This window comes from Pogona vitticeps, chromosome 1 (genome assembly GCF_051106095.1).
Source record: "Pogona vitticeps strain Pit_001003342236 chromosome 1, PviZW2.1, whole genome shotgun sequence".
Classification (NCBI taxonomy): domain Eukaryota; kingdom Metazoa; phylum Chordata; class Lepidosauria; order Squamata; family Agamidae; genus Pogona; species Pogona vitticeps.
In genome coordinates this window covers 88,519,559-88,655,255 of record NC_135783.1, presented here as the reverse complement: position 1 = coordinate 88,655,255, position 135,697 = coordinate 88,519,559, and the positions used below count along the sequence as shown (strand labels likewise).

The 135,697-nt window shown below is 41.1% G+C and overlaps 2 protein-coding genes across 2 annotated transcripts; one reads left to right on the top strand and one right to left on the bottom strand.

Moving 5' to 3' along the window:
• Positions 1–7,136: 7,136 nt before the first annotated feature.
• Positions 7,137–10,632, bottom strand: CCDC185 (coiled-coil domain containing 185). The gene has a single exon (XM_020794079.3). The coding sequence runs from the start codon at positions 10,300–10,302 to the stop codon at positions 8,245–8,247; it is 2,058 nt and encodes a 685-aa protein (XP_020649738.3). The 5' UTR covers positions 10,303–10,632; the 3' UTR covers positions 7,137–8,244.
• Positions 10,633–53,327: 42,695 nt separating this feature from the next.
• CLVS2 (clavesin 2) lies at positions 53,328–119,714 on the top strand. Its single transcript, XM_020794105.3, has 5 exons — positions 53,328–55,420; positions 61,101–61,275; positions 100,921–101,031; positions 103,949–104,169; positions 107,674–119,714. Exons 1-5 carry the CDS (start codon positions 55,032–55,034, stop codon positions 107,759–107,761), a joined length of 984 nt encoding a protein of 327 aa, XP_020649764.2. The 5' UTR covers positions 53,328–55,031; the 3' UTR covers positions 107,762–119,714.
• Positions 119,715–135,697: the final 15,983 nt, after the last annotated feature.

Sequence of the window (135,697 nt, the reverse complement as noted above, 5' to 3'; positions counted from 1 at the left end):
CAGACAGAATGGAGAAAGACATTCCCATGGGTGCTGCAGGATCTGAGCTCTCTTGGACTTTAAAGATCAGGCCCAGCAAGCAAACGGAAGACCTACTGCATACAATGCTAAACATTTAATGTGCTGCTCAGGAGTGTAGGGTCCAAACGAATGTCCTCAAATTACAAGAAAAGAGATTCCGAGTAAAACATTATGACAATGAACTCATAATGACAGGAAGAGCTCTTCAACAGTGGAACAGACTATCTTAGAAAGTGGCAGACTCTCCCTCATTGGAGGTTAGTATCGTACACAAGTTGCATGATAATCTCCTAGTTATGTTGTAACAGTAGATTGCCTGCATCACTAGCAGGTTGAACTAAATGCCTCTGCCATTCAGTGATTTTAGAATTATTTCCAAGACTCTTTACATAAAATTTGAATTTGTTCCACTTTAGCCCCTACACCACAAGCCTCATGACCCACCCACTCCCATCAATGGTCCAGAAAGCTCCACTGGAATAAATTCCAGGCCAAACAGCAGTTGAGGGAGGATTTTTATTGAGACTGATCACAACGGTCACCCCACCTCCGAGCTGAAGCTGCTATTTTAATAACAATAATGAGAACATATTACACATATTTAACACTGCACCATGTTTGGAACTGAGTGAATACTGGTGCGTCACGCTCCCTAATGCCATAGTCTACTAGAAGGCTAGCAAACTAATGGTGAGCAAACTGCAGCTACCCAAGGGTAACCTCAGAGTACAGTGGGGTCTTGACTTGAGAACTTAATCCGTATTGGAAGGCGGTTCTCAAGTCAAAAATCTGTAGGTCAAGTCTCCATTGACCTACAGTGCATTGAAAACCGATTAATCCCGTAACAGGCCGTTTTTGTTCCATTTTGGTTTTTTTCTGGTCTGTAAGTCAATTCTCAGGCTGCAAGTCAAACCTAAATTTTGCGGCCATAGAAGTAACTCAAAAAGTCTGTAAGTCAAGCCGTCTGTAAGTCAAGGGTCCACTGTACCGAATAGGAGCCAACATAGGTCAATGTGGCAAGAGAGAATGGGACAGTTTCTCCTCATCTATGTCCAGAACCAGCCATCCCAACAGTATTTACATACTAGTGCCCTGGCAGGACCTTTGCTCCTACAGCAAATTATACAAAAAATAAAACTGCCAGAAAACTCAGAAGGTTTATATAGAAGAAGCCATTTCAAGTATCATAACAAAAGGAAACGTTAAAAATATATATGAACTAATGACTTCTAAAACTATTCTGTGACAATAATGAAATGTTATACTGTATATTTTTTTTCTTTGTTGGCATAAACATCCTAGAAGCCAAGTAGCATCTGACTTGCTTTAAATGATAAGTGCTGCCCCCCCCCTGCACTCACTTCCTGTCCTGGCTTCTACATATTTAGTGTGAACCTGCAGCTGCTAGCAAACATACACAATGCATCTAACATTTAAACTATGGTGTGATCCAGCTACAATTAAATGAGCACAGTCTACTTGAGTAAACATGCATAGAATACTGAGTGCTGCATGCTGACATTTATGGCCAAAATAATTTTCCAATTTTTCCCCACAAGCTTTTCTGAAATTGGAAATTATTGTGTAACTCTTTAGTGCCCTCCTCTGGTCCATTTCAAGCAACGAATCTAAATTTCACTGGAAACAAATACTAATCCACTTCTCTCAAATAAATATTGTGAGCTGTTAGGTATAAAAAATAGTAGCTTTCTTCACATCCAAACCTGAGTGTATCAGTTCTTGAAAATGAGACATAATGGAGTTTCCAACATTGCTGTAATAATTTTCTCCAAAGGTATTTAATTAAACCTTTAATTAAAGTTTAATTAAACCTTCCGAGGTCGGTAAAATGAGTACCCAGCTTGCTGGGGGGGCAATGTGTAGCCTGTATAATTTTAAAAAATTGTAAACCGCCCGGAGAGTGCTTGTAGCGCTATGGGGCGGTATATAAGTCCAATAAATAATAAGTAACTGAATAAACAAACAGTAACTGAAAGTCAGTATCTTCATTAATTGGTCCTATTTAGTAATTTTTATAGCATCAAATTTGCAGTGTTTTGCAAACACATAAAAAGGTATGCCTTTTTATGTGTTTGCATAAGGTACAATGGTTTGGGATGCTACATGTGAATTTCGTTGTATGGTATACTGTGTATATACTTACAATGACAATAAATTATATTATTATTATCATGAGAACCATTTCAAGGAAGCAAATTTCCTTCACATGAATGGATTTCAGAGAAAAACAATTAAGAGTATGTCAGTCAAAGATTTTTCTAATATTCATCTAAGGCTTGGGAAGTGAAACTGAGAGACTGAACTGTGTGGGCCAATGCCAGGAGCTTTAGCAGGACTGGGCAGAAGGGAGCAGTACTCATCTGGTGGTGGGCAAGACTCATCCCAATTCTACAAGCAGGCAAGTTGGTTGAAACTAGCCTGCCTGGTGGTTTGTTAATTGACTTATGAGGCATTAATATAAAGGAAAAGGAAAAAGGACCAGAAAAACCTCCAGCCAAGTCTTGCGCAAGGTGTTACTGCTTGACCACAGAGGGCAGGGTAGGTGACACACACACAGAGACACACACAGACACACACTGGCTTTGGAGGTAACTCGCATCTGAAGACAAAGTAGTCCTCATTTTAAAATAAAAAAGAGTGGGGGACCACCATGTCAGGTGATAGGAACATTTCCTTTAATTTTCAGCCCCGTTAAGCAGGGCTCCACCCCTCATGCATGTGACTCTGTTCCCCTGTGCGGGGTTCTGTCATGAGTCATGACCAAAGGAGCTAGAAATGATCCATGTGGGTGCATGGAGGAGATGGAGCTGTGCATGCTCGCAGAGCCTTGCACCATAGAGGGAACCTTAGACAGGAGGCATCCCAAGCCATGCAAAAGTTCTCACATGGATTCCACACAAACTTATTACAGTCAACCCTCGACTTACGAATGGCCCCACATACGAACTTTTCGATTTACGAATGGCTCCGTTTGTAAAAATTGGTATCGGCTTGCGAATGGAGCCTCGACCTACTTACGAGGTTGAGGCTCCGTTTGCAAGTCAATGCCATTTTTTTGTGAATGGAGCCGTTCATCGCTTTCGAAGCTCTCAAAGGGCTTTCCCCCTGGCATCGGAGGAAGCCCTTTGAAAGTTCCGAAGGCAAAAAGGCAGAGGGAACGGGCGGGAAATTTGAATTGCTCATTATCAACTCCTAGAGGCTGATTACAAAGTGCAGGTTGTTCTGATCCCCAGTGCTATGCTTCCCAAGCACAACATGTGAACACAAGAGTATGAGTTTATTGTTGTAGTCAAGAAGCCATCATTTCCTCAAGGACCTGATTCTCTTTCATTCCAACAGGTGGTCAGTACCAAACATCTGTTCAGGGAAGAATCAGAAGGATGGTGAGCATTAATAGTAGCTGGTTGATCTCATTCTTATCTGATTATATGGAGGTTATGCTTATAAATGGACCTCCTTATGTGCAGAAATGTTTATTCCTTGTAACATCTTGTAACATACTTCATCCCAGAACTTAACCAGGATCTAAAGTATAGTTTTCTATTTTGTATAAAAGTGGCAAGGAGTGCATTTGCACAATTAAAACTAGTACAGCAACTGTGCTCACTCCTTGATAGGTCTGATCTGGCCACAGTGACACATGCCCTAGCTTCATCTCAGCTGGAGTACTGTAATACATCCTATGTGGGAAGGCCTATGGAAAATATCAGGAAATTTCAGTGGGTCCAAAACGCAACAGCCAGATTGCTTATTTTGACATAAATATATTGGGAGACTGATACGCTTTGCATTCAGACTAGGAATTATGATACACAAAATTCAGTCATTGGGACATGTTATTGATCTAGGAACTAGCATTGACCCAGCCTCAAGTGCTTATGGATTGAGGAAATATATTCAGACCCAAGTATTTCATCTACAGTGGTACCTCGACTTGAGAATGTCCCTACATAAGAACGGTTCGAGTTAAGAACGGCTCCGTTCACAAAAAGTTGCTTCGACTTGAGAACGGAACCTTGACTTAAGAACCAAAAGAAAAAAGAAAAGAAAGAAACCTTTCCTTCCCCCCACCTTTTTTTTACCTAAATTCACCTTAGGTCAAAAGAAGAAGGAAAATCACCCCCTAGTGGTAGATACGGATTAACCAGCTTTGCATTAGTTCCTATGGTAACTAATGCTTCAACTTAAGAACAGCGCCTCAATTTAAGAACAAAAACAGCAGATGCGGATTAAACGGGTTTCAATGCATTCCCATGGGAAATGGTGCTTCGACTTAAGAACATTTCGACTTAAGAACGCAGTCCCAATATGGATTAAGTTCTTAAATCGAGGTACCACTGTACTAAGCATTTTCTTTCATCCCTTAGATCAGTGGTCCCCAACCTTGGGCCTCCAGATGTTCTTGGACTACAACTCCCAGAAACCTTCACTACGCCTCTGCTAGCCAGGATTTCTGGGAATTGAACTCCAAGAACATATGGAGGCCCAAGGTTGGAGACCACTGCCTTAGATCACATGGAGTTAACCTCTGGACTGGGTGAACACTTGGAGACCTTCACTGTTATTTCCCCCAGGGGAAAATGTTGCTGTTGTCATTTTCAGAGGGCAGCAAATGGTAAGAATCACCCTGCATGCTACTTTCCCTGTTCAAATTTATTCTCACAACCTAACAAAACATTTGGTAGGTACAGTATATGGTTTACATAGGGCAGGTGATACGCAGAGATCACTATATTTGGCACACTCCTCCTCCAGAGAACACCCAGCTGCTCCACTAGCTCACCAATTTGGTGAGCTAGTGGAGACATGCCTTACATTACAGTGATGTACAGGGGAAAAAATCAACACCCGAATACCTTCCTCACTTAAAACTGCACATTTTCACCCAACCGGCTGGCATTGGAGGCAGCATAGCATGGCTTCAGCATACCAGGGAGGCTAATCACATTCATAAACACAGTACACATCCAGACACACACACTGGAGGAACACATTTGTGTGTCCTTGGGTATATATGTCTGGGTTTGTGTTGGGAAAGGTTTCAGTGCATGCATAGAAAAGTACTGGAGGGGAGGCCATGGATGTGTGTGTGTACAAGGTGGAATGCTAGCCTTGGCCACACCCACTACCTTCACCACTACCCACTGCTACCATGTGATACCTGATCCAGTACCAATCACTACAAGTCAGCCCTTGGAGTAAAGATGATGACCACCCTGCCCTAAAGCTAAGATCCAGAAATAGGTACTTTTAAAAAACCCACTCTGATATTGACCAAGATACATATGGCTTATTTTCTTCGTCATACTTGACCGCAGGAAAATGATATAACCAATTTTACAAAGGATGTAGATCTCAACCTTGATACTTTAGTAACCAATCGTGATATGGTGTAATTCCCTTTTCTTCTTTATCTGGATCTTCCTGGATGGACGACTCAGGGACGTGAGCAGTATCTAACAAAAATCCTTTATTCTTTGACAACTTGCTCAATTCAACATTAACAACAGACTCCATCTCTCGCTTCAGGGACGTTATGCTTTTTCTCTTTTCATTGAACCATAATACCCCCCCCCAATTGCATAGGGGTAGAACTTGAGGAGGAATTAAAGAACCTCTTAATGAGGGTGAAAGAGAGCACAAAAAATGGTCTGAAGCTCAACATAAAAAAACAACAACAAAAAACAAAACTAAGATCATGGCCACTGATCCCGTCACCTCTTGGCAAACAGAGGGGGAAGATATGGAGGCAGTAACAGATTCTACTTTCCTAGGCTCCATGATCACTGCAGATGGTGACAGCAGCCACAAAATTAAAAGACACTTGCTTCTTGGGAGGAAAGTGATGACAAACTTAAGACAGCATTTTAAAATGCAGAGACATCACCTTGCCGACAAAGGTCCGCATAGTCAAAGCTATGGTTTTTCCAGTAGCGATGTATGGAAGTGAGAGTTGGACCATAAAGAAGGCTTGACGGCCAAAGAATTGATGCTTTTGAATTGTGGTGCTGGAAGAGACTCTTGAGAGTCCCCTGGACTGCAAGGAGAACAAACCTATCCATTCTGAAGGAAATCAACCCTGAGTGCTCACTGGAAAGACAGATCCTAAAGTTGAGGTTCCAATACTTTGGCCATCTCATGAGAAGAGAAGACTCCTTGGAAAAGACCCTGATGTTGGAAAAGTGTGAAGGCAAGAGGAGAAGTCATTGAAGGTATCAACATGAATTTGACCAAATTCCAGGAGGCAGTAGAAGACAGGAGGGCCTGGCGTGCTCTGGTCCATGGGATCACGAAGAGTCAGACATGACTTAAAAACTGAACAACAAAGAACACGAGTCTCTATAACATCACCTCTGTGGAACACCCAATCTATGAGGTACATCTGCAGCTGACCTTATTGGGGAGGGTGGAAAACCCAGCCTACCTGTGGTTCCCATACTTTTTTTGCCTGGGTTTTGTCTCATCCTCGGTTGAGACAAAACCGAGGTTTCCCAGGATGATCTGGACACAGCTTGCTTCCCCTTCTTTGTGCCTCCTGCTGTTACCACTCCCTGAACTTTCTCCTCTCTTTTCTCTCTTCCTTCTCATCCCAGTAAGGTGGCTTTCTATAAGTCTTCCTCCTCCATTCTTTCTCTGCATACTCCCTTGGGACTTTAAACCCCACCCACTCCACTGTCCAGGGTTCCTCCTGAACTATCTCCACCCACTCCTTTTTTCTCTTATCCTCCTCTTCCTCCATCCAACATGCTTCTCCCACTTCAGTTTCTAACTGCCCCCTTTCCCTTTTCTGCAAAATGACACCCTCTGGCAGTTCCTTCTTCTCTTGTTCTTTCTGCCCATGCTCTTCCAAACACAGTCCCTTTAGGTTCTCCTCCAGGGTGGGCATCTGTCCCTCAGGGTCTTCAGCCAAGGAGGCAGATGATACACTCTGAGGAGTGCCCCTTGGGGTACTGCCAGCCTCACACATACTGTATATGTTTTTTATTACTCAGCTGAACAATCACTTAACTTGGAAGCTCTCTGAAACCATTTGAATTACATTACATATATGGGAATAGTTTGACAGCTGATGCCAAAGAAACAAAGCAACAGAGTTCTGCAATGTCTTTTTTTAAATTCTCTTGATCAATATACCAAATATTACAGAACCTTATCTGTGAATCCTAGTGGTGTTTGCACAATTTTTTTAAAAAATGTTGCAGCTAACAGATGAGGTATCCAGAGCATGTCTCAGCTGCAGAATCAGGTGTACACTTCACCAGTTAGCGGCAATTAGATGCAGCAAGTAATGCAAAACATATTCAAACATTTATAGGTTTCTGACCAGTAATCATTAAGACATTCTGGTTACAGGATGTCAAGAAGAAACATATTAATTCAACATGTGCATAAACCAAGTATTAGACAAGAAGTTACATCACAAGGAAATAACAATAAATAAACATCAAGTAACATAATTTCTACTTTTCACAATATGAAAATATATTGATTTGCCTTTATTTTAAAATACAGTAAAACTGGATTTCTTTTTATGCAGCGTCCTTCACAAACTTTCTGATTTCAGTCCACTATAAATGTAACATTGGCAACATAGCTATATGCTAAAACAATATTCATAATATTTAACCAAATTATAATTGCCCTATTGTCCTGCACACAATAAGCTCATAAGGCACAATTAAATACGGTAAGTCTAGTGATTGTCTTTGTGGACTACAGACTATAATTCCCTCAGCTCTCTCTCCTTCTCTATACATATATTCTTTGAATATAAAAATGTTGGAATAACTTTCACTTAGATTTTGTTTTCAATATATAACTGATGCATATTTTAATACGTAAAGTTTATAGCATTATAGCCATATGTAAAATACAAAATTTGTCAACAACTCCAGATATTAATAATAAAATATAGTTTTAAAAAACTATTATAACAATCTTAAATTAAAAATAACTAGGATTAAGGAAGGATGACACTTGATTTCACAGTGAAGTAATACCTGCAAGTGACAGGTTTTTTAAAAAACTATGTGTTGTAAACACCTTTAAACCACAATCCTCCCAAACATTTATGAGTCAAACAGTATTTAAGGCTAAAACCACTTTAGTGTACAGTACATGAATGCAGAGTTTTACAAAACAAACACATTACAACCATCTTTTTCTGGCACAAGACGGTCTGGAAGGTATTCCTACATATCATTAAAGGCCTCTCAGGAGACTTGCATTACGATGGGCATCTAATGCCATTTGATCAAAGGAATTATGGTTTATCAGATCTCTCACTCTGTCTCTAAGGTCATAAGATGCTTTGGCTATTCTCCTGGATTCTTTAATAGCTGCATCCTTGTGCCTTAGAATCTGATTGCTTTTCTGATCTTTCCTTCGTAAAGCTTCTTGCATTTCTCTTAAGTGGCATTTTTCATCATAATCAAGCCTCTGTTTGCGGCAATGGTGGTTTCTTTCTCTCATGCAATTAATTTCTCTCATACACTGTGCTCTATCTTGGACATTTTTGGACATAATTTCTCTGGCCTGCTGGATCTTCATCTCAGCTATCTGCAGCAGCATCTCCTTACGCCGCCTCCTTTCTTCCTCTGTCTCTTTTGCCCTGACCTTGGCTAACATGCCTTGTTCTTCCTCTTTGAAAGCCTTTTCTTTTAATTCTCTATTCCTTTCTTCAAGCAGCTGCTCAAGGATTTCTTGTGACCTCTGAAGCTTTTGTTCAATACAGAGTCTCTTATACAGCTCATCAGCTTTGAGTTGGTCATCCATCTGGTCTTTCAACTGCATGTACCTGTCTCTCTTGCATTCGTTCATTTCTATTTTCCTCCTCTTCCTTTCCATTTCCTTCATCAGCCTCTTCTCCAAGGCCTGTAGCATCCTTTCTTTGTACAAGTGAGAGTCCTGATCCCGGGTATTCCTTTCATTTAACCTCTTGTCCCAGAGCTGTTTTTCCTGGCAATGCTTCCTATACTCAGCTTGAAGTCTGGAATTTTCACATTTCTCCCTGCGCCTACATTCCTGTTCTTTGGCTAGCTTTTTCCACTTCTTGTCACGCAGCATCATCTCTCTCTCCCTAGCTGCCAACAGCTGTTGTTCCTCTAACCTGAGCTTGTCTTTCCTTTGATCCTGATCCCTTTGCCACTGTTCCATACTTTCAGCCAGCTGATACCGCCTGTCCTTCTCTAACCTTGCTCTGTGTTTCTTTTCCTTCCGCCTCATCTTCTCCCAAGCCTCAGAGACTTGCAGTTGCCTGTCCTTCATCTCTTCTTCTTCCTGATGCCTGGCCAGCATCAGTGCTGCAATCTTTTTGTCCCTTTCAGGAATCAAATCCTCATACTTCTTATCAGTTAGATCCTGGATACTGATCTGGGTGTCACCTTTCCTAGACTTGTAGGGACGCCCGTGATGGTGGTGATGGAGATTCTGCTGGGCAGGGAGGTAATCTTCCTCATACTGTTTCAGAGAGTGCATGAGGTCAGCCAAGCTGGGGCTGCTGTCACAGGGTTCCTGCCACTCCTTCGCCTTGACCTCCTTCTTGGGATAGGCTTTGGGGTCTATCTGGGAGAAGGAGAAGGAAGAGGGGCAGACAGAGGGCGGCTTGCTGGCGTCGGTGGGGAAATCGGTGCCATACTCCAGCGGCCGCGGCACGGGGCTGGCCCAATGGTCTTCACGGAGGAGCTCCTCCACTCGGGCGCACCTGCTCGCTGGGGAGCGGCTGGGGAGCTCCGGCGGCCCTTGGAGGTCCCCGCCGTAGAGGGTGGTACACGAGGTGGTGCAAGGGGTGGCGCCGCCTTCGCCGGCCGGGGCCAGGTGTTGCCAGGCGGGGAGGCGGCGCGGGTGAGCGGAAGCGGCCACAATGGCGGCGGAAGGGGGCTTGCTGTAGCACTGCGCGGAAGCGCCCCTGGCCTTGCCCTTGCGGGGCAGCAGCGTCCCCGCTTCGTCGCGGTATGTCTGGGGCAGGTTGAGACGGCCCAGGCCGCCCTCCCCTCCCGCCGCCTCGGGCTCCGAGCTGTAAGTGTCCGGGAGGCAACGCGGCGGGGAGAGGCGGCTGGGGCTCCTTCGCCGCGCCATTTCCTGCCGAATCTCGGGGGCAGACAAGCTGCAGCAGGAGGCGGCGGCGGCGGCCGGTTTTCTCCTGCCCTTGTTGGTACCGGCCGCGCCGCGGTCGCTCGGGGAGACGCGCCGCCCGCCCTCCGCCTCCAAACACTGGCCCGACCCGCGCCGCGGCCGACGCCGCTGCTGGTGCCGCCTCATGGCCGAAGTGGCCCGGCGGGGGCCACGCACGCGTCCCCTTGCGCAGCACAGTGAGGGCCCCGCGGGCGTCACAATGGGCGCCCCGGCCTGGCCCTCTGGGCGAGCGCGCGCGCCTCGGCCCGCGCCCGCCTTCTGTCCTCTCGCGCTTCGCCCGCGGCAGGTCTCCACCTGGTCCCTTGCCTGCTTTCTTTCGCCCCTAGACGAGCATTCGACTCTCTAACCCTCTGCTTCAAGCCCAACATGGAGCATGGAACGGACGTGGCTTACTATGGAACGTTGGCGTCCCTTCTTGTGCATCCTCGGAGGCGACTTGAGGCACGCGGCAGCAGCAGCACGTGCCCCGTCACCCTCATCCTCCTCCCTTTAGAACAGATGAGCAAGTGTTTTTGGAACAGTGATTTAGAAGCGATAAGAGGTTTTGAACCGGTATTATTATTTTTTTATTTTTTTTTTTATTTATTTTATTTATATCCCGCCTATCTGGTCGTGTGAGGACCACTCTAGGCGGCTAACAACATAAGAATAAACAATAAAAATACATATAACCATATTACTTAACAAAAAAGGTTACCCTTTCCGATCTGTTGAACTCAATGAGACTTAATTGCAATGGACTCAATCCAGCCAGATACAACTCCCCCGATCCCCCCCCCCCCGTCATCCGATACCCATCGCGGGGAGGTTCGCAAGAATGTATTGGCTGACTTAGTCCGCCAGACAGAAAGCTGTTGATCTGTATCAGCTGGTGACTTTTATTCTACCAATCTATTCGGATTTTCCTTTGGGTTTTTATTCTACTTTTTGGCTGTAATGGGCAGCTGTTGGACTGCAGCTCTCATCAGCATAACCAGTGGTGAGCAATGATGTGAACTAAACTCCAGTTCCATGACATCTGGAGGGCTAACAAGATTCTTATCATTGCTTTGTTGAACATCTGAGCAAAGAAAATGATGGTACAACTGGTGTGCCCACCCACCTTGGTCAGGGACAAGAACGGCATGTAGGTTGAAGATTAATGTTCTAGAAAAATGGCATATAGTCCAGGGCCTGCCCTGCTATAAGAAAGGGTAAGGGAAACATGAAAGGCTGCATGAGAAGGAATAAATTTGTTTTCTCTTTAATTTATTATTACTATATTTTTACTGGTAGTTTTAGAAGAGGTAGCAGTGTTAGCCTGTGCTAGCATATAGGCAAAAACAAAACAAAAAGACAAAAAAGTTGTGGCAGCTTAAAGACTAACTGCTATATTTTAATGTGAGCTTTCGTGGAAAAGTCCACATCCTCAGGTCTGTCTTGCCAGCTTGGGTCTGCTCTCTAGTACACACTAGTTCAATTCATTTGGTGGGCTAAATACATGAGGAACAAGAGTGAGCTAGCCTCTCCTCTGTTGTCATTGCCCCCCCTTCACAATGTTGACAAGTCAGAAGAGAGATTTGTTAATCCCTGAAAGCTTTCCACCTAAACCAGACCCTTGATTTTCCTGTGTTCTGGCTTGCTTTGAAAGCTTCCTCTCTTCTAACCTCACTTCTTGTGATCAAAACAATGATAGAGGGGGTTGAGCTACTTTGCTTTCCTTCTTTATGCTTTTAGGGCTAAAGTCTTCTGAACAACACCCAGCACTCCTTGCCTGAGGTTGACCCTGTTTTTAGATCGGTGTCAGTTCTCAGCTATTCCATGCTATATTGTCTTTGATTTTTAAGATACATGTCAACAGGCCTACTCTAGTTGCAACGTCTTGTTGAGCAACAGGATTTCATTTCTGTACCTGCATAAGTGGATTGTAATCCATGAAAGTTCACAATGAAGTACAGTTGTTAATCTTAAATGGACCATAACACTTTTTGTTTTTGTTGCTGAGTCAAACATCTCAGTTGTTTGACCTATCTTCTAAACTAATTTTTTTTTTCATGCTAGCTCTTTTCCATGCAACTTCCTTCATTCCAGAGATGCTAGCAAGGCTCTGGGCATCTGTCCGAGCCTTTGGTACCAAGTACCAAGTCTGAGTCTTTGTTGCTAAGTCACGAGTCCCAAGCCCCAAGTCTTGAGAACCTATTAAAAACAAGCTTTTTCCTCCAGGAAAAAAAGGGAGATGTGGGTGTGTTCGGAGTCAAGTCTGTCATTAAAAAGCAAAATAAAAACAAGTCTTGACAGCGAGTCTTGTGACTTAAGTCCCTGTCCCTGCTGCATTCCATTCTGCAGGTCCATTGCTGATTTAAGTTCATTTTCCCTTGTCTCTATTTTTATTATTATTATTCAACAGCTTTGCCATATCTGCTCATTTTATTCCTGGTTTAGTTTTTGTATACCAACATCTCTGTTCATTCTCTCTCTCATATTTCACTTGCTAATTTTTTTGTGCTGAAAATATTAAATAAAAAATTGCATAAAGTCTACTCCATGTGTTTAAGAAATATTCCTTTGTGAGTCCATAAGAAATAATCTTTAGAGTCCAGCAGAGAGCACTAGGGGGCCATCAGAAGAAGACTAATGTGAGAAGTACCCTGAGATCAAACAGAAGAGGAAATGCAATCCCTTTCTTTCCCATTCTTTTAACATGGAAAACTAAATTAAAATGATCAGTGTTTTTAGTAACATGTTGCAATAAGTTTTAGTAAGTCTTTTGTGGAACCTGTGCCAATTTATTTCCTGCTTGTGAAGAACTGCATTCTGAGATGAATTTTTAAGAAAAATAGTACTGTACTGTATAGGCACTATTTAGGGAAAAGGTGCCTGTTTTGAGTCACTCCAGTTAGTAAAACAAAAGAAACTAACCATACAAGCTCCACAGCATGTGCTAGCTCTATACCATTTCTTATCAGCCATCTGGAAGGTGGAAGACCATTCTTAATTCACACTTGTACAAATCTATGAAGATTTTATATGATACACATAGTTCACATGTTCTTCCTATATCTCATCAAGCTTCTTGTCCTTTTTGGTGATCATATGAATAAATAACCTCCAAAATGTCCAGTCTTGCAAATGAGAAGTTGTGGCTTCATTTACAGATACAATCCATCTCATGTTAGGTCTTACTTCAACTTATCTTAATTTCACATGCAGTTCTCACAATTAAGAATAGCCAAATTTCTTCATAGAAACAAATAAAAAGTAGAACAAAGATAACCTGCATATAAAGGATCTCTGGCAGATAATTGTGAGGGATAATGGTGTTTTGGCTAGGTCTGAGTTAAATTGTAGATTGTAATATTTATAAAATACTCCCCAATATTTGTGTATGGTAGGATCTTACCATATTTGCGAGAGGCAATCTGAAGCAGTGTGAGACGAGTGCAACATATTCCTTCATATGAAGAACTTGCGTGCTTGAGGCACCCTGTCCATTTGGAAGCAAAATTGATGTTTTGGACCACTCAAGAGAAGGTAATTGGGTTTTAGATGTTAGGAGACTCCCTATGTATGCAGGCTTTTAATTTAAAGAAAAAAATACATTTTTAATTCCTAAAGTATTCTGACAAGGACCTACAAGCTTCCAAAATGGGCAGCAGAACGAGAATTAGTTCCCTGCTAACTTCCATGCTGGACTCTACCATAGCCAGTGCCAGCGCTTCTGGCCAGATTTCTGGTGCCAGTGCTGTTGCAGAGCTGATGCATGTTTTCTCTTCTTCATCAGAAATAAATGAAATAAAATAATGTACAATCAAATGTATTCTGTTGAAAGCACTGCATCTTAAGAACATCTTAAGCATTGCTCTAGTTTAGCACTTGGCCCATGGGTAAAGTCAGAAATAGATCTAATTGAATTATGGCAATAAAGATGATTGGACAGTACTCACACACTCATGCAAGCCACTCCCTTCAGTTCAGTTCAGCAGTTATTTTCCTAAATCTGGCTTGGCAGCTAGTACATTGAATGATTACTGCATGTTTGACAAGGCACATGTTAACATGAGCTAGGGACTAATTCTTTGGTCTGACGCCTCCTTCCCCTCCTCTGAATGTTAATGATGTCTGTCCCAGAAGAATGAATGAAAAGTACATCCATCCCCTGTGGCTTTGTGCAGATGCTCAGAAGTGAAAGCTGAATTTGCCCAAGAGAAATCTCACAGCTATAGGGCCATCTGGTTATACTGTATAGCATAAACTTTAATCTGTCCAGCCAAATGCTTGGCAGATCTGCTACTGATAGGGAGAGATTTCTTGTTCCTAATGTTAGATATGGCCAACACCTCTCACTAAGAAGAAACAGCTGCAAATGCAGAGTAGGCCAAGCATTTTATTGGAATTTAAGAGCGTTTCTTGATTTCGTGAAATCAAATTGCCATAATTCAATTGAGCATAACAAGCAAAACTGACTAGTTGCTACATAATGAGAATGTAAAATAGCTGTGTTTATGTGATAAGAAGTGTCTCACTGTACCAGACAAAGAAAAGTTTGCAGACCCTTCTATCATTGTATTGCATCCAATTATTACAGATAGAGCCTGAAATCCCCCAAATTATATAAATATTGTATAAAAATTTCAGGTAGGATTCCCAAAGAATATTGATTCAGAGAAGCACATATATCTGAGCACAGATTTTTAATAAGTATGATGGGATAGAAGCTCTTGGGTTCCTTTGAAATACAGCTGCATCTCTGCAGTGAGGGAGAAATTGCACTTTACAAAGAATTCTAAACATTTGGAAAGGGCTGGGATGTTGTTGCATATTGCTGTGATGATCAGCAGTGTTGCTCTTTTGGCAGTAGCTGTCTAGAACAAGACAGACAAGGCTGCAATTCTACCTCAACTATAGGAATGACACTGTTCTAATTAGTTTTTGTTTTTTGGCTTGGTTTCTTGCCAGGAATACGATACCCGGACATCAAGTACAGGAAGTGGCATTTATGGGACCTGCCAAACATACACAAGAGGAGGCAGACTTTAGGTTGCAAATCTGTCGGCAGAGTTATGTTAGAATAGGCACAGAACTTTCCCTAGAAAGATGAAATTTGTTTATCTGAATGTGACCTTACATTATCAACTATTTCATTTTTACAATGTTTTGCTTATTGCAAGAATAATATACAAGGTCAAAATGTGTGTGTGTGTGTGTGTTAATCACAAAAAAATACAAAATTTTAGCTGTATTGTGCTGCTCAGTGTCAGGTTTTCTTATCCTGTCATGTCTACATTTTACTTTTTTGTTTGATAAATATAGGCACTGTTTTATTGATCTTTTATCATTCACACTTTATAGTTGTAGAACTATAACCACTTCTAAATCAGTTTGATATTGCAACTGTCACCAAAGATGTAATGATTTCCCCAACCTTCTTGTCTTGACGTAATATAATGGCAAAATGTATACGTCAATCAATGCAATATTGGCAAAGGCAAATTTTATATAACTGAGAATGCGGGGGGTGGGAGGTGAAAACAACCACAGGATTTGGAAGCTACATGTGATGAATCGTAAGGCCATTTAATTTTTATAAGGTCCTATTTATTATTATGATTATTCCTTTCCTTGTTGGGTTATGACAGTCATTTTTATTTCACTTTACAGATTTCTTTCTAATTTTGTGTCCAACCAATGTAGATGAATAAAGTTTCATTTTTATTGGTCAGCATGGAAGTATATTATTATATTTTTCCAATGCTCACTAATATTTTCCTAACTATTCCAATTACAAAACAAGCATATGCTCTTACTGTTTTTTAACTGTGTACTTTGCCAATTTTTTTAAAATAATCTTGCTTTTTTCTTCTTCATTTTCATGGTTAAATTTAGTTTTACTTGCTTTTATTCTTTTTATGAAGATTTTAAGCTGCGTCCAGCAGTGCTTTGTAGTAGAAAGATGGTGTATAAATGTAATAAAAATATACTATAAGATGCACTATTGCCATGATTCAAAGATCCCTTACTGGTGTGTATTCTGAGAATACGTGTCTTCTCCCAGCATATCCGGACCGAGTTCCCATCACTGATGGCACATCTACTCTTTTTACCTCCTTTTAACTCTGATGGCTATACCCAGTATACTTCAGAAAAGCAAAACAAAATGACAGCCTTGGAATATGATTTTTTATTCCACCTTTCTCTTTTAAAAGGACCCAAGCCGGTTTGCATCATTAAAAGACAGTACAGTGGTGCCCCTTATAGCTATACGAAAACATCGCTGTGCGGGCAAGGAAAGCCTATTGGAACGCATTAAACTTAGTTTAATGCGTTCCAATAAGCGTCCAAACTTACCCCTCCAGCGATGTTTTCGCGTCCGGCAGCCATTTTGGAGCCGCCGATCAGCTGATGGCCGCCGGATGACCCAAAATGCCCCCCTATCAGTGTTTTCGCGCCCTCCCCTTGCTTACGGAGGTCGCAAAAACGCTGCGGGGGGGCATTTTGGGCCATCCGTGGCCATTTTGGAGCCGCCGATCAGCTGTTCGGCGGCTCCAAAATGGCCGCTGGACGCCCCAATCGTCGCAAAGCGAGTGCGGCGATTGGGGCAGATCCGTATAGCGATCCCCAAAAAGGGATCGCTATACGGATTCTTCGTTAAACTGTGCTCTCGTTAAGCGAGGCACCACTGTATTTAAAGTTAGCAATGGTGAGTATACAAATACAAAAAGCATCAAACAATCCATTTAAAACCCCTCTCAGGCAGCCGGTCACTCAGGGAAAGCTTGCCTTGTTTTGGTATTATCAGTAGTTATGTTTTATTAGATAATGGCTTTAATACTATAATGAATCATTTGTGAGAAGCTTTCCTGAACTTGTTTACAAGTAAGGTAGATTATAAATTAGCTTGCTGTATAGCTCGTATATATGGAGTTTAGTTCCCTACTGCATGCCCTAGGAGACAACCAATCTGTGTAGCCGTGAACAAGCTGCATGGTCTCAGGGTGACCCCAGAAAAAGGGAATGGTAAACCACTTCTGAAAGAGTTGCCATGATTCAGCATTGAATTGACAACACATAATTATCATTGTTATGCCATGTGCTCTCAAGTTGGAACCAACTTATAATGTCCCTAGTGGAGCTTTCAAGATAAGTGAGATATTTGAGTGTTTTTACCAATTACTCACCCCCAGAGTACAGTATTTCCATGCCCAAGCAGGGATTCGAACCCAGGCCTCCCAAGTCCCAGACTGTCACTGTCCACTATACTACACTGGCTATCCCAATTGTTATTAGATCATAAATATTTTGAATGGATGAATGAATGAATGAACCTATAGTTGTCATTCAAATAGCTAGCTTGTGCAAACGTGCACAGTTTATGTTTGGAAACAACTAGCAACCCTTTATGCTAGTAGCATGAATAACAGTATACATGGAAAGCTGCTGTGTTTACCTGGTACAACAAGCTATTGTAGCTGTGTCAGCACAAACGTCCTTGTCTATTCCCATGCTTCAACAGAACCTAGGCAGTCAGTCATTTTAGCTGGAATACCTGACTTCTGATGGATTAAACACACTGAGTGATGTCTTCATATTCTGTAATGTAGAGCTTATCTCTGGTGCCACCTTGCAGCACACATTAATTTTCTTTTTATGTGGTTTTAATGTGTGTCTCACTTGTAAGATCTGTATAGGAAATAGCTAGGGAGAGATGCAGTGCATGAGTAACTTTACTCAGTCCTGACCTGAGCTGAGTGTGATAAAAATGTTGACAAACTTAAAGTGGTGGAGAGGAGGAGAAAAGAAAAAAGACAGTAAGGAAAAACAGGCACATAATATTGTGGCACCCTAAGGACTGACAGATTTGTTTCAGTGTGAGCTTTTATGGATCAAAAGCCACTTCCTCAGATGCAACAATCCACAAAAGCTCACATTAAAACGAAATCCAGAAAAGCTCACACTGAGACAAATCTGTTAATCTTTGAAGTACCACAATGATTTCTCCGTGGCTTTTCCCCCACTCTTCCCCACCCCCCCCCTTTAATTTTGTCAACATACTAAGACAGACTAACATGGCTACCTCTTTGGAAACTGATAAGCAATGTCGTTTTATTAATATTTTCCCTACTTCAAGGAAACCCTTTTAAGCAGAGCAATGAAAAACAGTATCTACACACAGCCACACCTGCTTAGCTCGTTACCCACCAGGCCAGGCACAATTTACCAGTCATGGGATGGGGCGATGGCTTTGTGATGGTAATGTAGGTGCTTTCCATGCAGAAGGCCTCCAAGGCTCAACCTCTGTTGTCAACAACTGAAAGGACCAGGTGCCATATGGTGGGAACAGCAGGTCTCTGCCTAGAATGCCATCATGAGTCAAAGTGAACAGTTGTAGGATTAACTAGAGGAATAGTCTGAAGCAGCCCCCTTCCATGTCAGCTTCATATGCTAGCCCTCCAGGGACCGAGTAAGTCTGCTTGGGACTTGCATAAATCAAGATTACCAGAACAGTGAGATAGAGTGGGAGCCACTGTGGTACAATGGTTAATGTAGTGTTGCCCTGTTACTTGGCTGGCTGCATTTCAGTTTTAGACATGCCGCCCAGTGCCCTTTTAGCCCATCAGCTGGCTTGGATTCTAAAACTTCTTTCTTTTCATGCAGTCATAGTTTTGGACAATTGTTTGGTGAGTAACAAGCCTTTCCATATGATTAACTAATGAGTGAACCCATCCACACTTTGGCAGGATTTCACAGAAACTGTATAAAGACTTTATGTAAACATTGCAGTCGTGGGAACACTTGATGCCCCATTGTTCCTTAGCTGCTTTGCAACGGAGCTGAAACCTATTTGCAGAGCTGCCTCCAAACATTGCCTAGAAACCAATTAAGCCACAGCAATGAGTGTTGGTCAGGGGTTTATGGGAGGTGTAGTTTTAAAAAAATGAGGACGCTCTGAAGCTCTGATAAGATGCACTTTACTGCATTTCCTGTTATGGTGGGGTGGATGGGGTTAATGGCCTTTGGGGTCCCTTCCTGTTCTACACTTCTATGAGCCTATGGCAAAATCCCGTTGAATATTTATATGGTAGCAACACAGCTAGCGTACTTGGTTGGTGAATTGCTGCATGTTAAGAAATTGGTGCAGGCCTTTTCTGGTGCACACTGAGACATGCAATTCTGTGTGCTACAGCAAATGTTTACACTGAGGATCCAATCTCTCTAGCCCAGCTCCAAAAAGGGGTAGCCTTCCTGTTGGACCAAAAAAGGTTAAGGTTGGGCATGGAGCAAGGTGAGGCTGGTTTGTGCTCTCCTGTCTGTAATCTAATCATCAGATGTGCTGAATAGGATGGCCAGGTTTCAAGCCCACTAGCAAAAGTCTCGGAGAACTGCACAGCTTCTTCAGGTGTCCAGACAGAGAGACAAAAATCTCAGAAGGAGTGGGGCAGGGAATGAGAACGTTTGTTCCAAATCTTGCCTATCCTTTTAACACTTGGACCTATATCTCTACCCATTCCCACTCATCTCCTATCTTCTTATTTATGCGAGTTGATAAGACAATAGCTGGACAATGTACAGTTTCTAAGGACATTATAAATTTAACTATATGGTGCAAGGGATTTATTACCTAGCTAAAAATAGTATTTTCTTTGCTGCTTGAGGGTAAAAGTGTCTGTCTCTCTGTCTCTCCCTCGCTCTCTCTCTTCAAGGAAATAAATACATGACTTGGGGGACGGAGACAACCAATCGTTTCGCTTTGTTCTGATCAATAGCACATTTATCTGTTTACTAGTATACTCTTTGGGACAGCCGGAAAGCCAGGTATTCTACTATCTTACTTCCAGCAGTGTTCACTAAAATGGCTGCTTAAACCATTCAAAAGAACGGGATTGTGCAAACAATCATTTAAGAAACAGTTGCTTATTTTAGTCTTATGTGAAATAATTTCATTTTATACTGAGCCTACAAGTATGATGATGACGTTCCTTCTCCCTTTTCTGTACTCCTCTTCCCCAAAGAGGAACATGTGATAATGGCAGTATTTTAACTGCTTAATTTAAAAACACTGAGATAACAAATGCCCTCTACTTGTGTGACACTTTGCAACTTTGCAACAATATGTAGATCTTAACTAATTAAACTCAAAATATCAGTGCAGAGAAGTTAATTAAATAATTCTGTGTGATTTTTAGAGATATGGAAATAGATTCTAAGTGCCTCCAGCAAGGTCATGCAAGGATATACTGTAATTTCTAAAGACTACAGTTCTTCCCTTTAAGCTTTTGGACAACCAAACCAAACAACGCTCTTAGCAACAAATAAGGAATATATTCATGTATATATGTACTTAGGTATTTAAGCTGGAAAAGCTTTCAAAGTCAATCAATAAAACGTGATTGTTCTGCAAAATTAATCATTTAAATACATGACACAACAGGAGAATGTTGTTCATTTGTCTGTCTGTCTGTTTGTTTATGAAAACTATCCCACCTATATTCTTAAAAAGACCCAAGGCAGCTTACATAATTAAAAAGACAATATTTAAAAGCTATAAACAGTATACAAATATTTTAAAAGAATCAAATAAGTATTACATCAAAAATACTAATCAAAATCAATGCTAAAAACACTTTTAAAAGTAAGAGAGCACAATAACGTGATGCCTCAATTTACGAAATTAATCTGAATTGGAACGGTGGCCATAACTCGAAAATTTTGTTAAGTTGAAGCACCGTTTCCCATAGGAATACATTGAAAACCAATTAATCCGTTCTGGCCAAAGGAAAAAAATCACCCCCCCCAAAAAAAGAGAGAGAGAGAGCTGTCCCTGCTGCCCTCTGCCTTGCAAAGCCGCTCCTGCTGCCCTCTGCCTCCTGCCCCCACTGCCTCCTGCAGTGGCGGAGGCAGCGCGGAGAGGAGGCAGAGGGCAGTGGGGGCGACTTTGGAAGCCTGGGAAGCTGAAAGCCTCCTGACCTCCGCACCAGGTGCCAGCTTCCCGGACTTCCAAAGCACTGGCACCCGGCGTGGCGGTCGGGGTGGTGTTGGAAGCCCGGGAGGCTGAGCCTCCCTTTTCCTAACCATTGGGGTGAAGAAGCAGCCTCTTTGCCACCAACAATGAGTAAATTTAAATTTCCCACCCTTTTCCCCTGCCTTTTTTCTTTCGTAAGTGGAAGCTCCGGCCACAAGTCGAAGCAAAATTGTGTGGCTGGAGCTTTTCGTAACTAGAAATTTTCATAAGTAGATATGTTCGTATGTTGAGGCCCCACTGTAATCCATTCAAACCCTCTCAGACAGCCAGTCACTGAGAGAAAGCTTGTCTGAAGAGAAAGATCATTGGCTGCTTGTGGAAGGCTAGTAAAGATGGTGCCAACCCGGCTTCCTGTAGGAACGGGTGAGTTTGAGACTCTGGGAGCAGCGACAAAGAAGGCCCTCTCTGATGTCCCCAAAAAGCATGCCAGAGCGGGAGGTGGGATCGAGATAAAGGCCTCCTCTGATGATCTTAATACCTGGGCAGGTATACATTTTATTTAGTAATTAGGTAACATTTACATACCAGTACTGTCCCTGTTGCATCTGAGTACTGCCTACATGCTCCACCTCCAAGGAGATGTGCTTCAGCTGTCTTGTTCAGCATCAGCTGACGTCAGTTACATGTAGGAAGCTAAGGCTCAGTGATTGGAGGCAGTTGAGCCTCGTGACTGAAGGAAGCCTGGTTGCAGAGGCAAAGTATGGGCCGTTTTATTCTCTCCTCAGCTTACTTCCATGTATAAGACAACTCTCAAATTTTAGTTTAAAAAATTTAGAGAAAAGTATCATACACAGAAAAATACGGTACATTTTTATTGCTTAGTAGACCCATAGCTGGCCCAGATGCTGATCCACAGAGCTCTTTTTGAGCTTGATTTGAAACCCAATAACTGCTCGCAAATCAAGGCAACTGCTCTCGCCTCATTCTTTCTTGGCCAGATCTCATGCTGGTATGTCTCAACTCTGAAAATAAAACACCTAAAAAACCAAGGATCAATAGTGGCTCAAAAAATATGGTTATGTTATGGGGTCCCAACACCAAAAAGAGACTGTGACTGACATGTCATCTGCACTCATGTCTCCAGGCATTTAAGTATGCATGCATGCATGCCTAACTCTTCCAAAAAGAATGCAAAGCAACTTACAGTATTAAAAATAAACAGCATCAATTATTATAATACTGTATTTGAAACAGAATTAAACAAATATATTAAAAACTAGTAGGTAAAACAGTATTCAAAGTACGTTAAGAGCAACACAAACACGATAGTTCCGTTTTAAGAACTGCTTTATAGGCTGCCAGTCACTAACAGAAAGCCCGGTTTCGTGTCTTCTCCTTCCGGGCCTCTCTCAGCATCAGGCTCCTCAGCCTCACCTCCTGACTCGCGCAGGTGATCCGGGTAGACCTAGGTGGGAGCAGGTGTTCCGCCAAGTATTGAGGTCCTAAACCATTTAGGGCCTTATAAGTAAGCATTAGAACTTTGAAGTCGACACGGAAACGAATGGGCAGCCAATGCAATGTGGCCAGATCTGGCTGATGCAGTTTCTGAACACTTTCCAAAGGCTGCCCCACAAAGAGTATGTTGCATTAATCCAACCAGGATGTAACTAAGGTAGGTTTTACCTCGGTTAATCAGATCTCTCCAGGAACAGGCACATCTGGCACATTAGTTTTATGTGTGCAAAGGCTCTCCTGGCCACTGCTGAAACCTTGGCATCCAGGTTCAGGAATAAATTGAGGAGCACATCCAAGCTGTGTACCTATCTTTTCAGGAGGCATGTACCCCTCAGCACAGCCTGGATCCCTATTTCATAATCTCGCTTTTGACTGAGTGGGGCATCTTTGTCTTGTCTGGATTAAGATTCGGATAATCACCTTCATGCAGTCCATTATTAACACCAGCACTGATCTAGAACTAAAACAGTTTTTTTTAACAAAAAATTAGATTGAAAGAAGAGACAAGAGTTGGATGTCATCCACTGGTGATATCAAATCCCAGACTCTGGACAATATCTCCTACAAGTTTTATGTAGATTTGAAAAAACATGAGGGAATAAAACAACCCTGAGCGATGCCACAGACCAAAAGCCAAGGCATCAAACAAGGGGTCCCCAGCACCATTTTCTGATTTCTTCCCTCTAAGAAGAACCAGAGCCACTATAAAATACTGCCTCCAGGTCTTACCCCAGAGAGATGGCCCAGAAAGATACCATGTTCAATGGTATTAAAAGCCACCGAAAGGTCCAGCAGAACCAACAGGGACACACTTCCCCTGTCCAGTTCCCAGCATAGGTCATCCACTAAAGCAACCAAACAGTCGCTATCCCATAACCAGGCCTGAAGCCAGACTGAAATAGATCTAGAATAATGTCTCATTCAGGAATCCCTGGAATGGTATTCATACCATTTGCCTCTCTGTCAGGCAATGTTAGTTATTGTTCCGGGATTTCAAATCCAAATCCTCGACCACTAAATATGCCTGCTTGCTAAATCTGAAATAATATGGCATGTGAAATGTCAACATGACCTAGTCTGAGAGGACAGCACTGCTAAACATGTTTGTGAAGATTCATTACATGTACCTTGGCGCCAGACTCATCCTTCAGTTTTTCTTCAACTGCCACATTGAAGAGCCTCAATCGTGCTTCTTGTGAAACCTCAAAGTGAAAGAAAGCAAAGTTATTGAACTTTTATTTAAAATCTTTCTTTACCAATTATAAACCTATTATTGAAAAAAAGACCAGTATGCTCCGGCCTTAGGGCCAAAGCGCCCCTGTCCTGGTTTCTTCTTTTCAAACTGTTCTTTGGTTCATGGCCTCTTCAGGCCCGTTTAAATGCTGTGTGGCCTCCAATAACAAAATCCCACTCTCCGACACTCACGCTAAATGTCTTTTTTGCCTCGGTGAGGCTCATCAAACTTCCATGTGTCCTCACTGCAAAAACTTTAAGCACAGAGTTCTATGCAGCCACTTTTCCAGGCTCAAGTTTCAGCTTTGGCAGCAATCTCTACAGCCTGCTAAGCCTATGGTCCACTTTATTTTATTTATTTATTTAATTTATATGCCGACCACTCTACCCAGAGGTCTCTGGGCGGCTTACAACAATTAAAATTCAATTAAGATACAATAAAAGATAAAATGATTAAAATACAATTAAAATTGCCATCAGGACCCACAGTTGATGTTATTTCAGTTAAAAGCCTTCTGGAACAGGAAGGTTTTGACCTGGTGCTGAAATGTCATCAACGTTGGCGCCAGATGAATTTCAGTCAGGAGGGAATTCCATAGTCTGGGGGCAGCTGCCGAAAAGGCCCTTTGTCTACAAGCCATCCCTCTTACCTCCTTGAGGGATGGCTCTTTCAAAAGGGCCCCCTGCCTAGATCTTAACTGCCGGGTAGGCTCATATGGAAGGAGGCGGTCCTTCAAGTATCCAGGGCCCAAGCCGTTTAGGGCTTTATATGTCAAAACAAGCACTTTGAATTGGGCCCGGGCAGCAACTGGTAACCAATGTAAATTAAACTGAATCGGCTTGATGTGTTCTCTAGCGGCCCCACCACTCACCAGCCGCGCAGCTAGATTCTGGACCAGTTGCAGTCGCCGGACCATCTTCAAAGGCAGCCCCAAGTAGAGTGCATTGCAATAATCTATACGAGATGTTACCAGTGCGTATGTAACTGTCATGAGACTCCGGTCGTCCAGGTAGGGACGTAGCTGATATAATTTCCACAGCTGAAGGAAGGTGCCTCTGGCCACCAAGTCCACCTGGGCTTCCAGAGTTAGACTGGGGTCCAGGAGCACCCCTAGGCTGCGGACCCTGTCCCTTAGGGGGAGTGTAACTCCATTCAGGGCAGGGAAATGGCCCTCCAACCTATCCGGCGAAGGACCCACTAACAGCATTTCCGTCTTGTCTGGATTGAGTTTCAATTTATTAACCCTCATCCAATCCATTATCAGGTCCAGACACAAGTTCAGCACAGAAACCAACTCACCTGGATTGGTGGAAAACGAGAGGTAGAGCTGAGTGTCGTCAGCATATCGCTGACTCTTCAGCCCAAACCTCCTGATGACCTCTCCCAGCGGTTTCATGTATATGTTAAACAGCATGGGGGACAGTATCGAGCCCTGAGGAACCCCATGACATAAATGCCATGGGGCAGAGCAACTGTCCCCCAGCACCACCCTCTGGAAACGGTCAGCTAGGAAGGAGTGGAGCCACCATAAAACAGTGCCCCCAACTCCCAATCCAGCCAGCCTATCCAGAAGCACACCATGGTCGATGGTGTTGAAAGCTGCTGAGAGGTCCAGGAGTATCAACAGGGTCACACTCCCCCTGTCTCTCTCCTGGCAAAGGTCATCATACAGGGCAACCAAGGCAGTCTCTGTACCAAAACCCGGCCTGAAACCCAATTGAAATGGATCCAGAAAATCTGTTTCATCCAGCAGCGCCTGGAGTTGCCCAGCCACAACCCGCTCCAACACTTTGCCCAAATAAGGGAGGTTCACCACTGGTTGGTAGTTAACCACCAACCTTGGATCCAGGTTAGGCTTTTTAAGGAGTGGTTGAATTACTGCATCTTTCAAGGCGGTAGTGACCACTCCCTCTCTCAAAGAGGCATTCACGGCCTCCTGGACCCAAGTGCAAACCCCCCTGGCAGATCTTCCAATTAGCCAAGATGGGCAAGGGTCGAGCGGAGTGGTGGTAGAACGGACAGATCCAAGCACCCTGTCCACATCCTCGGGTCTCAACAATTGAAACTCATCCATTAATATTTGGCCTAAGCATGGCACACTGGACACTTTGAGTAGACCTCTGTGATTCACACATATGCCAGGGGGGAAGGATCTACACTAATGTATCTTTTTGCTACAGCAGAAGCTCTAGAATGTTCCCACGAGGCTCCACGCATGCGTGGATTACCCAGAGTGCGAATCCAGAGGTGCACAGAGGCTGAAGGGGGTGTGTGAAGAAAAAACAAGCAGAGCATGCAAGACAGATGGAAATGGGGAAAAAGCAATGCAAAAAGCAAATGAAGCATGCAAGACAGATCAGAAATGGGGGTAAAGCAAAGCAAAAAGTAAACGAAGCATGCAAGACAGATCAGAAATGGGGGAAAATCAGTGCAAAAAGCAAATGAAGTATGCAAGACAGATCAGAAATGGGGAAAAAGCAATGCAAAAAGCAAACAAAGCATGCAAGACAGATCAGAAATGGGGATAAAGCAAAACACCAACCAACCAACAAACCCACAAGACCTATTGGAAATGGGGGACAAACACTCCCCAAATCAACCAAACCCCCAAAGACCCATTGGAAATGGGAGAGAAAAAACCCCAAAAAACAACCAAACCCCCCAACACCCATCACAGCACAGAAACATAACCCCCCCCAGCCCAAAACCAGGTTGCAATAACACCCAGAACAGTTTTTAAAAAGCAGGAAACAACACCTTACCTCATCAGGCAGCCTTTTCCGATTGCACACTCTAACTGCTGGGGTGAAAGAGCCACAAAGAAGCAGCCTCGTCACCACCTACAGTTAGAAATGTGAATTCTCTGCCTTTTCCCCCTGCCTTTTTCTATTCGTAAGTGGAAGCTCCGGTCGCAAGGAGAAGCAAAATTTTGCAGCTGGAGCATGTCATAACTCAAAATGGTCTTAAATAGGGACGTTTGTAAGTCAAAGCACCACTGTATACCTGTAAGAGGAATCAATCTTTGCACTGAAGCTGTTCAACACGGCATTAGGAACCTATAGATAGATCTTTGACACACATGTAGGTCATTCTCTACTTCTCAAACCACAGGGCAAAATCTTCCTTCAAGGAATGGGAGAATTAATATTTTCAGGATTTGAAGGTGAAAAGAAAACCTAACATATACAACTTTAATAAGAATGCTCCAGGCAGCAGCTAGGCTGAAGATTTTTTTCCCCTCATTGGTGGAGAGTCTTGGTAGTGGCACTGAAGACAAAGGTGATCTAAGCGATTCTGGTGATTGGCTCATTGTAGAAACAGACATGCATTTTGTTTTAAAAAAAATATTTATGAAGCTCACTTTGAGCATAGCAGAAACATAACAATAGTATTGCTATTTTTATGCTGAATCATTTATGATAGATAATACAAATAATTTCTGCATGTTTTACAAATTTCTGTTACAAAAGGGTAAGTTCCACAGTTGATTAGTTTTTAAGCTGTATATTTGTTTCCTGAAGGTTATCTGATAGCATGCACTTCCAAGCTTAGCCGTTTGACATCTCCTATTCTGTTCGTCTTTATTAATGTACTATAATAACTGGTATGAAGTTGCTAAGGAAGAATCAATTTAATTTCCCATGTGCATGGTTCTAAACCTCAGTATTCGTTTCTCTACCAGGATTATATTCCACACTGATAACAGACTTCCAATGGAAGATTTTTATTTGGTTTCCGCAGGGAGCAGGCAAGTTATTAGGAAGGTAAACATTTCTTTATTTGGCAAAGTTTTTGCTTAGTCCAATAAATAATGACAGAAAGAGTAGTTTAGAATGCAACTTCAACATTCCTGTTCATGATTTCACTCAGGTTCTGGTGTATTTTTTCCAGGATGTTGCATTTTCTAACACATTTTATAAATCCTGCTAATAGTGAGGTGAGTTAGATGCCACTTCTGTGTTACTTGATTATATCTTTTTCCATTTTGTAGATGTTGTGGACTACATTAGGTCTCATTTTTCCTGAACTAAATAAATAAATAAACTATATTTTTGAAAGTCTTTTAGCCTCTCTTGACTGCAATCTTACTGGTCTTCTCATAAGATTTCTGTAACTTGCCATGACTAATTTGGGCGGATTGACGAGGCCCAGGTTTACTAGATCACACAAAAAACATGACTAAATAGTGTGATGCAGAAAAGGAAATACAATACTAAGCTGCATAAACAGAAGTATAGTGTCCATATAAAGGGAAATAGCAGTACCGCTCTATTCTATCTTGGTCAGATTTCTCTTGGAAAACTGTGCCAAATTTCAGGCAACACAGTCTAAGAAAGATATTAGTTAGTTTGTTTGTTTGTTTGTTCAGCACCTTTCTCCCTATTTAAGAGACTCGGGATTGACAAACTGGAATATGCCCAGAGAGGGAAACAAGGAGATTAAAAAGCTTGGAAACCAAGCACTGTGAGGAACAGTGCATAGAAAGTGAGCCAAGTAAGGTTGTAATGTCAGGTCCTATGAGAATATAAAATTCCTGAATACAGAACTCAACACAGTTTCCTTTCAATTGAAAGAGATGTACCTAATGAAAATATGTTGATAATGTTCAAATTTCCTGTCTTATATTGAGAAAACATGGCTTTACTGAAACTAGAGTGAAAACTGAAGGAGACCACATGTATATGGTGTTATCCCATATACTTCCTGAAATTGTTTCTAAAATGGAATGTGAAATCTAATATTACCAAGAACTGGAATTGGATCAAAGGTATCCTGGAGGCAAAAAAGGGAGCAGACTAATGAAACTACATGCTTACAACAATAGATGAAAAATGTCAGTATTTTTTCTTGCCAAAATAGTAGTTTGTTCTAGCTAGAAATTTCTACAGTAATTTGGCTGTACTAGCAAAAGCAGAAATTAGAATTTAGTCGTAGGACCTCATATGCAACATATTCATTTATGATGTTTGGGGACTCTAATTCTTTATAGAATCAGATTTCAGATTTAAAGAAATTAAAATTAAATCCTTTAGGAGACATTAGGGTCATGTTTACACTGGCTCTTTTGGTGCAGGCTGGTACCATCTAAATAACCAGGACTTAAGGTCACGGGGAGAAGCAATGTGTCCTTTGGTGTGTTCCTCCCATCTAAATGGCATATTAACCACAAGAGACCCTCTGGCTCCTTTTGTGGAAAATTGAATGCTTCCCTTTCTCCCTCTGTGGAGGGCTAGAAGTGAAATTATTATTTTTGCTTGTGCTATACTGTGAATGGGTTCTTGAGAAGTCTTAGGCAGTTCCAATTTTGGCACGGTAATTGAAATGGCTGAGTCCATTTCAACACTCTAGTTGCTCTCTTTTTTGTCAAATCTGTAAGGGGTGCTGCTATTTCTGCGAAGTTAGGGACAGATTGTCTATAGTATCCTGTTAACCCTAAGAACTGTTGTATCTCTTTTTTTAATCCTGTGGGACTCTCCATTATGAGATTCTCTCTACTTTATCTTTGATGGGTTGCATTTTACCTTGTTCTACCTAGAATCGTAAGAACTTCACTCCTCTTTTTGCAGTCTTACATTTTGAAGGGTTTATTCTCAAACCTGCCTTTCGAACTTCCACTAAGACCTTATGTGTTCTACGTGCTCATCCCAGGTTTTACTATAAACTAAGATATCGTCAATATAGGTTCCCGCAAAAGCTTGTACTGGTTCTAAGACTTGGTCCATTAATCGCTGAAAGGTGGCCACTGCCCCATGCAACCCAAATGGCATTCGGACAAAATGGAACAATCCCTTGGGGGTGACAAACGTGGTCTTTTCTTTATCAATTACCCTTAATGGTATTTGCCAATAACCTTTCGTTAAATCAGGTGATGACAAATACTCTGCTTTCCCTAGCCACTCTAACAGATCCTCTATCTTTGTCATGGGATATGCATCAAATTTTGACATCTCATTCAACCTTCAATAGTCTATGCATAAATCTAACACTCCTGGTTTGCGCACCACTACTGGATAACTCCGCCAGGGACTATGGGAAGGTTCTATTATCCCGAGAGCTAATATCTCCTCTGCTTCTTTATTGATTGTCTCCCGTAAATGATAAGGCCAATTCCTACTTCCTGACCTGGCTACTGTCATAAGTGGGGTGTTAACTTGATATTCTATTTTGTGGGTAAAGCCAAGCATGTTAGAAAATACATCTTGGAACTCTTCTTCTATTTTTCTCATTTTCACTCTTCTTTCTTCATCTAACTCGTCTCCCAAATTCAACTCTTGAGTCACCAACAGGCAACTAATTATTTCTGTCCCTAGATCTTCCTCTTCTACCTCCCCCCATAGCACCTCTCTCTCATGCCAAGCCTTTAATAAGTTTACATGGTATATGCCCATTTTCTTTCTTTTTTCAGGGGTTCTAATTTCATAGTTCACTGTCCCTACTCGTCTAATCACTTCGGAGGGTCCTTGGTACTTAACAAATAACTTGGCATTCTCAGCAGGTAACAAAAGTAGGACCTTCTGTCCCACCTCAAATTCTCTTAGTTTAATTCTTGCATCATATCTCCTTTTTTGTTCTTGTTGCACCCTTTCCATTCTCATCCTAACCATTTCAGCTACTATCCCATCCCTGGGGATTTCAATAGCAGAGTCCAGTAAGCCAGTCCAATGTCGGAAGTTCAGAGAATGCAGAGCCGATATCAAAATGCTAAAGCCAAATCACAAACCGTAATCCGAGGTCAGGGTTCAAAGCCAAATCACACAACGTAGTCCAGGGTCAGAGTCCAAAGCCAAGGGTCCAGAGAACAAGGTTCAAGGTAGTCAGGAGCATGGATGCAAGCCAGAGATTTAACTTGTTGCTTCCACAAGCTTGCCAGTGTCTGGGTGCAGATTTTATAGCAATAGCAGCCATATAAACACCTCATCCTGCTAATACTCAGGGCTGGTTGACCTAATGTTCCTATGGGAAGCATTCAGGTGGGCTTCGGATCTCTGTGTCATGAGTCTTTGATGAAGCTTGTCCCTTACTCTAGCTACTGGGGAAGGAGAATCTGGTATTAATTCAGCTTCCTGTGATTCTGATTGCCTAGCATTCTACTCAGCTGTAATTAACCCCTCAGATTCCAGATCTTCTTTGGCAGAACTCATGACACTATCCCCCTCCTCAGGTCTCGCCCCTTCAGATGGGCTGGGTTGATCAGGATAGGAGGCATGGAAGTGTTGTACAAGGTCGGGGCAGTGTAAGTTATTTGCGGGCTCCCATGATCGATCCTCAGGGCCATAGCCCTCCCAGTCCATGAGGTACTGAAGGCCTCCCCAGTATGTCCATTCCTACTATTTCAAAGGGCTTTTCCACTAGGGGCATGGGTATACGTAGGGTGCCAGGATGTGGTTTGGCTTGAGTCTTCTGACATTTTTTAAACATCTTACAATATTATTCTACATCCCTACTTACATTAGGCCACCAAAACCATTGCGAAATTTGAGGCAACATTTTTTGTAAGAACAAATGTCCAGCCATTGGAATATCATGAGCCAATTGCAAGATATTTTTTCTCCATTTCAGAGCTAATTGTCTATTCCTTTCTACATCCACATAATACAACAACCCATTGTGCATTTCAAACCTCACACTTCCCAAAGATACACTCCCTGCCTCCCCTGCTTTCTCCAAGCCCTCTTGTAGAGTTGTGTCATCTTGCTGCCATAATCTGGCTTGAACACACAAGGTCTCCTGCAAAAAATCAGTTTCAATTTCTCTTTCTGTACACTGTCCTTGCAGCCCTTCTTTTAATTTCAACAGTTTATGGGTTCCTACCCAGTCTCTTCCCAGCAACATTTCCCTTGATAGTCCTGGTATAACCCCAATTTGTAACCTTCGTACCCCTCAAATTTCCACTTCTGCCCATGCCATTTTATACATTTTGGTATCCCCATGTATGCAGGTCACTGTTAAACTCTCATTCAGAATGACCCCTTCCAAATCTCTTACAAGGGTTTTCCTGCATCCTGTGTCTACCAGCGCTTTCTTCAATTGTTCATTAACCCAAGCAGCCACCTCCCATCCATTCCATTCAGACCCTCGCAGCTGCAATGTCTCAGTCTGTTGTCCCACCCAGGGCAATCCCAACGTGCATGGCCTTGTACCGCACAATCTAAACAAACCAGTTGTCCATTTCTGCCTCTCTTCCATTGGTCTGTAAATTTGGCAAGCGGTGGTTCGAAGGTGATTGGTCTTATGGGTTTGGGGGCCATCAGTTCGAACGCTCTCCCTCACCCTCATGCAGATGTTCCACCACCAGCAACTCCACGTGGGAGAGACCCTGAGTTGCTGCCTGACACCATCTTTTCTCTTCTGTGATTACACTCTCGGGGGGGGGGCTTCTTTGTTATAGTCCTCTGCATTACAGAAATCCTCCACCAGGTGGATCACTTCCTCCAACCGCTTTGGATGATTTTTCTGCACCCAACTTTCGATATTGCCGCTCAATGTCATTACTAATTGTTCCATCACTTACGTCTCTAATATTTGCTCTTTCGATTTTTCATCAAGTCTCAACCATTGTACAGTGGGGTCTTGACTTAAGAACGGCTTGAGTTAAGAACATTTTGACTTAAGAACCACTCTCATAGGAAAATATTGACTTGACTTACATACTTAGATTTGAGTTAAGAACTGAAAAAAAAACACGTGGGAGGCAGGGAAAGTGCAAAATGTGAACTTTCAGTTAACTGTTGGCCAGTGAAAAGGGTGCCTGTCTGCTTCCTCACTCCTCCCAGCATTTAGAGAGTGGCTTGGGAGACAGTCTTCAGACTGCCTGGTACTGTACTGCCTGGACTGTATTTTCCCTGCCTTCCCTGAACCTTTCTTGACCTAAGAAAAAAAGAAACAAAATATCCCCCTCTAGTGGTCGAAGGCGGAATAGCAGCTTCCCATTAGTTTCTATGGATGGAAAAGAGCAGATACGGATCAAATGGTTTTCAATGCATTCCTATGGGAAATGCAGATTTGACCTGAGAACTTTTTGACTTGAGAACCGCCTTCCAATACGGATTAAGTTCTCAAGTCAAGACCCCACTGTACCAAATTAGCCTTCATTCTTTGTGTTAACAGTCTCAGATATGTGCCTGGCTTCATTCTTAACTCCCTAAATCTCTTCCTACTGTATATGCTTCTTCCATTAGATTCAAAGTGTGTAAAATGGTGGTTTTCACATCTTCATATCTAGCAGCCTCTTCGGGCGACACTACTTCTTGTAAAACTCCCATTAGACAAGGTATTAATATCAGGGTCCACTGGTCCTTTGGCCAACTGGCTGCCACCGTCACTCTCTCAAAAGTGTGGAGATATGCTTCTGGATCATCTGACATACCCATCTTCTGTATTCTATTTGGTACTGGCCAAGCTACTCACAGATTCTTTAATGGAATATCTTTCTTAGCTTCTTTATTCTCTTCCGACTCTTGTTTCAGGAAGCATTTCATGATCAATGTCTGTTGTTCCATCAAGTTCTCAATTAATTTCTCTTGTCTTTCTATTGTTTGTCGAAGCAGCAATATTTTGAGATTTCCTGCCTTTGGAACTGCCCCACGTTGGGCGCCAGTGTGAATGGGTTCTTGAGAAGTCTTAGGCAGCTCTGGTTTTGGTGTGGTAATTGAAATGGCTGACTCATTTAAACCATTAACAGATTTATTCAAATTTAACATAAGTGTGTCACTAACTTCTGTGGGATAAACTTGATTCCAATCAAATAACTGTCTTTCAAACTTTATAGAATTATTATAATTAACATCTCTTCTCAATACTGGGGTGCCGGCCCAAACCGCTCCTTGTCTCTTGGATTCCTCATCGGGGCATTCCTCATCGCACAAATGTTGCCACAGCATGGGTGGTGAGCCCAGTCCCCCTCTGGAGGTGGCTTGTTGTAGGTAGGATCTAGGTGCACCACCTTCTTCCAGTGACCTCATCCCCTCAGAAAGACCACCACCATCCATTCTGAGGTTTCAGTGATGGTCACTCCCTCTCTATCAGGTATCGGGTCTGGCAGCAGTCCTCCCACCTTCAAATTGAGAAAGTCTTTCAGAAGCTTACTCACGTGCTCATGTTTCTTTTCTCTCTCTCCTTCTTGTGAGTTGAAATCCAAAAATCCCATTCTCCGGTTCCCTCTTTTATCTCCTCCTCCCACACGTTAATTCTTTGCTCCTCCTCCTTTCCTTTCCCCTCTTCTGTCAAGCAAACCTTCACTTTAACTCTTTCTTCATTAACCCTCTGCTCTTTCACCTCCCTCTCCCCTTCCTTGATCACCACATCCTTGCTATCTGGAGGAGATGACACACTCTTGTCCACCTTTCCTTCACACAGACCATCACTAATGCACTGAAACACTTAGGTTAAACCTTTTTTTTCTTTACCTTGTTTGTAGTGCAGAAACAGCCTACATCCAGTGGTTTCAATTTTCAAATTCACACAAAGGCAAAGAAAAATATTTTTAAAATTTAATCTAAGTGATTCAGTGCATCAGCAATGGACTAGCACAGTGGTTCCTAACCTTAGGTTATTTATTTATTGATTGATTGATTGATTTGATTTGATTTGATTTGATTTCTATACCGCCCATCTGGCAACCTTCTGGGCAGTTTATATAGTATATATAATAAAACAGTATATATAATAAAAACAAAACAAGGCAATAACAAGACAAAGTATAGATTAATCAATACAATATTAAACAAATAAAAATAATATCAGTAAACATTAAAATGAAAATAGGAAAAGGAAATAGATGGTGGGGTTAAACATTAACTGTTGAATCAAGATAAAGTATACTCCAGGAAGGCCTGTCTGAATAAAAATGATTTTAATACTCGCTTAGAAGTTCCCGATGAAGGTGCCAGGCAAATTTCAGGTGGGAGAGCATTTCACAGTTGTGGGGCTACCACTGAGAAGCCCAGTTTTTTATGTCCCAGGTTCACATGGCTGATGGTGTAGATGCCCAGTTAGTTTCTTAGATGGAAACAACTGCAGCATGTATGTTGGTTTCAAGCTCTTGGGAATTTATGACCAGCAGTTGGGAATTTATGACCCATCTCTTAAAACAGAGGACAGTCACAGGCAATCTGGGCCCCTCCTCCTCCTCCTTCCTTTCTGCCTTTTTGAAACTCAAAAGAGTTTCTCTTTCGCTGCAGGAGGGAAGGCTGACCAGTTATATGGCCTGTCTCTAATAGAGGTGGGATTAGGAATTTAGTTAAACCATCAGAAACAGTCAATTTAAACCAAATTAAAACCAAATAAATAGTTTTGCCTGGTGGATGCTCTCTTTAGCGTGCACTACTGCTTGTTTGATGTCAAGAGTCCATGATGTCCAAAAGCTAAAGAGAAGCTCTTTGAATTTCAAAAAGGCAGAAAGGGAAAAGTGGGGGAGGGGGCAGATTACCACTGACTGTCCCCTGTTTTAAGAGATGGGCCACAAATTCCAAATTGCTAGTTGAAGAAGAGCTTGACACCAACATGAATGCTGCAGCTTTTTCCATCTAAGAAGCTAGCCTGGCCTCTACACCATAATTTGGGACCATAAAAACTGCATATAAATTAGGAACTGCCCACAAGGACTTGATGCACAGCATTGAAGAAGATGATTTTTTCATTGAAAGCTCACTGTTTTTTGTTTTTGTTTTACATTTTTAATGGTTGATTAAAGGCATCACCTACTCCTGCATTTGTATTGTTTCCACGACCATGCAGCCTTACCCTGATTCATACAAGAGGTACTGTAAATTGTAACTCACTCTCTCATTGGGTAAGAATAAGCCCAACGTGTTTTTGAAAAGTTATGCTTCATTTTGTACCATTGCATGATCTCCAAGATTGCTAGAACTGCCAATACCACCTAACTTCTAAAACTTTAGTGTTGCACAGCATTCATTCATTCATTCATTCTGTATTTACTAATCATATGCCCTGTTATATATTTTGTCGCTATTAATAATGGAGAGCCCAGCAGACAGATGGGTATTTTTCTTACCCTTTCCTAGGGACTCTTGACATCAAACATAAATCAGGCAACAAGAGAATCTCAGTTCTCAGTTTAACTTTCTACAACTGCATGTTCAATACTTTCAGCAACACATCTGAGAGGTCAATATTCTAAGAGTAAGAAAATCAAACTCAGCCTCAAAGCCTCTTCTACCCTCGAGGATTCACTACAAAGCGAATTCCAACTAGTGGGTTTTTTTTTGCAGCATTTATATTTTAAAAAGTTCTTACTCTACTTTTTTGTGTAATGTATAGATTGTAAATACAGTGGTGCCTCACTTAGCGATGTTAATCGGTGCAGCAAAAATCGCTGCTAACAGAAAACATCGCTAAGCGATTTTAAAAAGCCCATAGGAATGTATTGAAACCCTTTAAATGTGTTCCTATGGGCTTAAAACTTACCTTTAAGCGAAAATCCTCCATACGGTGGCCATTTTCGCTGCCCGGTATGCGAGGAATCTGTCCCTAAACACAGCGGGCAGGCATGTTTTTTACCCGGCAGCCATTTTGGAACTGCCGATCAGCTGTAGGAAAAAGATCACTATGCGATAATCGGTAAGCGAAACAGCTTACCGATCATCACAAAGTGATTTTTTCCTATTTAAAACGTCGCAATGCAATTGCTTTTTCAATTGCAAAATCTTAATCGCTAAGCGGTTTCATCGTTAAATGGGGCGCTCGTTAAGCAAGGCACCACTGTATTTGCTGATATTCAGTAGAACTTCATCAAACCTCTTACTGCAGACTTAAGCATATTGTTGGTTTTTGTTTTGTTTTGTTTTGTTTTGTTTTAAAAAAAACCAGTTGGGGAAGGAAATGATTGAGAAATGTTATGCCTGTTAGTCTGGTATCTGCCTAAAGTAAGTTTGTTGTAGCTAGAATTATTAAACACGTAGAAAAACAAGGCTGTGAATTTTGCCATGGCTTATCAACCTTTTAATAATTCCTTGAGGGTGACAACAATGGCTTAGATGTAGGTGAACCAGTATATGGATACATTTGGTGCTCCAGAAAGTTCCTGACAAAGTCCCTCAGTTGAATAAATTTAATAATCATAGGGCAAAGCCCAGGTCTTCCTAAAGAGTGGTGGATAATCAGTTAAAGGGCATAATGTGTTGGGTCGTCGTTTAGTCGTTCAGTCGTGTCCGACTCTTCGTGACCCCATGGACCAGAGCACGCCAGGCCCTCCTATCTTCCACCGCCTCCCGGAGTTGTGTCAAATTTATGTTGGTTGCTTTGATGACATTGTCCAACCATCTCATGCTCTGTCGTCCCCTTCTCCTCTTGCCTTCACACTTTCCTAACATCAAGGTCTTTTCCAAGGATTATTCTCATCTCATGAGATGGCCAAAGTATTGGAGCCTCAGCTTCAGGATCTGTCCTTCCAGTGAGCACTCAGGGTTGATTTCCTTTAGAATTGATAGCTTTGTTCTCCTTGCAGTCCAGGGGACTCTCAAGATCCTCCTCCAGCACCACAGTTCAAAAGCATCAATTCTTCGGCAGTCAGCTTTCTTTATGGTCCAGCTCTCACTTCCATACGTCACAACAGGAAAAACCATAGCTTTGACTATTCGGACTTTTGTTGGCAAGGTGATGTCTCTGCTTTTTAAGATGCTGTCAAGGTTTGTCATCGTTTTCCTCCCAAGAAGCAGGCATCTTTTAATTTCGGAGCTGCTGTCTCCATCTGCAGTGATCACGGAGCCCAAGAAAGTAAAATCTGTCACTGCCTCCATATCTTCCCCTTCTATTTCCCAGGAGGTGATGGGACCAGTGGCCATGATCTTAGTTTTATTGATGTTAAGCTTCATACTGTTTTTTGCACTCTCCCCTTTCACCCTCATTACAAGGGTCCTTAATTCCTTTTCACTTTTTGCCATCAGAGTGGTATCATCTGCATATCGGAGGTTGTTGATATTTCTTCCGGCAATCTTAATTCCGGCTTGGGATTCCTCCGGTCCAGCCTTCCAAATGATGTATTGTGCATATGTTAAATAAGCAGGGAGACAATATACAGCCTTGTCGTACTCCTTTCCCAATTTTGAACCAATCAATTGTTCCATATCCAGTTCTAATTGTTGCTTCTTGTCCCACGTATAGGTTTCTCAGGAGATAGATAAGGTGGTGAGGCACTCCCATTTCTTTAAGGACTTGCCATAGTTTGCTGTGGCCAAACAGTCAAAGGCTTTTGCATAGTCAATGAAGCAGAAGTAGATGTTTTTCTGGAACTCTCTGGCTTTCTCTATAATCCAGCGCATGTTAGCAATTTGGTCTCTGGTTCCTTTGCCCCTTCGGAATCCAGCTGGGAGTTCTTGGTCCACATACTGCTGAAGGCTACCTTGGAGGATTTTGAGCATAACCTTGCTAGTGTGGGAAATGAGTGCAATTGTACTGTAGTTGGAGCATTCTTTGCACTGCCCTTCTTAAGGATTGGGATGTAGACTGATCTTTTCCAGTCCTCTGGCCACTGTTGAGTTTTCCAAACTTGCTGACATATTGATTGTAGCACCTTAACAGCATCATCTTTCAAGATTTTAAATACTTTGACTGGAATGCTATCACCTCCACTGGCCTTATTATTAGCCAAGCTTTCTACGACCCACTTGACTTCACTCTCTAGGATGTCTGGCTCAAGGTCAGCAACTACATTATCTGGGTTGTCCGGGATATCCAAATCTTCCTGGTATAATTCCTCTGTATATTCTTGCCACCTCTTCTTGATGTCTTCTGCTTCTGTTAGGTCCCTCCCATTTTTGTCCTTTATCATGTCCATCTTTGCACAAAATGTTCCTCTAATATCTCTGAACAGATCTCTGGTTTTTCCTTTTCTATTATTTTCCTCTATTTCTTTGCATTGTTCATTTAAGAAGGCCCTCTTGTCTCTCCTTGCTATTCTTTGGAAGTCTGCATTCAGTTTTCTGTAACTTTCCCTATCTCCCTTGCATTTTGTTTTCCTTCTCCTCTCTGCTATTTCTAAAGCCTCGTTGGACAGCCACTTTGCTTTCTTGCATTTCGTTTTCTTTGGGATGGTTTTTGTTGCTGCCTCATGTAGAATATTACTAGCCTCTATCCAAAGTTCTTCAGGCACTCTGTCCACCAAATCTAGTTCCTTAAATCTGTTCTTCACTTCCACAGTGTATTCATAAGGGATTTGGTTTAGATTATACCTGAGTGGCCCAGTGTCTCTTCAGTACTCTCTTCGGTTTAAGCTTGAATTTTGCTATGAGAAGCTGATGATCAGAGCCACAATCAGCTTCAGGTCTTGTTTTGGCTGACTGTATAGAGCTTCTGCATCTTTGGCTGCAGAGAATATAATCAATCTGATTTCAGTATTGCCCATCCGGTGATTTCCATGTATAGAGTCGCCTCTTGTGTTGTTGGAAAAGAGTTTTTGTGATGACCAGCTTATTCTCTTGACAAAATTCTATTAGCCATTGCCCTGCTTCATTTTGAACTCCCAGGCCAAATTTTCCTGTTGTTCCTTTTATCTCTTGACTCCCGACTTTAGCATTCCATTCCCCTAGAATGAGAAGAACATCTTTCTTTGGTGTCACTTCTAGAACGTGTTGTAAATCTTCATAAAACTGGTCAATTTCAGTCTCCTCAGCAGTGGTGGTTGGAGCATAAACATGAATCACTGTGATGTTGAAAGGTCTGCCTTGGATTCGTATTGACATCATTCAATCATTTTTGAGATTATATCCCATAACAGCTTTTCCCACTCTTTTGTTGACTATGAGGGCTACTTCATTCCTTCTACGGGATTCTTGCCCAGAATAGTAGATATGATAATCATCTGAATTGAATTCGCCCATTCCTGTCCATTTTAGTTCACTGACACCCAGGATGTCAATGTTTATTCTTGTCATCTCCTGTTTGACAACGTCCAGCTTCCCAAGGTTCATAGATCTTACATTCCAGGTCCTATGCAGTATTTTTCTTTGCAGCATCAGACTTTCCTTTCACTTCCAGGCACATCCACCGCTGAGCGTCCTTTCGGCTTTGGCCCAGCCACTTCATTAGCTGTGGAGCTACTTGTCCTTGTCCTCCGCTCTTCCTCAGTAGCATGTTGGACGCCTTCCGACCTAAGGGGATGGGGACACAGGAGAGAGCCTTCTCTGCTACTGCATCCAAGCTTTGGAACTCCCTCCCACAGGAGGCAAGGCTACCCCATTTTTTTGCTGTCTTTTGCAAGCAAAGACTTTTTGTTCAGGCAAGTGTTCCTTCAGTAGCTAGCTATTTGTGTGTGATGATTTAGATGGATTGTTATGCATTACTACTTTGACTGGATTTTGAATACTACTTGTATTTTCCATTTTTGTATTTTCCCTTTCTTAGAGTGGCTTTGTAATATATATTACAAATGTATATATGTATACTTATTGTTCTTAGCTTTAATATTGGGTTTTAATGATGGAAGGTGCTGCTTTACACTCATTGTTCTTAGGTTTAAAGATTGTATTTTAATAATGTTGACCACCCTTGTGTACTCATTGTTTTCAACAAATATTGTCCTTCAATGTTGTAAGCTACCTTGGATCCTTTTCCAGGAGACATGTGGGGTAAAAACAAACAAACAAATAAGGGTACAATTTATGGAAATGGTCTGCCGAGGGTACACAAATGATTTGAAGACAAAATGAAGAACAGTAGCTCTGTTAGTCTGTGCTCTAAAGGAAAAATAATTGTTTATCTGGCAGGTGAACAACTGTTTCTAAGGTGGCCGTGGGTGTCTGTGGGGATGGGTGCAAGAAAAGATGTTCCTTCTCCTGGAATCCTTAACTTGGTATTTTTAATTAATGTTAATCTTTAACTCAGTATTTTTGAATGATTTTTATGGATGCATTTGAAGGTCTCTGTGGCAGCTTAAAAACATCAGTGGTGCAAGACTATACAGATTTGCTGAATTTGAAGGGATTTACTTCCAAGTAAATGTATATAAGAGTGCAGTCTTATTGTGGTATGAACCTTCCCAGGCACGATCATATAATAAGATTTGCATCATCTGACAGAATCCTGTTCTTATATCACATGCTATAGGAACTCTTATACAGTGGGGTCTTGACTTGAGAACTTAATCCGTATTGGAAGGCAGTTCTCAAGTCAAAAAGTTCTCAGGTCAAATCTGCATTTCCCATAGGAATGCATTGAAAACCATTTGATCCGTATCTGCTCTTTTCCGTCCATAGAAATTAATGGGAAGCTGCTATTCCCCCTTCAACCACTAGAGGGGGATATTTTGTTTCTTTTTTTCTTAGGTCAAGAAAGGTTCAGGGAAGGCAGGGAAAATACAGTCCAGGCAGTACAGTGGACCCTTGACTTACAGAATTAATCCGTATTGGAATGGTGGCTGCAGGTCAAAAAGTCTGTAGGTCAAGTCTCCATTGAGCTACAGTGCATTGAAAACCGATTAATCCTGTAACAGGCTGTTTTTGTTCCATTTTGGTTTTTTTCTGGTCTGTAAGTCAAATCTCAGTCTGCAAGTCAAATCTAAATTTTGCGGCCAGAGAAGTCTGTAACTCAAAAAGTCTGTAAGTCAAGCTGTCTGTAAGTCAAGGGTCCACTGTAATTTTCTCTGTATAAACTCTCTGCATTGAGTATTTATAAAGTCCCACATGCAAATCCTAAATCTGAGCAAATGATTTTGATAGTAGGGTGTGTTGATTGTTTCATTTTATCATTTTTCTTAGTTTTTTCTCTAGTTTAAGTTGACATGTTTAATTTGATTTTTGTACTGTTATTATGTTGTGGATTTATTTAAAGTGTTATTTGCCATGTTATCATGTTGTGAATTTCCCAGAGTGGCCTTGTAGCCAGATGGCCAGTATAGAAATTAAATGAATGTATGAACGAATGAAGGAATGAAGGAATGAATAAATACATTTAAGTCTGTGAAGTACAATGCCTTTAAAAGGACACACACACACATGGTAACAACAATCCTAAAGATGAAGTGCTGTAGTTCTGAGTGAGAATATAGCTAGTGAAACTGTGCAAATCAAAACTATTAATGGATTTATTATTTATTTAAAATATTTTTACCCAGCCTTTCTCCTAAGAAAGGACCAAAGATGGCTGACATAATTAAGCACAATGTGAACACAATAATAAAGCTAAAAACAGTGAATTATTCCTATTTTAAATGCATTAATAACATTATATTTAAAATGTTAGGAAAAGCATTACTAAAACAGATTTAGAAGCAACAAAATGCAAAGTGTCTCATTTGAAAATCTCTCTTAGATGGCCAGTTTCTAAGGAAAAGCCTCCCTGAAGAGAAAAATCTTCACCTGTTTGTAGAAAGACAGAAATGATGGGGCCAGCCTGGACTCCCATGAGAGGGAGTTCCAGAATTTGGAAGACTAGGCAGATTAATTAATCAATTAATATATTTTTAACCCGCTTTTCTCCTACAAAGGACCCAAGGCAGCTTACAAGTCATTCTATACAGCCAACTCATTTTGAAACTCAACATTTTTTTTAATCCTGTGAGAGAATCATGGAGGACAAGAGTCTTGAATTGTTTTGCTTTTTAGGGGGGGGAATGCAGAACTTCTGTTGCACAGAACAAATTCAGATTTTTAAAAAAACTATGTTCTAAAAAGGGCCCCCCTTTTTGGCCATGCGATGAAGATCTTCTGAATCCATTCTAGAAGACTGAAATGGATAAACATTTTATCAGTGAATCCTTTGCTCTAGGTTTCAAAATTATGTTCCAAGATTTCAAGCTTATGGCTTCACAACTCAAAAGGCAGGGCTAAATATCACATGGCTTAGCATTTTCTTGGCCACTAGATACCAAAATGACAGCAACTGCATTTAAGTTGTATTTCAAAATATGTGCAACTAAAGGTCAGAGAACACTGCTGGCATTTGGCAATATGTGTTTACTACAGCTTATTTCATTCGACACGCAACTAACATATGTCTTGTCTGTGAAATAGATTAATAATATGAACAACACAGGGAATTCAGAAGAGTCAGCCTCACAAAAACAATTCCTTGTTTGTCTATGATATAGTATATTATATGACAAGCCATCTGTTTTCTTTTCCTTCACTTCACAAGGTAATTTCACAAAACAATTGGGTGTTGGGGTTTAAACTGGTTCAGACCTGGGATACTATGAATAAATATTCCAGACAAAGTTTGGGAGGCCTTAATGCCACAAAGCAAATACAAATGGCTGGGAAATTCTCAGAATTATTGAACAGTTGTGATCACATTAGAAGATCAGGACATAATTAGAAATAACTATGCTAAATTGCTTTGTGGTTAATAAATTAATGATGACAGGCAGCCAAACTACTATCATGTACGAGAAATATACAAATATGAGAAGCAGCCATGTGTGATCTATCCAATTAAAAACTTGGTTCTGATTATGAACTCAGTTTGGTAACAGTGAATCCATGCAAGATGACAAAAACTATATGGTGTTTTCATGTTTAATTCATTTCAGAACCCATTTTTCTCAGTTTGCTTGCTGCTTAGAGCAAGGCTACATGTAATTAGGCTAAAGTGCTACATTACTATTATCCCTCTAACAGATTTGTATTATAAAAGATGCATGCCGACAGTTGGCTGGCTGGCTAGTTCAATGAGATGGGTACCTGGCATTGAACCAGGGATTACGAGTTCAATTCCTCACAGTGCCTCCTGGCAGAAAAGCCAACCTGTGTTGCCTTGGGCAAGCTAAACAGTTCAAGAGTGCCACTGGAAGAAGGGAAAGGCAAACCACTTCTGAATATTCTCTACCTAGAAAACCCTAGAAAAGGTCACCGTATGTTGGAATTGACTTGATGGCAAGTAAGTATTACTATTATGTGCACAGAGCTACAATGGGATGTATGCATTTAAAACATACACATTTTGTCTTTCCTCCAAAGTGCTCAGAACAAGAAACAATGATGATATTTAGGATTTGATATTAGTTTCAAATTATGTATTTGCTTACAATACAATGAAACAAAATATAAAGTAGCTGAAAAGAGCAGTGAGACTTTTTTTCAAAACAGTTAAGAGCTTTACACTGAAGCTACCATATGCTATGGCTTGCTTTAAGTTCTGGTATACAGTACCATCAGAAACCAGTGGGAAGAGCAGTTATGTTTCACAACTGTTAAAAAAATGCATACAATATCACTTCCACAGAACATGTAACTGCATTTTATGCCCCAAATAACTCTGCTAATGTTACTCTTGGAGGTTGCTTCATTTCTTCATTTGATGAGTTTGTCATATTTTATCTTTAAGGGAGCCTTTTTTTCTTGGCTAGAGCTTGGCTTGGTGAGATGGATGTAGGGAACAGAGATAATGATAAACACATCATCAACCCTGATCCACTGCTTGGCCTTTCATTATCTGTTTATTCTGGTACCAGCTAGTCTGAGCCCTCCCTTCCCATTTATCACAGATGCTTGGAAGTCACTGAAGTGAAGCCTTATTAAATAAGATTTAAGCTCCATTGAAAATATTTTCTTATATGACAGAGAGGAAAAATCCCCAGGGGAATACAAATGTCCTTATGGCCATTTCCAGTGATTGGCTTTGATCACGACAGTCATATTTATAAGCTGTGAAATGACTATTCCAGTATATGAAATTTCTGCAACTAATACCAATACAAATATTGGGGTAAAAGGTCAAGGGCAAGCAAAGTTTGGAATTAATTATTTTTAAATTAATTTGCTGACTAATTCTTTATAATTTATGCAGCTTGCCCATGGCTACGCTGGCTGGATCTAAACCACTGGCTTATCCAGCCAGTTGCTGTTTTTTATTATTATTACTATTACTATTACTATTACTATTACTATTACTATTACTACTACTACTACTACTACTACTACTACTACTACTACTACTACTATTATTATTATTATTATTATTATTATTATTATTATTATTATTATTATTATTATCATCATCATCATTATTATTATCATTATCATTATCATTATCATTATCATTATCATTATTAAAAACACCAGGCACAATCAAAATAATAAAACATTGACTGGTATTATATTACAGATACAAGTTTTAACCAAAAACCTAAGTATCTGTTAAATATCGGCACAGTATGTATGCTGCTCCTAATATTGCTGTTTTTTTTGTAACTGATGGTGTGATTTCTGAGATCTGCAACTGCTTACAGTACTGCGTGAAATTTTTTGATATTGTTCCCAAAGCACCAATGGCTACAGGGACCGCTGAAGTGTGTTTCTTCCAGAGGTGAGATGTTTCAATCGTCAGGTCTCTGTACTTTTGTTAGTTTTTCCAATTCTTTATTTTGAACTCTGGCATCCCCTGGAATTGCAATGTCAATGATCTGGACATTTCTTCATTCTATTGCTACTATGTCAGGTGTGTTATGCTCAAGGTGTCTATCCATTTGGACCTAGAAATCCCAAAAGATCTTGAGTTTGTCATCTTCTGACACCTTCTCTTACATTTTTTGCATAATGCCCAGTTCACAAATTTTGCCAATCTATCATGTCTGATTTTGAAACCTGTTTGTGCAATGTCTGGACAGTCACAAATGAGGTGTGACATGGTTTCATCTTTTTCTTGGCAGAGTCAACATTTGTTGTTAGCACCAATTTCTTGGATCTTAACTTTCATTACATTAGTTTGGAGTGTTTCCTGTGCAGCAAAACTCAAGCTTTCAGTTTATTTCTTAATGATCTCCAGTTTTAGCCTTCTTCATGTTAAATTATGTTTTCCATCAATATTTCTCAGGTGTTGTCCATGTAGTGGTTTATTTTTCCAGCTGTTTAATTTGTTTTTAAATTGTTGTTTCTTATAGTGAGCCTTTGTTTCTGTTGTTTTCAAAATATTCTCCATTTTCACCACCTTAAGTAATTTTTCTCGATTTATGCTGACATAAACATTTAGGTTTCTTTTTTTCCTCCTCTACTACCTGTTGTATTTGCAGTAATCCACAGCCTCCAATTTTTCATGGTAAATATAATCTGTCCACATCACTTTTTAGATGTAGCACATGATGCATGTTCCCTCCTTTGACAATTTGTCCAGTTGTGTCCAACTCTAGGGGGCGGTACTCATCCCCATTTCCAAGACATAGAGCCAGCATTTGTCCGTAGACAGTTTCCGTGGTCACGTGGCCAGCGCAACTAAACATGGAATGCCATTACTTTCCCACCCTTGTGGTACCTATTTATCTACTTGCATTTTTACATGCTTTTGAACTGCTAGGTTGGCAGGAGCTGGGACAAGCGACAGGAGCTCACTCCTTTGTGTAGATTCGAATTGCTTATGTTACAACCTTGCAGCCCAGAGGCTTTGCAGTTTAACCCGCAGCACCACCACATCCCACTCAATGCATGTTCATTCATTTCTGTTTTTCAATCCAAGTCTTCTAATTCACTGATTCTTAACCTTGGGTTACTGAGGAGTTTTGGACTGCAACTCCCAGAAGCCTTCACCACCAACTGTGCTGGCTGGGGTTTCTGGGAGTTGCAGTTCAAAAACATCCGAGTAACAAAGGTTAAGAACCACTGTTCTAATTCATTTTGGGTCATATCTGTCATTCCAGATGGGTATCTAATTACTGGAACTGCCGGTTTGTTTATGGCTTTGATTGTATTTCCATCATTTAACTTTGATTATAAGATTTTCTGCAGTCTCTTTCTGTCAGTTCTTTAACTTTTGTGTGCACACTGTCTGTTTCTAGTATTCCAAGGTATTTATAATTCCATCTAGTTTTTGGATCTTGCCACGGTGTATAGACAGAGATGCACATTTGTCAATTCCAAATTTCATTTGGATATCTTCACTAAATATTTGCACTGTTTTAGCAGTGATTCTATCTCTGTGGATTTTTTGCATATAGTTTTAGGTCATCCATGTATGATTGATTTTTCCAGTTTGTTGTAAAATAGTGTAGCCCAATCCAGTTTTATTTAAAATTATTGACATGGGGATTAGTGAGATGTTAAACAGCAGTAGTGACAAAGAATCCCCCTGACATATTCCTATTTTGATGTTAACTTCCCCAATTTCTTCACCATAGGCCATTAAGACAGTTTTCCATTTTTCCATGTTTTTCTTGAGGAACTTCTGGATGTTTTTACTAATCCCAAACATTTTAGGCAGGTGTTATTCCAGCTGTGTTGCAATGAGTCAAATGCCTTTTTATAGTCTATCCAGGATCCAGGCCATGTTAAGGTTTGTTGTTCATCTTTTTGCATTCTTCAGGATCATTTTATCAATAAGCAGCTGATCTTTTGTGCTCTTGACTTTTTAAAGTTCCCTTTCTGGTCAGTTGGGTATAGGGAGTTTTCAGTTAAGTACTTATATATTGATATTGCAAGCACTCCTGTGAGGAGCTTGAACATTGTTGGAAAGCATGTAATTGATCCATAATTCCTGGATTCATTGCCCTTTTGATAATTTATTATTATCAGAAATGTGTGGTCTGTTGTCATCCAGTCTTCAGTTGCAGAATTTTGAAATAAGTGGTTAAAATGCACTGCTATAAATTGATGGAGACTTGTCAGATGCTTTAACCAAAATATGTGCAGCTCATCTGGACCAGGTGCACTCCAATTCTTCACATTCTTTACTTGCCTCTTAATCATTTCGGTTGTTATTACAATATCATCCATTTGTTTTCCTTGAGTTTCTTTACAAATGTGTTTAATCCATGAGGCACTTTTGTTACGTCTGGCTGGGCTTTCCCACATTTCTTTCGAAAATTTTAGAGCATCATCTTTTCAAGGGTCTAATTTCTTTTGCTCTGCACTTTCTCCTAATGATGCATGGAATGTTGTTTAGTCGCTAAGTCATGTCTGACTCTTCGTGACCCCATGGACCAGAGCATGCCAGGGCCTCCTATCTTCCACTGCCTCCCAGAGTTTGGTCAAATTCATGTTGGTAGCTTTGATGACACTGTTCATCCATCTCGTCCTCTGTCGTCCCCTTCTCCTCTTGCCTTCACACTTTCCCAAAATAAGGGTGCTTTCCAGGGAAATTTCTCTTCTCATTAGATGGCCAAAGTATTGGAGCTTCAGCTTCAGGATCTGACCTTCCAATGAGCACTCAGGGTTTATTTTCTTCAGAATTGATAGGTTTGTTCTCCTTGCAGTCCAGGGGACTCTCAAGAGTCTCCTCCAGCACCACAATTCAAAAGCATCAACTTTTCAGCGGTCAGCCTTCTTTATGGTCCAGCTCACACTTCCATAACTGCTACTGGAAAAACCATAGCTTTGACTATGTGGACCTTTGTCAGCAAGTTGATGTCTCTGCTTTTTAAGATGCTGTCTAGGATTGTCATCACTTTCCTCCCAAGAAGCAGGTGTCTTTTAATTTCATGGCTGCTGTCACCATCTGCAGTGATCATGGAGCCCAAGAAGGTAAAATCTGTCACTGCCTACATATCGTCCCCTTCTATTTGCCAGGAGGTGATGGCCCAGTGGCCGTGATCTTAATTTTTTTTTTTTTAATGTTCAGCTTCAGACCATTTTTTGGCACTCTCTTCTTTCACCCTCATTAAGAGGTTCTTTAATTCATCCTCACTTTCTGCCATCAGAGTGGTATCATCTGCATATCTTGGGTTGTTGATATTTTTTCTGGCAATCTTAATTCTGGTTTGGGATTCCTCCAGTCCTGCCTTTCGCATGATGTATTCTGCATATAAGTTAAATAAGCAGGGAGACAATATGCAGCCTTGTCATACTCCTTTCCCAATTTTGAACCAATCAGTTGTTCCATATCCAGTTCTAACTGTTGCTTCTTGTCCCACATATAGATTTCTCAGGAGGTAGATAAGGTGATCGGCCACACCCATTTCTTTAAGAGCTTGCCATATTTGCTATGGTCTACACAGTCAAAGGCTTTTGTGCAGTCAACGAAGCAGAAGTAGATGTTTTTCTGGAACTTTCTGGCTTTCTCTATAATCCAGCACATGTTAGCAATTTGGTCGTGAGTTCCTCTGCCCCTTCGAAATCCAGCTTGTACTTCTGTGAGTTCTTGGTCCACATACTACTGAAGCCCACTTTGTAGGATTTTGAGCATAACCTTGCTAGTTTGTGAAATGAGTGCAATTGTACGGTAGTTGGAGCATTCTTTGGCACTGCCCTTCTTTGGGATTGGGATGTAGACTGATCTTTTCCAATCCTCTGGCCACTGCTGAGTTTTCCAAACTTGCTGGCATATTGAGTGTAGCACGCATAGAATAATCTTTGTTATTTCAAGATTGTTTGTTTTCTCTATATTGTTTCAAGCATCCATCATATCTTTCAATTTTCTTTGCTATAGCTGTTACCCACTGTTTTACTTATTCCATAATTTCAACAATTGTTTTCCTTTCTAAGTCATATATTTTGCATAGACTGGCTTTTACCTTTTCATTTTAAAGTTTTGACTCTTTCAAGTGTTTTAATTTGCTAATGTCTCCATGTAATTTGTTTATTTTGTTATTATGTTAGCTGTGTTATACATGGTTTGTTTCCCTTAGCATGTTGGTTGGGATTGTTCTGATGACAACATTGGCATCATTCAGTAGATCTTTTACTGGTTTACTTTGTAATTGGCGCAAATTGGGGAGCCTTTGTCTTTCTGTGTTCTGGCTAATATGGGTAACTATTTTCTCCCTCGGTGATCTTGCTGTTCTGTCAACTCATAATTTCTGGGTTGTTCCATAAGTTGTTCCTCTATTGATATGTTTTCTCCCACTACTGTGTCTACCTCTACCCTCCATTTGTCTTCCATATTATGGTCATTGTTCTGCGTAGTTTTTGCTACCTTTTCTAGTTCTTCCAATTCCAGTTCTGAAAATACTTTATTCCCAATGATAAATCTTCTCTGGTCCATTAATCGTTGTTCAGTTATGTCACTACTTGGGTGTTTCTTTTTCCAGATTTCCATCATTCTTTTTTGAAAACCATGAGCTTTTGGGTTTGCTTCATAATAACATTTCATAATTTCTCAATTTTCGGCGAGAGTCCAAGTTTTGCATTTACGTTGTTCCAGTAGCTTTGCAGAAGCCTGTCCTGGTTGCTCATCAGGGTCTGTTGAGCCCTCTAGCCCATTTGTCACCAGATGCTCTGGGGCTATAGTATCTGATGTGGCCTTTGTTGTTCCGGGTGACAACCTATCCAGATTTCTGTTTATTTCGGCTCATCATAATTGACGGTTGGTGGACACAGTTGGTTTGGCTTCTCTGCTGAGACCTGTCTGGCTTGGGAGACCCTTCAGCATAGTTCTCAACCTCACTGAAGCGTGCAAGCCCCTGCTACTACTGCTGTTCAGGTTAATAATAATAATTCCTCAGCACTAACAGCCTATCTATCTGTCTGTCTGTCCGTCCATCCATCTTATATACAGCCTCATAGTGCAAAGCACTCTCGGGGCAGTTCACAGCATAAGGATATAAACAATAGAAAGCAACACAGCACAAGGGACAGACACGTATCATTAAAGAATAAAATCAATCAATCAACAAAATAACTGAACCAGCCAAACCCAATATTACTCTGTTGCTAGTGTGGGTGTGTGAAATTTGAGATGTCTTTGACAATTTTGAAAAAAAAATATTATTAATGTATTACTAGAAACGAATGCAATGAGCACTCAAGAGAACACAATGAATTCATTTGCAAATCAACACTAACATTAAATCACTAGTTTTAGGGGCTGAGGGTGTGGGGAAATAATGTAGAAGGGTTGTGCCTTCATGGTTTGTTCACAAACTTGTTGTCGCTATGTTTTACTCTGGAGAAGAGTCCATAGCTCAGTGGCAGATCTCAAACTTCGCATATAGAAGGTCACAGGTTCATCCCTTGCTTCCTCCACATTGAATTGGAAAAACATATTTCAAATGCTTGAGACTTATCAGAGATGGGGACTCAAGTCACGGGACTTGCTGTCAAGTTGGACTTAAGTTGCACTGGCAACCTGACTCAACCAGGCAGGGGTGGGTGTTCAATGGCTCACACTCAACTTGCAATTCAGGTCCCACCCACTCCCTCCCTTTTTTTCTGGGGAAAGAAGGTTATTTTTATAGGGTCTTGGACTTAGGGCTTGGGACTCAGGACTTGCTACCAAAGACTCGGACTCGGGCTTGGGACTTGGACCCAAAGACTTCCCAACATCCCTGAGAGTTACTGCTTGTAAGCAACACTCAAAGAAATGCTATCAAATACTTTTGATTTCCCTATGGGTGTCTTGAAAACATGGGGCTTATCACTATTGGATGTTTTATCCTTGATCTGATTCAGCACAAGTCTTTTTGTAAACCATGCTCTTAAAATCCAGCACCAAATTTGGATGTGACCAATACAATAATATGTTCAACAATTTCTGCCTGAAAAGAAGTTTGAGTTCTGATGCTAGTGTAGAAGGGAACGAATATTTTTGCTTACATCTAATTGCAAAGCAAAGCAAAGTGTGCTGCTTATATACAGCCCCATAGTGCTTCAAGCACTCTCTGGGCGGTTTACAAGCTAATTATGCAGGCTGCATATTGCCTCCCAAGCAAGCTGGGTACTCATTTTACCGACCTCGAAAGGATAGAAGGCTGAGTCAACCTTGAGCCGGCTACCTGGGATTTGAACCCCAGATCGTGAGCAAAGTTTTGGCTGCAGTACAGCAGTTTAACCACTGCGCCATGATTGCTAGTTCCAACTGGACTAGATACACTGTATCAACTGCTGAATGGTCATTCAGACCATTCCATTGATTCAACAGGTCTAGTCTACTTGGGACTATCAATTAGATTCAGCTATATTGTCTACATTTCCATAATAGATTTCTTCCATTTGAGCCCCATGCTGCTTAACAAAAGAAAGAGCATTGTTCCTGGAAAATTCCATCAAACAATGCACACCTTTGTAACACTACAATTCTCAACCTTCCTCCACCCCTCAAGTATATAATGATATTTATATGCAACAAGTTATTCCTAAAGTGGTTTAATCCATTTTAGTTTGTCAGCATAAATGTATCTACATATGAATTTAGGCATGGCTGGCTCATACGTGCAAGTACAGAACATGATTTTTGCCTTTGCCTCATTCAGCGGTCCTACAGAGTCAATACATCTGCCATCTACTCCAATATCTCGTTTTTTCGAGGTCTGAATTGAGGCCTGATCCTACATGCATAGCTATTTAAATGCTTGAGCAGGAGTTGGTTGTATGCCTTACCTGAAATTTGGGTGTGAGATCCTCCCCTCATCCTTGGATCATAATCCACTCCTGCCAACATGTTCCAGAGCTTCTCTGTACAATTGGGGAAAACGTGCTGTTAGAGATCCTGACTGAGCAGAGAAGCATTTGGATGTGTCTGGACTATCCATTCAGTCTTTCTGGTGATGTGTGAAGTTATGGGTGCGAACTCGGAGGAGCCCTGGCACCAAGGACAGAGCCAGTGAGCCGGACATTACTCTGCCCTCAGAAGGATCCTCTGAGGACTCAGTAGGCACAGCCAGGCAACTGTCTCGGGGGACAGATGCTAGAGTATGGCCATAGCACTGGCAGCCTCTTGGGGAAGATAGGCCTGTAGATGCCACATTCTTGCCCTACAACCCATGCTGCTCTCTGTTTTGCTGAAGGATGGCAGTGTTGAAGTAAGGTTCAACCACTGGTCCAGTTGGCTTCTATTCCAGGAATGGAAAGGGGCTTCCATCTTGCCATTTGTCTCAGGCAGCAAGATGCTATGGTCAGCCATGGTCCTTTGAGGCCTTGTAGCCAAATGACTGAATTCCTGGTATCAAAAAGCATGTCATATACCTCATGAAATGTGAGGTGATGCAAACCATACCTGTAGGATTCAATGTGTATTGGCTTCTAACCACATGTAACCTGTAACCATCACTTGGTTACTGCAGTACTCAAATTCTGAATATGACTGGAGGCCTGGCCTTGAACAAAACATCCCACAAACCCAGACATCCTCTGCTATCTGCTACCTGCTCCAAACATCTACATCCAGAGGTTGTGGGAATGGGCACGGGGCACATCGTCAGACCTAAGCAGCTACAAATAGCATATCTCACTGGACAGCGTTACATCGTGTTGTACTGAACCAGGTTGACATGTTGGGAGACATTGGGAACCCCCACAACTAATTGTACTTTCGTCTGGGATGTGGCCGGCCCAAATCGCAGGAAGGGCGAGGGGGTGTGTGAGACGACTTGGTGTGTGTGTGTATGTGTGTGTGTCCTTATATTAGCTATTCAGGTTGGAGAGCAGGTGCAAAGGGGTGGCTGGGGCTTCTTCTGAGGAACCGTCCTCGTCCCCCTTCCGCTCCCTCGTTCCTTCAGCTTTCTCTTCCCCTCAGACACATCCAAAGAACACGCGGGGGGGGGGAATAAAGGGGGAGGGGGGGAGGAAAACTCGTGCTGGGTAATAACAATGCGTGGGGGCGGGCGGGGGATTTTGCTCTGGAGTAACTCGCAGCAGCAGCAGCAGCAGCCGCGGCGGCCGCCCAGGGAGCCTTGATTGACGTAAAGCGGCTCGAAGCGGCGCGGCGGCGACCGCCTGGCGGAACAAGCCCACCGCCGCCCGAGTCGCGCACCGGCTGCTCTCCCGCCAGGCAGGCGAACACAAAGGCTCCCACCAGCAGTCGCCCGGCAACCTCCTCTTCGTCCAGACCGGTGGCGGAGCAGGTGGCGCGGGGAGAGAGGGAAAGGCTTCCTCCTCACCGGCCCCCACGCCCAGTCGGAGTCCCGGCGGCCCCAGTCACTGGGCCAGGGCGAGGACGGGGAGGGAGAGGAGCGCCGCCGCCGCCCGAGCCGCCCCAGGGGCACGTCCTTGGCTTCGGCCGCTTCTTCCCGGCCGCTCCTTCTGCCCATCGGGAGGAGTTGCGGCCGCCGCCGCTCTCGCTGACGGATGCCGGAAGGTGCCGCATTGCCTTGTGTATGTTTTGGCTGCTGGTAGGGAATTAACGCGCCTCTTCTGGACGCCTGCCTTCGCCTCTCGGGTGGACTGCGGAGTGGGCTTCTCTTTCTTCCTTCCTTTCTTTGCATCCCTCCCGCCCACCCCACCCCCTTCGGCAGGGCGATTGAAGCGACGATCAAGTGAGGGTTTGGGCGGCGGAGAGGTGCGGGGGGGGGGCGCGGCAGCAGGAGAGGGGAGGCTCAGAGGCTTTCTCGGTCAGCCTTTCTCCGCTTCCCCAAAAAAGACCTGGGAGCCGAACGGGAGAAGCACCGCCGACCGTCTTGCTGCTGATGGTGGTGGTGGTACCCGATGAGATCACTGTGCATGTAGGAGGGGAATCGGGGCGGAGGGGAGAAAGGATCCCGAGCTCGAGAAGGGTGCGAAAAGAGGGACCTTGTTGGGAATGAAAACCGGCCCAGCCTTGCAGCGGACCAGTTGCATGCCTGTGGAACCCAATCACGCTTTGCCTGTATCAGTACGGGAGCCTCCGGGTGGGGTTGTGGAGGGGTTTAAATTGCGGTCTTATTTATTGATGCTGCTCTTCTAACTATAGCTTGTCGGCAGCACCAAAGGGTGAGATCACTGATTTGCGCAGAACATTGGGGTGGGAATGTGTGTGTGTGTGTGTGTGTGTGAGAGAGAGAGAAAAAAAAAACCCAATATCTCTTAGCATCACTCCGAAGCCAGAGAAATTCAGTGTGCTCCTGGTTTGGCCTTGCTCGCTGTCATCATGTTGCTTAACAGAACATGTTGATTAGAGCATTTTAGGACCCAACCCCAAAAGTGCTTAACCCAAAAAATTATACTGTGTAGGTGGGAATGAATCCCATAGCTTGCCTGCATTATTAAAAAAAAAAGGGGGGGGGCTCTGTGTGCCTGGACCCTGCCAGAGCCATTATTTCTGTCAATCAGCAGGCAATTGCAGCAGAAGGATAGCAGCTGGGTTCAATTCTGTCATTTTACCACAACTCCAAGCAGTGAAGAGGGCTGGAAGGGTGGCAGTTGAGTTTTTTTTTTTTTTGAAAGGGAAGCAGAGGCTCAGCAAAATCACAGGATGGGCCAGGACAAGATGGAAAAGGCAGACAGGAATTGAGTGTATCAGACTAGGACTACTGGAGAAAAGATCTTTTTTTTTAATTTTTATTTTAGTTTTTTTTTAAAAGAGCATCTAGCACATCAAGGGTTGCACCCCCTTCTTCCTTACAAGAGTGGAGGGATCAGTATAGGACAGAGGGGCACCATGACTCATTTGCAAGCAGGTCTGTCCCCAGAGACTTTGGAGAAAGCACGGCTGGAATTAAATGAAAACCCAGACACCCTGCACCAGGACATCCAGGAGGTACGGGATATGGTGATCACCCGGCCCGACATTGGCTTTCTCCGCACAGACGATGCCTTCATCCTTCGGTTCCTTCGGGCCAGAAAGTTCCAGCACTTTGAGGCGTTCCGCTTGTTGGCTCAGTACTTTGAGTATCGTCAGCAGAACCTTGATATGTTCAAGAGCTTCAAAGCCACGGATCCAGGCATCAAGCAGGCACTCAAGGATGGCTTCCCGGGAGGGCTGGCCAACCTGGATCATTATGGCAGGAAGATCCTCGTCCTGTTTGCTGCCAACTGGGACCAAAGCAGGTAAAGGAAGAGTTCAGCTCCTAACAAATTGGGGAGAGGCTGGAAGAGACTGAGACACTCATATAACTACCACAGTATTGCAGTGTATGCGTTTCACATCATATCCTGTTGGGTTCCGGTGATGCAATGAAGATGGTAATATTCAATTCCTGATCACCAGAATGTCTGGCATAAGACATCTTGTTTGGTCCAAACTGCTCTGTGTGCCCGTCTGTCATTCTGGTGATCTAATCCAAATCTTCTATCACAGTAAGGAAGCTAGAGAGGAGTCCTTCAAGCATTTTCCCCACGTACAACCCTGTACTAGGAAGAATCATTTAGAACAGATTCTCACTTTTACCTGGCTGGATTGGGCAATGCAGTGATGGAGAGAGAAAAAGATGGAACAGCAGGAAAGTTCTGCAAGCACACTGAGACAATAGAACCCAATAAAATATTATAGCAGGTACAAAAATCTCGCTTTAAGAGCAGAAATGTTGTAATAGGCTAAATCCAGCTCTAAGTCCCAATTTGAATAAATCCAATGAATGAATGGGGCATGTTAACATGTTCGGTAAGCCCCATTGATTCAGTGGGTCAACTGTAGTTAGGACTAACAATTGGATTTAAGCCAATGTCTGCAACAGTTATACCTATTTGAGTGTGGACATTGGGGTACAAGCAGTATGACACAGATCATGATGTTTAGTGATGCTCATTTGCATATTGTTGATCATTTTTCCTAATGGATTGCTGTTTCATATTTCTTTGCAGCATTTTGGAACTTTGAGAGCAGATTGTTTGCTTTCTTCACTTTTAGATTAGCTGAAATGTGTTTCTTCACCATAGGCAGTGCTTTTTTATATAGAAAAAGATCAAATGAAGCAGGAAAGCTGCGTAATCAATGCCACTGCAATGAGATTTCGTATATCATTGGAGTTTTAATATCTCTAAAGCTTATCATAGTTCTGGGTGTGACATAACCATGCCTCTAATGGGCTGAAATACGGGAAATCTGTCATCCCCTATTTGCCCCTAGCTAAGGCACTTCAGCCCAAGTGCATGGTGGGCAGCAACATCGCACAGCAAAAGCAATCTCTTTGCTAAAGAAGCCAGGAAAAGGAGGATTTTATGCCACCCTAGCCCCATCTGTCAGGACAGGATTTATTTTTATGTCTTATTTTCATTGCAGAGGCTCAAGGGTCTTTCCCTCTTTTATCCTTACAACACTCCTGTGAGATAAATAATAATAATAATCATGTGTCGTCAAGTCAAATCTGACTCATGGCAGCCCTTTTTAGAGTTTTCCAGGTAAAGAAAGGTGATTTATCATTCTCTTCTGGGGGTGCCCTGGGACTGTACATCTTGCCAAAAGTCACACAGGCTGGTTCTACTCACAGGAGGCACAGCAGGGAATTCAGTACCTAAACCACTGAACCATCCAGCCTATGAGGAAGAGCAAGGCTCAAGGACAGTCAGTGGCCCATTGAATTTCCTGGTCCCAGCGGAGATTTGAAGCTAGATTTCTGTGGTCCTCATTGAAGCTTGTGTGACAATTACCCACCATGGTGCATATCTTCATTTATTAGAAATGCTACATGGGAGTCAAAGCAGAAGAGAAAACATGTTTTAGAAGAAAATGTTCAATGGAAGCTATAGGACTAAAATGAGACAAGGGTTGTATCTAAGCTGTGGCAAAATGCCATTACTATTCATTCAAAAGTAACATAGAAAAACAAACAGATCCTTTATCATGGTCCTTTATTTCAGAACCTGAAATTGTTATCCTTGCTAATGAGTTTATTTATTTTAAAATGTATCGGGTACTTTTCCTAGCCAGAGGTCAACATAAACCAGTGTGCTTTAAAACACAGATCAAAAGCAGCTACAACAACATAGAAACTATAAAAATATCTTGTAACAGGAAATTGAGCAGTCAGTCTCAAGGTATGTCTTCAGTCTCTTAACGTCCTGCAGGGCTCAGTTGAGTCTCTGTACAGTCCACAGCAGGCAGATTTCCAGACCCCAGCTGGTCCCACAGTTGCCTCTATATGGTAGACAAGAGAAGACATATAAAGGAATCAAGCTGATCTACTTCAGTGGAGTATATGACAGAGCAGAGGAAAGCTCTGTTTGCAGATCCAAGTGTAAGGAGGGGTTGTAACATTAGCAGTGCCCCATGTTTTGCAATAGTGTATCAGACAATTTGGGGATGGAGACAGAAGAAGCAACGTGTGTGCTCTGTGCCATATGTTTTAAGACACCTGATATGCCATTAAAATTGGTAAATACAATGGGATAGAATATCTTTTACATGTTACTGAAAAGCAGAGATTCTTGCATTCACTTTTTAATTTGTTGATATCTGATATGGTTTATCTGAGAAAAACAGAGACCAGGAAGGGTATAACAATTGTGGTATTTTGTCTTACAAATGCACGCATGCATGCACATGTGCATGTGTGCACACATACACTGTAGTGTTTGTGAATCTCACACAGTGAATCACATGTAAGATCGGATTGGCTTGCTCCTTACTTTGCGTAACTTGACAAGTAATTGAGAAATGTTAAAGGATAACATATAGTACCTTGAGAAAAAGAACTAATGACTCCACTGGTAAAACAGAACCTGTGAAGGCTTAAGCAGAGCTACTCTTCCAGTAACATCTTTTGTTGATGTAGCCTTTTGCTAATTTGCTAGGCGTAGAGTATGGTGTTATTACAGATGTTTAGGCCTATCAACAACAATTTTTCAGTAGTTATTAACAATAGTTGTTGTTAAAGGAACTGGATAGGTGGAAGTAATCAGGCTGTGAGATAATAAGAACCATATTTCATAGTGCAAAGATGGAGGAGCCTCAAAAGGAAAATGGAAGAGATTTCTTCAGGCTTCACAAATTGTTGTAATAAATTTATAATCTAGGAACTAGGTAAGGCAGATGTTTCAGAGATCTGAAAAACTATGGTTTGATCTAAAACAAAGGGGGAAAATCTTTAACATGTTTGTCTAACTCCAATTTGCTTGCAAAGCAAAACAATACAAAACAAAAACCAACCACAAAAGAAGACAATATTCTCCCGAATTTCCATTCTCTTGCAAGAATTTCCATCATGGATGATGCTTGATGTGTGTCTGAATTTGCATCTTTCCATAAAAGCACTACACATATTGTGTTCAGAAAAAAATCACAACATTTTAGATTTAAACATCCCTGAGAGTCAACAATCAGAACTAAAATAGTAAAACTGTTCAGAATTCAAATTCTGTTAACAGATTCCAAGCAGATGCAAAATGTCATTTCAGCCCTACTTCAGGCCAATGCTTCAAGTCTTAGAAGGTCTAATTCAAAATGGAACGTGTGTTACAGTGGATTGCTCAGCGGAATAAGATAATGAAGTCTGTCAGAAACCTACGAAGGACTTCAAATTTACTTTCTTCCCTCTCCCCCCACCCCCTATTGCTGCCAACATAAATAACAATGATGACTGCTTCTGCCTATCTGGTTCAATAAATTTTGGCTATTTCAGATCTAGAGAGAATTTGAGATGAACTTTTATGCAAATTGTTCCTTTTATGCAAATAGTTTCTTGCTGAGTGAAGGCTTTAATGCAGGTTTCCTTCATCATAATTCATCCAGAGCTGACATTTCAAAAACAAAAGATGAAAATCTGTGATACCTACACTTCCAACCATCATGTGCAGCTGAAAGTTCTGTGGCTTCAGCATTGAAGGTTTCATTTTTAAAAAGAGCAAAAGTGGACTATGGTGATTCCATTGGTTTTTTTAAAAAATGTGTGTGATATTGTGAAATGGAGCTTTTCCCTCTAATATTATTTGATTCAGGACAAAGGCCATTTAAGAAAATTGAGATGTCCCTCAGAGATTGTGTATTGACATCTATTTTGAAGTACTTTCTGGATTAACAGATGTTGCAGCTAGAGATGGGATATTCGTATTTGTCTCCCAGGGGAGATGAATACGAATATCATCATCACAGGTGGCCGGGCTGATTGGACCCTCCCCCCAGAACTGGCTGTCCACTTACTGCTTGTGGTGACCATGTGGATCTGTTGTTGTTCATCGTGCTCCAATCACGGAAGTAACCTGACCAGGGCTTCCCCGCCTCCCTGCATTGCTGACCAATCCGGTGAGGAAGCAGAATAACAGATTTCCCCACTTAGCTGCTGAACGGTCAGCAGGACAGGAAGCCCCAGCTAGGTTGCTTCTTCAATTGGCATGGAGCAAACAGTAATGTCACAGGTGGTAAGTGGACAACCTGGGAGATGAATATGAATATGCCAGCTCTAGTTGCAACCTTGAAAAAATGTTAACACTCCTAAAATGCCATTACCTTCTATGAACTTGAAGACAAGCAGGATTACAACCATTGTTGCTACTCTGTCATGACAGCCTAGCAAATGAAAATAATGCAATTGTAGCCTGGCAATGGAAACATGCAGAAGAACATGCAGAAGGGCCATAATAATGGATAATTTCGATGCAAGAAGTCCCAGTCAGTGGTAGTGCGATTTGTAGTTCATTTTTTTAGTGCACAGAGAAATCCTGATTTTGGAAAAATTACTCTTTTTTTACTATATATACTTATATATATTTATTGTTGTTCCTAGAGTCTCTTAGCCACAAGGTTGAAGTCAGGGAAGGGAGTCCTCTGCCATTTCAGGGTTCTTGGACCATAAGTTGCCACTGATATGAGGACATTTTTCTGGATACAAACTTCCTTGGTAGATCAGTCCTATACTCGCTGCTCAGAAGTAAGCCCCATTAAGTACAGTAGACCTGGCTCCCAAATGATATGAGTAGATTGTGCCTCTGTATTAAAATACAGTATAGGGTACACACAACGGAGTATAGGATTGTGTGTACCATATCCTGTACATAAAGTATATGATATACATAGGTTTATGAACACTTGTCTGGGCTGAGTGACAATTCACTGGCTGTTCTAGATTAACAGAGAGAACAGTCCATGGAACAGCAATTTACAAGAGCCTGAAGTAGCATGCTGTACTTGAACTACAGAAGCTAAATAGATCTGACCTATCTGGAACAACATGTAAGCGGTTCCAAACTCTCTGGAAGACAAGGAGGTATCAATGACAGGGAACAAATGTGTTGAATATATGAATCCAATTGCTAGAGAACTTCCTTGAATCATCCTGCCAAGTAGGGCCAGACCAAATCATTTTTCTGCTCAAAGTAGAGGAGTAGTTGTTATATTCCTTCCTTCCTAGTTACTTGTAATTAATTTCTTTTTCCAGAACCAAAATAACTAGGTTGCAGCTGTAATTTAAGCAGCAATCACTTCACCTTTTCTGCAGTGTAAGTAAAATTTTTGGAAGTTATCCTTATAGTTATTTACTCACCTGGCTCAAGCGGTAGTTCAACAGGTGTCTAGGTAGATACACGGTGTCTGGATGCTGTAATATTTATTCTTAATTTCATTAATTTCATTCTTCAGTGACATGTGTGAACTCCCAGGCAGTCTCTCAGTGTTTCTGTTCAGCTGCAGCCATACTGTGTATTTACAGTTTCATCTCAATCTGCAATTCACCACATACAGCCTTTATGACACACATTCATTATTTCAAAACTCAGTAGTAAAATAAGAACTTCTAATTCTGGTGTCTTATGATTGTTGCTTAGCAGCTTAACTTGATTTTTCCTCTTATTTTGCCAGGTACACACTGGTGGATATTTTGCGTGCCATACTTCTTTCCTTAGAAGCCATGATAGAGGATCCGGAACTTCAAGTAAATGGCTTTGTTTTGATTATAGACTGGAGCAACTTTACTTTCAAACAGGCTTCTAAACTGACACCCAGTATGCTTCGATTAGCCATTGAAGGCCTACAGGTAACATTGTTAAGCTCTAGTTGTATATTTCCCACACTTACGCTCCACCACATTTCTTTCTGTTTTTCTTGTTCCATGCCGAAAACAGAACAAGAAGATTAGAATGTAGATGCAAAACTCCAGTTATTATTTATACATCTTGCTATTAAAGGTATATAATTTGTTTCAGTTTGTAAAGAGATGAAAAAGGTACAGTATAATAACAATGTGGCTGTTTGTATTGGAGCTATGAAGGGGCTGAGTTATGTGCCTCACAATTGCCTTGATTAGTTGAGCATTAATTGGTTGTTGAACATTGTGAGTAATAAACATTGTCAAAGGAAGCAGAATGAAGATTATATGTTTTACTGGACTTGGAAATGCTTACATTTTGGACTAGGACACCCAGAAATCTCCACTTAGTATGAAAATTGACTGAGATTCTGGGGACTGTAATTTTTTTAAAAAAAGCTTTCCTAAGCTATGCCATTTTACAATTTATACTGTTGTCACAAACATAAAAAGCTATTTATTTGAATCATGAGTCCCTGAATACCCTGCACTAGCATAGTCAATTTGGGTTAGTCCAACAACAACAACAACAAAAACCACAGATTTTTCATTCCCCATTCCTCTCATTCTATAGAGGAATGAGTGTGTGTCCACTCCCCTTAAAGCATTGACTCTGTTACAGGCACTGATTGAGTTATGTACAACTGTTTTATCTGTAGACTTCCTTTTGTGATGTATTTATTTCATCTTGGCCCTTTGCACTTGCAATGGTTCTGTGGCAGGAAGATGGAGAACATGTTGTTTTATCTCCACCAGCTCTTCCCTTTGTAGCCTTTGTTTCTTTAAATGGTGTGTTTTTAAACAATTGAGAGAAAAATTAGTGTAGTGGGTATTGTGATGGAGTAGAACTCAGAAGACCTGGGCTCCTGGCTATGGAAACTCATTGGAAGGGAAGGGAACTGTTTGGACCATTCCTTAAATACCTCATCTACCTAGAAAGCCTATGGATCAATATAAATCAGTTTCAACTTGAGAGTGAATAACGTGTAGAGAAGTTGCTATATATCACCCAAAATTGAAAGACTAAATATCTCACTAGCATGAAGACACAGAAGAGCATGCTACTTATTTTTGTAGATTTCTTGTGTGGAGAGAGAAGCATGCAGAAAGAACTTTAAATGCAAATCTTTGCTTATGTGAGTGGTGGCAAAATTAATTATAAAGCAGCCACCACTTACAGACCAGCTTGAATTTATGTCATGAAGAAATAGAGGTACGTGTGAGATCAAAATGGCAGACCTCTGTTCTGTGTTTTACTAGATCTGTTCTGTGGTTTGTTAATGGAATTTAGAATGTGAGAAGAGTTATTTTGTGGTTGTCAATGACGATAACAATGATAAAAAAAAATGTGAGTCAGCCACCCATCCTACTCTGCTGCAGATCACCTAAAGATCCATCAGTAGGTGGAAATCTACTTTCCCCCCCCGATTCCTGATCTAGATGTCATTCTTGTGCAATTTCCCTACCTCATGTACTATGAAGCACAATTCAATAAATGACCTGTTTCTGTGAGTTTCTTTGAGCTTCTCAGCTGCTAAAATGACCATGAGTAATCTATGATGGAGTGCCTGTTAAATCTTTGAATGCATGCCTCTTAAATCTTTGAATAATGGTGTGTACATGCTTTATTGTGGTCTTGAAAAACATTTATCACAGAATAGAGATGTTAGTTTAATTTTGTGCTAAAGCAAAAATTTACTTGCTGCAGAGGCCAGAAACCTGTTGGTTAATTATAACAACATAAATGCAGTGGCATAAATCACAGTGGTGAATTGCTGCTAGTTAACAAGTTGCTGCCTTTATCCCTTGTCATAGAACAGTCACTTGACTTCGTATATGACAAAGGAAGCAAACAGCAGCTCGTTACCTAGTAGCAATTCACTGCTACTATTTACATCATTATGCTGGTATAACTAACCATTAGGCCTTCATGTTAGTTTGTTTTTTGTGATTGCTGAAAATTGGTAACCATTTCTGGCAACTTCAGACACTCTTGGGATTGATAGCAGAACCTGCTTTAGCTCAAGATCATAGCAATGAAAAACATACAATATAACATTGTATTCTGCTTAATATTTTATATTGCAACTGTACTATTCTTAGTATTCTGATTGTTTTTATAGAATTCCAGCTGTTATTCACATTTTTATACAGATCTTTATCATGTTTTTTAAACTAAGGGCTTGGCTAGAAACCAAATTGGAGTGAGAATGATCAGGATAAATTAAGTCAGTTGACAGCAGTTCATGTCAAACAGAGGTGGGAAAACTTTCCATTTCTCAAAATCGTTAAAAATGATCAATGGTTTTGAGAAACTGAACGTTTTCCCTTTAAGTCTTCCTTGCCTTTGGAAGTGAAGGGAAGGCTTCCTATTTCTTTTTAATTGTTGCTAACTGACACAGTGAATCAGTGATGCTTTGGCAACACTTAAAAAAAAGATCTTTCACAGCATTGCTGATCCCTTAGCAACAATTAAAGGGAAACGTTCTGCCCTCCAAAGGAGAGCCCAGAGGAAGCTTCCAATTAAGTGGCTTCTCGAAAGAGACAGCTAATGAACCACTTTGGTTTGATCCCAATGATCACACAAACTGGAATCAAACCACAAAGGAGTAATTGTACCTGTATCTTTTTTTAAAAGCCCCTGATAGGGACCCAGAAAGGTGCGGGTAAGAACGCTGTGGGGATGGGCTGGTTCATTTTGATGATTACTTTCTATATATATAAAAACATTAGTTTTAAGCAGAAAAGTATAAAATTATAAAAGCAAATAAAAGATAGAAAAAAGGAAGAACCATAGAAAACCAAAAACAAAATGAAACAAAACACAAGATACATAAGCTTCTATGAAAAGTTTCCAAATATCAAAAAAGTGTGCCATATGTTTGTAAATTGACAGTGTTATACTGTCTTCTATCCAATAGACCAGGGGTCTCCAAACTATGGCCAGCAGGCCACATCTGGCCAGCCTTGTCTTTTTATCCAGCCTAGTGTGTGTGTACGCGTGTGGGAGTGCATGCATGCAGGTGGGTGTACATGCATGAATGCAGGAGTGTGTGCGGGTGTCAACATGCATGTGCACATCTTCCTTTGGTCCTTGAAAATGTGGAACATACAGTATATAATGTGGCCCTCACACTGAAAAGTTTGGAGACCCCTGCATTAGATTCCTGGCAGTGCACATCTATCTTACCAGTGCTGCAAAATCAGTCTTTTTGCAGTTGTAAGGGCATGGAGAGTATGGTTGTTGTATGTTTTTCAGGCTGTTTGGCCGTGTTCTGGAGGTTTTTCTTCCTAATGTTTTGCCAGTCTCTATGGCCGGTATATTCAGAAGACAGGAGTTAGAGCTCGGTCTGTGTTCTGGTGTAGTGTGTGGGGTGGTTGAGTATTTGTAGCTGTGGGATCAGCTTTTCGTCCTTTTCAGGAGATTGGGTGATTATGGTTATTATGGTATCGGAACTGTGAAGCTCTATTTCTCAGCACTGAACTCAACCATCTGAAATACCGGATACCTTGCAGTTGTGACTAGGTATATACTGGGACCACAAAATGTAGCATCCACACCAGAATCAAAGAACATGAAAGACACTGCAGACTAATACAACTGGAAAAATTGGCAGTAGCTGAATATGCCTTGAAACAAGCTGGACATGAAATCCTATTTCAAAACACACAAGTACTGGATAACACCAGCAATGATTATGTTAGACTATATAGGGAAGCCATTGAAATCCACAAACACAGCTTCAACAAAAAAGAAGAAAGTCTAAAACTCAATAAAGCCTGGCACCCAGCACTGAAAAATACAGCCTGCAAAAAGGTCAATGAACTCTACCCAGCCACAAGAACCAGTGATCACTGGACACAAAATACTACCTAACGACACCCAACAATCTGTCACGTTCCCGGGGGTTATAACAGCCGAAGTCCGATAAACCAGTCCAAGGTCAGGAATACCAAGAATGCAAAGCCGATATCCAATTACCAAACCAACTTACAGAACGTAGTCCAAGGTCAGAGTCCAGAGTCAGATACACAAAGTAGTCCAAGGTCAGAGTCCAGAGTCCGGAACACGGTTCAAGGTTGTAGGAGCATGGATGTAAGCCAGGGATTTTGACTTGTTGCTTCCACAGAATTCTTAGCTGACTAGGAGCTGTTTTTATAGCAAAACAGCCCCTTGAGCTGCTGGAAACCTTTTCATCCTGTCAATACTCAGGGCTATTTGTACGGATGTTTCTGTGGCCAGTCTTTGAGCGTTCCTCTGACCTTTTTGCCATAAGTCTTCCCCGAAGCCTGGCCCGAAGCTTGTCTGCTGGGGAAGGAGAATCTGGAGGCAATTCAGGTGTTTATGATTGCTCAGCACTCTCCTCAGCCTCAGTTAACCCTTCTGGTTCCAGGTCTTCAGCTGCACTCATGACACAATCACAGTGACAGATCATCTCCCCCCCCCTTATCACAGCAATGCACCCATAACAAAAAGCACCCTGATCACCATAATCACTGGATCTCCTGAAAAGGACAAAAAAGCTGATCCCACAGTTACAAATACTCAACTGTCCCACACACTACACCAGAACATAGACAGAGCTCTAACTCCTATCTTCTGAAAATGCCAGCCACAGAGACTGGCGAAACAGTCCGAAAAGCCTACAACGACCATCGGATCCCAGCCGTGAAACCATTTGAGAATACAAGCAGATATATGTTAGTACATAAGCATCAACAAAAGATCAAAGTATGGTCCAGTTTAAATGTAATATGAGTAATAACTCCTTTCCAAAATGAGCTTATAACTGAGCATGACCATAACACATGACTAATAGATATATCAAGAGAATCACAGCAGCAACATTTAGATTATTTGCTCAGACCCTTCCTAAAAATGTTGCAGTGTCCAATATTTTCTAATCATGATCTTTTGTTGGATGAGTTTAAGATCTTCAAAAGTTTAAAATCTTTTGATATCTCAGGTATACTGGAAAGTGCTGACTTCCATTAATTCCATTCATCTCTGAGACCTTGTGTGCTATATTTATTAATTGACAGTAAATAAATAACACACATTTCTTTTTTTGGACTGCTGCAATAAGCTAAGATCTCAAGATGGATAATTTGACTGTGGAATACAGTTCCAGTAATTAGTAAAGTTTAGTAGATATGTCTGATGGTATAAACAAAAATCAGGATAACCAAACCCACTTTTAATAAATGCAAGATAAAGTCTCTTCAAAGAATTTCAAGATGGCCTGGAACCCCACATAAATTTTTGAAACAGTGTGTTTTGTGGAGATATCTGTCATGTGTGTGAAAGGGAATTCCTCAAAGAACATATATAATTTGGTCTCTGCCAATTACATCATCTGACCACCGGCAAAAGGAGCAAACCATCTTGTCCGCACAGAGAACCAAAAAGCAGGAGGGATGCCCATGTAGTCACTTTCTTAGTCATTGCACCATGAGACTGAGTTTGATCGTTGCTTTGAAAAAAACTCCACACCCTTAAATATAAAATTCTATCATTTAAGTTTTGTGTCATATCATAGAAATGAAATCTAAATACAAAGTGACATTGAACAGAATCCTAGTCATGTTCATGTAAGATTTGCATAATATGCCACAGCTAATTGTGGCTAATTAATGAGATAACATGCCTAATTGTGAAACTGAGATTGCCTTGTTATTTCATCAGTTAGTTACAATTAGCCATGGTGAACAGCACCAACCTTGCATGAACACCAGGAGAATTCAGGACACTGATTTAAATGATAATTGCAAGCCATGCTAATACTAAAGTATGCCAGCACAGGAGTATCTGAATTCAGCAGCTGCCATCCAATATTTTAAGTAGCCCTTCATGACCCATGATGTCTCTGTGTTCTGTAGTGCAGTGGTCCCCAACCTTTTTAACCCCGTGGACCGGCTGGGGAAGGCATGGCACATGCCTCCTGTGCTCCTGCACATGCGCGAAGGAGCGGGTGTGCTCTTGCACAGGCATGCATGCTCATGTGCATGCACAAAGGAGCAGGAGCATGCTCGTGTGGGTGCGGGTGCATGCACAAAGTAGTTAGAGGGCGCATGTGTGGGCGCACTGGTGCTTGTGCGCATGTGTGAAGGGCGACATGGCGCTTGTGTGGGCAAGCTTGCACGGGCGAGCTTGCACTCGTGCATATACGCAAAGGGGTGGGGGAGAGCTTGCATGGATGCAGGCGCGCACGCAGGTGCAAAGCATCTGTGCGGGGGGAATGCGTGCAGGGGTGGGGGGAGGTCTGTCTCTGTGGCCTGATCCGGCTCAGGCTACGGACCGGCACCAGACCGGGGTTTGGGGGCCTCTGCTCGAGTGTGTTGTAATACTTCTGTCTTTTATCTAGAAGTTTGAGTTAAATTCTGATGGCAATCAAAAAAATAAAGAGAATGTTTATAAAATAAACATGCTCTTTACATGCTGTTGACCAGGTACATCAGAGGCATATCTATATCTTTCACCGAGTAGGCTGTGAACATACCACAGGAAGATAATGAAAGTGGAACATAACCAAAAACACACTATATACTTGCTGTCTCGATAAAAACATACCCTCTGTTTAATCAGTGAAATTATATTTCCTTTGGCTTGTAAAACTCTGTGGCAATCAAAACTGCAGTTCAAAAAAAATGCTGTCACTTTGAGAAATTATTTGCTTTTATGGGGAAAGGAAGCAGAGATGGGTGGGTTCCTCACATTTAGCTCAGAGAGAGAGAGAGAGAGATGGTTTGCTCTGGAAACAAGACCTGGTGACCCTGCACCTATAAATTGGTGGGGAGCACCAGAGGAATGAGTAGGCAGCTTAAGTCTTTTCAATGACCAGCTGACTGGTGGGTGGAAAACATCCTACTGTGGCTTCCTAGGAAATGGCTGGAACACACTTGGTGGTTATTAGGCAATCTTCCTCTCATTTTCTTTGGAATCAAAACAAGAAAGATCAGCCATGTGCACCTTGATTTTATGCCAAAGATAAAAATTGAAGGTATAGATATGAGTTATTTGGCTTGCCTTCTTGCTTTGTCTTTCATTCTGGATCCTGTGTATTATTTCCTTTCTGGTATCAATAGGCACCATTTTATGTTCTGCTACCTGTAATCATTTTATATGGATGACATTTTATCTATTGCAAAAATATTTAATGAACTTTAAAATTTAACCATCTTATGGAAACTTAAAAACTAACGAGATTTATTTGGCATAAATTCTTAGATGCAATTAAAATAATTGTATACAGACCACATGCAGTTGTGGCCGTAGAATTAGGTATTCTGCTTTAATCACACTGTCAGATGCAGCCTCCTCTTTCCTGACTCTTTCCTCTCATTACTAACCCAGAAGAACCTTGCTTTTCATGTAGCGGTTTCTCATTAAGTTGAGATATATCCATATACAAAAAAGAAGAAAGAAAATTTTATCTCTCTGGATAAAATGTTAAAGGAATGTTAAGATTTGCTTTATGGTAAGAAGGTGCTGAGAGCATTTTAAGACAATTTATTATATGCATCAGCTTGTCATAGTCCATTTCTCCAAATCTGAGCAGACTTCTTTGCCTATCATGTCTCATCTGTCTATTCTACTGTGGATCTTTCATATTATGCAAATTAAGCATATTAATTGTTGCATTGTTTTTCCTACCAATATGTTTCAGCATTAGCATTATTTTCATGACTAGATTGCTGTCAAAGTTCAAATTCACAGCTTGCTTGGTGTCCTTGGCCAGTGAATAGTCATTAGGCAAACCTATCTTGCAGGTAAAACAACAAAACAGATAGCTGTGTGGTCCTTTACACAATACAAAAGGATCTATCTTACAGGGACATTTTTAATTTAATTTAATAAGAAGCATATTGAGTAAATAGTGAATGAGCTATACAAAATTCATGTAGAATTAGATCTGCAAAAATAATTTTATTATGTCAGTACTGTCGTTTAAAATGTCTTTCAAGAAATTTGAGATTCACAGTAGTCATAAGCTCAATAACAGCAACAAGCTTGTAATAATGTACACTCTTCTCCTCTTTGTCCTCGTCTTCTGAATCTTTCTCCTCTCTTGTTCAGGCCAGTAACGTTTTCCCTAAGGGCATCACCTAACAAGTTTCCAAAAGCCCTGGAAAATAAAATTGAGCTTGATATTTTTTTTTAAAGCCATAGAACCACAGAGTCATAAGACTGTACAATGGTCTTGGCATTAACCTCCTGCTAAAGCAGGAGATGCGATAAGGTACAGTGGTGCCTCACTAGACAGTTACCCCGCATGACAGTTTTTTCGCTAGACACTGACTTTTTGCAATTCGCAAAACAGTGATTTCTATGGGGGAATTCGCTGGACAATGTTTGGTCCCTGCTTCACAAACCAATTTTCGCTAAGCGATGATTTTGACAGCTCCCTCCACACTTGAAAAACAGGTGTTTTCAGGACCTAAGCTTTGCAAGACAGCTATTTAAACAGCTGATTGGCGGTTTGTAAAGTGGCTTTCCTATGGCTGACCTTCGCTAGACAACAACGATTCTTCCCCATAGGAACGCATTAAACAGGTTTCAATGCATTCCAATGGGGAAATGCTTTTCGCTAGAAGACGATTTCGCTAAACTGCAATTTCAGTGGAATGGATTATCATAGTCTAGTGAGGCACCACTGTATATAATATCATAGTTTGGAAGAATGCACCTTTTTTCAGGTACAGCTCCCACAATCCTATAGCTGTAGCTTCATTACTTTCTATGCACCCATTGCAGGCAGCTTTGCAAAGAGCCTTCAGCTCTTTGAAGACCAGACAAAATGTGGCTGCAATAGTGATATGTACCAATGATCTTTAGTTTGCACAATCGCTATGAAATCCTGTCAAACTGTGGATGGTTTCATTCATTGGTTAACTGCACTGAAAGTCTTGTTTCTCACAAAACAGGTGGCCTAAACAGCGCCTGCATGTCTTGCCTTACCTCTCCAGTTCTAAAAGATATAGAGATTTTTTTCATTTTTTTAAAAAAGAAAGCTTAGAATTCAGGCCAGGTGATGGGTTTGATGGGTAGCATATCTGAAATCCAGGTGAATCCTGGCCAGTCTAGTAATATGGCAACCCTATATACACAAAACCCAGAAACCTGACTGCCTTTGATACTTCTTTTCATTTTCTGTGGAGCACAAATGGAAATTGCATGTTTAACAGTTTTACTTTGTATTTGTCCCATGCAGACTATAGCCCCAAATTTCGAGCATATAATTTGTATAGAGATAAATGGTAGTGTCAGGTCTCTTGCTGAGACTGTCCTACTAATTAAGAGACAGCTGGCATAAAGGAAAACACCGTGATTCTTTTTCCAACTGCAGTCAGAAGCTGGCATATCAGAAAGAACTAGGAAGGAAAACTGCTAAGAACCAACTTTCTTATTTTTCTCTTCAGGGAAAAAACAAGAAACTTTGGGTACGTGCAGAGCAGGTGATAGCAGGTGACATACAGTATTCCTTGCAAGAAACTAGTGAAAGATAAGAGCTCGCAGAGGCTTATCCAGCATCTGTTGTCATTGTCAGAACCGATGTCCAGTACTGGTGGATTCATTAGGCTTCTGCTCATTGTCAGTGATATGCGGATTTTGCTGAAAAAATGAGTCAGATTAGACGATAAGCTTAGCATGATTTTAAAAGACAGGATCCTTCAGTAGTAAAGAAATCTATCATTACATGTGACTTTTTCATCTACATATCTTGGATTTAATATAAATTTGTGATTGGTCATTGGAAATTCAGCACGGGATTGATTTCCAAGCCTCGGTGCTGGGACAGGTATCTATGATAAAAGTCTCTTTCTAGAATGGAAAATGAATAAATTGTAGGGAATGTGCATTCCGATTAAAATTTACCTTGGCCGTGAGGGCCATAGAATATGCAGTAGCCAACTGTTCAGAATTTTACAAGAGACAAAAGGGGTCCTTCTTGGGTGTAAATCTTGACCCCAAGTCAAAATTGGCATCAGTTAACCATTTGTATGTTGATTCGCTTAGTGTTTTTGTGTCAATATTGTTAGTGTTTTATTTTGAAGTTGGCTAATCCTAAGCAAGAGAAAAAAAATCAGTTGTGCTACAGATTCAGAACTATGAAGAGTCACCAGCTGAAGAGATACTTTAAAGTGACATGGAAAATACAGAGCAAATGGAATGTGACGTTCTAGTTTAAAATGCTAGAAATAAATTTAGGAATAGAACACTGGAAGAAAAGTAAACAAAGAGTGGCAAAATGTTTTATGTTTATATGTGCATTTGCATGTCATTGTTAGCCTGACTGAACAGAATTGTTTGTGTGTGTGTGTGTGTGTTTGTTTAAAGACTAACGTTTGGGATTATTCAAAAGCATGTTGACTGGATTATATTTTTAATTTATATTCTTAATTTTTGGTTGCAGTTCATTCAGCTCTCTGACAACACAATGTATGTATTGGATGGGTCAGTAGTGTGTTTTATGGGAGAGACAGGTGAGATGGGGGCTGCTGAGCCAAATCCCTCTAATTAATCTGGGTTTCCAGCCCCATTGCCACATCCACTACTTGCTTTACACATCTCTACCATCTTAGAGTCAGCTTCTGGACAAAATCTTCAGTGAAATTGCCTGGGAGCTGCTAGTTGCTTGTTCCAATTTTTCTTGTAACACATGCTAGTTGTCTCCAATACTATTATAATTGTTTTGTCATAGGGATTTATGTCAACCTATATGATATTCAGAAGTAGTTTACCATTACCTCAATCTGTGCAATTCTAACAAGAGTTAGTTTGAGGGTCACTAGCATCATCTGTGAAAGTTCTTCCACCATTTTCACCTTCCACTATTGCTGCTGTTCAGTTGGTGTCCTTCAGGAGTTTCTCTGTCCCATCACCACTGGAACTATCAATTCACTTCTGCTGATGTGACTGTTAATTCTGAAGATCAATGCATTTTAATATGATCTTTTAGCTTCCGCCATTCAGCCTTGATTGGCCTCTCTGAGAGTCCGTACTTACAACAGAAGCTAGCTTCCTGATGATGCCATCTTCAGAATTAGCAGTTACATCAACAGAAGAAAACGTATACAGTAATCTTAGCTTGCTCAGATGTGTGCATGCAGGAGGGGAAATAAGAAGATTGAGACTTGGAAGGACAGTTGTGGAGAACCAGAAAAGATCCTTAAATAAGGATGTGTCACTGGAGCCTGAGACTGTTATCAACCATACTATGATATTTCTGACAATGATGTATGGATGTGAAAGCTGTTCAAAGAATGGTTACAGGAAAAAAATCAGTTCATGATGTTGGAAGAGAGATTTACAGATAACATTAACCACTTGAAATACAAGTGAACATTTGATCAAATCAAGCATGAACAGTCTCTAGAAGGAAAAAAAATGAACTGAGGCTATCACATTTTGGCACATAATGAAAAAACAAGACTTCCTGGAAAAGACAATGGAACTGGAAGAAGTGAAGGCAACAGGAAAAAAGAAACATGAAATAAGAAATTAATTGAATCAGTGAAGAAAGACACAGCTTTAAGTTTACAAGACATTAGCAGGGTTGTTAGTGACAGAACATTTTGGAATTCAGTAATCCACAGCATCTCCATAAGTCAGAAACTACTTGATGGTGCAAAACAACTATCATCAATATGATTGGAGGAATGATCACGAGTCCCTTGGAAGTACCATAGAAGGCTTACTAAAACTGAGTCTATTTTCCCTTTAGCTTATTGTATGGTGTATGCTGTGGAGGTAGTTGAGAGCATTGTTGCACCAGTTGCATGCTAAAAATGATAAGAAAGGAAAGCAATAGTAGAAGTAACACTGCAAATATAAATTTCTATGAATATGCAAAACATTGCTCTCTTAAGTCTGCAACTCTATATTTACTCCTCTTGGAGTGAGCTGTATTTAATTGAGAGTTGACATGAATTGCTTCAGGTAACGTTGTTGAAGTGTTAGTAGCTCTAGTAATAGAACCATACTGTATGGAATTATAAAATGGCATGCATTGATGTCTAGTTTTCAAATAGGCTAATTGTCTGGAACTTTTAGGGCACAATTCATAGAGGTTGCTCTCTGGACCAGGTTCCTTGAAGCCAGGTGTCTGAGCTTGAGCAACTCCATGTCCTCTGTGTGGACATAAATATGAGCATTTACGGTGGGTTGTACCCTTTATGCTCTTATCTTCCAACAGGGCTGGAGAAGGAGATGTTATGTTCGTAGTGCACTTGAAGGCTGACAACCCCAATTTTTAAAATCTATCCCTGTTTCCTTTTCCTTGCTATTATTGACTAATTGGCTTTCACACATCACTGAGCATTTTCAATTGAGCCAGTTAATTAATGAAACTAAGTAATACTTAATAGGGAAACTTTTAAGAACATAAAGTTCTTCCTTGCTTAGAAATATTAACAGTGTTAATTCACACTTCCTTTTCACACACATGAAAGCCTCTATATGCTGGTGCAGTTTTTAACATAAATGAGTCTATAACAGAAACCCAGATCTTGACATCTAGTCTCCCTCCCTCAACAGGAGGCATGAAAGGTTTTATTTGGGCCTTTTAAGTTCTAAAGGACCCAGCCATTGTGGCCAAAGGAAAGGTATTATGGGAATTATAGTCTATTTTTTCAGGGGCCAAAGTTCAGCTACCACAGCTCTAGAATCTTCTCACTGCTCCTGTGATCCATATATCTTTCATTTGCTTGTTAGCCAAGCTGCGGTGCTGCCAGAGGTTGTGACATGAATCGTCACACAGGACATTGAATCTGACTGGAAAAAAAATGGTTACAACATTATTGATTGCAGCTGTCATGGCCCTGGTGCTAGCAGAGAGACGGGATCCCAACATCAGTTGACTCTTCTGCTGACTGAGGGAACCAGTGGTTAACAACATGTATGCAAGCCAGTTATGGCTCCACTTGTTATCTGGTAGTAAAGAAGGCACCACAGCCTCCAACCTAGATGTGTGCATAGTCTCTCTGTCCCCAATCCTGCAAAGGAAGTAACCAGCTGAGAGTGTCCATGCCATGTGTATCCTTTCCTTTTTCCTACCTAGATAGACCTGTCCTCATGCCTCAAACTACTCCCAATAGAGCTGTGATGAAGAAAAGGAGATGTGTACAAATACTACTGCCAAGAGTTACCCTATCAGATTAAAACGGGAAGAAGGGAAGTCAGCTGAGCATGGTGTCCTTTTTAGCCTTCCCAGAAAGACCAGAGTGGAAGCTTCCTCTTTCTCTTCCATATGGAAGCTCCCTTCCTCTGATCGCTTTTGACTGGCCAGGGGAAAACCTAGTTGTAGGAGTCCATGCTTGCCACAGAGGCCTGTGGAAAAGTCTCCCCAACCCTTCAAGCTGGCAGCCAACATGCTTCTTGTTTTCTGTGCTGCTGACCTATAAACCTATCCACAGGTAAGCCCAGGACTAGTGCTTCTCTTCATTTAACTCCCTCTTTCCTTTCAAAGAAAAGGGTGGATGATATCTTTGTTATACTATTAAAATATCACAGACTCTTGGGTCTTTGCCACACTGGGCACCATAGAGCTGGCGATGGTACAAAAGAGACTCAGAAGTTCCAAAAATCATGGCCGGATGTGCAGACCACACTTCTCTTCTTAAAGCAAGTTTCAGGCTAGGGGCTGCAGCTTAGATCAAAGGTGTTGGTTTCAGGTTCCACCTTGAGAGGCAGTGATTTGAATGTCTCCTCCAATCCTGTTAGACAAAGGATTGCTAGTCATTCAACACAGACCCCTACCCAACCCCCAAGATAGCTCTATATTGAAACACATGACTACTTTTGGGCTGGGAATGGAGGCACACAGACAGATAACAAACTCCATGCTACAGGTAAAGGTCAAGGTTCCCCTTGACAGTTTGTCCAGTCATGTCCGACTCTAGGGGGCGGTGCTCATCTCCGTTTCCAAGCCATAGAGCTAGTGTTGGTCCAAAGACAATCTTCCATGGTCACGTAGCCAGCGCAACTAGACACGGAACGCCATTATCTTCCCACCATGGTGGTACCTATTTATCTACTTGCATTTTGCATGCTTTTGATCAGTTGGGATAAATTTTATTTTGCAAAGTAGGTCAGCAATTGCAGACAAATATAAAAAGACTGTACAGCTTTTTTTTCCTTTGGACTTTGGAATGTACCCTGAATTAGTTGACTAGAGTTTAGCAAGAGCTATGGACAATATATTTCTCCAAACAATGGGTAGTAACTTTTAATTTAACTGCATTTGGTTTACCTAGTGTGTTAACGAATTTGATTTCAAGAGTTGAAATCCCTTGCCTTACTAACATATTGGAGCCATATTAAGATAATTTAGAACTATCTAATACACATAATTACTTCTATTTTCCTTGTACCCTGCCCCAATCCATTATTTACTCAAGAGATCTGATACTTGAAAATCTCCCTTGAGCATTGCAACCAGCATGGCTTCAATAAAAGAAACTTGTACTGAGCCAGAGGAGCAGCCTGAACTGATGGATAGATGGGGTGTGTAGAGCAGTTCTCTCAGATGAGGATATTGAGGTAGGAAGCCTTTGTACTGCTTGCTGGGCAGTTTGTTGCAAGGGTGCCATCTTCAGGGCTATAAATACAACTGTTAGCAAACAGCAAAAAAAGAAAAGAAAAAGAAAAAATGTATTTGTGAAGGCTTTCATGGCCGGGATTTAATGGTTGCTGTGGGTTTTTCAAGATCTTTGACCGTGTTCTGAAGGTTGTTCTTCCTAATGTTTCACCAGTCTCTGTGGCCGTCATCTTCAGAGGACAGCACTCTGTGCTCTGGTGTAGTTGGCTTGGGAGTGCAGTATTTATGGCTGTGAGATGGGATTTTGTCTTTTTCTGTAGATGTGTGATTAGTGTGTCTTGTTGTGGGTGTGTTGTTGTTATAAGAAGGAGAGATTATCTGTCTCTGTGGTTGATGGGTGCCATTAGCTGGTCTTTTGTGTGTATTGATCCCTGGCCCTTGTGGCTGGGTAGAGTTCGTTGACCCTTTGCACGCTGTATTTTTGAGAGCTGGGAGCCAAGTTTTGTTGAGTTTCAAACTTTCCTCTTTTTTGTTGAAGTTCTGCTGGTGCTTGTGGATTTCAATGGCTTCACTGTGCAGTCTGACGTAATGATTGCTGGTGTTGTCTAGTATTTCAGTATTTTGAAATAGAATTTCATGTCCAGTTTGTTTTAGGGCATGTTCAGCTACTGCAGATTTTTCTGGTTGTTTTAGTCTGCAGTGTCTCTCATGTTCTTTGATTCTGGTGTGGATGCTTTGTTTTGTGGTTCCAATACATACCTGGCCACAACTGCAAGGTATCCGATATACTCCTGCAGTGGTGAGGGGGTCCCTTCTGTCCTTTGCTGACTGTAACATTTGTTGTATTTTAGTGGTGGGCTTGAATACTGTTTGTATGCCGGCCACAGAGACTGGCGAAACGTTAGGAAGAACAACCTTCAGAACACGGCCAAAGAGCCCGGAAAACCCACAACAACCAAAGAAAAAAAAGTTTTTTCCTGTTTTCTGCATGGCCACACAAATTCAACAAACCCAAATTCCCTGCTCAGTTTCTCAGCGCGTGAATATAAATAAATTGTTAGATCCTTCACTGTGTAGTCACAATCTTAGTGAGCTGTTATTGAAACAAATACTGAGCCCTGTTCAGGCACTATTTTATCCAGCATCTCCAAAATGGTTACAGAAGAGCACCTAATACCACTCATTCCTGTTGCTGCTTTCTCCATATAAACAGTGATGACTCTGAAGAACAGAAGTTCCTGCTTGCATGTAGGTTCTACACGAGAGGAAGAACATAGATTTTCAAGGGTTAATAGTTCTAAATAGAATCTATATATGATCAGGAACCATTCAACTTCAGACTTGTTGCTGCTCACATGATAGAATGATGATGGAGAAGGGGGTGAAGTAGTCTCCTCTTAAGTGTTGATGATTCTGGGTAAAGTAAAGCCCCAATGGAGCTTAACAGTTAATTAAATTTCTCACCTGATTTTCCCTTCTCTGCCTTATCTGGTGTTCTGGGGCCCATCTCACCAACACATCCAATTCAGATAAAATCAGCCACACAATACTACCTTCTAATGAAACTCACATGATAAAGTGAGAACATGAGGGATCAGGAAGGAAACCAGCAGATACTTGATGGGCAATGAAGAGAAGAATCTCAAAGGTATTTTTTTTCAAGAGGGTCACATGTCAGAAATGTGGAGGATGTGCCTTTCAGAATGCTGCTTAGGGCTGAAATCTGCCTTTTAAGAGTACTGGGTTATCATCCGTTAGGAAATCAAACAGAATTTTTCTGTATGGGGATATATGCTTATGTATATACATCCTGATCTAAATGCTGGTTATACTTAACCTCCAGAAAGATATAATGCTGCTTCACATCCCTTGCAGAAAAGGAAAAAGTGCAGGAGACAAGAGGAATGTGACAAGCATGCAAACATACAATCTTCTGAGGCATTTTTATTGTGATTTATAGACTGAGATATCTTCTGCCAACCGAAGGGTTTTGTTTGAGAGATAGACTACTGTATCCCAAATGAGAAGAGCAAGGTAAAACATTATACAATATAGCTCAACTGAGCACCTTTTAAAATATTTTAATGCTTGAAGGTGTCAAATGTGCCAGCTCAAAGAGTCACTAGGTGAGAACTCGCCAGGGCACAAAGATTTTCCTTGCACTGTTGCTGTGTCCTCATTTAAATCTGTTTAGAAACAAAGATTGCCAGTCAGAACCATAAGTATGGGACTGATAAAAATCTTTATGAAGAAAATAGAAAGCCTAGAAGACTCTGTGCTGCCCTTTATGTTTCCAAAGACAATAAAAACAAATGTATATACAGTATCTTATCACTCATTTGAGAGGTAGACTATTTTTCAAACAGAAAGGTTACCATGGCCTTTAAAGTAAAAACAAGTGTCTGAAAGCATACCTTAAAAAGTGTATTTTTATTCTGTTAAATCAAAATGGCTACCCACAAAACAACATCTCCACCCCCACCCCTTTATTTGTCTGCTTTGTATGAAGACTTGCCCTCTTATTTTAGGCCCATCTTTAATGGACAGAAGGTGCTAGGTGCTAGCTGACAACAGGTCTGGGAAGAAAGTCTAGACTCAAATTTACGTGCTTTTTGTGTGAGGAAAATCCCTGCCTCAATCCATCCAGTCTCTTTGTACTCTTTTCCCCCAATACCTACCACCCACTTTATGGCTATTCCTCCTTTGGAACAGTGTTATCTGATCCTTGCTCTTTAGGCCTAATTAATGAGGAATCACATCAAGAACATGACATCATGCCACTATATAGCCAATCAAACTGGCAGCACAATAGTACGCGAAGTTGAATTTCCCCAGTTGGTTAAGCAACCTGGCTATGCTCCTGATAATGTACTAAAAATGAGGCGATGAAAGGATAATTGCCCATGTGCTGCCTCATCTGTTCCAGCACTGTGCTGTGCTAGTTTCTGTGACAGTCTTCACAGTGTCGTGCTGGAAGCAGGGATGTTAGTCTAATTGCTTGGACAGTGAAGGATCCATATCCCTTCTCCTTATTGATAGCCTATTGCACCTATTAAGTATCTCTAGAAGAGAAATACTTTGCATCTTGCAAATAACAGGCTACCAATTCAGCGCAAAATACACTAAACATTCATGAAGGGTTCTGGAAAACTTGGAGGCCAGTTTCTTTCATGAATATATATTTGATTTAAATACAGTGGTGCCTCACATTGCGATGTTAATTAGTTCCAGCGAAATCGGTGTAGAATGAAAACATCGTAAAGCGAAATTAAAAAGCCCATAGAAACGCATTAAAACCCAATTAATGCGTTCCTATGGGCTTGAAACTCACAGTCCAGTGCAGCCATTTTCGCTGCCCGTGCAGTGAGGAAAACAGCAGGCGGCCATTTTTTTAACCCGGCGGCCATTTTGAAACCACCGATCAGCTATAGGAAAATCATCGTTTTGCGAGAATCGGTTCCCAAAGCAGGGAACCGATCATCGCAAAGCGAAATTCCCCCATAGGAAACATTGTTTTGCGATTGTAAAACGGAGCGCTCGTCTTGTGAGGCACCACTGTAAAAACATTGTCTTCCTAGGAACATAGAATTGTGATGGGGGTTAGGATTTCAGTAAAAACAATGTATACAATTTTGTCAAAATACTGATTTTCATAACTTAAGTTCCATATGGCTTTGGCTGTGCTGACTATAGAAGTGTGTCATTTCCTATGAATAGGTGTAAAGAGAATTCTTTGCATGGTGTTCTCAGTATAACACATCTGAATTGTGAAGGTTGTGGGCATCATGGCTGGAGGCCACGGACCAGCTGAGAAACTTCATTCCTCAAGATGGCTGGTAAAATGCAAAGCTCACTTTCACATAGGACCAAAGGAAGGCCTTTATAAAAATCTGATCAATTATTTAATGCCTTTGGGGATGGGCAGGTTGTTGTTTTAAAAGCAGATTAACATTTCATGTGTCTTTTATCTCCATGCCTTCAATATTATTCAAAAACACCTGTTGTCGAGAATAGATCGGGTTATAAACATCCAGAAAATAAATTGTAAGGCAGCTATTTTGTTCATGTAGTCTGTCACCATTCGCCTCTTATTTAAGTGTTTAAGATCTGTGTTTATTCTCTTGTACCACAACTGAATCCATGTTTGTGTACTCTGTGATAGAGGTTCACCATGGTAACTGTCAAATTAAGGGGGAAACTGCTTAGCATCTACGTGAATGGAAAACGACATAGGCAATGGGCCATAGTTCTGGCATTAGTCTCTGACATAATGTTCATTGCAACTCAACCTTACCTAAGACCAGGACAGTTAATTAGATTGACTTGAATAAGAGCCTTTAATGCCACCAGTGTGGTTCTTGCTGAGATTACAGAGGAAAAACAGACAATAGTTATTAATTGTTCATAGATGACAGTGACAATTGCTTTCTTTTCCATTGACTGGGTTGAGGGCAAATGAGTCTATGGATGGATTTGCTTTCTGATGTGTTCTCATTTGAACAAAGACAATGCATTTTGTTGATGGACTACAGCTCCCAGAAACCCATGCTAGCTGTAGAATTTGGTGTGAGGGTTCTACTGCATGGTCCTGTTGTTTCACAATAATTTCAGGCGACACATGTTGCAGTGAAAACTGTGGAACATTTATTTGAGAATCAAGTAACAAGTAAACAAGTGTCCTGAACTGGTGAGTGTGCTTTGTCTCCTTCCTCCAATGGGTCCGGAAGGGGGCTTCCAACCATCAAATACAAAGGGCTTGCTATAACTATTATTCCAAGGTCCTGGTAACTCAGGGGGTGTCCATCGTTTCAGGGTCATCCCCGACAGAACATCAAGCAAGGGCATGGCCTCGTCCTGAGCAAAATCGTCCCACTGGGGACCTCTCTCCTGTTCCACATTCTCCCAATTCATTCTCTCTCTGCTAACCTCCTCATCTCCATGGCTCTCCATTCAATCCTTTCTCTTCTCTCCCTTTCTACTCGTTCTTTCTCCTCCCTTTACGTTGTTCTCCACTCTCCTGCTTCAGCCTTTCCTCAATAAGAGGGTCGAGGGGGAATGACTGTCCTCCACCTATAATCAGTCTCTTCCTTAGGGATCCTCAATCTCTCCCATTTCTGCATCCACGGGTCTTGCATCTACACCCACTCCCAACTGGGAGGCCACTGACCCTCCTCTTTTCATACTTTTCCTATCCCTACTTCTATCTCCTCCTTCCTCTTTCTTCCCTTCCCCGCCTTTTCTGACCAGTCCTCCTTTATTTTCATTCCTCTCAGCTCCTCTGTCACCTCCTCTACTTCTGCCCCCTGGCGGGACTCCTGGGACACTTCATTTGAGGTTGACTGGGGTTCTTCTCTCCCTCTATCCTCTGTCTCGTTGATGAGGAGGGACCGTGCTCTGGCAAGCGGGAGTCTCGGCTCACCTCCTGCCTCCCATCTGGGAGTTGTAACCCACCGCAGTGTTTCCCACCTCTCCACATAATGTTACGCCAGGATGTGGTTGGTTGGATTCTGGCTCAAGGTGTTCAGATCCATCCTTGTACGCAAACCATGGGGTGCTAATAGGGAGGGGAAGAATGCATAGATTATTCCTCATTCTCAGTGAATTGGACTGTCCTGACACAACGAGAGATTTCTGTGCAGAATTTTAAGTCTCAAGTGTTTTCACCTCTACCTGAGTGAGACAAAGCGTCCTTCCCCATCTCCCTTGTAATTAGCACAAAATGTCTGTGCTGTCCTTTCTCTTTGAAGTACGAAAAATATAGACACAAACATACACATACATGCATCCACAAAGCAAGCACAGGAAGGCTGGATGATTGCTGAGAAAGCAGACACCTCATTTAGTGCCTCAGATTCTTCAATAGATTAGTAGACATCCTAGTTTTTGGTGGTTTTGCAAAGTTTATGCAGTGTTGTGCTAAATGGGCAGTTCTGTGACATCTTAATTGGAATTGATTAGCTTTGTGTGTTCAGATTTTCTTTAAATTTGTCAGACTAGATAGAAGGTAATACAGTAGGACTGATGTATCTGTGGGATCAGTACCCATGGTTTCACTTATCCCCTGCCTGAAAATATTAAAGAAAACTCTCCAGAAATATGTTTCCAAGATGTGTTACCAAACATGGCCACTAGAGAGAACCAGAGATTATGCTCTACATCAGGGGTGTCCAACCTTTCACTTTCCCAGGGCCACATTAGAAGATAAAAGTTTGGTTTGGGCCACACATAAATTTGGTTTGGGCCGCAGGGGGGGCAGCCCTAGCCATCCTCCACAGCCCCGCTCCAAGCGCGCTTACCAGCAGCTGCGATCTCAGACAGCAGAGGCTGCCAGCTTCAACTCTGGTGGCATTATGGGGCCTGGAGGGGGTCCACCTATTGACGGGGATGGCGCAATGCAGTCACACAGTCCCCCTCTCCCCTCCCCTCCCACTCCTTCCTTCCTTCCCTCTCCCCCCCACCGTTGTGACGTGCCCCAGCCGTATTCTGGCCACAAGCACCGGCAGTGTAACTTGAAACTTTGGAATTTCTTTAAAAATAAAAATTTGCACTGGGCTGCATTATGAGCCAACTTGGGCCACATGCAACCCTCGGGCCGCAGGTTGGACAAGCCTGCTCTACATATATACAGGTGCTTTTTTTATACCTGTGCTTTTCAGCATCTGCAGGGGTGTTTATGTCTTGGAGCCGATTTCCCATGGAGACTACAGTCCTGCTGTACATCATATCCTTCATATATAATTGTGATACTCCTTCCATAACCATCCAACACAACCATCCATGTACACACACACCCACACACCCACAAACACACCCACCCACCCACCCACCCACCCACCCACACACACACACACCTCACAAACTTACCTAACTGTTATTCCTGCTAGCAGCTGACTCATTCACCTAACAGTGACTCATTCACTGGCAAAAGTGAAGGAAGCATTTCAGGCTATAGATGTTGGGGAACAGCCACCACTGCCACAATCCCCTTGCTATTCTTATGATCCCCTTGGCAATTCACTCTCTTGTTTTCCTATGGAGGAAATTGCTGTGTATTCAACCTGCTGCTTTATAGCACATTTGCTAGGAAGTCAGTCTTATAGTATCCAATAGGATTTATTTCTGGGTGAAAGAGTATCAGATTGCAGCTGTAAACTGCATTCCCGTAAACATTTCCTTGGGATAAATCTTCTTTGAGCTTAGTGGGACTTCTAAGTAGGCCTGCCTAGGATTGTGCTTTTACTCTTCACTCTTAAAAGCAGCAGTTTTCTACTGTTTCCTTCTTATACCCAGTCACCTAAAAACTTGGCTATACAGTCACAGTAATACATTTTCCTATCATAGAAATGATGGATTTTCTTTTGCTTCCACTCTCATTGTATTTTTTATTGCTTTTATGTAGTGTATAGCATGAAGGAAAATCTTGGTGTAAGGATAATAGAAGAATTATTTTATTTGTCCCATATTATTTATTTATTTATTTATTTATTTATTTATCTATCTATCTATCTATCTATCTATCTATCTATCTATCTATCTATCTATCTATCTATCTATCTATCTATCTATCTATCTATCTATATATCTATATATCTATATCTATCTATCTATCTATCTATCTATATATATAGATATATATATATATATCTATATATCTATATCTATCTATCTATCTATCTATATATCTATCTATATATCTATATATCTATATATATCTATATATATCTATATATCTATATATCTATATCTATATCTATATCTATATCTATATCTATATCTATATCTATATCTATATCTATCTATCTATATATATATATATATATATATATATATATACACCGTGTGGTCACAGTCTAGTCATCATTCAGTCCTCAAAAACGCCATATTCACATGCCATGAAATTTGCTATAAGCTCTTATGGGGCGATATATAACATATAGTTCATATAAAGGTATGTTAAGCTGTCAGCATTCTTTGTTCAGCAACTGCTCTTTCGAAAAACTGTGTTGTTTTTACGACTAAATATCAAAAATTATTTTTGTGATCATAAACCCAAACTTCAAGATCTTCATTTTGACCCATAGTTCTTCTTCTCTTTTTTTAAATTTAAATATTGACAAAAGTTCCCAAGCAGTATATATTCAGTGTTTTAGAGAAATGTGAGTCTCTCTGAGGGCTTTTTGTGCGAATTATTGAAAATGGGGAAGAATGAATGATGCTCATATAACTGCTTCTTTTGCTCTTTCAGTGCAGATTTTTTTATAATCGTGTTCTCTCATATAGGTACCTTCCTGTAATTCTGGGTTTCCCAGATTTAATGATAGCATTAAACCTGTCAAAGTTTTACAAAAGGTAATTTATTGCATGGTTCTAATCCTATGCCAAACAAATCTCATTTGTTTGTTATGTGCCATCAAATCTGAACTAACTTAGGAGTCCATTTTTAAAGTTCAATTTAGCAATAACGGCTTACGGGCTAAACCTGCAGCAGATATACTACAAGTGGATTGTTTTCATTGGCTGAAATCCTATTGTGCTGCTACACAGAAGGTATAACTTTTGGAGCTGAATTGCCTTGGCTTAAGAAATCTCTGTAGTTATCTGTTGCATACTGAGTACCCTGACACAGATAATGTCTACAGAAATTTCTTTACTTGAGGTAATTTGCCTCCAAATTCTACACCTTTTGCCTAGCAGTGCAACAGGATTTCAGCCGTTATTTGGATCCATTCCAAATATGTTTTCTTCAGCTCTTGAATGAACAGGATGCCACTATGGTGATTCTGATCTATCACTTACACTGGGTTGTGGATGGTGGTGATGGGAGTCTTTTAATTGTTCTGGAACTCTTAATACTTATTTATCCCACCAGTCATGGGGCTTGGCATTGTGATGTTATGGTGAATTTTCTCTTTTCTGGTGGACAAACTCAGTTAGTGGTGGTGCAGGACTTCTGTGTTCCCTCACTGCCATTATTTGGGAGTGTAACGTAAAAACATAGGGCTTTTAAACGTCTGCATCATGGGTGAGCAACATGTGGCCTTCCAGATGTTGTTGGGAGTGCAATTTTCATCAGCCTTAACCAACACAGAGAGGAGTGAGAGTTGCAGTGAAAGAATGTGTGGAGAATCACCTTTGCCTGCCATCTACATCAGTGGTTCTTAACCTTTGTTATTCGGATGCTTTTGAACTGCAACTCCCAGAATCCCCAGGCAATACAGCTGGTGGTGAAGGCTCTGGGAGTAACCCAAGGTTAAGAACCAGTGATCTACATGATGCCACTGTGGGAAATCATTCAGAGCTGTGGACTTTACTATCATCAGTTTGCAAGAGATCCATAATCCCATCTCTTGTTCTAGAGGGACTAGTAGCTAGAAACATTTGAGTGGGTATCTGGAGGCAGTGAAGCATATAAAAGTGGAAGCTTCGAAATTGGAGATGCTATGTGTGGGGACTGTGACAAGCTTAGATGGGGTGTGTTAACTTGTTTTGGATGAGACTGAATGCCCTGTGAAAGACCATGTAATATCACCATAAGGTCCTTTGTGTCTTCAATATACTTAATTTAATTCTGGCAGCTTCTGGGAAAATCCTGAACAATCCATGTATTGACAGACCACTGTGATGCTTCCAGTACTATTCTTCAAGGCAGCGGTCTCCAGCTGAAAGTTTCATTATGTACTTGGTAAACTTCCCCTAATTGATGCACAATATATCAGTGTGATTTGTCTGTGATGGTTTGTTTATTGTTGAGATTTCTAAAAATTGAGCAATAGTTTCAATTAACTATACATGATACACATTTTATATAAAAGAACCTCAAAGAGACTGAGTGTACTGAAATGAATACAGTACAGTATTCAGTTTTGGGGTGAGTTCACACTTCCACTTTCTAATAGCAGACATTTATTTCGGTTTTAAATGATTTGACTTCTTGGCTTTCCAACACAGACAGTTCAGCAGTAAGCACTTCATTGATGAAGTGGAATAAACTACAGTTAGGTTAAGGTTAAGGTTAAGGTTCCCCTTGACAATTTTTGTCCAGTCGTGTTCGACTCTAGGGGGAGGTGCTCATCCCCGTTTCCAAGCCATAGAGCCAGCATTTGTCCGAAGATAATCTTCCGTGGTCACATGGCCAGTGCGACTTAGACACGGAACGCTGTTACCTTCCCACCGAAGTGGTTCCTATTTATCTACTCGCATTTACATGCTTTCGAACCGCTAGGTTGGCGGGAGCTGGGACAAGCGAGCGGAGCTCACTCTGTCACGTGGATTCGATCTTATGACTGCTTGGTCTTTTGACCCTGCAGCACAGGGTTCTGCGGTTTAGCCTGCAGCGCCACTTCCATACAATTGCTGAGCTGGTTGGATAGCTCAGTGGTCTGGCTTTGGAACCAAAAGTCAGGAATTAAATTCCCCACTGCGCTTCCTGTGAGTAGAACTAGCCTGTGTGGCCTCAGGCAAGCTGCACAGTCCCATGATGCCCTCAGAGGAAGGCAATGGCAAACCACTTCTGAATACTCTTTACCTGGGAAACTCTGAAAAGGGTTGCCATAAGTCAGAATTGACATGACAACACATGATTACTATTATGCAGTTGCTGAGGTACAATATCCTTGAATTGTTTTCCTTCACCTTTCCTTATAAGTTCCAAGAAATATTTACGTGATAAGGATGGTTTATTTTGAACTATAGGGCATGTCTTAAAATATTTAAGTCATTTTGACAGGGGTTTGAAACAGCTTCTGAATTCCATAATTAGGTGTTTACACAGCAGGCTGGCACAGACTCACAACAACCATTAAAACCACTCTGATCAATAGTGCGTAACTTTCTAAATGTTTAGTGATGTAAAGCCCATTAACTCGCACATTTATGACTGCTGCAATAGTTTTCTATACATTTTTAATTAAGACATCTAGCTGTACCTATGTAATAGCTATAGATTGAATAACTGTAGATGTGCAGGGTTGAAATATTTGCTACACTTCCAGCAACTGGAGTGTGTGTTTCTGAATGTGTGAGCATCCCATGAGAGTTCCTTACAGGCTCACTAGACGAGGTCTACATTCCATGAGCAAGATGGTCCAACAGGAGATATGGCGAGAGAGATTATCAAGATGCAGAGGAGAATGTCGTCATTGTCATCAATATATGCATGAGTCAGATGCCAAGATAACAACAGCTGTTGCTATAGAGAATCAGAGCCAGTGAAGCAAGATTGCAGGCATGGATTATGGCTGAGAACACAGAAACAGGGAAGCAGAACAGGTCTGATGGGTGCACAAGTTAGGAGGCTGTGGTCAAGAGGCTGAATGCTAAGTTATGGATATGCAGGCAATGGTGTGGGCTAAAGTGAAAGATTTTGTTCCAGTGGGGTCCTTGGCAAGGCAGGTTGCCAGGAGGAACCAGCCCCCCAGTCCAGATAGTTGTTGAGTGTGGGGGAGGAGTGGACAGCATAAAGCCTGCAAAGCCACCTGTAGCCATAGGGCCATTTTTATGGCCCAGATCTCCCCATGCTTCCTCAAAAATGTAATACTTCTTTTTAAAGTGTTCAAGCATTTCCTTGTGCCCTTGAGGGGTGAGTACAATTTTGCCATGTTTTGTTGGGTCCCAGAACCCCTCGGGCTTCCCATGTTCCCCCAAATTTTAACTAAATAACATTTTGCAACCATTAGAAGGCACTAGGGCCTTCAGTTTTTTTAAACCGATTAAAAAAGCTAAACCAGTCTTTTTCAATGTACAACTATTGTTACAACCATTACAAAACATTACTGTTGCATTTAAACAAAGAAGATTGGACACCAAATGAATTTGAAGAATTGGATGGAAAAACATTGAAACTACTGAACATGTATCACACACTACATCCGAAAAGTGATATGGACAGATTATATTTATCACAAAAAATTGAGGCCATAGATTATTGCAACTACAGCTGGTAGTAGAGGAGGAAAAAAGAAGCTTACATGATTCTATTAGTACAGGTAGAGAAAAATTACTTAAGCTATTGAAAATAGAGAATATTTTGAAAGCAACAGAAGAAAAACCAGCATTTCGAAAATAAATTAAACAGTTGGAAAAAACAAACCACTGCATGGACAACACCTGAGAAATATTGATGGAAAGCATGGTCATAATTCAACATGGGCATGGCTAAAACTGGGGACCATTAAGAAAGAAACCAAAGGCTTGATTTTTGCTGACACAAGAACAAACAGTCCAAACTAATGTGATGAAAACTAAGATTCAAGAAATTAGTGCTAACAGCAAATGTAAACTCTGCCAAGAAAGAGATGAAATTGTGTCACACCTCATCTGTGAATGTCCAAAGATTGCACAGATTACAAAATCAGACACGATAGCATGGCAAAATTAGTGCAATGATGATTATGCAAAAAATATACAGTCGAACCTTGACTTACAAATGTCCCTAGATATGAACTTTTCAATTTACAAATGGTTCTGTTGGCAAAAATTGGCATCGACTTGCGAACGGAGCTTGACCTACGAACAAGGTCAAGGCTCCGTTCGCAGGTCAATGCCATTTTTTTGTGAACGGAGCTGTTCATAAATGGCTCCCTGCAAAAAGGCAGGGAGAAAGGGCGGGAAATTTGAATTTCCCGCCCTTTCTCCCTGCCTTTTTGGCTTTGGAGTTCTCAAAGGGCTTCCCCCCACCGACATCAAAGCAAGCCCTTGAGAGCTCAGAATGCAAAAAGGCAGGGAGAAAGGGCTGGAAATTTGAATTTCCCTCCCTTTCTCCCTGCCTTTGATGCTTCGGAGCTCTCAAAGGGCTTGCTTTGATGTCGGTGGAGGGAAGCCCTTTGAGAGCTCCAAAGGTGCTGATCATGGCGGTGGGGAAGACTTGCCCGCCACCATGGGAGACTTCCCTGGGTGACCCCGCCACCACAATCAGCACCTGCACCTTCGGAGTTCTCAAAGGGCTCCCCCCCCCCCCCGACATCAAAGCAAGCCCTTTGAGAGCTCCCAATGCAAAAAGGCAGGGAGAAAGGGCTGGTAATTCGAATTTATGAATGAACATAACACACCAGACATAGTAGTAATAGAATGAATAAATGTCTGAATCATTGACATTGCAATGATTGCCAAAGTTGAAGATAAAGAATTGGAAAAATTAACAAAATACAGGGACCTGGCAATCAAAACACCTTGCTTGTGACTTTGGGAACAATATCAAGAAATTTCACACAGTATTATAAGCAGTTGCAGATTTCAGAAATAACACCTTTGGAAGTACAAAAAATTGGCAATATTAATAACAGCATACATACTGCACCAATATTTAACAGAAACTTAGGTTTTTGGTTAAAACTTGTATCTGTTATGTAATATCAGTCAGTGTTTTTCTAATTGTGATAGACTGTGCCTGGTATTTTTGAATAATATTAGCAATACACATTAGCCACTTTGGCCATGCACTTCCCATTTAGCCCTGCATTTTCAAGATTATGCCCCCCCGCAGGTTGCTGGCAAATCTAGAAAAAATGACCTTGGCCTTCACTGAACTCAATCAATCTTTTTTTGGTAAAACAGCATGTTATATTAATCCTGCCAGATGAAGTAGAGGCAGAGAGCCGACTGTGGTGGAGAGAAAGCCTCTCTCCCTGTCCCCTTGCTTAGAGAGGCAGCGCTGCCTATGCTAAGAAGACTCCCACAGCTGACATCACAGTTGATGTTGGAGGGGTGAGTTCTAATTGTACACATCTCCATAGAGTACTGGCTTGTTGACAACAAAGGAACAGGCAGGGATGACATATTTTGAAGAACCCAGCCTGCCCCCTCTCTGCAAATTTCACAAATGAGGGAAAATAATCCTGAAATGAAAGGGAAATAGGAGGAATTGATTCAAGGCTCCAGTAATGGCATGTGTTAGACTAACCTGAATCAATGGATTAGAACCACCTCTCTACCAGGAGCAAATATAACTTGTGGCTAGGCTCTTATAATCAGTCAGGAGAAGCACTCTATGCTAGAGTTTGTGTGTGAACAGTCTTATTAGAAGAACTCTCTTCTGGAAGTCCAAATCTTGGGTTTCAGAAAGTTAGAGACTTTGTAAGTTTCAAAAATAATAGTACAGTAGGACCACCATATCTGCAGGATAAACCAAGGTTTCATTTATCCACTGCCTGAAAATATTAAATAATACCCCAAAGATGTGTCTCTAAGGTGTATTACCAGAACTAGCCACTAGAGAGAACCAAAGACTGTGCTATATATAGGGCTTACTATACTTTATCTGTGGGGCTTTTGGCATCTGTGGGGGGGTAGTAGTATTGTAACTGATCCTCTGCAGATAATGCGGTCTTACTGTATTACATTTTACTGTTGTTCTGACCTTTATCATGCATATCTTAGAACCTACCGTTTCCTTTATACCAATCATCTAAGCTCCCTCAGTAAAATTCTTATTTTAAATACTCAACTCCCAAACAAACTACACCAGAGCACAGAGTGCTGTCTTCTGAAGATGCCGGCCACAGAGACTGGCAAAATGTTAGGAAGAACAACCTTCAGAACTCAGCTAAAGAGCCCGAAAAACCCACAACCACCACAAAATCCTTATTTGTTTGTTTAAACCAAGCTGTCCTCATTTTTGTGTCATATATAACTGAGAAGAAGTTAAGCAGACTACAGTCAGGCAGCCGTGAACACACATTACAGGAAGCTCTGTGTTACCAGAAGGAGAAAAGGAGCAAACTAAAATAGAAAACCTTTTCACTAAACACCTGAGTGCAGTGGTGCCTCGCTTAACGAGGATAATCTGTTCCAGCGAAATTGCTGTAGAGTGAAATCCTCATTAAGCGAAATAAAAAATCCCATTGAAACACATTGAAAACCCATTCAATGCATTCCAATGGGCTGAAAACTCACCGTCCAGCGAAGATCCTCCATGGGGCGGCCATTGTACACAGCGGGTGGCCATTTTGAAGCCGCCGATCAGCTGTTTTAAAAACATCGTCTAGTGAAAAATCGGTTCCCGAAGCAGGGAACTGATTGTCGGGGAGTGAATTTTGCCTATTAAAACATTGTTTTGCGATCACAAAACAGTCATTGTATAGGAGTTTTGTCGTTTAATGAGGCAATAGTTAAGCAAAGCACCACTGTAATCTACCAGCTTGGGGCTAGGAGACTCTTTCTTGAACAGAATAGAAAGGGCAATCTCCAAATATTTGGCTGAGGTTTGTAGGGTACTGGTTATGTTTAAGGTACTAAAAGGCATCAAGGAGTTGTCTGCAACTGCATGAGCAGTGTGCGACCTGCTAGTGTGAAAATTAGATGTCACCTTCTTAGGATGTAAGGTTGCTGCAGGTTGTACCTTAAGAATATTGCATGGCGTCATACTGCTCCTGTTGTCAGTGTTCCAGTTTTACCTGATATGAGAAACCATTAAACTATAGCAAATATTTCCTTGAGAGGCTGTTGTGCACCAACAAAAAATCCTGTGTCCCCTTAAAGATTAGCAAGTATCACTGATATGAGCCTATACCAAATAAAATGTGTTAGTCTTTGAGGTGCCACAAGATTGTCTGTAAGTCTTGTCCAAAATACAGCACTCCTGGATCCCTACAGGCCAGCCTCTTTAAGAATCTTCCAGGTGAGCTAATCTACCATTCCTGCCAGCCCCTGTCAGCCTGGCCAATTACCAGCACTGGTGGGACTTGTAACCAAAACCTCTTAAGGTCACCAATTTGGGAAGGCTGCCGTAAGCCTAGGCAGAACTTGTTTCAGAAGTTGATTAAATCAGTGTATTACATAATGTGTAGCAAAAGGGGGTGTTGACAGAACGTGATGATAACAATAGCAGAAGGTTTTTGATACTTAAAGACTTTCTCCTTCCAACCCAAGTTTCCCAGGAGTGCCATAAAATGAAACAGATTATTTGTGAGCTGGACAAGTCTCAAGACAAAAGGAGGATGTTTTTAATTACTCAAAATCTCCCGGTGACGACATCATCCTTCCACAAGCATGACATATACTACAGGATTTTAGCCAATTGCATTTACACTGGATGAGACAGTACATCTGCTCCCAGATCAACTATCAGACAGATCCCAGAACATGTATGAATTGTACTTGTATGGTGGTAAATTATTTTAAGAAAATTAGCTGTAGATCATTACCATTGTTTCTCTTGGGGATGTTTGAAAGAGACAGCACAAGTGAGTTTGGAATAAACCAATATCTTTGTAATCTTGGTAGCAAAACACTTCCTAATAGGATTATTTACTACTTATGGAATGCAGAGCTATAACTTCAAATGTATTCTGTGGTTTCTGTGCAGAAACGTACAAAACAAATGGTCCTTATTCTGTCTCTTTAAATGTAAATGTAAATCACTAGGTTTATAATATACAGAAAATAAAACACGTCTGCTTGCTCACCTCTTAATGTGACTTAAAAGTCAAAAATAAACCTCACATTTAATTTTTTTTTAGAAATTTCTTTCATGAAACAGACAGATTCAAACAATATCATCTCAGGTTGAAAGCTTTCAGGCTGGCTTGTGCTCTGTGCAGCTTTGCTGTCCACCTGCCCCCACCCCGTGCCCTTACACCTGCTGTTGACCCACTCATGTGTTTGATTGCCAGCTGCCTCAGTCTGTGTGGCTGCACGGAGGTGTAAAAATGGCTTTTGATGCCATATTCTCGAGTCAGTCTCAGCACCTGCCTGCTCCATCAATGGCAAATCGGCATGATTTTGCATCAAGGAAGAGTGGTTTTGATTGTGTTTCTCCTCGTGGTACAGAGTGCTGATGGAGGCTGCCTGCAGCTGGTGAGAAAATGCCTGTTTTCTCAAAGGACAGCTCTTGGCTGTGCAGTGAAAAGATGGCAATTTTCTTTCTGGGATTGAAGTGGGCTCTTCTAAGGCTGCTGATAATGCACTTAAAAGGAATGTGTGTGCTAGCGGTTCTCTTTAAGGAGCACTTTGTTGTCATTCTTCTGCCTTTGTTTTACACCTGGGCCCTGATCCAGCTCTGAGGAATGCTATTTATTTTAAAACATTCTACATCCTGTTTCTGCTACCTGTGACAATCCCAGGTGGCTCACAGTTTCATAAAAGAAGAGCAGTATTGCAGCACAACACCCAGCAAAAGTAGTGAATGAAAACAGTTAAAATTGCAGATGCCCCAAGAATTGTAAAAGCATCAGAAAAGAATCTGGGAGTAGCAACTTGATTTTTATGGGAGGGAAAACACTCATTAAAATTTAGATGCATGTTAACTGGTGGCTCTGGACTGGGATGTATAGCCCTGTGTATATCAAAGGAAGCGTCCAAGGCAAGCTCAATGGAGCTCAGATGGCCATCAGAACATGCCTACAAATACAGTGGTGCCTCACAAGACGATTGCCCCATGGGATGATTAATCCACAAGACGATTAGTTTTTGTGATCGCTCTTGCGCTTCGCAAGACGATGGTTTCCTATGGACGATTTTCACAAGACGATGATTTTTCCCCATTGGAATGCATTAAATAGATTTCAATGCATTTCAGTGGGGGGTTTTGCAAGATGATGTTTTCTGTGGATGATTTTTGCAAAATTACTATTTCCCCATTGGAATGCATTAAATAGATTTCAGTGCATTCTAATGGGGAACCGCATTTCGCACGACAATGTTTTTGCAAGACAGCGATTTTCATGGAACGAAGTAACATCGTCTTGTGAAGCACCTCTATATGTACATTGATTAAGTAAATGGTAGACTCATCCTAGCTATTCCTAGTTAAGGTTGGGCCCAAAATAGCAATAGAAGTATGGAACATATGATCTACAATTAAATTGCAAATGGCACTATAAATATTATTGAAGGCCCATGATGCACAATTATACACATGTTGAATGTGGTGGGCTACATTGGTTCATTGTTAAGGCTCATGTGCATATGGTAGTTGTACATAATAGACACAAGTCACACGTAGATGGCTATTGCAGATTTCAACTGATGGATCATATACAATTCCCACTCAGCCCTATGCATATTTGTTGTTATGTGCCATCCCCTTCATGGATTGCTTCCCCTTCATGGATTGCTGCCTAGTCGTGGTGAAGGGGCTTGAGTAACTCAGAAAAGCTATGGGCTATGCCGTGCAGGGACACCCAAGACGGACAGGACATAGTGGAGAGTTCCGAATAAACACAATCCACCAGGAGTAGGAACTGGCAATGCCACTCCAGTATCTTTGCCAAGAATGCCCCATGATCAGAAATAAAAGGCTAAAAGATATGACGTTGGAAGGTGGGACCCTCAGGTCGGAAGGCATCCAACATGCTACTGAGGAAGAGCGGAGGACAAGTACAAGTAGCTCCAGAGCTAATGAAGTGGTTGGGCCAAAGCCGAAAGGACGCTCAGCTGTGGACGCGCCTGGAAGTGAAAGGAAAATCCAATGCTGCAAAGAAAAATACTGCATAGGAACCTGGAATGTAAGATCTATGAACCTTGGGAAGCTGGAGGTGGTCAAACAGGAGATGGCAAGAATAAACATCGACATCCTGGGCATCAGTGAACTAAAATGGACAGGAATGGGCGAATTCAGCTCAGATGATTATCATATCTACTATTGTGGGCAAGAATCCCGTAGAAGGAATGGAGTGGCCCTCAAAGTCAACAAAAGAGTGGGAAAAGCTGTAATGGGATACAATCTCAAAATGATAGAATGATGTCAATACGAATCCAAGGCAGACCTTTCAACATCACCATAATCCAAGTTTATGCACCAACCTCCATTGCTGAGGAGACTGAAATTGAACAGTTTTATGAAGATTTACAACACCTTCTAGAACTGACACCAAAGAAAGATGTTCTTCTCATTCTGTGTGTGTGTTTAGTCGTTTAGTCGTGTCCGACTCTTCGTGACCCCATGGACCAGAGCACGCCAGGCCCTCCTGTCTTCTACTGCCTCCCGGAGTTGTGTCAGGTTCATGTTGGTTGCTTCGCAGACACTGTCCAGCCATCTCATCCTCGGTCGTCCCCTTCTCCTCTTGCCATCACACCTTCCTAATATCAAGGTTTTTTCCAAGGACTCTTTTCTTCTCATGAGATGGCCAAAGTACTGGAGCCTCAGCTTCAGGATCTGTCCTTCCAGTGAGCACTCAGGGTTGATTTCCTTTAGAATTGATAGGTTTGTTCTCTTTGCAGTCCAGGGGATTCTCATTCTAGGGGACTGGAATGCTAAAGTAGGGAGCCAAGAGATAAAAGGAACAATAGGGAAGTTTGACCTTGGAGTTCAGAACGAAGCAGGACAAAGGCTAATAGAGTTTTGTCAAGAGAATAAGCTGGTCATCACAAACACTCTTTTCCAACAACACAAGAGGCGACTCTATACATGGAAATCACCAGATGGGCAATATCGAAATCAGATTGATTATATTCTCTGCAGCCAAATATGGAGAAGCTCTATACAGTCAGCAAAAACAAGACTTGGAGCTGACTGCGGCTCTGATCATCAGCTTCTCATAGCAAAATTCAAGCTTAGACTGAAGAGAGTCGGAAAAACCACTGGGCCACTCAGGTATAATCTAAACCAAATCCCCTATGAGTAAAGAACAGATTGAAGGAACTAGATTTGGTGGACAGAGTGCCTGAAGAACTTTGGATAGAGGCTCATAACATTGTCCAGGAGGCAGCAACAAAAACCATCCCAAAGAAAAGGAAATGCAAGAAAGCAAAATGGCTGTCTAACGAGGCCTTAGAAATAGCAGAGAGGAGAAGGGAAGCAAAATGCAAGCGAGATAGGGAAAGTTACAGAAAATTGAATGCAGACTTCCAAAGAATAGCAAGGAGAGACAAGAGGGCCTTCTTAAATGAACAATGCAAAGAAATAGAGGAAAATAACAGAAAAGGGAAAAACCAGAGATCTGTTCAGGAAAATTGGAGATATTAGAGGAACATTTCGCGCAAAGATGGACATGATAAAGGACAAAAATGGGAGGGACCTATCAGAAGCAGAAGACATCAAGAAGAGGTGGCAAGAATACGCAGAGGAATTATATCAGAAAGATGTGGATATCCCGGACAACCCAGACAATGTAGTTGCTGACCTTGAGCCAGACATCCTGGAGAGTGAAGTCAAGTGGGCCTTAGAAAGCCTGGCTAACAACAAGGCCAGTGGAGGTGATGGCATTCCAGTTGAACTATTTAAAATCTTGAAAGATGATGCTGTTAAGGTGCTACATTCAATATGTCAGCAAGTTTGGAAAATCCAACAGTGGCCAGAGGATTGGAAAAGATCAGTCTACATCCCAATCCCAAAGAAAGGCAGTGCCAAAGAATGCTCTAACTACTGCACAATTGCACTCATTTCACACGCTAGCAAGGTTATGCTCAAAATCCTCCAAGGTAGGCTTCAGCAGTATATGGACTGAGAACTCCCAGAAGTACAAGCTGGATTCCGAAGAGGCAGAGGCACTCGAGACCAAATTGTTAACTTGCACTGGATTATGGAGAAAGCCAGAGAATTCCAGAAAAGTATCTACTTCTGCTTCATTGACTATGCAAAAGCCTTTGACTGTGTGGACCACAACAAACTATGGAAAGTTCTTAAAGAAATGGGAGTGCCTGACCACCTTATCTATCTACTGAGAAACCTATATGTGGGACAGGAAGCAACAGTTAGAACTGGATATGGAACAACTGATTGGTTCAAAATTGGGAAAGGAGTACGACAAGGCTGTATATTGTCCCCCAGCTTATTCAACCTATATGCAGAATACATCATGCGGAAGGCTGGACTGGAGGAATCCCAAGCCGGAATTAAGATTGCCGGAAGAAATATCAACAACCTCTGATATGCAGATGACACCACTCTGATGGCAGAAAGTGAGGAGGAATTAAAGAACCTTGTAATGAGGATGAAAGAGGAGAGTGCAAAAAAACGGTCTGAAACTCAACATCAAAAAAACTAAGATCATGGCCACTGGTCCCATCACCTCCTGGGAAATAGAAGGGGAAGATATGGAGGCAGTGACAGATTTTATTTTCCTGGGCTCCATGATCACTGCAGATGGAGACAGCAGCCATGAAATTAAAAGACGCCTGCTTCTTGGGAGGAAAGCGATGACAAATCTTGACAGCATCTTAAAAAGCAGAGACATCACCTTGCCAACAAAAGTCCGAATAGTCAAAGCTGTGGTTTTTCCTGTCGTGATGTATGGAAGTGAGAGCTGGACCATAAAGAAAGCAGACCGCCGAAGAATTGATGCCTTTGAATTGTGGTGCTGGAGGAGACTCTTGAGAATCTCCTGGACTGCAAGGAGAACAAACCTATCAATTCTAAAGGAAATCAACCCTGAGTGCTCACTGGAAGGACAGATCCTGAAGCTGAGGCTCCAGTATTTTGGCCATCTAATGAGAAGAAAAGACTCCCTGGAAAAGACCCTGATGTTGGGGAAGTGTGAAGGCAAGAGGAGAAGGGGACGACCGAGGATGAGATGGCTGGACAGTGTCTGCCAAGCAACCAACATGAGTTTGACACAACTCCGGGAGGCGGTGGAGGATAGGAGGGCCTGGCGTGCTCTGGTCCATGGGGTCATGAGGAGTCAGACACGACTAAACGACTAAACGACGACGCCATCAGGTTACCTCCCCTCCAACTTATGACAATGCTATGGATGTGCAATCTCTCCACAACAGTCCAGCTTAGCTCTTGTAAACTCAAGGCTGTGGTTTCCTTTATATAGTCAATCCATCTCATGTTTTGTCTTCTTTACCCGCTACCTTCAACTTCTCCTTATATAATTTTTTTTCCCGAGAGAAACTTGCCTTTTTATGATATGCCCAATGCCTTGTTTCATCATTTTTACCTCCAGAGGTAGTAGAGACCTGATTTGATCTAGGACCCACTTGTTCATTTTTCTGGCAGTCCAGATATCCATAAAGTTCTTCAGCAACATATTTCAAATGGATCAGTTTTTTAACTCCTGAGTAAACATACATCATAAATACCCAATGATGCATGTTTAATCAGAAGTTTGTTTATTTACTAAATTTATTTCTGTCATTTATGTATATACTGCCCCATTAGGACACAGCACTATTCTGGGCAGTATATGTATTAAAACATCAAAAAGACTCAATTGAACAAAAATAAAAACAGCCAAATACAACAGAATAAGCCAACATTGAAGTGGTATTGAGAATCTGAATGACCAGACAGGGGCAAATGACTTCAAAAGAGGCTGACCTTGAAAGCTTCTCAAAAGAGATGTGTTTTCAACAGCCAAACCTGACTTAATTCCCCCTGTGAGGTTATGTGTCTTTACATTGGAACTGACTTATAGTGACCTAATAGGGCTTTCAAGGTAAGAAAGATATTTAAGGAGTGGTTTTACCAGTTCCGAACCCCCAGTGACATTCCACGGCAATGTGGGGATTTGAATTCTAATCTCCAGGATCTCAATTCATCATTCTATCCACTGCAGCACAGTAGGTATCCCTCTGTGATAGATGATTCTTACTTTCAGATCAGTCTACATAGGCTTATACCTTTATTTTATAATGTAGGTGAGAAATCTCTAGCCTGGTGTGTGTGTGTGTCATATTCTATACTTCAGTGTCAAAGCTAAGGCCCCTCCCTGAAGTACTGATGAAAAAAAGCCAAGGAAAGGAAAAACTAGCTGCATTGAGACCCTCTGTTTTTGGATGCCTGGACTACTCTGAGGTGATAGTTTCTGAAGGTTCCATTTGCCTTTCACCATACCCACTATGGAAGACCTGTCATCATGAACATATTTGATTTTCCTGTGGTATTAGGAAAAACAACAACCAAAAAAGGCATACAAAACAGAACCACATCATCCTGAGTGGAAACATTATTTTTTTAAAGAAACCCCAAGTGCTAATAATTGTTCCTTGGGTTTTTGTATGAAAAAAAAAGAACATGTTAATACAATATGTTGTGTTTAGCCTAAATGCTATAGAAAATTAGGAAAAAAAGGTTGCAGCAGGGGTTATTATAGGCACTGTACTTACAGAGTTAGGGGCAATTCATGGATCAAAAGAGGAAATCATCCCAAAATTTCTGGTTGGGGTGTCCCCTCCATTCTAGCCATTTCAAAATGTATTTTATTTGTAAACTGTGAGGGCTTGAAACTTGCATATTACATGAAAGGTGACATTTCAGGGATCTAACAGAATCATTAGACCTCCCACATGCTGTAAACTGCCCAGTAGTACAATAGAGGCAATTATTGCTTACAAAATTGACTTGTACAATTGCATTTTCCATTCTTTCATGTTTCATTAATGGCTACCTATGGAGAAACGTTGAGAGCTAATTTAGAAAGCATATGCAGGTTAGACAGAACTCATAAATATTCTACAGTTATTTCTAAAAATGCAGAATGAAATTTCAGTTCTAGAATGCATTGGGAATATTAACAGGCATTCTCTGCTTTCATAATCTAAAACAGAAGAAGCAAATGTATACCCAGTAGACTGTGGGATGGAGCAGATTACTTTGTTAATGTATGAAAACATTTATTGGCTCTACCCTCCCACAAAAATTCCCAAGATGTTTAAAGCCAATGCATATAAAGACAACATATGCATTCATGATGTGTTCATGAATTTGGTTATATGAAAGATGGCAAACATAGGGAAAGGGATTTTTTTTTTTTTACAATATACTACAGCTCACAGATTAGCCCAGCCAGTACTGTCCCTAGCTGTGTGTTCTGTTAGTTGTAGTCCAACCAAAAACCAACAAAAGTCTTCATCCCATCTCTAGAAAAGGGAACTATTTTGTGAAGTTTATCCAAGACTTTATACTGTGGACAAAAATTCTAATTTTATTAGATTCTTAAGACATGGCTGCTGCCCAGAAATTGAGGGTCTTGGATATGAGCATCCTGGAATGGAAGACTGGTATTCCATTGTTTAGACATTATTTTTGAAGGTGTGAGTTTGTGTGTATGTACATGCATATGTGTGAGAGCGAGTTTTCCCTCTGAAGTCTAAAATTACAAATATCTGCATTTTAGCAAGGGGATTTTGGCAAGTGTTACTCTCACACAGAATGTTTCAGTGTGATCTCACTATCAGGCTCAGGGAGGGAGGCCTGGCACTGAAATTCTTTCTTAGCTATGCATGTAAACTGTAAATTGTTACAAGATATGTTGTCACCTGCCCAGAGTAGTCTATATGACTAGATGGCGGGCTATAAATGTAATAAATGAATAAATGAATAAATGAATAAATGAATAAATGAATTTATTTATTTATTTATTTATTTATTTATTTATTTATTTATTTATTTATTTATTTATTTATTTATTTATTTATTTGGCACAAAACCAAAGTTTGGAAATAAAACAGTAGTTTGTCATTGTGATATGTATTTGTTTCAATTTCCAGTGTTAATTACCAGTTTGGTAATAGGTCTAAACCTCTAAATTATTTTTTATCGAAAGTAACTAAAATAGTTCCCTGTTTTGTTGTTTAAAAATCAGAATGCTACAAATCACTGGCTGATGGTACAGAACATAACAAAGCAGAGAGGTTACTTGTAACTTGAAACTTTTAACAGCAACATGGGTTATATTACTGGATGTTACTGGATGCTGGCTTTTTATTTTTCTGCGTGTTTTAAAATGTTTTTTAATTATCATTGCATAATGAATTAATTGTTTTTAATTATTCTATTTTTAATTCTTTTTCAAACTTGTAGTTTATTATGCTTTTAGTGTAATTTGTTTTAGCATTGTGAGCCACCTTGGTCCCCTTACTGGGGGAAAGGTGGCCTGCAAATGCAACAAATAAATGGATAAATGTAGAAATAACAGGAATAGTTGCCACAGTACTGCAAAAAGGGTAAAGTTATCTTTCCTTCCTTGTAGTAAAATCGTAACATAACCAAGAATAAATTAATCACATGTAAACTATTATTTGTGAATAGTTGCTTCCAAACTCTTCAGGAAACCTGCCATCCAAGGTTTTGTACACATTGTCCCAAGTGCCTTGGAAAGAACAACAATTTAGAAATGTAATGAATTAAATCAATCCATATTAACTGTGTTTTCGTTTTGATGTTCTCTCCTAGGACAGTTTTCCAGCTCGCTTTGGAGGCATTCATTTTGTCAATCAGCCGTGGTACATCCATGCCCTTTATACTGTCATACGGCCCTTTTTAAAGGAGAAGACAAGAAAAAGGGTATTTCTCTCTACTTTATTTTCATGGGTTTACAAATATATTATTTGGGGTGAACTGATTTCTTTGGAAAATAAGAAATAAAATAAGAAATATATATATTTCCAATGTGTTAACACGAATTTCTGTATGAAACACATATTTATACTATATATTTGCTTTATCATGTATGATAAAGTATTTAAGGACATCTTCTAATATTTTAATGTGGTGAATCATGATTTCCAAGATTTGGAGGGTGCTTTGCAAAATAGTATGAGTATATGATACCCACTTAAATAGAATTTTTTCAAAACTGAATAACACATGTGAATGAATTTTATGCAACAAATAAACAGTGATAGTAATTTTCAGAGTTAGCTGTGTTAGCCTGCTTCAATATGTATCATAAAATAGTGGGGGGATGCTTAGGCTGTGGTGGCGTTCAGACTTACAACAGTATGAACTTTTGTGGATTACAGTCCTGAAGAGGTAATTATAACCCACAAAAATTCACTCAAAAATAAATGTGTTAGTTTTAAAGGAAACAGGTTTTAGAATCCCAATAACAATATAATGGTGGGTAAACAAAACTGACCGTCAGCCGCTGTTCCTTCATCAGCAGAAACTGTTTCTAGTATTCAAAGCTTTGCAGTGCTTTTAAAAAAATGCTCTGAACCTAGTTTAAATATGAAAGTAGGTCAGTCAGAATGAAAGTAGAAGACATGAGCTCTTGGGTATCTTACTGGCTGGCTGTTAACCTGTTTCTTGAATTAAATCACATAATAAGGTTATATATAGCCAATATTAGTAGCAAAGTTTTTTATTTATTTATTTAATTTATTTTTTTGATTTGTATCCCGCCCATCTGGTCTTTACGACCACTCTAGGCAGCTTCCAATATAACATAAAAACAATAAAATAACACAAGAATATTACATAAGACATCCAATAACAAATTACAATACAAAAATAAAGTAATAAAGAAAGAAAGAATAAAAGAAAAATCAAGTGTTGACAGGAGGAAAGGCCTGAATAATATACATCCATGTTTTTAATTGGCTTTTAAAGGTACCCAGTGTAGGGGCCGCACAAATCTCCGGAGGGAGGTTGTTCCAGAGGCGAGGAGCCACCGCCGAGAAGGCCCGATTTCGTGTCTTTTCCTTCCGGGCCTCCCTCGGCGTCAGGCTCCTCAGCACTTTTGGATGTGCTTCTAGCAACCCATTCATGGTTCAACATTTGTATTTTGTACCAATTCCTACTTCAAAATGTCATCAAATGGTGATCAACCTTTAGGCCACACCAGGACAGGTAAGCGGAAATTGCCAGAGAATGACTGGTTCCTCCTGACTTCACAGCAGTCCACAATCCAACTGCTGATTTTTTCCTGGCAGTCTATAATGGAGATGTAACAAGAAATCTTATCCATTGTTTCAGCAGAGAAATGTGGTTGAATTCTATTGTGCCAATTGCTAACTTGTGTTTCCCGTGTTCATTGCACTCTCATCAAACTAGTGTGGCAGAATCTGTGGAACTGAAGCTGATCAAAATGTGGGAAAGCATTCCAGTGGACAAACAAGCAGACAGACAGACACCCCACACATACATGCATGTGCACAAGTGCGTGCACACGCGCGCGCACACACGCACACACACGCACACACTTTTCTCTGCCTCCTTTACAAGAACAGCCCCAAGCATCCTATTTGTAAGCTGTACTTAAAATACAGGACAGTTTCAAAAGCCGCTTGAAGCAGAGAGATAAGTGGGTTTGGTATGTCGGGAAGGAAATAAAAGCAAGTTCCACTGTAGATGGTGAAGCCCTCGAGGATACTTGAAAAGGCACACTAGATCATAGCCACTGACAGCTTGTAGAAGCAAATGGTGAGAAGTGGGGGAATTATCAGGCACTGTTATAGTCATAAGGACTGGAATTTGATGAAGGAAGAACATATAATTTCCATGACACATAACATAGCACCCACTTAACAGCATATTTCAAAGAGATCCTGCTGGGATAAAGTGGTTTTTCTTTTCTTTTCTGAAAAACAAAGATGCTGCATTCTCCAGTGTGTGTTTGTTTTATTCTGCCCCTCCCTCTCTCCATCTTAAAGAATAAAATTAAAATGCAGTGTCTTTCAGTCATATGCATCATTTTTTTAATTTAACTCTTTTAGTCTGGAAGATCTTTTTTAGACTTCAAGATGCTTATGAAACTATCATGGCTCATTCTTCTTGAATTAAGGGCACATGCTGAAAGTGCTACCTTGTTGGATATATTTACATTCCCTTTCCAGCTTTCAGGACAAAGCTGTATGTATTCTGGGAGGAGTTGTACTGCAAAACTCTGTGGATCTTAAACTTTTATCCCATAGGTTGTATCATTTCTGCATGGACGTCTCTTTGCAGCATCCTACTTGCACACACTGTATCTGCCTAAGTGAATATCCCCTACATTGCAATTTCCATCTGCACCCCCACATTCCATGTCTTGCCTGAGAATCTCCATCATCAGTCACGAGAGAGGATTTGCAGGGAAAGGTCCACAAATTACACTTTGGCCCAAATCTTGTATAGTTGTGTCACTATAACACGGTCTAACTTTTGACCTAAAACGACCTTCAGCTAAGAAATAATTATAGCACTGTCTGAGTTGTGGGACTCAGCATGCAACTTATAATACACACATTACATTGGAGCAATTTGCCTCGAAAAGTTACCCTATTTGCATAGTTAAGCAAGAGGATTTTGGACTTTGTTTTTCTTCTTACATACTGCCTTAAAAATGATGCTGTGCAAGTTAAAAGCAACTGAGTTGCTAGAATATTTGTTACATGTGGAGAATCTTTTATGTCATGGATGATGATAATGTGTCTATTCGTCATCTAACTGGGTTTCCAAATTAAATATACTTCTTGATCCATCTTTTTTTAAAAAACAGATATTTCTTCATGGAAATAACCTCAACAGCCTGCACCAGTTGATCCATCCTGAGATTCTGCCTTCTGAATTTGGAGGAATGCTACCACCTTATGATATGGGTACGTGGGCAAGAACACTGCTAGATCATGAGTATGATGATGACAGTGAATACAGTGTGGACTCCTACAACACTTCTGCAAAAGACGTTGAGAAGGATCTGTCTCCCAAATCCATGAAGAGGTAAGTTAGTTAGGCCTTTTGAAGGAGAAACCTGAGACTCTCTTCCAGACAGCATGCCTGTTGCTGAGGTTTAGACCAGTGTAGTATAGTGGTTAGCAGGAATGGGGACTCTAGTCGCAGAACTCACTATCAAGTCAGACTTAAGTTGTACTAGTGACTCAACTCAGACTCAGTTCAGGGTTCCCCCCCTCCCCCCAAAGACTCAGACTTGACTCACAACACAGAACCCACCCACCTCATTTTTTTTCTGAGAGAAAAAAAGCTTATTTTTAATAGGGACTCAGACTTGATGCTTATGACTTCGGACTTGATACCAAATATTCAAACTTGGACCTAAAGACTTGTCAACATTGCTGGTGGTTAGAGGCTTAGATTGAGATCTGGGATATCCATACCAAGATCTTGTTGGGTCTTTGTGTGAATGGAAAAAGCCTGTCAACAGATCTCAGAGGAGGCAGTTTCCTCCTTCCCCATGCAGTCCCTGGGTGCCTGCTACAGGGCCTTCTTCTTCTATCACTCCCCCTCCCGCTTTCTGTGGCACTCCAACCTCTGTTCTGCAGGGTTTCCTATGAGAAGAACCCATGCTGTTATTCATGTTTTCATGAAGAACACAAGTGCATTCCCCCTTTTTGACAATGCACTAGAAACACAAGATACACTGGATTGATTGAAACAGGTAGATACGAGCAAGCCCTGATTGCTTTCCCAGTTTGCCAGACTTTGACACTTGATGTATTGTCATCCGAATGAGGAAGATTACAGAGTGCTCATCTCTATAAATTTAGAAGTGAGATAAGCAGGTTAAGCATTTTTGCTGGACAGGGCGATATTTCTGTGTTGAGTTCCAAACCTACCCAATTCTGCATTTCAAATGTAAAATTGCTTTTCAATATATATCTTTATAATAGGAATAACCACATGGCTCCGCAATGGTTGAAATTTCTTTCTGAATTAGTAAGGGAAAAGCATAAACAAACTTAACCATATTTTTGCAACATTAGCTTTGAAAGTGTGCTCTGTTCAGGGCACGTTGGCTGAGAGATTCTGGCTGCTAGTCTCAAAAACTAATTTCCCCAAACTTTTTGTTTGTTTGTTTACTTGAGCTTTGCTCCGGGTCCAACCTGGGATTGCAGTTCCTTAATATCATTGGAAATCATTTTGCCATTCAGTTTAGTCTGAGACTGGTTCAGAGGATCCTACTAGCACCGAATAGCATTTCAATCGATTTTTCCAGACCACATCTTGTGACCCATTTGCCTTATCCTGCTTTTGTTATCACCATTGTGAAGTTCTGAATTACAATCCAGTGGAGACCTTGAAATGACTTGTTTCATATTTTAAGTGATCTCAGCTTTTTGTGGTTCCTTAGCCGTCATCCAGTTAAACTCCAAAAGCTGATGAATGTCTTGGCTGGAACTATCTTTCTCCATGGCTTTGGAGAACATGTTCAGGGGGTGCAAGTTAGCACTTTTGAGAAATTAAAATAGGTCAGCTAGGGAGCATGTGGCACCAGAGTCAAAACACTATCAAAAAGATGGTATATTGGCCATATTCCATTGCCAGCAGCTTGTGTCTGGCATGTGTTTTTTACAGAATCCAGACTGCTTTCCTCCAAGTAACATATTTTCACCTTATTGCTAGTGTGGATGAATGGTAATACTTCTTTGCCTTCAATGGCGACATGTGTTTTTCAGAAGAGCCATTTTAAGTACAGTAGAATTTTAAAAATCTGAAAACGGTGATATGTTTCTACTGGGACTGCATGATACCTTTTGCCTCATCTCATGGGAACAGGTTAGGCTTCTACAAGAGTTATGTTTGCAGAAAAGAAAAAAAAAGGTGTTAAGTTTACCTTTTCAGGCTGCATTCACTGCTGGCTCCAGTGCTATCCAATGTGGTTATATGGCCCCTGATGAAATGTAGCCATTTACATAAAAAGCTGCTCACCACTGTCTTATATCCAGATTTATACAGATTCACATTGTCCCCTTCGGTAACTTCCTCCAATCCTGCATCCTTATCTCTGGACTGTTTTTCCATTAATGTTACTTTGTTTGCTGAGGACATCTCCGTATGTCTACTAAACATTTCTCCATAGACAGAATAGTACATCCAAAAGTCAACCTATTGCTTTGGTTACTGATGTTAGTCTAAATCCAATTATTAGTCCTAACTAGAATAGGACCAATGAATGGAATCAAGTCAACTCTAATCTCTTCTTAATTTAGTGGATCTATTCTGGAATGCTGGCTCAGTAGTTCAGCAAGTTGCATACTTGGCTTAGAGCCAGAGGTTGGGAGTTTGATTCCCCACTCTGCCTACTAGGAGAGGAATCAGTTTGTATGGCCATGGGCAAGTTACATGGCCCTGGATGGCCCCCAGAATAGGGAATGTTAAATAAGTTTTGAATACAAAACCCTGAGAAGGGTCAGCATAAGTCAGAATCAACTTGATTACACACAATTATTATTATCATATAATACCTGGGACTAATGATAATAATTGTGTCGTCAGGTCAATTCCAATTTATGGTGATTCTTTCCAGGGTTTTCTAGGAATGGAATCCTCAAATGTAGATTACCATTCCCTTCTTCTGGGTATGCCCTAACACTGTGCAGCTCACCTGTGTTACACAGGTTCCCAGGAAGCACATTAGGGAACTCAACCTCTAGTTCCACTGCCAGATATTTAACTCACTGGGCTATCCACCCAGCCGTAGTTGGGATTAATTGCTGGATTTAGCCCACTGTTTAATTGAGCCATATTATTCGTTTCTACTTCACAAGTTGTGTTACATCAACTTATTTAGGATGTTGCACGCAGCTGGTGTTTCTGACCTTAATTTAAGTACAGGCTGCTGTCCTCTGAAGATGCCCGCCACAGAGACTGGCGAAACGTCAGGAAGAACAACCTTCAGAACACGGCCAAAGAACCCGAAAAACCCACAACAACCATTAATTTAAGCTGTTTTTAACCCTGCCTTCAAAGTGGGTAGATGAGACATTAATTTGAAAGAGAGTTATGTTATTGACCATGAGCAAGCCAAAGGACATCCTGTATGTCATACATTGTTCTTCCATGGAGAAAGTAGTTATGCAAATCTCTAGCGAATGGCTCAGTTTCATCGAAAGAAAAAAGCAAGCGACCTATAAATAATCCTCCAAAAGAATTGGTTGAATCATCCCAGAATTTAGTTTAAGTAGACAGGGTTTGTTACCTTAAGTTAGCATATTGGGATGAACTAACATGGACATAAAAAAGCTGTAGAAATGCCCACCACATACTTATAAGGTTAGGCCAGCATTTGTAAGGCACCACGCTGTCCACCATAGACTAAATCAAGGGTAGACCCCTTGAATCAAGAAGACTTGTGTAATTGTTGACTTAATAGTTCAATAGCTCTACTTAAATGGCATTAATTTTTTTTAAAAAAAAACACTGAAACCTATTCTCATTTTTCTTTGGATGATCCATGTCAGGCACTTGTTTTTAATACTTTTTCAGGTCTCAGTCAGTTGTGGACCCTGGAGTGTTAAAGCGCATGGATAAAAATGAAGAGGAAAACATGCAGCCCTTGCTTTCACTGGATTAACAGCGCTTGTTCATCGAACATAAATTGGGGTGGAAAAGATTGCCTTTCTGCAACAAGGAAAGCTTTGGGAGAGAATGTACAAGATGGAGTCCTATTTTCCTGATAATGTAGCATAATGTAATGAGGCAGCAGGTTTTGCCAGTCATCCTGGAACATGGGTGCCCTGGGCTGGAAAACAGGGTGGGGAAGGGGGAATGAAAAGGAGAAAATATCAATAATATATTCTGTTAAGTGCCAACCTGTTTGTAAATAGCGTCTGTTCCTTCTCTTTGCATTTGTAAGTAATGGTAGAGATGTAGTACAGAAAAAAAATAGAGTGACAATTAAAATACACCAGTTGAATGCACTGTAAAAGAACAAACAGCATACAGGAAAAAAAAAGATGTGGGTAACTTTCATCCTTTTTATACAAAGCCATATGACAGTATTCATATTGACTGCTTAATTTCTTTTCACACAGTTTTCAGTTGACAAGATCCTATAGTCATGATAACCTTTCCTGTTGTATAAGATTGTATTTCATAGATACGGCTACGATTCGTAACTGAAACTTGGATATGATTTGAATTTTTAAGATTTTTAAAAGAGGAAATTATAGGAACAGGAAGCTAAATCCTATTGTTTGGTATATTGTTTAGGAAGCATCTGATTTCTAATGTTTTCACACCAGTTCTGTGTTTTGAGAGCTTTTTGGGTCCTGGTCATAAATTGGGGCTTAGAATATCTGACATAAGTTGGATCCATGTTCCTCCTTGTGCGTAAACTGCCCCATAAAACTCAGTATTCCTTTCATAATACTTAGCAGCAGGAGATTGACACATCATTTCTAAACCTTACAAAACTGAAGTCAGAATACATATCTATATATTTTTACCAGCCTCTGCTTATAAAGTGTCATTGTTAGATAAGTATATTTAATCAAGGATTTATAAAAGCAAAAATAAATCATGCCTATTTGGTGTGCTTAGAGTTTATTATAGATTATATATTAAGGCAATGTCATTGTTAACATAGTACAATATTTAATTACAACATCCTACTTTAATTAATCTAAGTATGTAATACAGTGCCATGTTGAGGCCATCTTTTGTTTTGTGGTGTAATAGTGTAGATAAAATATGTGCCATATTAGATCAAAAATACATTGTTACCTCAAAAAACCAACAATCCCCAAATTGGACTGAACGTGGTCAGCTGTAGTTTAGGAGATATGTTTTCATCTTTGACGTGTGCTGAAAATGCATGCGTATTTCTGCTGTACATCAAGACAAAAACGTGCCCCACAACTATCCAGACCTCTTTCATCAGAATTTAATATTTCATTTGGACAGGAATAGCAAAATCTCTTCCTTGCAAATGAAACAGACCCAAATTTTTATTACTAAACTTTTAACTACGGAGATCCTTGTGATACTTAGGATCAGGCTTTATGCTGGACTGACAGAACATTTTCGGAAGTCTTCAATATAGAATGACTTGCTCGTTTTAATCACTTCCATACCATTTAGGGACCACTTGTTCCTACATCATGAAAGAATTACATCTCACTCTGACTATACTGGCTCTCTGTTGTTCAGATGCATACTCTATCCAGATACCATTAGCATGTCTGGTATCATTAACTTCCACTGAAGGCTATTGTCACAATAATGTGAGGCTGCAATGTATTCTAGACCACTTTACATGCAGTTGAACTCTCAGTTTAAAAAGTCCTACTTGCCGTAATTTCTCATTATTTTCTCTACTTTTTGACAGTCATGTATTTTAGGCTGGCTACATGATCAAATCATTCATCATTCCAGTAGCATTGGGCTGTAACCAGGATTGCTGGCGTAGATGTCTGCTTGTGTAACATAATCAATCTCCCCTTCCTTTTCTCCCCCTATAGATCTCACACCTCTCTAGCTCTGCTCTGAAAGGTTTGTCAACTAGGGTCTAAATCGCCACTTGTAGAACTGCAACATTTTCCTCCACATCTGCAAGATAGGGAGAAGCTTCCTCTTAGTCTCAACTAGATGTTTCACTTTATGATAACAATTTTGTACTAATAACACAAATAGTGCAAAACTACAGTAGCTGCTGCCTTGTTGCATGATTTTTTTTAATGGATGGGTTACTTGTTATCGTGTTAATCCATCAGACAGATTTTCTGTGCTTGATGTTTATATATGGGATTAGCTTCAAGAAGGGAAAAGACTGGTTTAGCACAAAGATTTTTGAATTCACTGTTGAAACTTTGGGGATGGGGGGGTGCTCATTGCTTCATTCTTGCTTGGAGGCAAAGAACCTCACAAGACTGAAAATGTTACTAAGCTGTCTCGTCATTCTGAGACAACATAAATGGTCATTAATAGGAAAATTAGTCAGTTTAGTGATTTTAGCTTTGCACTCAGAAAAGAGAAGGATGGAGAATCACTGAGATGTTGGCGACTTATTCTACCAGTGGTGTCCATTCTGCTTGTGGATGAGCGCCATTGGCTACAGCTAGTGATGGGCACAAACCTCAGCCTGAGTGGGCGATCAGCCAAGGGGGCAAGGCAGGGAGGCATGTGCTCTTGCCAGAGACTGGTTGCACAGCTGAAGAGGGGGAGTACACACTGACTGGTAAGCAGAGGATCCAGCTGGGGAGTGGGGGAAGGCAACTGGCACAAACCTCTGAACCGAGGTGGGTGCCCATCTCTAGCTGCAGCATGTTGTAAATAAGAGGCTGTGTGTTGGGCAGGAAAACTTTCAGAATGGGAAACACTATCATCAGTGCATCAGTCTATAGGGATACGTTATTGAGAAGTAATTGATAAGAGCTGGGCCAATCAAAGCCACTGGGTGCAATAGCTCCCAGAAAAGGGTTGCATCTTGTATTAAAGCCATTTCACAGATTACCCAGCAACAAACGTAGGGTTGTCACTGACAGCCTGACTATAAAGTGGAAAAAATTTGTGGGAAATGCTATGGATTTGGAGTGGCTGATTCATGTTTTTCCCATTGATCACCTGATGCAACAGGAAATACAAACCAGCCTGGGATCCCACACCCCTAATCCATACTTTTTCCTCCCCACCAGAGGCCCTTCTACTTTTGAAGAAGTCAGTTTTGCTTTGCAGTAAGGAAAGACCAACTGAGCACACACACATGCATGCCCATATGCACGTGTGTGCATGCATGCGTGCGCGCGCGCGCGCACACACACACACATACAGAGAGAGAGAGAGAGAGAGAGGTGCTTTAGCAAATAACCTTACCTCTTGCCTCACATGTGTACACACTCACAGGCGTGCACCCACCTACACAGCACTAGCGCTCATCTCTCTCAGAAAAGCCTCTCTCCCAAAACACTTCAGAGTGGTGGTAGTTGTTTTTACTGCTTCTGGGGGAGGAGAGCTCCTGTTCATTTATTTACAGTTTAAAGAGCTCTCCCATTGAAAATATGAGGAAATGGGTCGTTAACAAAGGAAAAGTCTTCTTGAGGTAGTTTCTTTGAACTGCACCACCAACAGGTGTTTCAAAAGAACTTCAATAAAACTGCAATTAGAAGGCTTTTCCTCCTCTGCCTATGTGGCCATTTAAATTGAAGAGAACCAAATTCCCTGGTGTGACTTCACAGCAAGTTTCCTTGCTGTGTAGTCACACTGCAAGTGCATCTTTCCCAGGCAGCCACACAGTCAGTCTAGGTTCTCTAGTAGTGTACTTGTACAATGCATTTCTTTGGGGCACCCCATCTTCATGTTCATATGTGCAATGAAAATAAATCCTTGGAAGTATGGTCATCACTATCTCATCTGTCATGAGAAATAAACCACACAACACGCAAGATGGGCAGTATCAAACCAATCAACAAGTCTCATTTATGCATAGTCATTAAATTTTCAAAACATTTTGTATCTTTGTGGTGGGAAGGTTTGGTGTTACTCAAAAGCTGAAAGTACCTGTATTCATGAAACCCTAAAAATAAATAAAGCAGAACTATTTTGTGACCAAATTGGCAATAACTGGGTAAAATGCATGACTTTGTAAAAATCATCAAATGAATGGCAGGGTTTGGAGCTTGTGAAATTACCTAGATTGTGCAGACTGATCAAGGACAGTGATGGACAAAGCAGCTTTCCGTTGGCAGAATGTCAGGAGAGGGGTTGACTAGATGCCCTCAGCTCTTCAAACTCTATTCTATACTTACATGCACATGTGAATGGAAAGGAAGGTCCAGAAGCCTCTTTCTTTTCCCAGGAACACAATTATTGTACAGTACTTGTACTTGCCTGAAGAACTGTGGATGGATGCTTGTAACATTGTACAGGAGGCAGCAACAAAAATCATCCCAAAGAAAGGGAAATGCAAGAAAGCAAAGTGGCTGTCCAACAAGGCCTTCCATATAGCAGAGAAGAGAAGGGAAATAAAATGCAAGGGAGATAGGGAGAGGTACAGAATATTGAATGCAGGCTTCCTAAGAAGAGCAAGGAGAGACAAGAGGGCCTTCTTTAATGAACAGTGCAAAGATATAGAGGAAAATAATAGAAAGGGAAAAACCAGAGATGTGTTCAAGAGAATTTGAGATTGAAAGGAACCTTTTGTGCAAAGATGGACATGATAAAGGACAAAAATGGTAGGGACCTAACAGAAGCAGAAGTCATCAAGAAGAGGTGGCAAGAATACACATAGGAATTATATCAGAAAGATTTGGATATCCTGGACAACCCAGACAATATAGTTGCTGACCTTGAGCCAGACATCCTGGAGAGTGAAGTCAAGTGGGCCTTAGAAAGCGTGGCTAACAACAAGGCCAGTGGAGGTGATGGCATTCCAGTGGAACTATTAAAAACTTAAAAGATGATGCTGTTAAGGTGCTACACACAATATGCTAGGAAGTTTGGAAAACTCAGTAGTGGACAGAGGATTGGAAAAGATCAGTTTAAATCTCAATCCCAAAGAAGGGCAATGCCAAAGAATGCTCCAACTACCATACAATTGCACTCATTTCACACGCTAGCAAGGTTATGCTCAAAATCCTCCAAGGTAGGCTTCAGCAGTATGTGGACTGAGAACTCCCAGAAGTACAAGATGGATTATGAAGAGGCAGAGGAACTAGAGACCAAATTGCTAACATGCACTGGACTATGGAGAAAGCCGGAAAATTTCAGAAAAATATATACTTCTGCTTCATTGACTACACAAAAGCCTTTGACTGTGTGGACCACAGCAAACTATGGCAAGTTCTTAAAGAAATGGGAGTGTCTGACCACCTTATCGGTCTCCTGAGAAATCTATATTCGGGACAGGAAGCAACAGTTAGAACTGGATATGGAACAACTGATTGGTTCAAAATTGGGAATGGAGTACGACAAGGCTGTATATTGTCTCCCTGCTTATTTAACTTATATGCAGAATATATCATGCAAAAGGCAGGACTGGAGGAATCCCAAGCCAGAATTAAGTTTGCTGGAAGAAATATCAACAATCTTAGATATGCATATGATACCTCTCTGATGGCAGAAAGGAATTAAAGAATCTTTTAATGATGGTGAAAGAGGAGAGCACAAAAAATGGTCTGAAGCTCAACATCAAAAATACTAAGATCATGCCCACTGGTCCCATCACCTCCTGGCAAATAGAAGGGGAAGATATTGAGGCAGTGACAGATTTTACTTTATTGGGCTCCGTGATCACTGCAGATGGTGACAGCAGCCACAAAATTAAAAGACACCTGCTTCTTGGGAGGAAAGCGATGAGAAACCTAGATAGCATCTTAAAAAGCAGAGACATCACCTTGCTGACAAAGGTCTTCATAGTCAAGGCTATGGTTTTTCCACTAACCATGTATGGAAGTGAGAGCTGGACCATAAAGAAGGCTGACCGCCAAATAATTGATGCTTTTGGATTGTGGTGCTGGAGGAGATTCTTGAGAGTCCCCTGGACTGCAAGGAGAACAAACCTATCCATTTTGAAGGAAATCAACCCTGAGTGCTCACTGGAAGGACAGATCCTGAACCTGAGGCTCCAATACTCCCTGGAAAAGACCCTGATGTTGGGCAAGTGTGAAGGCAAGAGGAGAAGGGAACGACAGAGGACGAGATGGCTGGACAGTGTCATTGAAGCTACCGACATGACTTTGACCAAACTCTGGGAGGCAGTGGAAGACAGGAGGGTCTGGCATGCTCTGGTCCATGGGGTTACGAAGAGTCAGACACAACAATGAAACAACAATAACAACAACTTGTACAGCCAACTTCTGATTGCCAGATGTTGCTCATCTGGCTAAGTCAAAGAGAAATAGCTAAAAAAAAGGTCCAAGATGTTCAATTTTTGGAGTTCTGGGGACCATTTTTCTGCTCCAGGACCTTCCAGAAGACTCACAAGGTCCTCCATGTGGCCCCACTTCACAATAACCTGCAAGAGCTCTCCTTTCAGCAGTCACTACACCATCAATTTTCATTTTAATCCTTATTCACTTGCAAAGTAGATTTTCTGTTTTTCCCATGTACAGTATTAATAAATGAGGTCAAGTCTTGAGAATGTTCTATATCCCTGTGTATTTTCGCACACACATACACCGTATCCAAAGTCTTGTGGAAACTTTAAGAGTGACAAATTTTCTTTGGAATGAACTGTCATAGACACAGACCCCTTTTTCAGAGGCATGGTACTCAAGCCATATATAAAGCGTATGAGTCTTCAGCTTGAATATTGTGCTCCCTGCCTCTTAAAAAAATTTGGCTGTGTTCATGAAAGCTCATGCCAATTCATACTTGTGAGTCTTAAAGGTGTCTTAAGCTTCTTTGTTGTATTCCTACTGTCTAGCTCACAAATAATGCCAGATATATGGTTGTTTTGGGAAACAGACCAAAGACTGCATACGATGAATAGCTTTCCTTCACAGCAATAAAGGATTGAGGATAATTCTCTCCCACCCACCCTTTAAAGATTTTGTCAGAATTGATTTATCTAGTTTTGCTAATTTTCATATTTAAACTCCAGTAAAGCTATTTATTGAATTCTAGAGAGAGAGTCATGGCTGATGTGACTCAGTATAGCTTTATTAATTTCACTTCACAAAAACTAGATATTTGCTTCCTTGTATTTCATTTAAATCTCCTTTAAAAGGCCATTATTTCTGGGTTTTTTGTTATATCATAGAAATTTTTTGTCACCACACAAAATCTCTGTATAATAAGGGACGCTTTGATTTTACTTTGGTGATTAAATTCTTGACTTTGTATGTGCTTAACTGCAATTTAGGAAGTGCATTCTGATGTGTAATTCATCTATTTCTATAATCAGCCTTCAGATAACTCTTACAAGGTCATGATTTTACATAATTGAGTCTCCATACTTTAGTAAAGTTGTTCGTAAGGAATTCTAATTTCAGAAACTCTGATTTTCTGTGAGAGCATCTGCAAATTCTAGCTAAGTTTGCATCAAGCACTGGGATGAGTAAATTAAAAGGTTTCTTTCTTGAACAGACATACATTTTAGTATTCAAAGTGTTTTCTAGTACCAATAAGGGAAAAAAGTCCTTGTGGAAAACCTAAAGAAAAAGGTCAGTCTCCTTTATGGCTGAAATTGCAGTCTGATGCACAGGGTGAAATCCAGTGGTTAGCTGCAATTACAGTAGACCCACTGAATCAATGGGGATTGATTGAATCAGCTCCTTTGTAAATTCTGCTTTCAGTGGGCCTAGTCTAGTTGCGATTTGTTACTGAATTTCAGCCATAAGTTTATCCCCTAGAGCAGTGGTCCCCAACCTTGGGCCTCCAGATGTTCTTGGACTTCAACTCCCAGAAATTCTGGCCAGCAGAGGTGGTGGTGAAGGCTTCTGGGAGATGTAGTCCAAGAGCATCTGGAGGCCCAAGGTTGGGGACCATTGCCCTAGAGTATTATCTGAAAAGCAAATTGGAAAAGTCACCTCATTTACTTTATACTAGCAGACAAACTTACCATCAAAATTATTAGAAACCCATCTTCACCCTGTGCTCTTTCTGTCCTCACTTTCTCTCCCTTCCCCCTACCTTTTTCTTTCTTTGCTCTTTCTTTCCCTTCACCTTTGTACTTCAACTTTGCCTTCTGCTCATCTCCTAGGCCTCCCTCCTCATCTTCAACTGCTTGGGGACCTGCTGAGGAGAGCTGTACTTGAAGCAGGTTAATCCCTGGCCACCTGCCCCTTGTCCTTTCCTCTTTTGAGAAGGCTGAGGAGCTTTGCTGCCTGATGGTAGAAAATGACATTGCAAACTATAAAAATATGTGGATTACAGTAATTAACCTATCCATTTCTTTAACAAAATAACTCCAAAGGTACGCCATTAGGTTCCCCTTAGTATTGATGTTTTAGGTGTTTAAATTTCATTAATTTAGAGCTGTAGTGGAAAGTTTCAGAAATGCACATTCTCTCCCTAACTCTTTCCCTCTCTTTTTAGCAGAAATGTGTGTATGAGTTAAAAGCTGAAAATTACTGAAAGCTAGGTTTTGACACAGTGATGGGTTTGAAAATAATGTCATGGAAAATGCATGGTCAAACTGTTCTGTACCTAAGGTGTGATTATATTGGTAAAGGAACTGGTTTTGAAATGCATTTACATTCAAATGAATCAACATTTAAAAGAGTGTCTCCTTACACAAACAGAAGCCTGGATTACCTGTCAGGGAAGCATGTTTTATAGCTGGCACGTGAGCTCATACCATTCTGCTAGAGGGTTGTTTAAAACACTATGCATGTGAAACTCAATTTATTTTATTTATTTCTACATATGTATATCCTTCTTTCTGCAAATTGCACCTTGGGATAACCAGCTAGAGGCAGTGGGAGAGGCTGCAGGAAGGAAGGAGGGAAGGAAGGTGTGCTGGCAAAGATATTTGTAAAAAACCTGGCTGCTTCTGTCCCTTTAAGAATGCTTTTGCTGATATTTGGGAAGCGGAGAGAAGGCAGGCCACCACAGTGGGAAAAGGGAAGGAAAGCAGAGATTATTGGGAGCAAATGTAACTGTGGATAAGCCCACAAAAGCAGTGGCTATAAAGCTATGGACAATATATGGACAATACCTCATAAATCCTTGTACTTCATTTCTGTGTCCCTTTCAAGAATGAAAGGATCTTGTGCAGTACCATGCTAATTTTAGACACATAGTGATTTGGTATCCAACATACTGTAATTTGTGTTTCAAATAGAGATGGGTATGAACTGCAGTTTGGTGTGGTGTGCCCACAAGTGTTCAGCATGTGCTGTACACTCCCCTTTCCCACCTATAAGCTACTTTTATTTAACTCTTATATGGTAAAAAAATAGTTTTACTAGCTTTAGTAAGTGACTGAGTAAACTGGCTTGTATATTGCAGATAAACAACCCAGTCCCACCTTGGTTGTGCTATAGAAAGTTTTGCAGACAAGCGGAAGAGATTGTCCCACAACCCACCATTCACCTTTCTATGTCCTGATGCTGCTGCTAGATCCTGGGCTGTCACTACCATCAAGCAGAGTGAGACAGTTACTTTGGGGAATAGACAACAAATTACTAATGCTTTCCTTTATCATTGCTATGGTCTTCCTGATACAGGTCCAGTGCTTTTGAGATTTTTCTGTTTCAGGTACAAAAATAGCTGGAGTGATTTTGGGGTATAAGGCACTTTGGCTAGAATTCAAAGGATACAGTGGTGGTCATTTATGCCACAGACTGAAGGGTCAAGTTCTTGTGGATATTTTTTCATAATATCAGGGAAGAGTGAAGCAGGCTTTTTCCAGCCTCCTTCTCTGTAAAGGTAATTTCTTCCTCCCCAATTCCAATTAAGCAAGAAACAATGGAGAAATAAAATGCAAAGTAAAGTATATGGCAGCCTATAAAATAAAAGAAAGCGGGGGAATGGGTGAATAAAACAAAGACCAATTAAAATCATTTGCAATTATTAGACTCATAGCTGACATCTTGCAATTCTTCTGTTATGTGCATTTATGACAGTTTTCAAAATGTGCCTAAGTGGCGCTTAGAGCTGCATTGGAGTGTGACACTGAATCTTGGTGTATGGCGGGGGTGGGTGACTGTAGCCTTCCAGATATTTTTGTGGCCTTCATCAGCAATATCCAACAAAGCCAACAGGAAGAATTATGAGAACTCCAGTTCCAAATCCTCTGGAAAGAGACACATTTCCCAACCTCAATATAAACCATGATTTTGTTCTGTCAAAGTTATTTATCTGCTAAGTTTTGATTGGCTTTTGTTCAGTCTCAATAAAAATAGTGCTCAACAGCAGTCATCTCCTAAGAAAGGGTTTCCCCACCCCCTTCGTTAGCAGCAAAGGCTCCCTAAGATTTTTCAGAAAGGTGTCATCTCAGAGGGAGTGTCAGAAACAGCAACCAGAGTCACTTCCACAAAAAAGAGCTCATTTCATTTCACCTCATATGCTTCATTTGGGTTTAGTTGGGGAACACTGTGTTCCAACAGATGTAACATTACCTTAGAGAACAGTATTAACCGTCAGGGCGAACATACAAATAAGAAGTAATGGCAAGTCATTTCCATTAAGGTGCCATGAGCCTGTTTCAGTTTGAAAAATGTGCTGTACATTATTCATCATAATGTGCTGGTACTGAATTGGGGTTATTTGTAGTCGTATTGTCATGTTTCAAGTGGAAAACAGAAACAAGAGACCTAAAGATGCAGTTGTTTTAGAATTGTGCTGTTGCCAATAATACACTGATACCGGTGGAAAAATAAGGACGGTAACTTCCTTCTGCCTATTCTTGCCCCTCCTCTTCCTGGGGGCAAGCGGGGGGAGGGCCTAGGGGAGGATAGAAAATGTTTTGATCATAAGGAAAATGGGTAATTGTCTACAGTGGAAGGATGGTGGAAACATCTTCCCATGGGAAGAAAATAGAAAATAGCCAACTAGGGAAAAACCACCACATAGCAACTTTTCCCTGTGCAAACAAAAAAAGAAAGGAACTTAAATCAGAAAATAATTTTAGAGATGATGTCTCATGGCCTCTCTGTAACATTGCCTAAACATTAATAAGACGGTAGTAATTGAAGGAGGGTGAAATATTACAAATAGCACTGGAGTTGTAATGACACATCCTGCATTACACATTTTTGTCTCTGTGGTTTAAGCATGTCACTCTATTTTCTCTGATAGTTCTGTGCTACTTGGTTATCCATTTCATTTGTTGTACAGTATATGGCTAGGATGGACTTAAAAAGGGAAAACGTGTATTACTGAAAATAATTTTTATACTGGTTTGGTGTAGACCATTCTGCAGCCAAATTACCTGAAGATGTAAATGCTGGATTTGAATGGGGGTGGGGGAATGCTTCCTTTAAGATGCAAGGGAATTATGGATTATTAATTCAAAAGAAAACATGGAATACATTGTTTATGCAGTGGCATTTAAAAACAAATTAACACCAGGCTGTTTTCAAGCATAGGCTGAATTCCCATGCTCACTTTTGACAAGATGAAATTATTAGACATTGGCATCTTTTCAGTTTTGTAGGGTGGATATTTTTATGAAATGTACCCCCATGTGGTACTACCTGGTACTTACCACATCGCAGATCTGTTGGAGGCAAGATATGATGATCAGTACCAAGTTCACCAGTTGGGAGTACATTGATAAGATTAATCCACCCTATGAAACTGATGGACAAGCATCTTGTGAATGTAGGTAGGAACTGGGCCTAAACCACTTGGCTGACAAGTGTTCTGTGGAGAGAGGTCTATTCTTGTTCAGCATCTTGACTGGGAAGAAGTATATCTGTTTGTACTGCCTTTGTGCCAAAACCAATTGGTAGAATTATTTGGAACAGAATGTTTCCTATTCATTTGTTCACACCAAACTCTTTGAAAAGTTTAACAAACCTTTTCACTGTTTATATAAACAATATATATATACATATATATTTGAACAAAAATAAACAACTGAAGCTAATTAGTAAGGATGGCTTCAATTTTGTCAAAATAAAGCTTTGATGAAAGAAAAATGGCTTTAGGACATTCTCATTTTGTTTAATGTCTTCAGTTTCACACATCTTTCTTGTGCACTGGGCTTTTACTTAGAAATACTAATATTCTGGTATTTTTCTTTTATGAAATAACACATAGAATGAAAGTAATTTTCAAATTATTTTTGAATAGAATTCAGACTTTCCAATCACACTATGGAATCAAGTCCTTTACCACTTGCAAAATCCAAATGTATGGAAGGTTTGGGATCCGTATTCAATGATTTCTTAACAGGAGCAGAAGATCATGGATGACATTCACGTGTCCCTTTAATGAAAGAATGGTGCATGTCAACTGACTGGATTGTCTGTTCTACCCCAAAATGGCCAGCACCCCATCCACTACTGCACTGTAAGATCCAACAAGCCTCTAGAGTAGGTTTTGGAATAGCACAGTGAAACAGGTTGAAACGAGTCCAGGAAAAGTCCACTATGCCAACAGAAGCCTGTCCATGGACCCTAATACTTTTAATAATCCCTCCCATCTGCATGCACTGTTGAGTGCAAATATAACATCTGTGTGCAAACTGATTGGCAAATAGAAAGATATGCAAGTACTTTAGGCGTACTCTACAGGGCGAACTGTTTCAATTTGGTAATAAAAAGACCAGACAAAGCCAAAATCCTTAATGTAGTCAGTGTCAGAAACAGTATGAGATGATGGATGCCTCTTTCTGTAGGTAAGCACTTGAAATTCATAATTATATATAAAAAATGAGATACTTGCATTTTAATTCCCAAGTAATCCAACCTGCTGCATAACATTTGGTGTAGAACACATGTTCAGTTTAGACGAAACCAAGCATTCCTGACTGTGTTGGAGTACAATATTTTGAGAGAGTTAAAAAGAAGAGCTATATCAGAGGTAGAAGTATGGCACAGTGAGACTCCAAGTTCTGGCCCCTGATAGAGATGTGAGTGATGACAATTTTTCTTTTGTTTTGGATTCTTTTGGAGAGAGTATGCCTCTTCCATTTTCTTTCTCACTTAAAAGTCCTTTCAGTTTTTAGAAGAAAGGAAAAGGCCTCTTTTGGTTAATTCGTTTTGTCTTTATATATTTGTATTTCCTGGCACTCCAAAAGCCCAAAAGAACGCTTAAAAGCTAATCTAAGAAAGCAGAGTCAAGGCAACAGAGCATCAATCAGAAACATGCAACAGTACATGAAAAAAAAGGTTCAGTGCCACCCAGCTAGCACAAGAGTCTGAGCAGCACAACAGAAAGAAAAAGGCAAGGAGGCCGACAAGTATTAACTGTCTGGCATACATCAAAGCAACCAAAGGCAGCACAACACCAAGAAAAACTGGAGAGAAATGCTCCTGTAGCGATCACCCTGCTTTGGCTCAGGTAGAAGATTATTGGCATATACCAATGAGAGTTGTTGGGAGGCGGAGCCAGAGAAACTAGAAGGGAGGGGTGAGTGGGAGTCTAGGGAGTTCAGTCAGAGACAGAGAAGAGAGAGTTTGGAGTTTGAGGCAGAGAGAGTGTTTACGTAGTGATTGGTCAGAGTGTGACCTGCATTAATTAAGATAGAAGAGGTTAAAGTAAAATAGTGAAGCTTTGTGTAACTTTAAGAATGTGCTTAAGAATTATTCCTGAAACAGCTTGTAATCGATAAACCCGTTTCTGTTTAAAAGTTCAGTACTGAATGGACCTTAGTCTTTCATAAGATAAAGAGATCAATGGGTGGCAGCATGTTAAAGGGCATGTTGAGATACCTTCGTGAGCTCTGTGTTTGGTGAAACAAACGGGCCACAGGGTAAACGTCATAGCCCAATACAAGCTGTGTTCATCCAACCACCACCAAAGCAAACAAAATAGTCTCCCAAAAGCCTCACCAAAATAAGCATCTTCAACAGAATACGCAGACAGTAAATTAGCCAAATAATTTTTAAAAGTAATCTTACACGGAAAACAAGCTTTCTCCCTCCCTCCCTCCCTCCCTCCCTCCCTCCCTCTCTCTCTCTCTCTCTCTCTCTCTCTCTCACACACACACACACACACACACACACACACACACACACACACACACACACACACACACAGAGAGAGAGAGAGAGAGAGAGAGAGAGAGAGAGAGAGAAACACACGAAAAAACAGCTCCCTCTCCCAAAAACTAAGAAAAGCAGGCAAGCAAATAAAGGCAGAAAAATGCAAACTACTCTGATTTTCAGAGATTTCTCCATAGGACATAATGACTTCTCTCCCCACCCCCGACAAAAACAAACAAACAAACAAAAAACAAAAACAAAAAACCCAAGAAAAAAGGCAAAAAGGAAAAGGATGCAAGACAGTGGCAGGTAGGGAGGCAGCAAATGCAATCTAAGATGGTGGACACTAGAAGCAATACATAGTAATCAAATCACACCCACAATAAACAACTGCATCAAAAGCACTCCACATTGGTTTCCAGGCGGCTTTGCAGATTCAAAATTCCATCTCCTGGACATTCTGATTGGCTTGTTATTATTAGGCTATTTAAGAGCAAAAAGTAGGTCCTCAAATAGTTACATGAAAGGGAATGTGAGAGAAACTTTCACACATCTGTTTTGAAACATGAATCATTAATGTTTTAGAGTCTGTCTTTTGACAATCAGTGGAGAAAACCCCCACAATTAAACAGTCGATTCCTCTGTTTTGATGAGTTTACCCAACATGAAACTCTTGCATTTATATGTTTAGGTGCACACACCAAACATCTTAGTTGTGGTCCATTTAGAGAAGCAGAACCTTCCAGAAGGCTTAAGAGAGCTATGGCAATGTGAGCCACATATCATAAGCAAGGAAACTCAAAGGGAATATACAAGGCATACAGAGATCATTGTTAAATGTCCCAGCAGGATAGATAAATATACCAACAGATACGTTACATGTATAACAGATTCCAAACTGGGTCTCTTTCAACCATCATAGAGTGGAGTTTTCATACCTCTTTTTCAGGTAGCTGGCTCAAGGTTGACTTCTGAGGTTGGTAAATAGAGTACCCCGCTTGCTGCTGCTGGTGGTGCAACATATAACGTGCATAATTATGTTGTAAACCACCCAGAAAGTGCTATTGGGGGGATATATAAGTACATTTTGTTTAGGCAGAGCTGGACAAGTGACTGGTCATGTTCTGGATGCCACACCTGCAAGGGACACCACACACAGTAAGTGTTAAGGGAAAGGGAAATGGAGACCATGTGTGAGGGTTCGACTTTGGCCCCAGGCTGATTAAACACAAACACAGGCTGCTCATCTTTTGAAAAATCAGAACTGAGATTTATTTGAACATTAAACAGGAATTGTCATCATTAAACTTATTTGTAGCTTTGTCTCTCATCGCCAACTGGTCAAACAAGGGTGTCCATAAATCTTGTAGGAAAGGGTTATAACCTGATTCATACCAGGGACCCTTAACAAAAGGATTAGTGTTCTCATGGTCCCGGTTGTCAACACCAGTGTCTATTAGGGGAAGGGTCTCCTCGTCTCTTCCCTCCAAGTCGAAGGGGTCAGTTCCCTCCGTTTAGGGGTCCCAGGGTCCGGTAAATACCTCCTCCGGCGAGCCTCCTCCAGACACCATGCCCGTCTCTCTCTCTCTCTTCTCTCTCTACCGCTTCCTTCTCCTCTCTCAGATGCCTCCGCCACTCTCTAGCCTCAGATTCTCCCCAATATGAGGGTCTTTGGGGTAAACCTCTCCTCCTTCTGTAATCTGCCTCCTCCCGAGGCATTCTCACTTTCTCACATTTTCCAGTTCAAGGATCTTCAATCCATATTAACTCCCAACCCCCGGATATGGCATCCCGTTCCCTTTTTATATCCCCATTTCCCGCCTCAACCAACGGTCTTCCTCTCTCCTCTGTTCCCGCCTTTTCTGACCCTGTTTGGGTTGCTACCGAGAGTCTTCTCATACCCCGCTCCAGCTCACGGGTGTCTACTCCCTGATGCATTGTCACGACGCGGGGCGTTACAGTCTCTGTCTGGGTTTCCTGCTCCTTTCTAGGGGAGGACGACACTCCGGCGAGAGCTTCAATCGCCTCGCCTCTGGTCTCCCACCATCTTGTTCTTGCAAGTATCACAAGAAGATGTGAAAAAGGAAAGCAAAACCTAATTTGTAACTGCTACTGTGTCCTTCTCTGTCTAGGAACCACAGAGTTTGTTTCTGTGTTAGCTTGTTTGTTTATTGGATTTTTCTCCTGGCTTTGTCCCAAAAATAGGACGCGGTGAGGCTCAGAGCAATATAAATGAAGAAAGCAATTGCTGCACAAAACAAGATAAATTATTCAAACAGAATTAAATGAAGAGCACAAGTTGCAAGGCAAGTTAAACACGTATTACTAAGAAAAATGGATTACCCAACTGGTGACAAGTCCCATTAAGCCAGCTGAAGCTGTGCTGAATCCAGCCCCCAGCCCGTCTTGGATTTGACCAACTCAGTTCTTCCCCTGCTCCTCCGATTCTTTCCCCTGTTTTGGGCTCTTCTTCCAACCAACCGCAGACAGCAAAGGAGCTGTGCTGGTGGATCTGAGAACAGCCAGCACAAGGGAAGCAGACCATGTCAGGCTTCCAAACCCACTGAGTTTGGATTGCACTCATTGTCCAGCATGGGATAGTGCAGAGATAGCTATTGTCAGGCAACAGGATCATCAGTAAACTACTATAATAAAACCCCTGTTTCTCCTCATGCTGCAAGATCTGCATTGCCTAACTTCAAGGATGACAATTGCCTACTAACTTTGCCATGTCTGCTTTATTTATTTATATCCTAACTACCCCAGTACAGGACTCAAGGCAGTCACCTACTCAAAGTCTTCTGCCTCGTGGTAAACTGTGTTGTATTTCTACTTGATGGCTAAATGATGTGTGAGGTTGATGACAGAAGCACAGAAACCCCTGTGGGCAGGCCAGTTCACCTTTCCCCCAATTAATTAGCTGTTTGACCTGGCAGGAGCATAGGTTTGCCTATCCTTTCTCCTTGTCTGAGTAGGCGATCAGCCAAGGAGGTGGGGCAGGGAAACCTGTGTTCCTGTTAGAGACTAGTTGGCGAGCCAAAAAGGGAGGAGGAGGAGGAGGAGGAGGAGGAGGAGGAGGAAGGAAGTGTGTGCTGACTGATGAGTGGGGGATCCAGCTGGGGAGGTGGGGTAAGGGAATGCAGGGCACATGTGGTACCATGCATTTGAACCAGCACAAACCTCTGAACTGAGATTTCTGCCCATCTCTAGTTGGAAGTTAAATTCTCACTGTGTTCTGTAGAATTTACCACCAGGTATGTGTGTAAGAAAGTGTAGGCTAAAATGACAAACTTTGGCTAAATTGTGCCTGATAGGCATCTTTCAGTCTTGAGAGACTATGGTAGTGTGCTCTGTATGGAGAACTTGGAACAGCGTCTAGTGTGACTGAGAAGGCCAATTCGAGAGTGACAGTCCCTTCCACACTGAAGACAAATCCAATCTGTCCCCTGTCCGGCTCCCTGCTTTTGCTGCTTTTGTGACTTCCTTTTTGCCTCGGCCTGCTGGGCAAGGGTCTCTTCAAATTGGGAGAGGCCGTGATGCAGTGCCTGCCTCCAGGCTGAACACTCAGATGTCAGGTTTTCCCATCTGTTGAGGTCTATTTCTAAGGCCTTCAGATCTCGCTTGCAGATGTCCTTGTATCGCAGTTGTGGTCTCCCTCTGGGGCGCTTTCCCTGCACTAATTCTCCATACAGGAGATCCTTTGGAATCCGACCATCAGCCATTCTCACGACATGCCCGAGCCAGCGTAGACGTCGCTGCTTCAGTAATGTACTCATGCTGAAAATTCCAGCTCGTTCTAGGACTACACTGTTTGGAACTCTGTCCTGCCAGGTGATACCAAAAATCCGTCGTAGGCAACACATATGGAAGGTGTTCAGCTTCCTCTCCTGCCGGGCACAAAGGGTCCAGGACTCGCTGCAGTACAGGAGTGTGCTCAGGACACAGGCTCTATAGACCTGGATCTTGGTATGTGTTGTCAGTTTCTTATTGAGCCATACTCTCTTTGTGAGTCTAGAGAACATGGTGGCTGGTTTCCCAATGCGTTTATCCAGCTCGACATCTAGAGAGAGGGTGTCAGAGATGGTTGAGCCAAGGTACACAAAGTCATGAACAACCTCCAATTCTTGTGTGGAGATGGTAATAGAGGGAGGTGAGTCCACACCCTGGCCCATGACTTGTGTTTTCTTCAGGCTGATTGTTAGTCCAAAGTCTTGGCAGGCCTTGCTGAAATGATTCATGAGTTGTTGGAGGTCTTCAGCAAAGAGGAAGTCCCGCATGCATTTCAGTTGGACTTTGGTCTTCGCTCTCAATCTAGAGAGATTAAAGAGCTTTCCATCTGATCTAGTCCGGAGATAGACACTTTCTGTTGCAGTTCCAAAGGCATGCTTCAGCATGACAGCAAAAAAGATCCCAAAAAGTGTTGGTGCGAGGACACAGCCCTGTTTCACTCTGCTTCGGATGTCAAAGGGATCTGATGTTGAGCCGTCAAAAACTACAGTGCCTTTCATTCCATCGTGGAAGGACCTGATGATGTTAAGGAGACGAGGTGGACATCCAATCTTGGGAAGTATTTTGAAAAGGCCATCCCTGCTAACCAAGTCAAATGCTTTTGTAAGGTCTATGAAGGCCACTAAGAGTGGCTGTTGTTGTTCCCTGCATTTCTCCTGCAACTGTCGGAGGGAGAATACCATGTCAGTGGTGGATCTATTTGCTCGAAATCCACACTGTGATTCCGGATAGACTCTGTCTGCAAGCACCTGGAGCCTCTTCAGCACAACACGGGCAAGCAGCTTCCCTACAATGCTAAGAAGAGAGATACCACGGTAGTTATTGCAGTCACCCCTGTCACCTTTGTTCTTGTACAACGTGACAATGTTTGCATCCTTCATGTCCTGTGGTACTCCACCTTCCCTCCAGCAGAGACAAAAGATTTCATACAGTTCGGTGGTGATGATCTCCTTACAGCATTTCAGCACTTCAACAGGGATGTTGTCCCTTCCAGGTGCCTTGCCGGAGGCGAGGGAATCCAAGGCCGCATTTATTTCTGCTAGGGTTGGTTCGCTGTCTAGCTCTTCCAAGACAGGCAGGCACTCAATGTTATTTAATGCTTCTTTGGTTACTACATTCTCTCTGGAATATAGCTTGGAGTAGTGCTGTACCCAGCGTTCCATCTGCTGTACTCGGTCCTGGATGAGCACACCTGTAGCAGACTTCAAGGGAGCAGATTTCTTCTGTATTGGACCTAAGGCTTGCTTGATACCGTCATACATTCCTTTGATGTTACCTGTGTCCGCTGCTAACTGTATCTGAGAGCAGAGCTGGAGCCAATAATTGTTGGAGCATCTCCTGGCTGCCTGTTGGACTTGGTTGCGAGCAGCTCGAAGAGCTTGCAAGTTGTACTCGCTAGGACAGGCTTTGTATGCTGCTAGGGCTCTTCTCTTATCCTCGATGGCTGGCATTAACTCCTCTGAATGGGCTTCGAACCAGTCAGCCATCTTTTTTGTCTTCTTGCCAAAGGTGGATAAGGCGGTGTTATAGACAGTGTTCTTGAAGTGTTCCCATCGTTCAGGTGCATTTGCATTAGCCGGACCTGGAAGGGCTTCCTCAAGTGCTTGGGCAAAATCCTTCACTTTTCTTTGATCGCAAGTCTTGCTGATGTCAATACGTGGTCTTCCTTCCTTTTTCGTGTAATATACTCTCTTTGTTCGCAGTTTTACTCTACTACCTACCAGGGAGTGATCAGTATCACAATCAGCACTCTGGTAGCTGCGTGTGATCATAATACTAGGAAGGCTGGAACGTCTAGTGAGGATTAGATCGAGCTGATGCCAGTGCTTTCATCTTGGATGTCTCCAGGAAACTCTGTGTTGCAGCTTCGTGTTAAAGAATGTGTTGCTGACACAAAGACCATAATAGCAGCAAAACTCCAGCAAGCGTTGGCCATTTTCATTTATCTTTCCGATGCCAAAACGGCCTAGACAAGTGGGCCAGGAGTTGTGATCAGCACCAACTCTAGCGTTAAAGTCTCCAAGAATGAACAGTGCCTCTCTTTCAGGGACTTTTTTTGACAGTAGCTGCCAGATCGTCATAGAATTTATCTTTCACTTCTAGAGTGGATGACAGTGTTGGTACATATGCACTAATGAGGGTTACTGGTCCTGCTGATGAGTGGAGCTGCAGAGACAGGATTCTTTCACTCCCCACAGTAGGTGGAACAATGTATCTCAGAAGAGTATTTCTGACTGCAAAGCCAACACCATATTCCCTGGTCTCATTCGATGGTTTTCCCTGCCAGAAGAATGAGAAGTTTTTGTCTTTGACAGATCCCGAGTCTGGCAGTCTTGTCTCTTGCAGGGCAACAATGTCCATCTGCAGTCTACTCAGTTCCATGTCAATGACAGCTGTCTTGCGCACATCGTCTATTTCTTGCAGGTCGTTAGGAAAGCCGTAGTCAGGGAAGCCAGGGGTCATTGCCCGTACATTCCAGGTGCCCAGCTTTAGGGCAGAAGTTTTCTTACGATTGTTGCATGGTGCACGGTTATCGATCTGCTTGTTGGGTTTGACCCTAAACCCCACGCACCCCGTGAAGTTAACAGACCGTGGCGAGGTAGCACCTTACTGGCTGGGGGCTGCCCAGCTTAAGGCGGGCGGTATCTACCTAGTGAGGTGCAGTGACCTCTCCTACCGTCAGAAGTAGCCCCTGGCGTCCTGCTCTACGCCAATTGAGCAAAGACTTATAACCGGTAACTGCTACTTCCCGTGTTGTTTCTACGCTGTATGCGAAGCTGGAGTGTCCTCTCCAGAGCACGAAGCCTGGGTAAAATAATATGGAGGATAGGCTGTTACCCAAGCAGAAAATCCCCCCTTTCCACATCGCTGAAATGGTCCAGTGGAAAGGCAAGAGCCAATACAACTGGCTCCAGCAACGTCGCAGGAGTTAGCAGAATGACACAAAATGCCTCCGGGACTCCGGCTCTGGATTTTGCTTCGAGGTTATCTCCTGAAGCCCTTTCCATGAGTGGATATAGCCACAAGGCAGTGGAGGTTTAAAGTCAGAGTTTTCCTTCTCCTAGATGGGCTGCCTTCCAAGGCTGACGAGCCCCACCTACCCGGCCTGCTCTCTAATATTGTGGAAGTATGCAATGTTGATTGGCTTTCTTATTTACCAAGTTAGGGTAAATAACTTGTGCCTAATATGCCAGATTTTTCCTCCTTCACCTCCGCAAAAACTGATGTTTGTTGTAATCAAAAGATTGTCAATAGTGATGGCCTTGTGAAGAATGGCTTCTCCTGTTACTTCCTGGACAAAGTGAGATGGTGCATTTTCTAGCCCTCTTCCTACCCACAAACTGCCACTGCCTTTGACTTTCTAGATTTTTTTTTTTTGGCCTACAACTCTCACAGTCTCTTAACATTGATCATGGTGGTAAAGGCTTCTGGGAGTTGATATCCAAAGAATCTAGAAGGCCAAAGTTCCGCACTGCTCCTTTAGAGATTCAGCATCAGGAATATCTCTATGACTAGAAACACATCCAATACTTTTTCTTCCTTGTTTAGTATAGCCAACTATTTAGTTTACTACATCAAGGATCTTCCTGATGTTTATCTGGAATTTTCCCTTTAGGCATGCAAACAATTATATTCTTTTTTAAATGTTCATATTTACATATTTAACATAGATCAAACAGAGCAAGGCTGCCTAGGCAATTTTACATCATAGATATAGCAATATCCGAAATTAATTAGTTTCAAAAGCCTTTCAAAGCTTTGGCATTCATTTCATGTTCTCTCTAAGGATGATCTTCCTATATTCTATCTGCCTCCCTCTGTATTTTACCACAACCATTTAGAGCTCCATAATATTTTTTTCATTAAAATGTTTCTATACTCTTCTGAACAAAAGGGACACGTCTATACAAGAAGCCTAAAGACAAACAATAATATACAACTATATACATTCCTACACTCTCTGCATCGTTAAATCAACTTTCCCTGAATGCCTTCCTCAGCCTGCCATTCATATTTCTTATTTGACCCACAAAAACATTCTTGATTACTGTTTCACCATTATAGTCCCTTTGACTACAGATTCATCAAGGCCTAGGAATATTCCAGAATTTCTATAATACTAGCACTGGGCTTACTTTGCAATTAAATCAGTCTAAAGTTGTTGTAAGTTTAACAGTTGTGGCACTTCATTTATTTATTTCCTTTATTGGAAAACTTGCAGTCCCTCAGGAAATGAGTCAACATCGAAGCACACCATCATGGAATATCAAAAGAGCTCATTGTAAAACTCTAGTCTGGAAATCACTGGTGGATCTCCATACGTATCCTGAAGCTGTCCGTATGGCTGGTCTAAGATATGTTGCTGCCTGTGACAGAGCAATAGATGGCAGTTCCACTCAAGACTAGATGTGCAGTACCCAAAGCCAACCTAGCATATGAAGAAACTCCCCAGGTGTCTGTCTCCCTTTAAAGAAGCAAAACAAAACAAAACAAAACAAAAAATATTCAGTAATCATGACACTTCCTTGCTGCCTGGCGTGGATAGCTTACTCTGCCTCGTGGAAGAACCAGCCCTGGCTGTAATCAATTTGAAAGATGTGTCACATGGCTTGACAGTCACATGGCTTGACAGTTTCTCCATGATGGCCATCTTGGGCCCTTTATAAGGAGAAAGGCAGGGTATAAATTATTTAAATAAATAAAAGAAATGAAATAATGAGTTTTCTGCAATGGGACTATCTAAGGTAAAGGAAGAAGAAAGAGATGGCACTGGTAACAGTTAAGAGGCAATTTGAGAAACATGCCAGATACACTGAAGGAGGAGACATGTAGAGTAGCTTTTTGAATATAGGCACTGCTGTCAGACACAGGTGGATGAGGAATTCACTTTCTCCCCTTTCAATGAAAAGCAGCAGATGACAGAAGATAACAAAAGAATTAGCCAGAAGATTCTAGACTGACATCTTTCCACTGAAGTATAGCCACATATGAAAATAGTTAGCCATCTTTATCATGTTAATGTGCATCAATAAAAGTAATAAAGGATGCAACTGAGCTAAATGACCAAACACATTCTCAAGTACTGTTCTCTCCAAAATTGTGTTACCCACAGAGAAAGATATCAAATGTGATTCTTTCCCATCTTGTCATACACTTCAATATATTGATCTTATTTGTAATAAGTGGGGTGAAGTACCACTGCAATACCATTATAAGATAATTTTCTCTAATAGTCACATTACAAGATAAAGTGTGCCCTTCAGTCTACAAATCATCTCTCACAAGCACTGGAAACACTGAAATATTGACTACACCCACAGTTACACATTATAATTCTCTTTTTTCATGAGAACAAAAGAAACTTCTATATGAATGGTTTAGCATTTTGCAAGCAAAGTTCCTCAAGAAATATATTAAGACTTGTTCCTGTGACTCACATCTCTCATTAAGAAATTAATCAAGTGCTTTTATCACACTTACCTTGGATAAGTGTCTAAATATACCTCAACATATTATTTCTCCACATTGAGGGATTAAGTCTTTCAGAAACATACACATCGATCAGATTCAGAACAAATTATATGCTAGGGAAAATCCTACCCAATGTAAGTAGGGAAGGATGAGTGAGAGGTTTCATATGGTTGTTTCATGGTTAAGAACTTTCTGAAATTTACAAATTTGTTGATAAACTGGACTTCATATTGAAAAAATTCAAATGTCCAATATGCATGGAGGCACAAATAGGTACAATTTCATTTTACAGACCTAATCTTTTCATATTGTTCATAGAAATGGGTGAAATGGCTGAATTTTTTTGCAGTGAAATTTGCTGGAGTAATTGCTCTTTGTAAAGAGATCAAGACTCACATTTCAGTTAATTAGGTGCAGAGAGGTTTATGCAAGAGCAGCCTTTAAAGTTTGGGGATGTGAAAGGAAATGAAACGAAACAAGGTAGAACATGCACAGGCTTATCTTCCTATGCCAGTTGTGGACAATTAGTACAAAAAGTGGCAACTGTCAGAGAGAGACTGGGGGAACTTTCAAAATGGCAGTCTTGTGTTCCATTATCCTTGCAGCAGCAGCTGCTTCACATACGAAAGTTGCCCAATGTTTTTACATGGTACAGAAAACACCCCTAGTTGTGTAGATTATCATTAACACATACATTAATATATAATTAAGGGACTGTGCGATACTAGAAAGTGATGCATTTATTTATTTATTTATTTATTTATTTATTTATTTATTTATTTATTTATTTATTTATATATTTATTTACTTATATTTCATGCATTTATATACTGCTAAGTACTCTAAGCACTACTCTAAGCAGTTCACAGCAACACAATGTAACAGTAACTCAACCACCCCAACATTAAACATCTTAAGTAAATAATAAATAGATACAAACCCCAAATGATGGCAATACTGGAAACATATATAAAATAGATGAAGAGAGGATGCTTTTGACTCCCTCTTGAAACAAGACAGTCTTTAGCATCCTCTTAAAGAATAAATAAATAAATAAATAAATAAATAAATAAATAAATAAATAAATAAATAAATAAATAAATATCTTACAGAAAGGCATTATCATAAAATCATAGGTCACAGAATCATAGAATAATGGAGGCCATTGAGTCCAACCCCTTGATCAAAGCAGGAATCTAAATCAAAGCAGATCCAACAGATGGTTGTCCAATTTTCTTTTGGACGCCTCCCACGTTGGAGCACTCACCACCACCCAAGGTACTTGGTTCCATTGTCATACTGCTCTAACAGTTAAGGATTTTTCCCTGATATTCAGCCTAAATCTGGCTTTCTTTAGCTCGAGCCGATTATTATGTGTTCTGCAATCTAAGATGACTGAGAATAGATCCTGCCCCTCTTCTGTATGACAGTCTTTCAAGTATTAGAAAAGCACTATCTCTCTTTAGGCTTTTTAAGGCTAAACATGCCCAGTTTTTCCTCATAGGGCTTGGTTTCCAGCCTCTTGATCATCCTTGTTGCCCTCCTCTGAACTTGTTCCAGTTTGCTGGTGTTCTCAAAGTATGGTGTTCAGAACTAGATATAGTACTCAAGATGAGGCCTAACCAGTGCCAAATAGAGGGGGATTAGTACTTCACAGGATGTGGAGACTATACTTCTGTAAATGCAGCATACGATAGCATTTGTGGGTTTGTTTGTTTTTGTAGCCACATCAAACTGTTGGTTGATATTCAGCTTGTGATATACAACAATTCTAGCAGTATTAGAGTCCCCCTTGTTATAACTATGTTATAACTATCCCCCTTGTTATAACTGCATTTTTACATTACATCACATCCTTAGTCTTTCCATTGTTCAGCTATATCAAGTGCCTCTATACCAAATGCAGTACACTTACCAATTTCATAAATATTAATAGTCCAGAAATAACTTTTAGCCCACCCCCAGATGAATTGCTATATTATGCAGAAGAACAGCAGGCAAGCAAAGTCACACAGACTTGTGGGAGGCTATTAGAATGTACTAGCAGATCTATCCAGACATCTAAATCACATTTTCTAAATACCATTATTCCTCTCAATTTCGGGGCTAGGATTTGTACGAGATTTATTGTAATTTGACTCCCCAGGTGTTAAAGAATTTAGAATAGCTGCCAGAAGCTGCATCTTCAGGGAATTACATTCTCTAAATAATACTGAAGGGAAACATGTTTCAAACTAATAGGAATTACATCAAAGATTACTACTCCTAGCACAGTCCAGCATTCATTAGCTGAAACAAATGCATTTTGCATTTCCCAAGGTGCCACGAGCCTTAAAAAGAGTCTCAGGCATTCTGGACTAGAAATGAGATAGTCAGGACAGGCTTTGTCTGTGTAACCTCACAGAATTCAAATCTACCTCCATGTTAAAAAGATGCTAGGGTGGCATTTAAAGAAGGCTTTCGACAGAAATCCCTAATGCAATGTAGGAGACTTTGGACCAAATTGTGTGTTGAAGTAATCTTGTTAAAAAGGAAAATGTATTGCCTTTTAAGGAACTGAACATGCTTTACAATATAATCCATCCTAAACAAGGGGAATCCCAATGAGTTGTGTATATGCTTGTAGGCTTGTAGTTTGTTGACTACTTATTTGCTTAAAATCCTTCTTCAGGTGTTTTCAGCATATGCTCCCTGATCTCCTCCAAGCCAGGGGTAGTTCTGATCATATCTATTTTTCCCCCTTGCCAACAGAAAAGAGAGAGGGGGAGATTGAGGGTCCCTCCACACTGAGAAATTGTTCAACTTTCCTTGCACCTAAGATACCAGTACTGCATCTATATGTTTTACCTCCAGTTGTGCCAGTGTACAGTTTGCTTGCATGGATGCCAGTACTGTGTTGATGCCTGCAGATTGTGCATTTGTGGGACTGTGCCATTTGATGATGTTTTCTAATGAGTGTATTTGAGCAGGTTGGTCTCCAGCCTTCCACACAATAATGCTGCTCTTGTTCAATATTCTTGGGCTATCAGGGTGAAGAAGATATCAGTTGCTCCAGCATTTTGTTTGTAAAGAAAATCTTATCATTTTTTGCACCATTCCACAAAAAATGAGGAAAAAAATTATGAAGCATTGTGGTGAAAATGTGAAGCTTTGAGAAGGATGGGCACACAAACCAAAATGGGAAGGGAGGAGGGAGTGAAGTAGGTGGGAAGAGGCAGTCAAGATAGGCCAAACTCTGTGTTGGGAGTCAGTCCTCAAAGAGCATTTCTGGAGGTGTGTAGACTGGTGATACCAGCATGAGCCAGCGCTTTCCAATACATATGTCAACAAATACTCTCTCCATGTGTGGATCACCAATACCAGAATGATGTACTGTATTGATTTTATCTATCTATCTATCTATCTATCTATCTATCTATCTATCTATCTATCTATCTATCTATCTATCTATCTATCTATCTATCTATCTATCTATCTATCTATCTATCTATCTATCTATCTATCTATCTATCTATCTATCTATCTATCTATCTAATCTAATTTACAAGCTATCTTTCTCCCAATGAGAGGACTCAAGGTTAATTACAGTCAAGCCTACAACGAAATATACCAGAACAACCCAGTGCTATCCCAAAACAACTGGCCACGATACAGGATAAGCTGAGTGAGTGAATGAGTGAATGAGTGTGTGAGAGAGAACTAAATTTCATAGCAGCTAAAATCCAGTCTTATTATAGGAAACATTTACTGCTGCGCAGTAACCTCTTTTTTCATGCTGAAGTGGACCCAATCAGTCTCTTAAAAGGCAGACTTATGAAAAGCCTACCAATCGTGTTGTTATTGTTGTTTATTTTGAACTAAGCATTGCTAAGGGTTGATTTGATTAGAACACGACCCAGACAGATGGAATAGGTTGACAGAATCTCAGAAGCTAATTTAGAGCATTTAGAACATTCATACCTGAGAGACGATAAGGTAAACCGAGTAAGCAGTGCTTAGGCAAGAAATATACCTATAAACATACTTTATACTTATATGCACAAACTTGATCCCAAAATGTGACTTGGAGCACTTTTTAAAATGGAAATCAATGAACAGATCAGAGTCATCATGACTATTATAGGCAGATTCAGCACAGATGGACATAAACGAAAACAAGATTATTGTGTTTGCTGAGCTCGTTCTAAAAGGAATGGTTGTAGAAATTGTGGGAACTACTTTATCTAGAGCTGAAAGATAATGCAGAAGAGAGAACATGAAATTGAAGGTGAAATGATGAAGAAGCTGGGTCAACTCCCCTGTGAAGCATAGAAGAGTAATGGAGCTTAACGAAAAAATACATGATGCAAAGACATGATGACAGAGGGGTATCATCTTAGGTACACTGCAGATAACATTATCTCCCTTCTCATAACATAAGCATCCAGAGTCATTCAATGAATTTTAGAGGCAGGTTAATCAGAGCAAAGAAAAGAAAACTTTTCACACACTAC

Excerpts from the sequence above, each read along its gene's own strand:
- CLVS2 (XM_020794105.3), top strand. The coding sequence starts at position 55,032 with ATGACTCATTTGCAAGCAGGTCTGTCCCCAGAGACTTTGGAGAAAGCA. Across the intron at positions 55,421-61,100 it reads GCCAACTGGGACCAAAGCAG|GTACACACTGGTGGATATTT; the intron begins GTAAAGGAAGAG and ends TTATTTTGCCAG. Across the intron at positions 61,276-100,920 it reads TAGCCATTGAAGGCCTACAG|GACAGTTTTCCAGCTCGCTT; the intron begins GTAACATTGTTA and ends GTTCTCTCCTAG.
- CCDC185 (XM_020794079.3), bottom strand. The coding sequence starts at position 10,302 with ATGAGGCGGCACCAGCAGCGGCGTCGGCCGCGGCGCGGGTCGGGCCAG.